Here is a 144,179-nt window from a genome sequence, read left to right on the forward strand (position 1 = left end):
GTCCTGTAACTCCTCATCGCTCATCCCTCGACTCATCCTGAAAATGTCACCTGCACAGACAAAAAATGATGTTAGAATAATCAATTTAAATCATACAAAGCACAGTGATATAAATCATTTAAAAAAAATCTCACTTAAAATTCATATCTTATGTACCCTTGTAAGCGATTGGTTAACGAATTGAGTAAGTGGATGCTCCAAGTATGAAGTATCCTATGGTCCCATGTTAATCTCATGACACAACTCCGCATACACTGGAAGGTCGATAGACATGTCACCACAAAAGAATGAGTCCACCTCGTTCTCAAAGAATTCTTAGACTCCTATATTTCCATCATTGTTAGCTGATGCTGGCTCCAAGCTTTCGACGGCCTCCACCCCTTGCAATATTGACCCCTCTATTTGCATATTATCCTCATCTTTGCTCGGAACATCGCTTTGATCATATACTCTCGCACTTCGGGGAGTTGAAGGTATAACATACCACCATCGAGGTTGTCGGGGGTTTGGATAGAAGATTACCTGTTCACAAACACATACAAGACAGTTCAAACCATTGTGACATAAACCATGTCGTAATACAATTAGCAAGCAAATGAGTCCATGCACCTGTTCACAATGGGCCAGCAACACAAAGGTGTCGTGCAAATCTGTCCATTTTTTTTCGGAATCTATTTTGAGAAATCCAGATGGACCTCGTCGAATTGTTGCTCCAGCTCTTCCAAGTACCACTTTGAACCACTGCACATCGAATAGTATCATGGAGAAGCTACGATAATCCACCGTAACAATACTTTGCAAGTTCCCAAAATACTCCATCTCATCCACAATCGTGTTTGGATCTGTTGCTTGTCACTGGCTCTCTTGCTCGAACCTTGCCATGATACCACAGTCCATTGTGGAGCGCATTTTGTCAATACGCTCCATGCGAAAATGCCGTCCGCGCGACCACGTTGCACTATATATTTTGTACTGTACATTGAAACACTCAAATTAGATGTCGCATATAAAATTTTGATACGACAAATTCTAAACCCCTCATCACCTTTGGACTACATCCCCTCGAGAATTCCCACTCCTCCATTGAGACCTCTGTCCCTTTGCAAGACGCTGCGGTCAAAGCTCCATGCAACCATCCCATTGACATAAACCGCGACATCTCCTCCATGCCTTCGGGATATCGAATCGGTCAATGATGCGTACTACGTCGAAATTCAGCTCGCGCTTCCTCTCGATCTTTCCTAGCGATCTAGTACTTGGCGAGCCACGTCTCCATAGAGGCATGGTACAACATACAGAAGCGATTCACCTTCTCTTCCATTGAGGCATCCATTCTTTTTTCACCCCATTTCCAACAACCACATCTCCAGTCAGTCTATCATCGTCCTTCAGCGACCATAGCATTTCATTGTCTGGTTCCATCGTTGGTAGCCATTGTGAAATATGCACTAGCGCCTCAGACACTTATTAACCTTCTTCCATGCTACCTTCTGGCCGAGCTCGTTGTCGCACAAAGCCTTTCAGGGTTTTCATGAAGTGCTCCAAGAAGAACATCCATCGCATATGGATAGGTCCAGCAATCTCCACTTCATCCATGAGATGCACAAGAATGTGGATTTGTATCGTGAGCATGCTGGTGGGCAGGTATTTCTCAAAGGGACAGACCGTCTCCACTGCTCCCCGCCTCACGGATTCAATAGAGGACGCCTTAATCTCCTTCTGTGAGATCCATTGCACCAAAGTCGACAACTTGTAAATGGCCTCGCGTATTTCTGGAGTAAGACATCCTGCGATCGCAATCGGTAGTACAAACTGCCACAAATGAGAAAGTATTATGAATAATGGCTACATTCCAAATAGCAAAATACCCACGCTAATTACAATCCATTCATAGTACAAACCTAATATATCTTATGCCAGTCATGGGATTTTAGTCCTGATAATTGGTCGTCTTTAGAAAATGCGGACCTGAGAGAATGCATCATACCCGTCGGAGTGCGGATAGACTTGATTACTTGCTTCACAATGCCCTCTTCTTTGTGGACAAAACCCAAGGAGCGCGAGGAAGCTACACGCGACCATCAGCACTCGACTGCGGCCAAAGCGCCTCCATCTTACCTACCTCCTTCAAATCCATTCGTGCCCCTATAGTGTCTCTCTTTCCTGTGATGTGATTCCATAACAAGTTGCCCACATTCTTGAAAATATGCATGGGATCCAACAAGTGGTTGACCTGTAAGTGGGTCCAATATGGCAACTCGTAGAAAACTGAGAACCGTCGCATTCCATTTGGATGTGATTTCGTATGGACCATTTTCAGCTCGTACCAGCTTGCGGCATTCATACGTATTGGAGGTCGTCCAAGGAAACCTTCCTTGAGTTCATGATCCTCCGGCAAGAAAGCAACGTGTCCTTGATATACCATCTTCTTCATGGTTCGTGACCTTCGGGAGTCTAACTGTGGCCCGCACAATGGACATGCATAATAACCTGAGGTAACCAGACCTATTCCAACACCACGACCTAGTGAATACTTGCTTGAACGAGATAAAATATAGATATTACCAGCGAGAACGGAGGCCTGCTCACCTGAGCACTCTCTAAATCCCGGAAAGTCATGCATCGTCCACATGAGAATGGCTCGAATATTGGCTGACCGTCGACCATCGCGCCTGCTCATATCTTGCACGGTGACCCCCTCCTCCCACAAAATCTTAAGCTCATTGACTAATGGACGAAGATACATGTCCATATTTTTGACTTTGTAGCGGCCGGGGACAAGCAAGCTAAGGATGAGATGTCCTTTCTTCGTAGAAAGCCATGGAGGGATATTGTAGTTGACAAGGACTATAGGCCACACACTGTAAGAAGTTGAGCGTAGACGAATGGGTTCACACCATCCATTGCAAGACCAAGCCAAAGATTCCTTGGCTCTCAGGCAAAGCCTGGGAAGGTAGAGTCAATGTGGCTTCATGCGCGCGAATCCGTTGATATTCATTGAACTCCATCCGTGGACCTATTTTGCGCATCCCATGTTGTCAAGCTCGCCATGCCGGAAGTATGAAACATGTGGTTTATGCGGGGGATAAGTGAAAAGTGTCTGAGAACTTTTTGAGAGATGGTTTGCCCTTGCAAGTCCTGTCGATACCTGTGAGCACCACACTTTGGACATGTCTCCATAGTCTCGTATTCTCCTCGAAACAGTATGCAATCGTTGATACATGCATGGATGTTATTGTAGTCCATGCCAAGCTTTCATAAAACATGTCATGCATCATCACGAGACTCGGGCATGGTATTTGCAGGTGGTAATATATGATATTTCAATAACTTGAAAAAAATCATAAAACACCTTGAAAAAGCACAAATGTTTGTAATAATAGTGCCGAAAAAAAAATCAATGAAGCGTATGTATAAGGTATGTGAACAACTCGGTCACACTCGTATCGCTCCACTCGTATTTTGCTTGCACACTTAAGAGTGCAAGCAGTGTCTTCAACTGAGATACTCGGCACCCATCATATAATGGTATGGATGCTTCCTCTCTAAGCGGATCAGAAGTCTCGATATCCATGGGAATCAATGCATCGATCATTGCCTCCATCTCAGGCTCGAAGATTGTAGGTAGGTCTGGAAGGTTGCTTGTCTCCTTTGGCATTGACGGTATAGATTGGCCTTGCGAGTGGTGGATTGGCTCCTACACTCCATCCATCGCACATCCATGTACTCTTCTAATTGGCCGTAAAGGGTGCACTCCCCCTTGGGACGAGACATCACCTCCCTGGATAGAAAATTTGCCAGCGAGACCCAATATTATTGTATATGGTATTCAATTAGCTTGCGAATACAATGCATGATTGATATTAACTTCAAATTATCGTTTGCTGAAAATCCGCAATCACGTGATCAATGATCTCAGATTGAAACTCGCCAAATCGTCATACGTGTTCTATAGACAATCGGTGTTTTCGTCTAATTGCCAGCTTGCATTGAGAGCAAGGATATGGGACATACTGATTAAGATATGCCTTGCGATCTTGAACAACAGGACCTTCTTCATTTTCCATTTTGTCTACGTTACAACAAACAATTTGTTTTTGTTATCATTCTTTTCTTTTCTTAGATTGTTATCCTCTCCTTCCATCTCTCTCTTTTTCTATGACCTAGCATATAGTATCATAGAACACTAGTATTTAGTGCCTAGTACTCAGTACCTAGCACATAATATTTCGTTTTCTCTCTTCCTCTCCCTCTCTCATTTCCTCTCCCTCCCTCGCCCTCACCCTCTCTTTCTCTCTTTCCCTATTAGGTTTAATGATATTTCTCTTTCTCTCTCCTCTCTCTCTCTCATTTCCTTTTCTCTTTCCTCTCCCTCTCTCATTTCCTTTTTCTCTCTCCTCTCCCTCCCTCGCCCTCACCCTCTCTTTCTCTTTCCCTATTAGGTTTAATGCTATTTCTCTTTTTCTCTCTCCTCTCTCTCTCATTTCCTTTTCTCTCTCCTCTATCTCTCTCATTCCTTTTTCTCTCTCCTCTCCCTCCCTCGCCCTCGCCCTCTCTTTCTCTCTTTCCCTATTAGGTTTAATGGTTTTCTCTCTCCTCTCTCTCACTCATTTTTTTCTCTCTCCTCTCCCTCTCTCATTTCATTTTCTCTCTACCTCTCCCTCTCTCATTTCCTCTCCCTCCCTCGCCCTCACCCTCTCTTTCTCTCTTTCCCTATTAGGTTTAATGATATTTCTCTTTTTCTCTCTCCCTATTAGGTTTAATGATATTTCTCTTTTTCTCTCTCCTCTCTCTCTCTCATTTCCTTTTCTCTCTCCTGTCTCTCTCATTCCTTTTTCTCTCTCCTATCCCTCTCTCATTTCCTTTTTCTCTCTCCTCTCCCTCTCTCATTTCCTCTCCCTCCCTTGCCCTCGCCCTCTTTCTCTCTTTCCCTATTAGGTTTAATGGTTTTTCTCTCTTTTTCTCTCTCCTCTCCCTCTCTCATTTCGTTTTCTCTCTACCTCTCCCTTTCTCATTTCCTCTACCTCCCTCACCCTCACCCTCTCTTTCTCTCTTTCCCTATTAGGTTTAATGATATTTCTCTTTTTTTCTCTCCTCTCTCTCTCTCTCATTTCCTTTTCTCTCTCCTCTCCCTCCCTCTCTTTTTTTCTCTCTCCTCTCTCTCATTCCTCTCCCTCCCTTGCCCTCTCTCATTCCTTTTTCTCTCTCCTCTCCCTCTCTCATTTCCTCTCCCTCCCTCGCCCTCACCCTCTTTTTCTCTCTTTCCCTATTAGGTTTAATGGTTTTTCTCTCTTTTTCTCTCTCCTCTCTCTCTCATTTCGTTTTCTCTCTTCCTCTCCCTCTCTCATTTCCTCTCCCTCCCTTGCCCTCACCCTCTCTTTCTATCTCTCTTTCCCTGTTAGGTTTAATGATTTTCTCTCTTTTTCTCTCTCCTCTCTCTCTCATTTTTTTCTCTCTCCTCTCCCTCTCTCATTTACCTTTCTCTCTTTCTCTCTCTCTCTCTCATTTCTTGTCCCTTCTTCACCTTGACCCTCTCTTTTTCTCTTTCTCTATTATTTTTAATAAATGTTTCTCTTTTTCTCTCTCCTCTCACTCTCTCATTTTTTTCTCTCTCCTCTCTCTGTCTCATTTCTCTTTCTTTCTTTCTCTCCCTCTCTCATTTCCTCTCCCTCCCTCACCCTGACTCTCTCTTTCTCTATTTTTCCATTAGGTTTAATGATCTTTCTCTCTTTTTCTCTCTCCTCTCTCTCATTTCTTTTTCTCTCTCCTCTCCCTCTCTCATTTCCTTTACTCTCCCTCTCTTATTTCCTCTCCCTCCCTCGCCCTCACCCTCACCCACACCCTCTCTTTCTCTATTTGCCTATTATGTTTAACATCTTATCTCTTTTTCTCTCTCCTCTCATTCTCTTTTTTCTCTCTCCTCTCCCTCTCTCATTTCCTTTTGCTCTCTTCCTCTCATTCTCTCATTTCTTCTCCCTCCCTCTCCCTCTCTCATTTCCCTATTATGTTTTCATCCCTCTCCCTCTCCCTCTCCCTCTCCCTCTCTCATTTTCTCTCTCTTCCTCCCCCTCCCTCTCTCATTTCCTCTCCCCCTCCCTCTCCCTCTCTTTAATTTCCCTCTCTTTCTCCCTCTCCCTCTCCCTCATTTCTTCTCCCTCTCTCATTACATACAAATTATACAAAAAATAAATAAAAAAGAGAGAGAATACACTCCCTCTCTCATTCCCTCTCTCTCTTCCTCTCTTTCTCTCTCTCATTTCCTCCCCCTCCCTCTCCCATTTCCTCCCTCTCCCTCTCTTTAATTTCACTCTCTTTCTCCCTCTCTCATTATATACAAATTATACAAAAATTAAATAAATAAGAGAGAGAATACACTCTCCCTCCCTCTCCCTCTCTCATTTCCTCCCCATCCCTCTCCCTCTCTTTCTCTCCCTCTCATTTCCTCCCCCCTCCCTCTCCCTCTCTTTCTCTTTCTCTTTCTCTTTCTCTTTCTCTCCCTCTCTCTTTCTCTCTCCCTCCCTCTCCCTCTCTCTCGTTCTCTCATTTCATCCCCCTCCCCCTCCCCCTCTCTTTCTCTCTCATTTCCTCTCCCTCTCTCAATATATATACACAAATTATAAAAGCAAAAGGGAGAGGGAGAGAGAGAATGCACTCTCCCTCCCTCTCCCTCTCTCATTTCCTCCCCATCCCTCTCCCTCTCTTTCTCTTTCTCTCCCTCCCTCTCCCTCTCTCATTTCCTCCCCATCCCTCTCCCTCTCTTTCTCTTTCTCTCCCTCCCTCTTCCTCTCCCTATCTTTCTCTTTCTCTTTCTCGCCCTCCCTCTTCCTCTCCCTCTCTTTCTCTCTCATTTCCTCTCCTAAACAAGCAAAAGAAGGAGAGAATTAAACCCTAAACAAACAAAATAAGGAGAGAATGGACTCACCGATGAGATATGGCGAGGGTTTGGTGACTCTCCTTCGCGATAAAGGCTCCTCCTCTCCTTCGCGAATGGCGGTGGCGGTAAGCCTTCTTCCTCTCTCTCTCTCTCTCTCACCCTATGCAAGACGGTCGCTCTCTCTCTCTCTCTCTCTCTCTCTCTCTCTCTCTCTCTCTCTCTCTCTCTCTCTCTCTCTCTCTCTCTCTCTCTCTCTTGAAACGTTCAACGAAAATGCGCGAAATGAACTCGCACTCGGGTTTCGGCCTGTTTTTTTCCATGTGGGGCGACGCTAGCGATGCAAATAGCGACGCAAATAGCGACGCCGCTACCTGCGTCGCTACCCGCCATCACTATATGTTTAAATCCTTGTAGTGCTCCAATTAATAGATTTGTTTCAAGAGCCTTGAAAGGAAGGTTTAAGGTATTTAAAAGGTTCTCGGGACAAAAGGACCGTTGGACACCAATAACGGTTGATGTTTTTTATGCATAAAATATGAAGTTGTATTGAGCATGGGGGCTTTTACTCAAATCATGATGGTGGTTAAGTCTAATGGTCTCATCAAGTGCCTCTTTCAAGATTGGAGCAAGATTCTTCAAGTTGCAACTTGCAATTCAAAGAGGCCATTAACCAACCTTGAAGAAAGCCATATTTGCACTCCAACTTTCAATCCAACACTTGCTGTCATGTAGAGAAGGAGAGGAAAATTAGGTTGTTAAGCATGAAACTCATAGGTTTGGCCATTGGATAGGGCAAAATGGCGTTCCTTTATAATTTCAAAATAAAAGGAGGATGAGTTGGCTTCCCAAATCTTGTGCTTGCATGAAATGTGGTTGCATTCCATCTTGGGAAGTTTGTGAGAAGGTTTTGGAGTCTTCATAGATTAATCATTCCATTTTAGCAAGTTTGTGGGCAAATTTTAGAGTTTTGATAGATTAAGCTTTTGAAGCATAGCAATCTTCGGGCACCCCATTAAGGATTGTTTGAATAAAAACATACTAAGTTTGATGTCACATGGAATGAACCTTGAAGTAGGAGAATTAGAGCCTCATGGTAGGTGGATACATCCAACAAGCAATAGCCTTGTCATGTAGGAATGTGGTTGCTGAAGTTGCAGTTAAGGGATAGGGTATTTGCAGTAAAGAGTGCAATTGAAGTCTTTATCATATCAATGAAATGCATGAGGAGGGGAATGTTTGATGGAGAATGCTCATGCTATAGTGAGGAGAGCATAAATCACCTTTTTGGGAATGGATGTAAGGCTACTCCATCATATAATGATATCTTACCACACATGGGATTCAAGGCTAGAGTGATGCTAGCTTGGAGTTGTGTATATTTGGGCTAGTATAAGGAAAGGGTGCTTAGAATGTATACTATTTGCATTCTCACTCTCTAATCTATCTAGAGACTAGGAATAAAAGGGGAGAGTATAGAAGTGAATTGGGATTATGTTATCCATAGGACTAGATGGTTTTGGAATACTTCATGTATGTTGGGAAAAGTAAATAGTGGAGTGGTAGCCAAAACCCTATATTTATTTTGTGAGCTTACACCTTTTGTGGCAAAAACATTTATGGCTACTAACATAAATTATTTTCACATTTGAAAATAACAACCAAGGGTTTGACAAAGTCTCAAAATAATCTCAAGTTTTGTAAAACTTAGAACTTATATGGGGCATTTTGAGGGTATCTAATTATGTGAGAGTACCAAATAATCTACCAAAATTTGCATTACATTAGGAAAGAAGATCTCTCAAATAATCTCATTTATATAGAACTCTAAAACGTTAGTTGAACTTTGAATATAGAGTATGAATGTTCTTTGTGGCATAAATGTTATGGTTCGATGAAACTTTCCCCATAAGCAGCTATGAGTTAGGTTGTGTTATTGTGTGTGTTGAGTGAGTTTACTAATTTGAGCCTTAATTGGGTGGCTCTTGGGTTGTTACCTTGGAGTGCATTGTGGTGGAAACAATCCCACGATTACGAATAATATGACATTGGTGGAAACAATCCCATCATTATAAAGCATAAATTTCATTTAAAAAAGGGTTTGGTGGAACTTATTAAATTCAAGGTTTCCACACCTAATTTCAATAGATTTGACAACACTCCATATATTTGTATATCTCTTCAGCTGCAATAGTAAGGCCAATAGGTGACCATGAGGCCTCTTGCATTCAAGCATTGCCTTTTTGAGAGAGAAAGAGAGTGAAATGAAATGAAATGAAATATTAACATTTGCAAAAGGCCAAAATGACCTATGAGACCATGAGTTACAACCATCTGTGTGATGATACAATTGTCTAAAAGAGGACAATAAATGTAAATGAACAATAGAAGAAAGGCAAAAGCTATAAGTTAACAATAAAAGAAGAAAACCTAGCTGATACAATCCAAAGTGATAAAACCCGATGATGGTACAAAAGCCAATACTAGGAGTATCATGGAGGTACATAGTACCTACTAGCTCTAGCTTGTCAATGATCTTCTATATCCACCCATGTATGTGTCATCAATGTCTATTTTGGGGTTTGGAATGTTGGGATTGTCCAAGTTGGACAGCTTGATCAATCAATGTCCGTCATGTGGATATAGACTATGGAAGTGTCAGGATCCTCTTGATGATCCTCCCATGAGAGAGAGAGAGAGAGAGAGAGAGAGAGAGAGAGAGAGAGAGAGAGAGAGAGAGAGAGAGAGAGAGAGAGAGAGAGAGAGAGAGAGAGAGAGAGAGAGAGAAAGAGAGAGAGAGCAATCGTGTATTCTCAATTATCAAGTTATAAAAACATAGTAACAAATTGTCAATTGTGCTACATGTGATATCCTGACTTTAATTAAAATCTTTCCAACTTCTCGCAAAATGGACTTCAAGAGCTCTAAAATCATTAAATAGAGAAGATCTCGAGCAAAAAGACCCAAGGATCATAACTCGATATTTTGTGGATTGACAAGGACTGTAGCCACCGGTCACAGAAGTTATTGCGCATGAACGAGAGTTATGAGTAATACTAGTCATTAGTGGTCCAAAAATACTAGATTTTCGGACAAAACTAATATATTTTGGATATTATTTATTGTAAATATCCTAAAAATCTATGAAAAATTCTAGAACTAGGTGTCATGTAAAAAAACAAGTGGCTTTTTTAAATGGTTTTGGAGATTTAATGCAAAAAGAAGGATTGGCAAAATCACTGCGTCGTGATCTAGTTTATAGACATCAAACAACACTTCGAACAAGGAGAAGAAGAAGGAGTGATTTGGAAGAATTCTAAACAAGTGCCTTGGAAGGTTTTACCCCCCTTTTAAAGCCAATGAAACCATCAGATTTGTGTTCTGAGCATTAGATTGTTGATTTTTCAAGATCTTCTCCATAAAGAACTCTTCTTCTTAGCCACAACCCTTCCTCTCTAATTTAGCTATGAATAAGAGGCATGGGGAGCCATTGAGAGCAGTTCGAGCAAGAGGGGAGAGGCCCTTCTCAAGAGTATAGAACAAGAGGGAGTGAGGCAAGAGAAGTGTGAGCATGGGAATACCTTGTCAAGAGGACAAGGAGAATACTCTGCAAGCTATTGAATTCAATTCATCCATCCCTTCTATCGTATTCTTTCCAGTGGAATCAAGACTCTTCTCGATTTCTCGAAATTCTTGATGATCACTTTTTCCCCCGGTTAATCAAAATCCTATCAATCTAATTACCCCAAGCTCCTTTGCCAAATTCCATTTTTTGCGATCTCGCGATTAAAGACCATGGCCCCAAAGAAGAAAGCTATGAAGGTGTCACGGAGGCAGAAGCTGCCAATAATACTCCATACACAATTGCTACAAAAACGAAATGGTGAGTACGGGGATTACAAACGAAGCCGCGAATACCATCAATCAAGCACCCATCATGGATCTTCATGTACTAATTTTCTTAAATAAAAGCAACTAGCAAGCCTTTATCCCATGAATAGGCAATAGAAGCTACATGCAAAAAATAAGTTTTTATTCGATCCCTACATATAATTTCCTTGAGGAATTCTTAATTGCAAATTTTAAGGATTAATTACAAAATGAACCTAAGCAAGTATAAGAAAGGTACAATGTCCCTAAAAAATTTAATATTTTTTATTTTTGTGTTGATCAAACGAAATCTCTGAATCACAAATGCTAATCCTCGGTATATAAGAGACCTTGAGATACAATTGCCAAATGATATTGTTCGTAATTAAACTAATCAAGATTTTCTATTATTATGGACCTACCTATGAAACTCCAAGGGAATTACTCCCAAGTATTAAATTCTTGCTTAAATTTAATCCAAACTAATCAGCAAGGAAGAGGGAGTCCAGAAAGACTATTGGAAGGTACTACCACTTATACTGATTTGTCTCAAAGTTGTTTTGCCACTTATAGTTATTTTTCCACTTATGGTAATTTGCCTTGATGTTATTATTTTTGGAAAGAAAAGATTTGTCTTGGAAATAAACTTGTTAAAAGTTTATGTATAATGCATTCGAAATAAGATGTTTGTGATTGTAAGCTAAGTAATGATCTTTCGTAAAATCATCAGGCTAAAAGATGGATGATTGAGTAAGATCGTTGATTGAGGTAGTATTATGGTGAATGTAGAACGCCAATTGAGGCAATGTTCTAGATGGCACTAGACCTCCCTAAGGCCAACGTGAATAAGACCTACTCCAAGGGGTTTTTCTTATTTTGTTTCGCATTAGTGAGTTTAGACCAATCATGACGTGAAAGGTCATGTCATAGGGAACTCTAGTCAATAGGAGGAGGTGAGGATACCAGGGGGCTCTGGTCATAAACTCCTTAGGCTCTTATGAATAGCTAACTACCCTTTGATTTCCAGATTGTGTTCTGGAAGTTCCAATACTAGTTGGGAATGAAACTTGGAGAGAATAATACTTCGAACAGAAAACATTGTAAAATTCATTTTTCTGAAAGGAACTATTAAGAAGTAATTGCTTTACTTTATTTTTGTATCATAAATTAAAGGCGTGTAACGAATTTGTATTAGGAGATAATTCAAGGAAGCTGATTTTATATGTTAAACCTAAAGTGATAGGTAACTAAAAAACTACTCTCTCAAGGGAAGTGGGAGGATGGACCCAAACCTATGGCTGGGTGGTCTCGGTAAGCTGAGAACTTTCCTAAGAAGGAATAAAAATCGCACTTGATGGACCATTAGAAATCAAAAAGACTGACTCACATCACTTTAGAATCTGCTAATATTAATTAGCCACTAGTAATAGATTTAACCAGAAAAACTCAGGTCAATCCTTGTGGGAGTAGCCTAAACTTCCACTACACAGTAGATTCAAGCGAGCCTAGTTAGCAAACTCCCAAGGTTTTATCAAAATCCCGGACGGCGCTTCCTAGGACATCTCTTAATGGGCTACTAAGAACGTACCGCCAAGGAATAGCTCAGGCGGCATGTTACACTATGTATCCAGTTAGCTCTAGTAAATGTGGTTGATTTTTCAAAGCTTGGACATTTGAGGCCAACTATTACCTTAACATGCTCTTATAGGCAATGCTAAGAACTAGATCAAATATTGATAATCCTAAAATTATGATTATGTAACAAGGGTGTACGGGATACCCTACACATTTTTTACTTTGCATTGCTTTGTTATTATGTCAATGCCCATGTTATCAAAGAATGCCAATGTTTGGAACATTATGCTTTACCAAGTTCAACATAAAGCATTCCACATGCTGAGTGAACAATAAAATATTATAATGCATCATCCAAGTGAGTTATAAATATTCAAGAATATGAATTTATCCTAAAATAACCAACTTTATGATAATATAACATGAATATTAAACAATTCTTATATAGAAATATAAACTTAAAAGGTTGATTATTGAAGGTTTGTAGTTTTCAATTTCATGTAAACTACCAAGTGTTTTACCCTGGTAGTTGTCATTGCTTTCATAAGCCATGCATGCCAAACTTAACAGAATGCTTATTATTTCAAGTGCTTTGAGTAATGCGGTTATAGATACCTCTCATATAACCATGGCATGCTCTTAAAACAAATGTAGTGAGCTCATTGATTTTGCCTTTTCATGATAGTTTATGTGCAAAGGGTTGATTGATAGCTCCATGATTCAAGTAATGTATCTTGATCGAGCTCCACCTCTATAGCCTCAATCATTGTGTAAGAAGAAGAGGAGGAGGAGGAGGAGGAGGAGGAGGAGGAGGAGGAGGAGGAGAAGAAGAAGAAGAAGAAGAAGAAGAAGAAGAAGAAGAAGAAGAAGAAGAAGAAGAAGCAAGAGCTTCTCTCACACTAGCCCCTCACTCTACATCACCCCCCTTCTCTCTCAAGCTATTCCTCTCTCACAAAAGAAAGATGCAATCAAGAAGCAAGAAGAGAGCTCCACAAGTTTGCACATCGTAAGAATGAGCTTATTCTTTCATTTTTTGCTTTTATGCATGGCCTTGGTTTCCTTGTGCACCCTCCTATCTCATTAGATTAAACTAGTCTTCTCTTGCCTTGCACACACTCTTTGGTTTTTTACAGCTCTTTTCCAACTAGTTGGGCCAAGATTTTTTTACAGTCATGCCTTGCTCAAGATGTTATTACAATTTGCACGGAGTGAGCCGAGCTATCTTTACAAAATAATTTTTGCCAAAAAATTACAAGTAGTTGAGAGATGCTTTGAATTTTGCTTCTTTTTTAATTCTAAAATTTTGCATTTCTTTTTGCACCTTCTATGTTGTGCCTTCTAGAAGGGGTTAACATTACCCGCTCCTAGACTTGTGCTAGTCTCATGGCACTTTGTAACCTTGTGGGTATCACTCCTAGTTGATGCAAATAAAGGTGCAGTGCAAAGCTCAAGGTGATAGGTCTGCTAATGTCTTGCCCTTAGGTGCCATGAGTAAATGAAGTGGGAAAGGGTTAAGGGGTTGGAAATGAGACTCATCACCACCAACTATTGTTATGAGACATACCCAACTCAAGGATTCGTAGTTGATGTGACTACAAATACTTCTAATGAGAAGTTTGTTTACTTTTATTCTTTTATTATTATTTTTTCTTTTTCATCTTTTTGGGTTGGAACTTCATTATACAAAGGTCCTCAAGGGGCCATTCTGCAACACTAGATTTCCTCTAGATGCAAAGTGAAAAGAGGGATTTGGACCTTGGGAACATGGAACTCTCAAATGGAATTGAGGATTTTCATCTTTAATATTCCTTAAAATATCCAAGCAATACTACCATTAGGAGCAATTCAATAGACAATAGAAACATGTACCACACTAGGAAAGAGGTGATTAGATCAAAAGGTATAGGAACTAGGGTAACTACTCCATGAACCAAAAAGATATTAAGCTGACAATGTATTTGTAATGCCAAAGGCAATGTATAAAACACGACCTAAGTGGTGGAAACTCATTTCCTAGATGTGGGCATGGATTTTTGGATTTCCTTTTGTAATACCATGAATTAGAAAGAGTAATCCCACTTGCCTTCCTTATGCTCAAAGGCATGAAGTGGATTTTGATCCAAGAAAGCATGTTAAGTTTGACTTTCCCCTCATCTTTCACATCCACACTTCAATGGAGAAAGATAGCCTTAAGCTCCATGGGTGGGGGGACTTGGTACCATCCTTCAAGTATCTCATCACCAAGTTTACCTAACTACCCAAAGCATGCCATTTTCACCACTTGTAATTATTTGGCACCACTCCTCATCCTCAACCAAACAAGTGCATGGAAAAAGGTCTGCACCCATTGTTTTTCAATGTTAATGCAAGGATCGCCAAGTATGCAATGGTGAGACTAATTCTTTGTGCCAACATATTTCTAGCTAGTTGTCTAAATTTACTATAAGACATGAATGAGAGGCAATTCACAAGTTATAACCACCCATTTTTTACCATTGTACCACTAGTAGCTAGAATAGCTATGAAGAGTTACTTAATGGATAAGGCTTGCATAGAATAATCCTTAAGATCGCTCATGTCGTGCTTGCAAGAATGGGAAGAGGACTAGCATACCAAAAAAAAAAAAGTAACATAGAGAAAAAGCTCAATATAATATAAGAGCACTCACATCTAGGGGTCCTCAACTTGCGTATGTCGAGTAACCTTAGTCAGCTAGGTTCATCTCCAACCTCGTAGCCCCTTTCCACACACATCATTCAAGGTCCTCAAGGGTAGGATGATCCAAGAAGTTATTAGATTTGTTATCTTGACTACATAGCACAAATAACTTCACACCAATTGGGTCCTTGAGTGTGGGACATACTCAGGAAGCCATTGCTTGAATAGTGTTACACCCAACTCCCAATTACATAGCTAGCCATGAATCCTCACAGGTAGGCACTTCCCCCATAAAAACATGAAGTCTTCTTGAGGAGTATGAGGACATGGTAAGGAGCATTCTATGGAATCAATGGTAGCTTTTGATCTCATCAATGGATGTCTAGACTACACCTAATGAGTTCCATAACTTTTGTCTACTGTGTATATTGGATTTCAATAGTCAAGCCCAACTATAGGGAAGAATCCATGGTTAGGCTATGATAGCCAAATGCCATAGGGGAGGATCTTCACAAGGTGAGAGGCCACAAAACATCAATAGTTTGAGAGTGCATGATCTAATATGTATAGATTCGTCCAAGTTCGACAACATGTATTCTGTATAATATGCATCATACCAACCTTAAGAGATTTCAAAGTCTCATATTTAATATTATTAGCATCTTCTCTCGATTCACTAAATCCTTTTTTGTGCTTTTGGCTCTCTCTTCTCTTATTTTAAATATTCTCTTGATTTACTAAATCCTTTTTTGTGCTTTTGGCTCTCTTTTCTCTTATTTTAACTATTCTCTTCATAAAGTTTATCTTGTCTTCCACTTCTTCGTATTTTTTCCTACTCAATTGCACGAACTTGTGGTTTAAGGATTAGGGCAATATGGAAGCCAGCATGACAAGGGATTTGAACGTACTACAGATCACATGAATCAGCCTCCAAATTGTAATGGCATGATTTGAGTGATATGGTCATGGCAAGAAGAGACAAGTCCCCTGTGCTCAAGTTCAGCTCACAAGATGGCAAGCTATTGCAAATCTCCATTAAATGGGAGGACAATACTACATGCATTGTGAACATCCATGGCTACAATGAATCAAGCCTGAGAGGAAGAGACAATGGAGACAATTTGCCTATAAAGTGTTCACGGCTATGGGCTAATGGCCATCCTCCAAAGAACTATTCATCAGCAACAATATGCGCTCATTAAGGGAAGATCCCTATTAGAAAATGTGTTAAATATCATTGTGGCCACAAAAGGGGCTGCCACCTCCAAATAGTAGGTTGTCTTCTTACAGTTAGATCTAGAAAAGGCCTTTGACAAAGTCTCATGGAGGTATATAAAAGAGATCATGATCAGGATGGGTTTTGATAGGAGAATTGCACACTTGCCATTCCTCTTAGGAGACAATACTGAAGCCCATGTCTCTCTAAATGGTTCTTTGCTTGACCCTTCTAACTATCAAGAGGGGGTTTTGCCAAGGATGCCCTCTCAGCCCCTTACTATTTGCACTTGCCACACATCCTCTGTTTTGTCTCATTGACTTGTGACTGTGGAAAAAGGTCAACTTCAAGGGCTCAGGTAGTATCATGATAAATATCTTATTGGGCAAGGTTTCACCGAGACAATTTGCTAATGATACTGAAAGCAGACCAAAGAAATCTAAACAAGTGTGATAGAAGACTATCCGAGAGGACTAGGATGTAAAGCAAAGACAATTACCAAGGGCAATACTTTCATATATTTTGGCTTTCCAGTAGGACTAGGTTTTATGGAATCAGAACGTGCAGGCTGGACACTTGAGAAGGTAAGGAAAAAACTCAATTGTTGGTCTTCCAAGGCATTACCTCTTCATGATAGGCTTAAGTTACTCAAGCTTTTTGTCTATCCTGCACTAAAAATCTATTTGCCTCTAATCGTGTGGAGCTCCATCATGCAAAAAATTTGGGATTCCTTGATTAGAAAATCCCTCTGGAACAAATCTCACGAGAACAAATACTTGGCGTTGACGAAGGAAATTCGGTATGGCAGCCTCTATATTATGCCAAACTCCCTTCTGCCACAAAGTGAATGAGTTAAGGGCACCACCTAGTCATGGAAGAGCGGACTAGGATGCTATGCAAGAGGGAGAGTAGCTTGTGAGGGAGAAGAGAGGAAAACACAGAGAGAGAGAGAGAGAGAGAGAGAGAGAGAGAGAGAACTACAAAAAATATATTTATCAATAAAACTTAAGAGGGCACAAGAGATGGAGAACCCTCAAGACATAACCAATATACACAATATGGATACCAATAGCATGGGCTTATTACACTGTAGAGCATGCATAAACTATAGTAAGGGAATGAACTACATAAGCTCATGAGAGAGAATGAGGAAGGCTCAATAGGACTAAAGAAGGCCACTTGGCTCTCTCTTGCAAATTACAAAGGAGAATGCCTCTTTATATAGGCCTTGAGGATGTTTAGGGAGGAGGTTAAGATAGAACAGGAATTAACACCACCAAAGCTGCATTAAGGCAGTTCCACCAATGTGGAAGCTCCATCTAGATGTTTTGTTGACCAATTTTGTACTTAATCAAGTTCCATCATAGGTGACTTGTCTCCATTCTCCCCCCCATAGCTTGATTCAAAGAGCTCTCCTATAAAAAAATATAGAGAATCTTCATAAAATAAGATAATATCTAGCAATAATGGAGAGAGAGTAGTGAGAATTCATACATTACTACTACAATTAAGGATGAATTGAGGGTGATTTAGGAGGGGAATTCTAATGGTTTATTAGCTTGAGAGAGAGGAGAAGAGAGGGGAAAGGGTTGGGAGTCTAATAAATGATGTTTTATAGAAGTTTTAAGTGTGGGGAAGAAAGTGTGGGTGTGTATAAAATTGGGAGGTGGTCTCCACCACAATTGGAAAAAGTTGGCGTCCACCATTTTGACCATATCTCCCAACTCGTAGCTCCAAAAAATTATAAAAAAATACCAACCAAAACTTTAGCTCACGCGCTACAACTTTTAAGTTGAAATTTTTTTTTGGATCAGAGTGGAAGTATTTTTAAAAAATCTTACAAAATCACGTGCCTGATTTTTCTTCCATTAATGCTTCCAAGAAGGGTCCCATTTGGTTGAATTATCATAAGGCTCCAAAGCTATGACATGATGAGCCTCACATGCCCTTTGGATGGCTCCAAATCCATTTCATGTATTTTCTTTTCACATTACACATTTTCCCTTCACCTTCCTCCATTGATCTTTACTCTTCACCCCCCCTGGTAAACTGGTCCATGAAATATTTCCATCCAGTGATTTCTTGGATTTCCCAAGAGGTTGCTCCCACCCTCTTCTTTATTTCAAACCTCCAAATGTACAAAAAATCAACAAAGTGTTAGACAAATATTTTTTTGTGATTTTCTCGGATCATATAGCCCCCCCAACCTGGCTAGAGGTATTTATGCCTCTAGACACTCTTTGGTATCTTGAGCTGACCCCACCCTGATGTGATAGGGTTTTAAGCGCCATCCATTTACCCTGGTCTTGTGCACTTTTCCCTCAATGTCTTGAAGTTTGTAGGAGCCATTGTTGAATTTTTTTTGTGACCCAAAACAGTCCCTCCCACCGGTAGAGAAACTTGCCATCCTTTCTTTTATCAAACCGATTGTCATATCGAAGCACTAAAGATCCCTCCTTGATGTTTTTATCTGTTAGCTTCTTGTCGAACTTTTCTCTACGCTTCTCAGCTTCCTGGGAGTAGTGGTTGATGGCTTCTTCATGATCCAATTGTAGCCTCTCTAGGTCCAGTAATCTTTGATGTAACTTCTCCTTTTGAGAGCCTATTGTGCCACCTAATACCCAAAGGCTAGCTAATTTCACCTTAATAGGCAAAAGAGCCTCTTGTCCATAAACTAGATGAAAATGTGTGAACCTAACATGGTTTTGAAGGAGGTTCTGTAAGCCCATAGAGCTCCACTAAGGTGCTTGTCCCAATCCCGGGCCCTTGAATGTACCTGTTTGCTGATGATTTTACAAATCATTCCATTTACCTTCTCCACCAATCCATTGCATTGAGAGTAGAAAGGGGTCGAGTGTCGTCGTTGAATATTTAGCTTTGACATGAGTTCACCCACCACATTAGCTCTAAACCCTGGTCCTCTATTTGATAGTATTTCAAGAGGGGTACCAAACCTACAACAAATGTGGTCAAAGATGAATTTACTCACTTCCTTAGCAGTGATTCTTCTAGTTGGCATAGCCTCAGCCCATCTAGTCATGCAATCTACCCCCATGATAATATACTCTTTTCTTGATGGAGTGCATGGTAGAGGCCCTATGGCATCAATTTTCCACTTCTCAAAGGGTCCATAGACCTTGATTGGGGTTTGGGGTTCTGCTATGAGCCGTCGTGGTCCTGATTTCTAACATTCTTCACATGTTTGACACCAATATTTGACATCTCGATATAGACTGGGCCAAGTAAAGCCGGCTTGTAGAACCTTTCTACTTGTGATGTCGTGTGCAAAGTGGCCTCCACACACATCATCATGGCAAGCTTTTAAGATTTCTTCAATTTCCCACTTTGAAGGCACCTTCTTAAGCACACCATCCTTACCAAGACAATACAAACTATCATTTACCATGTGATATCTTGTAGCCTTCCAAGCTAGCCACTGTCTTTCTCCCTTAGTCATGTGTTTGGGAGCTTCTCCTTGCTCTAAGAGGCATATAATATCTTCTAAGTCTTCCTTGCCTTGCTGAAGTGGGGGTTTGATAGCCACTGCTCCCACCATTGACTCATTCAGCTTTGATGATGCTAGATGGTCGGCATCCTTGTTCTGGTCTCTTGGCACATGATGTACTTGTGCCTCCCTAAATCTTCTCATAAGAGATTTGGCCTCTCTCGTTTTACTAGAGAGGTTTGTATTTTTGCATGCCCATGTACCTTGCATCTGCCTTACCAATAGCATGGAGTCTCCAAAAGCATTCAACCTTTCGATTGAATTACTAAGACACCAACAAAGACCATGAATTAAAGCTTGATATTCTGCCTCATTGTTAGAGTGGACACCTTCCAAGATGATTCCTTCACCATAGATTTTCTCTCCTAAAGGAGAGAAAACAACAATGCCTGTGGCTGCCTTATCCTTAGTTCTCTTGTATACACAATCAAAGTAGAGGCTACAAGCATCTACAAGAGTCTTTATGGATGGGGGTGGTGGAAGGTCCTTTCTTTTCACCCTGAGATTTTTCTCATAGCACCTGTTTGTCAAAATATCAGCCAGGCATGCTCGAGTTGTTTTTTCAACCTGCACTGTATAATCAAACTCTTAAAGTCGGACCACCCACTTTGCTATTTTGTCAGAGATTTCCATATGTTGTAGTGCATAGGGAAACATATCCTCCACAATGATGATCACAAACCTCTTTGGAAGCAAATATGGCCGAAATTTGGTTACTGGAAACATAAGGGCCAACACTAGTTGTTCCATGGAGGTGTAAGCCTTCTCTAAGGCTTTCATGAGGCGGTTGGCAAAATACACAGGCCTCATGAAGGATGTTTTTGGATCTTTTTGTAGGAGAGCAGCACCAATGGCCTCTTCTCCCATGTTAGGGTTTACAAAGAATGTTTCTTCCCAACAAGGCTGGAGGATTATAGGAAGTGATCCCAACATTTTCTTTATCTCCTTAAAATGTCCTTCACTTTGTTCACTCCATACAAGTGTTTCTTGGCATGTTAGTTGCTGCAGGGGATATATGGCCTGAGAGAGTAAGTGTATAAATCTACCCAAATATCTTAGCTTTTGTAAGAAGGAGACTAATTGTTTGATGGAGGTTGGGGAAGGTAGAGCTAGCAATGTTTCGACCTTTGTTGGATCTACCTCAATTCCTTCAATTGATACTACATGCCCTAGTAGTGTAACCTTGCTTTCCCCAATGTGACATTTATCCTTATTTAGTTGTCCACCCAACCTACCTAAGCGAGTGAATCCTTCATCAACCTTGTGTAGATGTATGTTCCTTTAGCTGTAAATACAAAAGTCATCTATGAAAACCCTTATGGACTTACCAAAGTAAGGTTGGAAGACCATATTCATGAATCGTTAAAAGGTTGCTGGGGCATTTGTGAGACCAAAGGGCATGACCCAAAAGGCAAAACAACCACATGGTGTGATGAAAGTGGTCTTCTTTTGATCCTCCTCTGCAATGCGAATCTAGAAGTAGTCAAAGTAGCCATTACACACTATATACCGCTCATGTCCCGCTACTTTATTCAAGATTTCATCCTGAAATGGGAGAGGGAAGTGGTTCCTCTTTGTTGTAGCATTTAGTGGCTTGTAATCTATGCATACTCGCCACTTACCATTTTTCTTTGGTCTCACTACTATTGGGGAGACCCATTCTGAATCTCCCACTGGGTGTATGAATCCTGCTGTGGGAGCTTTCGCTCAACCGCCAAGACCCACGGACCGCTTGTTGTTTCAAGCGTTCCAAGTGAGCTCTAATGGCTATCTCTCACCTAGCTGACGCGCCGTCGATCCTACGAGTATAGTGAGCTTACCTTGATGCTTGATCGAGTATCCTCCTCTCTCTTGCACTCCGGTAGCTCCACAATTCTTGATGCTAGCTCAAGCATCCTCAAGCCTCCTCCATCTCCAAGCTCCATCCTCCACAGCCGCGCGCGCAAGAGAAGAGAAGAGAAGAGAAGAAGAGGAGATGGTGAAGAGCTTGACCCTCTTGATCCCTCACTCCCACACACACTCACTCCCTCACACTCTCACACTCCCTCTCTCAAGAGCACACACAAGCAAGAAGAAGAGAAGAAGAGAGGAAGAAGAGAGGAAGAAGAAGGCTCTTTTTGCCACACACCAAAGAATGAGCTTCTCATTCACTTTTCAACTTTATATACAAAGCCCTAAATCCTTTTTGGGCGGTCATCCCCTTTTCCCTTTTTTACATGGCCGACTGTAGCCTAGGCCATTTTTCCCATTTCCCACCATTCTAATTTATCATATTCCCCACTAATGCGTACACTTTGGACAGGAGCAAGCCTGGCGCTCTTTTACAAGGATTCGGGGGCGCTTCCATATTTAATGGTGCGCCTTTTACTCTTTTGTTGTCTCGGGGTGACACTGAGACTTTCTGAGGGTCGTGCCCGAACATTTAAATTTGCAGGGTCTGGTTACCGGTCAAGGCGCCTTTTTCTACTTTTATCCTGCATCTTTTTTGCTATTTCCTTTTTTTTCCATTTTCGGCTCCTCTGTGCTGCGGGAAACACGGTAACATTACCTCCCTCCTAGCCAAGTGCCAGTCCCATGGCACTGCGGTGGGAAGTAGTGGCTACTGAGGTAGGCTGCTAGGCGGAACAGGTAGGTGGATGACACTACTTCCAAGGTGGTTGTGTGAATGACAGGTGATGGAGTTTAATGTCGATGACCAGAAGAGATTCCGACGTGCTTTAGGCTCCATGAAGATGCTCGGCATCTTCCACACAGTTGTGGCATCCGTTATGTAGCCGGTCGTCCCTCGAGCATTAGAAATGCTTGAAGCGATAAGAAATCCCTTAGAAGGATGGTATTGGAGGGATTTATTCGGGAGAAGCCCCCCCGAACTCTGTCTTGACAAAGATATGGTTTGTCTACGCATTGAAAATCTGTGTCTTTAATTTGAAGGTCTTTGTCTTTGAGTTGAAGGTCTTTGTCTTTAAGTTGAAGGTCTTCAGTACTGCGTTGAAGATCTTCAACTCTGCATTGAAATTCTTCAGGCTTGTGGAATCAATAAGCAATCCGTAGATCTTGAGGCATTGGACATGCATCTTTGGAAGATGAGGTTCCAAGATCTATGCTAATGGCAGATCTATCTTGCCTTGGTTCAATCATGGTAGCCATCAGTAGATGGCTGGATATCGGCATATGGAAAAAGTTTTGGTCATTAAAGGATGCCGTGGGTGATCCTCTTCAGCGGAGTAGCCATTTCTTGAACTTGAACATAACCTGCAAGAAAAGTTGTGCACTCCCTAAGGGGTGTGTCTGCCTCACTGTGTAGTGCGTGGTGCCCGTGGCAGTGGAACTGGGAGATGGGTCTAACCTTGGGCAAGCCCTTGGTAATGTCCCACACTTGAGGACCCAGGTCGTGTGTCATTGGAGGTGCGGTGCAAGTCTTAGGGTGACAGGTTTGAAAGTCCTGCCCTTGATGTGCCCTAAGCGTGAAGTGGGGAAGGGGCTAGGGAGAACCCTAGGTGCAATGACGGTGGTGCATGATGAGGCGAAGGGGAATTGCAAGCGGATCTTGCGAAGGTCTCACCGCTTATCTTTGCTTAATGGTAGATGCATCCCTTGGCTTTGCTATGCTTTGCTGTCGTCTCTTCTTTCCAGTTCACCCTTTTTTTTTCGTTGCCTTGTGGCTTGCTTCTTCTTCTTCTTCTTCTTTTTCTTCTTCCTCTCTCTCTCTCTCTCTCTGGGAGAGGCATGGCACATCAAAGAGCAGAGCACACAGCGGGTCCCAGTCAGAGAGGGGCCCACCCAGACGACTATTACACAGTTCTTTCAGACAGACAGAGTGAGAGCTACTGTACTAGCCTCCAGCTAGACCTCCGGGCTCACACTACAGCAGGCCGAGGACCAGCGTACCCGACGTCGCACGAGGATCCGTGGGTTTTGGACCCCACAGCCACACCGACAGGAGATCCGGAGGATTCTTGATCTACATCGACAGCAAACTAAGATCCGACGACACTCGACACATTGGATCTCAGATCTCCAGTTTGCTCTTTCTCCACCGCCGATGTACCACATCCTGCATCCAAGAGGGATCACCTGCTATTAGCGACTTCGACGACTGCTACTACATCCCATGATAGTATATCTCCCTGCATCTGTTACATATACACATCGCACCACTTTATCACAGTCGACAGTTGTTCCCCTATCACAGCCGACATTTGTTCCCCTTTTGTAGCCATTATGTGGAGTACCAGAGCTACATACGCACATACACATACACGACACTTATCACACTCACAGCACCGTATTTTCAGTTTTCAGTTTTTAGCTTTTCATTCAGCACTTTTATTTTGGATAGCTGGACCTCATCAGTTGTATCACAGTTTGTCTCATAGGCCAGTTTTGGTCTTTAGAAGACGTTAATATAACTTTCTTTCTTTCTTTCTTTCATACATGTGATACAAGGGCATGACGGGAGTTTACTCCTCATCATCCGAATGGCAGGTAGGGGATGGTGGAGGGCGGGGGGTCTTGTTAAGGAATTTGCGATTCAACAAGTAGCCCTTGAGGTTGAGGCGGGTTTTGAGAGTGGTGGTGGAAAGGAAGGGGTGGTTGCACTGGGTGAATTTGCTATCGCTCATATCTTCAAGCAGTGCAACATAGAAGGATGGCAAAAGAGTAGCGCGCATCATGAGGTGAGTCATGGTGCTGCTATCTATGGCATTGGGGTCGAAGTAGAGGGGTGGGAGGTGGCATTCTTGAGGTGCGGGCTCTTGGTGGACTAGGATCCTAATTAGTCTAAGATAATTACAAGTGGTTATGAAGGCAGGTTCAGGACAAGAGGTGAACTCACTAAGAAATCTATCTATAGAGCTGTACAAAGGGGAGGTGCTATTGGCATTATAGATAATGGGAAAGTCGAACCTGCCGTGGATGGACGGATTAAAGTCGACCCCTACCCTTCGAGGATACTGCATGAAAGTGGGGTTGTTTCTCTCAGAAGAGAGGGCAAAATGCCATCCACGCGTCAAGGTTGACGTAAAAAATGCATCTTCTCCAGGTGGGTTGGCAATTATAGCCTTCCACCGACCTAGGCACCCGGAGGACTTTATCCTACCAAAATTCGTAGTCCTCGGTTCCCCAAATAGTTGGGTTGGCCTCTCGCTCCGTTAGCCACTTGGCCTTGAGCCTTGCACCCATGGCAATTATGTCCTTTACAAGTTAAATGGGCATTACTCTGTTTAATGTAGCGGAAAACTCAAAGCTCAAGTCGAAGGGATCGCGGGTACATTCCTGTTGTTCCTAGGTAATCAACTCTGCATGGAATTCAGCGGGGAGATTCTCAGGGCGCGGTAGGAGAGGGGCAGGTTGTTTTGGAGCAGGTCTAACGTTTAGCTTTTTCCTTGACTTCTCTACCATTTTCCTCCTGCAGTTAGCCTGGGCTACTTTTCGCTCATCAGCAGATGTATCAGGGGATGCACTTTCTCTTGTTGTGGAGGAGGGGGTGGTGGGACGTAGTCCTCCTCCTGAGGTCCCAGATCAAACTCTGGTTCACCCCCTCCTGCTTGCACGTCTTCTTGCGCCTTCGCCTCTGTGAAGCTGAGTTCGTCTATTTCCTGCGCCGTCAGGCCTACCTGTGCAAGATATCTTCTTTGCTCCTCCAGGCTCTGCAGCGGGCCTCCTAGCTGCAGGGGCACATGCAGGCCTGCTGTTAGGGCTCTCCATGCAATGGCTAGCTTCTTCTGCTAGCTGATCATTGGCTTCATTTCCTTCCGGTTTGGTGGAGTGGAGTAGTGTATTGAGGAAGGTGTGCTGCTGGGCTATCATGGAGAGCTGGGCCGCCTCTGCCTGATTCTCAGCCAGCACCCTATCTCCTTCTGCTTTGGCCAGCTGGTGTGCCAAGTCTCGTATTCTCCCCTCATTGTGGTCAGCCCATTCTTTTGCTCTTTTTTTCATATCTTCCAGGCTCTCCCCTTGATGGAGGGTCATAGCCATGAGTTGTTGCTGCTGGTCCTCGAGCTCGCGGTGCAGGCGGGACTCCTCCTGGCGTTCGTCAGCGATTTGTGTGTTGAGCTGGTCCAGCTTCACCTGCATCCTTTGCACCTACTCTCCTCTTAACTGGTCCAGCTCTGTAGCCTCGTGTCTGATCTTGTCAAGCTGGTTTTGTGCTTCCAAGTTGACTACAAAGAGCTGGTCGTTCTTGCGCCGCAGGTGAGCATTGGTCTCTCTCTCTCTGTTGAGGCGCTCCATCAAGATTTTTCTTCTTTCTTCCCAAGCAATGTCATGTTCCTTCAGGGCTTTTGATTCTTCTACATCCTTATTGCTGGCTTCCTCCCTGAGCGCAGCAATCTCCCTTTGGTATTCTGTTATCTGCTTTGTTTTCTCCAGTTGGAGAGCGGCTCGTGATTCTCACTCTGTTGCCAGCTCCTCCATGGTTGTTCTCCTTTCTTCCTTGGCCCTTTCTAGCTGCGAGAGCAGCTCCTTAATATGTTCGTCGTATTGGCCTGCTGGAGGTGGGGGATGGGACATGGTGGCGGTGGTGACAGCGGTTTCTGTTTTCTGCCTCTTTAGCTCTGGCCTTGGATCCACATCAGTCGTGGCTGCCCTTTTGACTCCTGTCGCTGGGGTGGCCATGCCCACTTCTCTTGTCAACTCCCGTTCCACCAGGAATTGCAGCCAAGTGACCACGTTGCTCTCATCGACTTTTAGGGTGGAGCCTTGGGTGGCGGTGGCAGTGGGTGTTGTCATGATGAGAGTGGCTGGCGTGGAAGGTATGAAGAGGGGGGGGTTTGGCATCATCGGTTCTTTGCCTTTTCCCTTTGCCGGGGGCGGGGGTGTGATTTTCGGCATAGTGGTACTGGAACCAGGTGCCTCTGTTTGGTGTGGGCTCTCTGTGCCTTCCTCGTCTCTTTTGTGCTGCTCCTCAATGGAGCGACGGGTGGCCAGCGCTATTTCTTCCGCTTCCTTCCTTTTCAACTCCTCTCTAGTCTTCTTTTTTCTCTCCTCCTCATCTATGACCGACTCCCTTCGAGCCCTCTCCAGATCTTCCTTTTCTTTTTTCTTGCGCTCCTCTTCCCTCTTTCCATGCAGGGCTTTTGTTCGTTGTTCTGCGTGTCTCTGTGGGCTGCCCTGGGACTCTCCCTCTTCGTCTTCGTCAGTCTCCATTTCATCTGAAGACCTATGCTGCTCTTATGTGTGAGGTGGGGATTATGACGGTGACTTGTCACTTCCTTCGTCGCCTCCCCTCTTGTCTTCTTCTTCCTGTCCTCGCCCTAGTGCTTCTTGGATTATGGCCGTAAGGACACCTCCAAACCCTATGGTTGCGGCTTTGGAGGATGATGCCTTGTGGGTTGATCGGGACGATGGGGATTCTCCTCCAGCGGCTCTTCCTCCTGTTGCTAGGGCCTTAGCCGAAGCCTCTATGGTTCTCCTCACAAACCCATTAAGGTTCACCTCATCCAGCGATTGTGCCGTAATGTTGTCGAGCAGAGGTGCATTGATCCGGCTCATTATGCTATTGTACCTCTGGCTTGAGAACAAAGCGTGTACCATTTTTGCTTGCAGTTGGATTTCTGGGTTTGGGATGTCTGCCAAGCTAATCCCATCATTGGTATGGACCTTCACCTTGTCCATTCTCAACATGGCGTAGACGCCCCTCTTTGGCTTTCTTTCCACCTTATTCGTCAGCCCTAGTGCCCTTTCCACCAACTCCGGGGTCAGCTCGATTTGTACTTGCATGGTGGCTTCATTCTCGCACACCGTGATGGTTCCTTTGTTTCTGTTAAAGGTGCGCAAGAAGTCGGCGCATTGGGTGTAGTCCACCCTCTGGCCCACTGCGTCTAGGTATTTCTGCAGATGGCACTGATCTATGATCTGGCGCACTACCGCTCTTCGATGGCCACGTCTTCAAGGTTGAAGATGTGACTGAAATTCAACTGGTTGAAGGCTCTCATCTCCACCGTGAGGCCGTACTTCGCTTGCTCCTCCTCCGAGAAGGGGAGCTTGTCCGCTTTGTCCTAGCTTGCCATGATTGCTACCTGCAAGTTCAGCCGTTTCCACTATTAGTGCTTTTTGACAAATAACTTGCTGAAAGAAGAAAAGCGTAGCAGATTTTATTGAGTGTAGCCTTAACTTTTCTTTTCAGAATTTTACCATTACATCTTACCATTGCATTTCAAAATTTATTGACATTTCATACTTGGTTTACTTTTTAAATTCCACCTTACCCCCTCCCCCTTTGGAAGGAGAAGAATCCGTCCCAGGATTGGAGGTTGAGAGGACAAGGGCATTCAGCATAAAGGGCGTCGGTCTATTTGTGCAGAAGCCAAGCATAGAAGTTGGGGTTATACTCTAGCTGAGCTTCCCTGTCTAATTCGAATGGGCGGATACCGACGTGCATGATGTATGTCAGAACATCGGTTAGGAGATCGCCAGAATCGACCCGACTTGCAATGTGGAGCTCTTCCTCTGTTAAGAGGCAATCAAGGTAGGGATGCCCCTTGATGTGATCTTCCATGGGTTGGCCACGAAGAGTGGTTAATACTCGATACGAGGTTGGCGCGATGTAGGTGGGGTCGTACTCTGCTGTTTGCGTGACGCTGCTCAGCGTTGGTCATTATGTGGCACCCCTCAACTTCCCATTGCAACCTAAGAGTGTACCAACGCTTCAAAAACGTGGAGTTTGTATCAGCGAGCTTGGATAACTCAGTGATTTCCTCATCAGTGATAGCAAAAGTGGTTCACTGATCGTAGGATGTGATGAGACATTGTTTAATGGCTTGCTCTTTGGAGATCTCGCTGCTGAGCAACTCAGTTAGCAGAGCGAGAAGCTTTTGCAAATGCGAATTCAAAAGTCTCCCAAGAGCAAGGCATATTGCGCACTTCCATTGCAAAGGGTTCTGGCGGTCGAGGTTTGCTAGAACTAGAGGCCTTGACAATACATAGTTGCGGTTGGGAGTTTCCTTGAGCCTGCAGTTGGGCTATTTGGAATATGTGTGGATTAGGGTCAGCCACAACGGATGGGTTGCTGCAGTCAGCTTTGCCATGGGGAGTCGGCTTGACTTGGTCGAGTGATGCCGCCTGTGACGGTGGCTGTTGCTTGGGCCGATAGGTGTGTGCAACTCTCTTGGGCCGAAGCGTAGATGAGGCGGATGGCTGGGGCTCTAGAGAGCACTATGGCCTATGGTTTTGAGGCATTGGGGGATGTGGCTGATCAAGCTTGAGGGTGGCGTATGAATAGTGCCTTTGGCCATGGGGACCTTTGGGATCCACAGCTAGGTATTTCCCTCGTAGTAGCCTTGCGCATGCAAGAGGGCTTTAGGGACCCATCTTTGCTTGATCACGCGGCGCTTCCTGTGATTGCGTCCTGGCCTCCTAGGTTTAGAGTTCTGGGTCTTATGAGGATAGACGCGTCGACTCCTAGGTGGTTGTTGCGGCTGTTTAGGCACCCATTGGAAGCGAGGCTGTTGGGCCTTCGCTTTGGTTGCTGCGGGCTGCGGTTTATGAAAGTCGGGGAGTGGCAGCCACGCACTACCCCCTCATTAGTCTTGCCTACGGATGTTTCTACTGGCTTTGCGGACGGTGATGGTGTCGCGCAGCCCTTGCTGAAAGTTGTGACAATGTGCACATTGCTGATTGCTAGGTGGATGCGCTGCGATTCATAATCAACATTGCAGCGAGTCTGCTTTTTGAAGGTTCGCCCCAGCGGTGACTCCATGCCTGCGTCTGTAGCACTTTGCAACACGTAAAAAAGCATTGGAACAGTCTCAAACTCGATAGAAACGGCGACTCTGCACTTGCCAAGAAGTGCGTATGATTGAGCCCCATATGGGTTTAACTTGGCTGTGGGTTGAAGTAGTGGTTTGCCAAGTTGGATCCAATGATTGTGGGTTAAGACATTGAAGTCTGCTCCCTCGTCGATCAAGGCATTGAAAGCGCATGTTTGCTTGGCAGTAACCATGTCACGGAGGTAAGTGGGTTCTACGGCTTCCTCATCATCTTCGTTGATTTCAGTGATTGTAGCTACTCGGCGGCGGTTCTAACAATGGTGGCTCATGCAAAGGATGCGTGGGAGGGAAGTACTTCTTGACATGATTGCCATTGAAGAAGCCTATTCCCTCACCATCTAGTATCTCAAGCTCGACATTGCTGGTTCGGCTGATTGTACGAACCTTGAAGGGTCCGAGACCTCTGAATTTCATTTTTTGCTTATGCCCTTTAACTGAGTAAAGGAGCACTAAGTCACCCTGTTCAAACTCGTGCTGCTTGATATGCTTGTCGAACCAGCTTTTGCATCAGGCTTTCTCACAAATCAGCACGTGGGTGGCTAGAAGACGAGTTTCTGATAGGCGTTCCAGCTCGACCAAGCGTTGCGTCCATGCCTCCTTCCCTTCCCATCGTTCTTGAAGTGCTATTCTCAGGCTAGGAACGAAGAATTCTAACGGTAGAATTGCCTCAGTTCCATAGGTCAGCATAAAGGGGGTTTGCCCGACAGCCATTTTATAAGCTGTGCGGTAGGCCCATAAGGCTGCCATCAGCTTGTTGTCCCAGTCGCTACATGAGGCTGAGACTACTTTAGACAGGACATTGATAAGAATCTTGTTAGTTGATTCTTCCTGGCCATTCGCCTGAGGGTAGTATGGTGAGGATTTGCGATGGATAATGAGAAAGGTGGATAGGAGATGTGCTATCACTTCATTGATGAAGTGTGTGCCTTGGTCGCTAACCAGTTCGATGGGGCAACTGAAGCGTGAGATCACTTGCTCCCATAAGAACTTGGCAGTCGTCCTAGCATTGTTTTTTTGTGTGGCTCTTGCCTCTGCCCATTTTGTGAGGTAATCCGTGGGCCACAACGATGTACTCGGCTTGTGAGTATTGCGCCGCAGGACTGATGGGCCCTATGAAGTCGATTCCCCATTTTTCGAAGGGTTGGCGAGCAATAATTGGGGTCAGCTCCATTTGATCTTTGTGAATCAGGACTTTTGTCCGTTGGCACTCATCACAATGCTTGACGAATCGTTTGGCATCGCGGAAAAGGGTGGGCCACCATAGTTGAGAATGTAGCACCTTTCGTGCTGTTGTGTCTCCACTAAAGTGTCCTCTCACGATGCCGTTGTGCATCTCTGAGAGCACATCGTGCATCTCATGCTCACACATCCGTCTTGCCCCAGCCTATAGAGTTGGCTTGCAATCAGTTGGTCGCTCAGGTAGTCCGTGCTCGAGCACTTGGACGACGTCGTCCGCCCAATATGGCGTTAGGTCAACCTTAAATAAATCTCTCTCGCTGGACAGGTGGAATAAGTGGGTGTCAGGTAACTCGTCAACGATGCCTTGTCCAGCGGCTTCCCATGTGGGTATGCATGATATGTGATCAGCCACATGTAATGCTGTTTTCCCTTTCATACCACCACGGAGAAATCAAACTCTAGGAGCAGGAGGAGCCATCGAGCTATGCGCCCTGGAGCACAAGGTTTGTTCACTAAATAGAGCAGGGCTTGATGGTCCACAAAAAAGATGGAGGGTGTGGCCAATAGATAATGCCGGAATTTCTTCATAGCAAACACCATGGCTAATCCCTCTCTTTCTGTTGTCGAGTAGTTAATCTCCGTCTCAGTGAGTTGTCTGCTAGCAAAGCTCACTAGATAATCTAAGTTGTGCTCACCACGTTGGCACAACACTGCCCCATGGCAAACTTAGAACCATCGATGTGCACGTGGAAGGTGATGGTCCAATCTGGGGCTTGTAGAATTGGTGCTGTTGTTAGAGCCTTTTTCAATTCTTCGTACGCTCGTTGGCATGCCTCGGTCTACTCGAAGACAATCAACAGCTTGTACAATGGCCTGGCGATCAGCGCGTAGCTCAGTACAAACCGTTGATAGTATCCTGTATGGCCTAAGAAGCATTGAACTCCCTTGTAATTAATTGGGGGTGGAAGGTCAACAATAACCCTGACCTTCGAGAAGTCAGTGGCAATGCCATTCCTCGACACCACGTGTCCTAAGATGCATCCGTGCTTTACCCAATACTGATATTTCAAGGGGTTTAAAGAGAGACGATATAGATGACACCGTTCAAAGACTGCGCGGAGTTTGTCTAAGTGTTCGATCCAGGTCGAATGGACACACAGGTCGTCGACAAAGACTTCTAACTCCTTGCGAAGCATGTCCTTAAAGATAGTGCACATGAGACGTTGAAAAGTGGTGGGGGCATTGGTCAACCCGAAGGGCATGACTATGTATGCAAAGACGCCCCACTCAGTGGCAAAGGCAGTCTTGTGCCTGTCTACAGGATGCACTTGCACCTAGTTGTACCCTGAGAAGCCATCCAGAAAATTGTAGGCTTCCTTGCCTGCCACCCTCTCAAGCATGTGCTCGGTGTACAGTAATAAATAGTTGTCTCTCTTCGTAGTAGCATTCACTTTCTTGTAATTGACGCACACTCGGATTTTTTCGTTCTTCTTCATCACAATGACTATGGGTGATACCCAGTCTGTGTGCTCAATTTCGTAAATGGATCTAGCTCTCATCAGCTTGTCGATTTCCTCTTTGACAGCACGAGCGTGTTTTGGATTCATAGGGTACGATCGCTGCTTGATCGGCGTCGCGTCCGACGTCATGGGTATATTGTGAGTCACAACACTCGGATCTACCCCCTGTAGCTCCTCCAAGGACCAGGCAAACACATCTATATACTCTCGCAAGAGAGCGACAAGACCCGTTTCTTCTTCACCAGTCAAGTCGTCGGCAATGAACACTGGTCGAGGTATCTCCCCTTCCTAGCTAGGTCTACCTCCTTGACCTTGGCTGGTCCTTCGATTGGTTCACTCATCTGCCCTTGACGTTTGGCACCTAACAGAACTAGTACCCTATCCCCTTTTTTGAATTTCGTGGAGCATTTAGGGAGATCCTGCGGCTTCCGCTGTTCTTTTGATCGTGTATGCTTGGGTTTCTTTGCCTTTTCCTATCTTAATCGTATGCGTCTCAGGTGGACGGGTAGGTCCCCCTTGGTGCATCTGGTCATGGGCGGCCTAGGGATCTCTGGATCACTGTCCAAAGTAACTTCCGATTCAGAGTCAAACCCTCCTTCTTCGCTAGAAGAGGTGGTCTCCCTTGGTGGCCGCAGTTCAGATGGTGATTCAGTCCTAAGTATTGACATCATTCCTGGCTGGGCTAGGCTTGCTTGCTCAAGGTCTATGGCTCCTATGCATTCCAACCAAGCTCGATCACACTCCATGCACATGACTCCTCGCTCTACTCTAAGGGCCTGCCTTTTCTGCAGCTTGGCGTCTGCTCTTATCTGCTCAATTTCTCGTCCTTCAGTGTCGTATTCTATGGTATCTACTTCACCCTCGCTCTCATCACGAAGGATTGGCAGTCTTCGTATTCGTCACTGGAATCTTTGTCATCCGACTGCTCGTCGTCTCCTAGGGCTTGGTATGCCTCGTGTCGTTAGTCAGGAACTAGGGCCCAGTTATACATGAGGTTCAAATCGTGCACCCTGGTCCATTGCCACGTGGATTCCTCTAAGAGATCCTGGAGTGGTTTGAAATTTGCAACTGGGTTGCCAGCTAGCTGGTTCGTTAGGTATTCCAGTATCCCCTGGAGTTCCCTTTTGTTGGAAGGTACGTGGAAGGTGACAGGCTTAGGTTTTCCCCGGCGGCTTGCTGCCATCATGCAGACTGGTGTAGAGAGTGCTTCGTTGGTCTTGCCGATCATTTTGATGGCTTGCTCGTATGCCTCATGGTCTGAGAATGGCAGGTCGATTGTAGCGAGAACGTGCATCCAATCTCGGTCATCCTTTGGGCATGGGATATACTTGGTCAAGGATTCATAGGGCTTATTAACCTGAGTGTTCCCCTTGAGCATAGCAGAGATGGCATCTAGGTCGACTGGTGAGGTCTTCCAAGTGTCCATCTCTATTCTTACGGCGTCCGTTCTATTGCCAAGGAAGATCAAGCCGTTACCCCAATCTTCGATGACTCTAGCGTTGCGCATCCAGGGTCGGCCTAATAGGACATCGTAGTCCACTTCCTTCATGACTATAAAGTCGACAGAGAACTGGACACCTGCGATCTTCATTGGTCAATTCTTCAGTACCCCGAATGGCTTTACTCTCATACCGTTTGCTAGCGTGACATTAAACCTAGCAGCTTTGACAGGTGGGTTTCCCAAGTCTGAAGCACTACGTGGCTAAGCACACTAACCCCAGCTCCCATGTCTACGATTCCCTTTCTTGTTGTGTCACCCAGGCTAGGACCAGCAAGACCGCGTGCATCTCAGAGCCTTCCCAAAAGGCGTTGACGTGCAAGGATTTAGGCACGGAGTGCAGCGTCAAACTTGGCAATTGCGTTCCTGCATCCTGGTCTTGAGGGTCTGCCGTGACCTGCTCTTGTGATCCTTTGACCCACTGCTTAAGATCTTGCCATAGGGTACGATGCTACTTAAGCAGATCTCCCAGGCTAAGTGTTACAGGGGTGGTCACTAGCGTGGTTAGGAGATCGTTAGTTGCTCATCCTTCCCCTAATCTAGATTGTCCGGGCAAATGGCCACGACTGATCTGCGGCTCTGTCGTGTCTAGGCTTGGTCTTAGCGGCACTGCTTGTGGTGCAGTTGCTTCTGCCGACTTAGGTTGAGGTGGTGATATTGGCGTACTTACATTGGAGAGATCATCGATCTCCTCCTCTATGATGGGCTCAGCGTCTTTGAGATGCTCTTGAGCCTCCTTCACCCATTCCTTCACCTTTTCTATGGTCTGTAATTGTCGCTTCGGATGCGGGTATCCCTCACCTTAGCGCTTCCCTTTTCGGCCATCTTAGGGGCTGAAGTCTCTGCCTCTGCATCTGAAACCTTCTTTCCCACAGGTAGAGTCATAGCACTCTCGGTTTTTAGTGCGACTTTAGCTTCCGATCTCTTCTTTTTCCGCCTGCGGCTTTTTTTCCCTATCGAGGCTACATCAATGTTGCTAGGTCCTGACAGAGAGATGCCGGCCTGCTTCATTTGGGCTCGGGTCATGACCCGCAATGGGATAGACGTGGCCTCCCCATCGAGGTTTTCGACACCAAATAGCCCCAATGGGACAGATGGTATGTTGACTGAGCTAGAGGATGGCTTTCGCCTTGGGCAATCTACAAAAAGACGGGTGATCCCGCACTCTACGCATCTTTGGTCAGCCTTGTCTCTTTTTTGTTGCTCTCTTTCAGGCTAGCGTGATGAGACATGGCCCGGGTGACCACAAGTCCAACAAGTGACTGGATCCTGCGGCGGCTGCCCTCCTAGGCCTCTACCTCGTCCTCGTCCTAATGCCATCACTGGCACAGGTCGATAATCCATGAGGACCACGTTGCCCTTGTCGTCGTGCGAGACGTAAGGGTATATGTAGGTCTCTTCATCATTCGGCTCCTCCACATAGTGTACTGGAGCGTTGCTCGGTGGGTGGGTCATGTAAGGACCAAGCGGTCTAGGAATGCATATAGGATTTATGTCCATTCTAGGGATGGCTGGTTTCATATCGTTAGGCGCGGGAAGAGCCAATGGGACTCCCCTTCTGAAGAATGGTTGCGGCCTGTTCGCTAGGTAAGGCTGGCCATAGGGTTACGAGTATGGAAGTCTTCTTGGTAATCTACAATGCGCAACATCATGGCCAAACCCACCGCAGTTAGCACAAGGTCTTGACCTAGGGTCTTGACACTCGGTTGGCAAGTGGTTTCCACCATAGTACACACATTGGACGTGCGGGCGTGTTGGTCGTCTCAACATGTCTTGTAATTTGGCTAATTCCATTTTGACCTCAGCCAAGCCTTGGTCTGTCTCGGTGGCCTTCCCCTTATCTTGGGATGATGGGATTGACCGCTCACTAGAGGCTGACGTTCTCTCTGAGCTTCGCAAGTTGGTCTCCTCTAGATTTGAGCTCTTGGAGCTCTGCTCTTTCAGTTGATCATCGACTCTGATGGCTTCCTCAAACACTCTAGCCACTGCAAGCTTGATATGCCTGCCAAAGCCTTATACAACTCCTCGTCTCGAATTCCGCTGATGAATACAGTCGAAATTGCTCCGTCAGTCGGTCGCTCGCCTAGAGGGATTCTCTTAAAGAGACTCCTCACATGGGTCACGTAGTCGCGGATGTCCTCCTTCTCTTTCTGCTTGACATTCATCAAGCGTACTAGCAGGTTATCGGAGTATTCGGGCTCGGCAAATCCCTTGACGAAGAGATCCTTGAGGTCATTGAAGTTGGCTCGCTCTGCAGCATCTAGGCTCGTATACCACGTCCTACCCTTGTTGCCAAGGCAGACCCTGAATGCTTGCGAGCGTTGAGTTTGGTCGTTGAGGCCGTTGGCTTCGCAGACTTGCTCAAACTGCTCAACGAAGCTGTATGGGTCGTCCTGAGGTTGGTACTTATAGAGTTGCTTGGCAACAATGGGTATTTTGGCCTGGCTCTTTGAGCCTTGGTTCACCCCTAATCCTGCGAGCAGTGATGTCACTAGTGTAGTGGCACTCTGCTCTACTACTGTATTATCGAGCAGCCGTTTCATGAGAAGCTCGCTCAATGTCAAGTCTCCCTCTAGTGCTCTCTCATGGTCCATTCGGTTTCAGCCAGCCAAGTTCAGCACTCGCTGCACCTCATGCAGCTCCATGCTTTGTCTTTGGCTCCTAGCCTGCTAATCCCTATTGTACTCGGCTATGCCCTGCAATGCCTTGCGGGCTAGCCTTCTCTCCTCCTCTAGATTTGCAATGATTGCGTCTGTTGTCCTGCCGCGGTGCTCGTACCGGGCATGCGCGTCGTAACTACTCACCAGCTGCTGAATACGTTCAAATCGAGGTCCTCGTTAGACTGCTGGTCGGAGCACTCTTCCATCATGGTCGAGTTCTTGCGCTCCACTAAGCTGTCGATCAGGTTGAATAGACTTGACAGATCCTCGTCGTTGGCGCTCCTTGCTTGGTCCTACCCTGTGCTTCGATGGTTTGTCTATGTCTTGGGTCCTCTCCTATTGGTGGCTTCCTTGAGTGGTTTATCTGAGTGAGTGAGTTTGGTTATTGAATACAAACCTCAATTTATGGTCACTCGGTGAGTGTGTCGTTTCTCGTGCACTTGTGCCCAATCAGGCGTTCAGCTTTCTTATGTGTACTTCAAGTGCGTAATTCACTGTGAGTGCGGCAACAATCTCTATATCCTTACGCCCTCTTGTCTCATCTCGGGCCTGATAAGCTTCGTCGCTCAAGTCCTGGCCATTCTAGTGGATTCTAGGGTCTGCACTGCTTCTTGTTGTTCACTAGGGGGTCGATCACAGGTCCTCCGATTGGATTTCCGTTCTCAACGCGTCAGGTCGCTGGGGAGTGCTCCAGCACTATCCCCCTGTCCCTTGGTCGTAACTCCTACGTTGGGAACTGCCTACAAGGCGTTCGCTATGTTGTCCTGGAGCGGGTTGCGCTTCCAGTCGATTGTGGAAGTCAATTTTTGATGTTTTCTCTTTTTTTTCCTTTTAAAAAAAAATAAACCTAAGGGTGTGTCCGATTCTGAGAATCGGACGTCCGATTTACCAGTGATCCGATTCTAGGAATCGGACCAGGTGGGTCCGAGTTTGAGCCGTTCGAGTCTCAGAATTGGACGGGGGTTAAGTGTCTGATTTTCAAAAATCGGACAAGTGGTCCGATCGGACCAAGCGTGTGGTCCGATTGCTGACGTGTCCTAATTTCATGAGTCTGATTTCCTCGATCGAACGATCGGGCTAAGCGTCCGATCAGACGGGGTTGATCCGAGTATCCGAGTGGTCTGAGTCCCTAAATCGGACGGGTTGGTCCGATCGGACGGTTGTCCGAACGTCCGATTCTCAAAATCAAACGTCCGATTCTGAGAATCGGACACTGAATCGGGTGTCCGATTCCGCTGACCCGAACGCACTTTCGGGCATAAATTCATCCAAAATCTTAAGATATCAATTATTATAGGCTGCAAGATTCAACAGGAATGATGTTGGAGTGATGGGGAAGAGATCTATATACTGGGGATTGCCGATAGCAACATTACTCCTTGCACTAATCGATCGAACGGGTCGCCCAAGCTCTCTCTCTCTCTCTCTCTCTCTCTCTCTCTCTCTCTCTCTCTCTCTCTCTCTCTCTCAGCTAGTTGCAAATGAGGATTCCCTTGCCCTTCCAGAACTTATAACCCTATTGGACCTTACCCGGATGTTACCGATCACTCTCCTTGCGATTCCTACACATTCAAATGAGCATTTCCTCCATTTTCCACTTGTTTTCCCTGATTTTCTCCCTGTTTTACAGCAGCAAACCCTATGCCTCTCGGGTGCGATTTCCTATTGTTAACCTACTCTAAATGCAACAAAAATCGAAAGCAAAACACTGAACTAATTTCTCCATATTTTCCAATCAGCAAACAACCAAAATATCCCAAAATACTTACCTATTTTAAAGATAAAAAACACCCAAACTTCCTACCTATCTCAAGCTCCGTTTCGGGGATGAATACCCTACTTCGATGCTCGATATGAGGCGCGCAAGTGCTCAAGCCTGAATTCGTTGGTCCCGACAACGGAACCAAAATGTGGGAGCTTTCGCTCAACGGCCAAGACCCATGGACCGCTTATTGTTTCAAGCGTTCCAAGTGAGCTCTAATGGCTATCTCTCACCTAGCCGGCGCGCCGTCAATCCTACGAGTGTAGTGAGCTTACCTTGATGCTTGATCGAGTACCCTCCTCTCTCTTGCACTCCGGTAGCTCCACGATTCTTGATGCTAGCTCAAGCATCCTCAAGCCTCCTCCATCTCCAAGCTCCATCCTCCACAGCCGCACGCGCAAGAGAAGAGAAGAGAAGAGAAGAGAAGAGAAGAGAAGAGAAGAGAAGAGAAGAAGAGGAGATGGTGAAGAGCTTCACCCTCTTGATCCCTCACTCCCACACACACTCACTCCCTCACACTCTCACACTCCCTCTCTCAAGAGCACACACAAGCAAGAAGGAGAGAAGAAGAGAGGAAGAAGAAGGCTCTTTTTGCCACACACCAAAGAATGAGCTTCTCATTCACTTTTCAACTTTATATACAAAGCCCTAAATCCTTTTTGGGCGGTCATCCCCTTTTCCCTTTTTTACATGGCCGGCCATAGCCTAGACCCTTTTTTCCATTTCCCACCATTCTAATTTATCCTATTCCCCACTAATGCATACACTTTGCACAGAAGCGAGCATGGCGCTCTTTTACAAGGATTCGGGGGCGCTTCCATATTTAATGGTGCACCTTTTACTCTTTTGTTGTCTCGGGGTGACACTGAGACTTTCTGAGGGTCGTGCCCGAACATTTAAATTTACAGGGTCTGGTTATCGGTCAAGGCACCTTTTTCTGCTTTTATCCTGCGCCTTTTTTGCTATTTTCTTTTTTTTTTTCCATTTTTCGCTCCTCTGTGTTGGGGGAAACACGGTAACACTTGCATTCAAGAGTCTCTTCACCTCCGTCAACAATGCATCCTGTTGCACAACTCCCAGTCTTCTCAATCTTTGTACTACATGTTTGTTTCCTTCTTTGAGTTGGATGTGATGCTTCACTGGAGTGACACCTGTAATGTGAGTATAATAAAAAATAAACAATGATGCATGCTTCTTGAGAACATTCACATAACCCTCCCTTTCTTCATCCTTTATATCCTTGGATATCATCTTCTCTAGGCTAGCATCCCACACATCTTCTCCTTGGATTCTTGGGTTGTCTTCTAATGAGGTAGGTTCCTTTAAGGTGACGCCCATACTTCGAGAGTGCTATTACTCTCTCCACTTGAACTCTCTTCCTCTTCTACTGATGAGGAACATCCACTTGAGCTCCACTCATCAGCAGACGTTTCTAGTTCAAGGTTCTCTTGACGCCCACTCTTCAAATTGTAAACCACCTTTTGATCGTGGCCACCCACCTTACGTGGCCTCAACTCCAGATCCCCTGTTGCCTAATCTTGCCTAGCTCCGATGCCCATAAGCCAAGGTCTCCCTAGGATGAGGGGATATCCTTCTCCCTTTATTGGCATCACATAAACATCCACTGCTGCAGTGATTCCAAAAATAAAAACTCTCAAAGCTTTCACTACACCCACATATGTGACTGCATCATTGTTGGCCATCTTTGCCCTAAAGGTTGAGGATTTCATTACTTCTAAGCCTAATTGATACATAAGCTTTTCTATCATGACACAAACCTCTACTCCACTATCAGTATGTTTTTCGAATCCGTTGACCTTTGATTTGAGTCTCCACTAAAGGCACTATATCTTTGAGGCCATATGCCTTGATTGCACTAACCATTTTACCTTGCCTTGCCCTTGTGCTTACCATTTTTGACCATTGTCGTCGTAGCTTTGAAGAGGCATGAAGTAGTTGTGGCCAAGTAATTTTTGGCCCTTAAGAGCTCACACATGCTATCAAATCATAAGGTTGTGTCCAAGAATCCAAAGTGAAGTCGGAGATATCAATTTTAGACCTGGTTTGAGTATTTCTCTTCTTCACTTCATCTCTAGGTGCTCGTGATGTACTTGCCTCATTGATTGCTTCCTTGCTTGCCTCAGTCTGGACACGTACCTGCTTGATAGCCATGGTCTCTACTACATCTACCTTCATCTTACCTCTCGCTATTTCTTCTTGGAGCCTTCTATCCCTGACCACCTCCTATATTTTTATGACATTAACATTTGGTTGAACAGAGGGGTTTCAGCTTGAACATAAGGTGGTTGTAAAATTGCAGGTCGTGATTACTCTTGCTCTTGAGTCTTAGCATGAGAAGGGCTTACTTGTTGTCGAGGACCTCTGGCAGGGTGATCATATCTTCTAGGGTGAGGATAATTGTACATGCCATATCCATTTTCTCCACAATTGTAACACAACATCTCCCTTGCTTGTCGCCGCATTTGTGGTCAATTTCCACCATTCCCCTCAATAGGTCTTCTTGTACCTTGCACAAGATTCACTCTCAAACCCTCTAGTTGATTAGTAAGATTTTTTATTTTTTGGATCATGTCTTCTTGACCTCTAACAAGGCCCGGTGCATTAGATACATTTGGGGGAACTTGAGAGGCCTCCATAGTTGTGATGTTGTTTCCCAAAACTGCTTGGCTAGTTTGGGCTTGGTAGAGAATCTTTCGAGTCTTTTTTCTAGTGATTCTCAAAGCATCTTCAAAAGTGTTTGGAAATTTCACCTTTATCTTCTCCCTGAGCAAGGGGTACAAACCTGAAATAAATCGATCATTTTGAAGGCAGTTTGGAGCTCTCTCACCAGGATTCTGTGAGTCTAACCACTGTCTCCAAAGCTTCAAAAACCCTTCCTCAGAAGTTGCATAACCATAAGGATCACTTTGATGGAGGGCCAAAATTCGTTGCCATAACTCTTCAGCTGAGTTAGTTTGTTGAAATCTCTGCAAGAAAGCTGCCTTCAATCCCTCCCATTTAGCTCTTTGGGCCGGATTTAGAGTTTTGAACCACATTCTAGCTTCTTCCTTGAGCACCAAAGGAAAATCCCTCAACTTTAATGCTTCATCATCCCTCCCAGAGAAAAGGAAGGCCATCTCAAGGTTGTCCAAAAAATCCACAGCATTTTCTCCATTGCGCCCAAAGAAGTTTGGAATGCCATGTTGCCTTAGTAGAGTACAAAGATGAACACGTCTAGACTTAAGTTGTATTTTATGAGGGGAAGGATGAATGGGTTCACAAATGCATTGATTTTAGCAAGACGTCTAGGCCCCAGTATGCTTCTAATAATGCCTTGGAATCTAAGCTTTGTGCTGGCTACAATATGCAGAGTTTGCATAGCAAGAGGTTGGATTGGTCCATACAACTCGCGGTGATTCATGAGAAACTATTATAATAAAATAAAGACATGTACATTGAAGTATGCATTGTAGTCTAGCATTGGGAAGATTATAGGTTCTGGTGATACAAAAATCTCCCTTAATCTTTCAGCCCCAAAGTACATAACAAGACGCTGCTGGAAGAAAATCTTCCTACTGATGCATACATTAATTCGGATGTTTTGTACAGAGTGGAAGGTGTAGAAATTCGGGCCATTATTATTATTCATAAGTGGAGACTACTTAAGAGAGTCGAGGGAATGCACTTTCTTGAATTATAAAGGATTTTTCCCAGACTGCTTCTTTCTGGAACCCACCGACTTTGCTATACAGAGAATTTGCTCACCAGTGATTATTCTTGCCTTAACGTGTCCATCCTCGGTGACATATATTTCATAAGGTGTGATGGCTACCTTTTCAACCACACCCAGCCTTCGAGCTAGCAACAGTTGAAGGTAGTCTCCATACTTTGCACCTCTACAAAACTCCACACCATTCATGCATAATTGTTCTCCTTTGATGTGGATTAGGCCAGAGAGAGAGAGAGATTTGATTATTTGGAGACGAGGATCTCCCGAAAGGGCCTTCACTTTGTTTGCAAAACACTCACCACAATTATGAGAACCTAGCAATTGATGGCAACATGATTTTTTCCGTTGTGAGAGAATGGAATTTCTAAGGTGAATACCTTTTACCCGCATGCGTGCCGTTATCCGGTAGGCATACTTCCGTTCTTGGGCTTCCTTGGGAGACCATTATGGAAGTCGTGGACTTCGACCAGCTTAAAAAAGAATTGGTGAAGGCATTGGAGAAGAGCCACTGGGAGCACTTGTTGTAGAGGATGCACCATTATGTGTTGTACCGTCCCGCATAAGGGGATAGAGAATTGTGGATGAGAATGTCCTCACTGGGGGCACCAATTTATGACGAAGGAAATTCGGTATGGAAGCTTCTATACTATGCCAAACTCCCTTCTGCTACAAAGTGAATGAGGTAAGGGCACCACCTAGTCATGGAAGAGCGGACTAGGATGCTATGCAAGAGGGAGAGTAGCTTGTGAGGGAGAAGAGAGGAAAACACACACAGAGAGAGAGAGAGAGAGAACTACAAAAAATAGATGAATCAATAAAACTTAAGAGAGCACAAGAGATAGAGAACCCTCAAGACATAACCAATATACACAATAAGGACACCAATAGCATGGGCTTATTACACTGTAGAGCATGCATAAGCTATAGTAAGGGAATGAACTGCATAAGCTCATGAGAGAGAATGGGAAAGGCTCAATAGGGCTGAAGAAGGCCTCTTGACTCTCTCTTGCAAATTACAAAGGAGATGGCCTCTTTATATAGGCCTTGAGGGTGTTTAGAAGGAGGTTAAGATAGAACAGGAATTAACACCACCAAAGCTACATTAAGGCGGTTCCACCAATGTGAAAGCTCCATCTAGATGTTTTGTTGACCAATTTTGTACTTAATCAAGTTCCATCATAGGTGAGTTGTATCCATTCTCCCCCCCATAGCTTGAGTCAAAGAACTCTCCTATAAAAAAATATAGAGAATCTTCTTAAAATAAGATCATATCTAGCAATAATGGAGAGAGAGTAGTGAGAATTCATACATTATTACTACAATTAAGGATGATTTGAGGGTGATTTAGGAGGGAAATTCTAATGGTTTATTAGCTTGAGAGAGAGGAGAAGAGAGGGGAAAGGGTTGGGAGTCTAATGAATGATGTTTTACAGAAGTGTTAAGTGTGGGGAAGAAAGTGTGGGTGTGTATAAAATTGGGAGGTGGTCTCCTTGCTTTTATGGTGAAGAGGACACTCTCAGCATGCCTTATGGGACGGTTGTATTGCCAAAACCACCTGGCAAGGCATCTTGCAAAGGCTTGGGATCCAAGGCAACAACCAAGATAGTTTGATGTTTTTGGCCTTGGTAACCCACCATCTTTTAGCCACCAAATTGTGAGCATTTTCACCCTCCAACTCATCTAGGTAGCCAAGGTTAAGAGAGAGCTTGAAGGCAACAATGCCAAAGTTGGATCAGAATGTGTCTTTTCCAAAGTAAAATGGTATATTAGCATGTCATGTTCATTAGGAAAAATGGATAGCAAAGACATGGCTAGAATCATGAATTCTATTGGCTAGTTCTCTTATTTTGTAGGGAATATTATTTTTGCATGCACTATTAATATTTTAATATATCATTCAACATCTAATATATTCTATATCTCCAAACTTGGTTATTCCCTTGGTTGGTGATGTGCCACGATGTCACTCACTTGAAACCTTGATTCTCTAATATTGGCTTTTGTTTGGTTTTTAACTTGTACGTACCACGATGTCACTCACTTGACGCCTTGATTCTTTAATATTGGTTTTTGCTTCATTTTAACTTGTACTAGCATTCCACATGCACGGAACGCTTTCACGGCAGCTGCCACAAAGCGGCAAGCAAAGTTGGTGCGTACTTCGATCAATAATCCTCTTTCTCTCTCTTTTCCCTGTCCATTTCTAATATGTTTTATTTCTCTTGCTCTCTCTCTCTCTCTCTCTCTCTCTCTCTCTCTCTCTCTCTCTCTCTCTCTTTCTCTCTCTCTCTCTCTCTCCCCCCCCAATTCTCTCTATAAATCCTCTTTCTCCCTCTCTCCATCTTTGCCTTTTGTTTTATCTTATTTTCTCTCATCTCCTCATTCCCTCCCTCCCCCCTCCCTCTCTCTCTCTCTCTCTCTCTCTCTCTCTCTCTCTCTCTCTCTCTCTCTCTCTCTCTCTCTCTCTCTCTCTCTCATTATAAAATAAAGAATGCTAGATATACATACAATCTCATCTATACACGATGGTAAGAAGACTTGCGCTTGCTTCATGTAATATTTAGAATGGTTTACTCTCTCTCTCTCTCTCTCTCTCTCTCTCTCTCTCTCTCTCTCTCTCTCTCTCTCTCTCTCTCTCTCTCTCTCTCTCTCTCTCTCTCTCTCTCTCTCTCTCTCTGTGTCTCTCTCTCTCTCTCATTATAAAATAAAGAATGCTAGATATACATACAATCTCATCTATACACGATGGTAAGAAGACCTGCGCTTGCTTCATCATGTAATATTTAGAATGGTTTCCTCTCTCTCTCTCTCTCTCTCTCTCTCTCTCTCTCTCTCTCTCTCTCTCTCTCTCTCTCTCTCTCTCTCTCTCTCTCTCTCTCTCTTATTTGGGAGTCACCTTTACAGCAGCTTCAGGGACTTTCTCGATGACACATGCAGCTCGTGACCGCCTCACTAGAGGATACTCAGCATTGGCTCTTATGGAGCGACAGTGTCATCAGGCACATTTCCAAGAGCCCCGCACCAAGGGGTGGCTCTTTGATACTCTAGTCACTCCAGCACTGATGTATGGAGCAGCTATATGGGGGCCAGGCCTTGCTGACTATGTATGGACATTGATGGAGAGACCTCAGGTGATCATGATTGTTAACCCCAACATGAAGAAAGCAAAAGGAAGTGGAAAAGACGCAGGGCAAAGGCCGAAAAAAGGTAGCCCGACTGAAGAAAGAAAAGGAGAAAAGGCCAAAAGCACAAGGGCAACCTTAAAAGTCCAAGGCAAAGGCAAAAGGGGAAAATGCGCATTTTAAAATAAAAAGGCGCACCTTGAAATCTTGTAAAAGAGTGCCGGACTCTCACCCGTGCAATTTGTAAATGTAGACGGGCGGTGGAAAGGAAGCTAGGAAGATAGAAGGACAATGGGAAAAAGGGCCTAGGCTATGGCCGGCCATGTAAAAAGGGGAAAAGGGGATGACCGCCCAAAAGGGATTTAGGGTTTTGTATATAAAGTTGAAAAGTGAATGAAAAGCTCATTCTTGTGTGTGGCCAAAGGTAGCTCTCCTCTTCTTCTTCTTCTTCTTCTTCTTGCTTGCTTGAGCTTGTGCTTGAGAGAGGGAGTGTGAGAGTGTGAGGGAGTGAGTGTGTGAGGGTGAGGGACCGAGGAGGAGAAGCTCTCCATCGTCTCCTCTCTTCTTCTCTTCTCTTCTCTTCTCTTGTCTTGCTCGCGGCAATGGAGCTTGGAGCGTGGAGCTTGAGGATGGAGCTTGCTTGAAGCTTGCACTTGGATCGTGGAGCTACCGGAGTGCGCAGGAGAGGAGGTAACTCGAACGGCATCAAGGTAAGCTCACTACACCCATAGATATGGATGGCGCGTCGACTATGTGAGAGGTAGCCATTAGTGCTCGGCTTGGAACACTTGAAACAATAAGCGGTCCGAGGGTCTTGGCGGTTGAGTGAAAGCTCCCACATTTTGGTTCCGTTGCCGGGACCAACGAATTCAAGCCTTGAGCGCTTACGCGCTTCGAATCGAGCATCAAAGTAAGGGGTTTCCCCCGAACCGATGCTTGAGGTAGATAGGTAGGAAGCGAGGGGGTCGAAGATGGTATTTGATCTCCTTGGCAAGTAGGTTTTTTGCTTTCTGTGATTTATGTAACTCACACCGACTAGTGCAACTCTTAGCCCTTATGGGGGACACCCACAAGCACTCATAGGGAAGTGCAAAATCCTTGTGACAATTGAAACAAAAAGCTTGCCTATCCTATTTCATGTTCCTCCAAATAGTGCTAGCTGCGGGAAAGAAACCCTCCTAGGAAGACCCTTCAAAAGGGCGACCAAGTGTGAGGCTGACTATGTAGCACAGAGGATACACCTGACACTACCGGGTGTGAGGATAGTCACAACCTTTAGCAAGGGTGACCTCATCGAACCTCAAGGGAAAGGCAAGGAAGGTGATGACATAACAGTCAAGCCTACAAATGAGGGCAAGGACTTGTTGGAAGAGTTGATACAAGCACAGGTCGAACAACGAGAACCAGTGAGTGAGGCCATGGCGGAAACAAGAAGGTCAAGAGACAAGGCCAAGGACAGGGTTTGGACTCACAAATATCGGAGAAGACCACGAAAGAAGCCCAAGCCTTATAGACGGAGGCGTCAATGGAGAGCCAGCACAACGCCACGATGGATATCCAAGGCATTGCTTCGGGCTCAAGGGTATTATGCAGCCAACCGGTGGATTTGGGTGCCAAAACCCCTTGCCAAACCTCCCTGGTCGATTGAAGGCCAGAGTGCATCAAAAGCAACAAAGCACAGGAGGAAATCTAAGAGAAAATCTAGGTCTCAAGGTAAGAAACGGGACATGAGTGTTCAAAAGGAAGAGCCTCAACCTAGCATGCTTAATAAGCAGATGTCATATGTAACCATTGAGCGTGCACAAAAGCCATTAGTGCCCAATGAGCCTTTGATTCCCGAAGGGGAGAACAAGCATCATGGGCACAACATTGCTCAAGGCAAGGCTGATTGCTCAACAAAGCAAATGGCACAATCGTCTAGTAACCTCGAGCAGATCATTCAGTGAGTGCCAAGTCCACCCAAGAGTCCTAGATCTCTTACGCCCTCTTCTCCCAAATAGACACAGGAAGCACCACGGCAGTTGTCAAGGGCGACTGCTCAATTCCAATCTCCATCTCCATCTAAGCTTCCAAATGTCCAAGAGGTGGGACATAACACCATCTGTAGCTCTCGACCCAAGGATATGCCTGAGCCACCTAATGCAACTAGATCAGCTCATGTTCGATCTACACAAATGAGTGCTCAAAGGCCAACAAAAGACACAACCACTTCTGATCGCCCTAGGGACTTGACACCACAATCCACCAAGGATAGCCAGCCCACTGAACTAGTTGCTACTACTTCCAATCCGGGATCACAGCAGTCACAGCCTTTGGCCGTGACAATGCCCCTTGTGGAACGTGTCCTTAGTAGTTTACCTGTGGAGGAGGTGTCGCAACCAAATCCCTCAACAACTCCAGCACTTTCAAAGTGCCTAAAGCCTAGGCTGGAGGAGTTAAACGCAAGGGAGTTGGCTGAAGGGCTAGACTCTCCGAAAAGGGAGGCAGTTGTGCCCTCACAACCGGGCAAGGCTTTTCAGCAAACCGCGGCTATGTCCCATAAGGACACACTAGAGAAGGGAAATGCTGAGGCCCGACCAAGCACATCAACGGTCGATATAGCCCAGGGTCCTGAGTCATCGAGAGAGGCACCTTCATTGACCAAGCAACAGATGCAGGTGGTTGTGGACCCCAAGGACATTGAGACGAAGAGCGCCGAAGAGCCGATGAATAAAGCCTCAAGTCCATCCACCAATGAACCCATTAATGCCTCTCCTAATAGCGGTGAATCCTCAGACACATCCGTGTGCTCTGAAAAACCAAAGCAACCGTTGCCATCAACAGTTGCTTGCAACACTCTATCCACCGACAATAGAACTCACATTGATCAATCAAGAGTGGATACAACGCTGTCACAACAGGGTGACAAATCTATACCAGTCACATCCGAGAAGAACCGTGACGAAATAACAACAAAACCTCAGGAGAAACGTGAGAACCCCAAGAGCACAAGGAATCCTAGCGTTGACCAATCTTGCTCATCTAGGCCTGAGCCCCCAGCCATGCTAAAGCCTAAGGAAACTCTTAGAACTTTGCATGAGATAGCAACCGAGCAAGCCCTCGTTGAACATAGAAATGTCGCAGAATGCTTAACTGAGTTGGAGGCTAAGCTCAAAGTGGTCGCATGTGTCTACGTCCTTGCGGACGTGGGCACGATCCCCAAGGAGCAGCTTGGAGAGTACTTGACCTTTCCTCTATCATGGGAAGAACAAGAACATCTTAACGGGCACTACGACAGGCTCCTGCATGAATAGATGCGACTCATCCCTGACGAGGAGGCTGACGAACTACGCTTAACTGTCACGTTTAATGAAGTGCTCTGTCAACCGAACCTCGTAGACATAGAGCTACTAAAGCGACTGTCAGCAGGCCAGAGTTAGTTTGAGCGGCGTTGGTGCGAAAGCCGCGTCATAATGGCCGAACTAGGGGCTCAGATCATGACGGTCTCAGAAGAGCGATTGGCCAAATGGCGGTCTCAAAGAGACCCAACCTACGTGGCACCAACTTCCCTTCGAGTGCTCACTGACATTCGGGGTGCGGACTTGGCTGGGACTAGGCTACAGGGCCCTTTGATTGATAAGGTTCTCACTGAAGAGGAGTTACATATTGCCAGTAGACTCGGTCAAGGTTCCATGCTACTCGACGTGGCAAAATATCTATCGGTATTAAGTCAGCTACCACGAATACTAGATGCGTGTGCTATGCTCCGGTACAACCCCGAGTTCTACACTTGGTTCTTATCCTCGTGATGTGACATGGATTCATAGATATGTACATAAATAAACACTGATTTTTGTGTCACCATGTATAAACAAAATCAACACACACAAGCAATGATAGTCAAGCGCAGGGAGAAGAGTGGGGTTTGACAGGCTAAGCTCCTCAGTTCCTCCTCACATCACACTTTTAAAAGTCGTGTGACCAGCCCCACCTCCAAGTGAAGGGCATGCAACCCATATTGCCACCATAGGAGGCCTTGACCAACAACTCTGATGGTGTAGACTGGGTGTAGTCCCTTCCTATACACCTTCTTCCCTTTTGGTCTATCCTCCCGAGGATATACCCTGTCCCACTCCACGACAACCAGTCCACGTGACTTAGCATCGCCTTTTGTTCTCAGATGCCCGGCATACTTAGAGTTGAGATCTAGATACACACTGAGCAGCTCACTTCAGGGATGTATGACTGATATGGATCAGAGATCATTTGGCTGTTTTCTGGGAGAGGCATGGCACATCAGAGAGCAGAGCACACAGCGGGTCCCAGTCAGAGAGGGGCCCACCCAGACGACTATTACACAGTTCTTTCAGATAGATAGAGTGAGAGCTACTGTACCAGCCTCCAGCCAGACCTCCGGGCTCACACTACAGCAGGCTGAGGACCAGCGTACCCGATGCCGCATGAGGATCCGTGGGTTTCGGACCCCACAGCCACACCGACAGGAGATCTGGAGGATTCTTAATCTACATCGACAGCATACTGAGATCTGACGACACTCGACACATTGGATCTCAGATCTCCAGTTTGCTCTTTCTCCACCGCCGATGTACCACATCCTGCATCCAGGAGGGATCACCTGCTATTAGTGACTTCGACTGCTACTACATCCAAGGATAGTATATCTCCCTGCATCTGTTACATATACACATCGCACCACTTTATCACAGCCGACAGTTGTTCCCCTTATCACAGCCGACATTTGTTCCCCTTTTGTAGCCATTATCTGGAGTACCAGAGCTACATACACACATACACATACACGACACTTATCACACTCATAGCACCGTATTTTCAGTTTCCAGTTTTTAGCTTTTCATTCAGCACTTTTGTTTTGGATAGCTGGACCTCATCAGTTGTATCACAGTTTGTCTCATAGGCCAGTTTTGGTCAAATATAACTTTCTCTCTCTCTCTCTCTCTCTCTCTCTCTCTCTCTCTCTCTCTCTCTCTCTCTCTCTCTCTCTCTCTCTCTCTCTCTCTCTCTCACATTGGACTTAAAACTAAAAGTAGTTTATAAAATTTATAATACAAAATGCTAGACAATAAACAAACTTTCCTCTTTACACAAATGCAAGGAATCGCATGCTTGCTTTGTGTGATATTTAGAAACAACAATGATCGATGGAAAGATGCCAATATCTTTGGCTTTTTTCCACCAATTGTGCCATGAAGGGAAGGTATAAGACATCCTACTTGTATTGTCATGGCTTCTTTCAAGTACTTTCTCAAATTATTGTGGCCTAATTTTCTTTACTTTTACCAATTTTGATCACTTCCCAAGCACCTTTATCATTTGGATTCTCTTGAGGGTTGCTTTTCCATTGAGTTTGATGATTACTTCTAACAATTTTAGCCCAAGATGACTTGATAGGAGTAGATTTGATGCTTGTGGCTCCTCATCACTACTACGGTAATCTTTGTACTAGTGCCCCATATGCCATAGTGATAATAAGCACCTACAAACTTACTCCAAACCAACTTAAGCCTAAGTTTTGCCATATAAGTTGTATTGATATCTAGATAGTCGATTTTGCATTCATTGGTGTCCCATAGTAAACAAATTTTATCCCTAAAAGGACTAGCAAGAGGGGGAATATACAAAATTTTACATATGCCTTTTGTGATGTTCGACAATATATTCCACAAATAGGCTAGTAGACCAGGGATTTCAACCCAAAATCAACATTGTTATGATGGCAACAAGAACTTGACAAGGATAGGGATTGTAGCCTTATAACTTACAATGAATTAACTTGAAGAAGAAGAAGAAGAAATAGAACTTGATTCTTTATTGCAAGATAAGAATTACAACAATATGCTTCTTGATACAAGATTGCTACAATGGTGTTTACCATAAGGCTAGATCTTAATAAAAGACAAGAAGACTAGACCAAAATACAATACAAGTCAAGAATTGGAGATACATGGATTGAAATGAAACTAGAGAGGGCTTACCTTGTAGGAGCCTCACAATTGGAGTTGGGAAGAGTGAATGGCTTATAGCCCAAGACCCCTATTTATAGAAGAGTTAAGGAGGTTAAAGGGAAGCTTCTAGATAATGACATCTTTGATGGCATGATCATTGATTATATAAGTGACAATAGGCAATGTTGATGTAAGCACTAATGCAAGCATCTTCTAAAACCTTCCAAAGAGTATTCTTAAAATCTTCTAGAAGTTTTTTAGAAGACCCTTGGGTGTCCATCACCGCTCCTTTAGTGACAAGTTCCATGAGGAGAAATGGGGTTCTTGGTAAGACTCTTGGCTTCAATGGATATCTTTGATGAAACACCTTTACTTTTAGCAAAAGTGCTAGATGAATGTGGGAGGTTTGTTCCCATGTTTGCTCACTAGTATCACTACCTTTCCAATGAATGAGGTATTCAAGCCTTCCATGAGAGACTCTAGAATCAAGGAAAATCTCTACTTCATACTTTGGATGACCTTCAATTTCAATAGCCCCCTTATTAAGGATGTACGGAAATTCTCCAGGATTGAGACGTGGAATGCTAGGTGAATTCTCATGGATTGTGGTAACTGGACATGGTAAGTGACTGGATTCACTTAGCCAATGATCTTGAATGGTTCAAGTCTTTGATAATCAAGCTTCTTGGATCTTCAATTTAGGTGTATTCCTATGCTAGAAGGGATTCTGGAAGCTAGATCAACCCATTTATTATGCAAGGTAGAGTGCCTACATCACCTTGTTAAGGTTTAATGTATCAACCTTCAGTATTACGAACAAATGGTCTAATTATGGACCCTATGGTTAGTAATTTATTTTCCTTTATATCTGAGTTCCTTCGATCATATCAATTGATCCCTTAGATTGAAGAAAGGTATTGAACCAGCTCATAGCCCCCATATCTTTAGGAAGGTGGCATGCAACAGATACCAAAACCACTTTAGTGTTGTGCTTGAGAACATTTGAACAACCTTATTTGCGTGGAGTGTGATTTTCTTATTTGATGCATTGCCTTAGTCTTCCATGTTTTTACCAAGTGAAGCCACTAACAATTAGGAAACCAAATGTGGATTGGCTTCAATGCACAAATTTGATATCTTTTCTTATATTAATTGATTTGGGCTCTTTGTTGTGCTTGAAACCTGGTCGAATAGTTTGCTTGGAGCCCTTGCCATCTAGCGCCACATCATAGTGCTTCAGCTTTAAGCTGTTTGCTATAGAGTTAACATCTTCTCATCGACTCATCGTTTTCACTCGTGCTTTCTTCAACGATCCCACGTGTGGGAGTAAACTGCCACTGTTTAGCTCATATTCCTCTACTAAGACCCACTCTAATCATTAACTAGTTTGCTCTTTGGTCCATTACATATTGCACACATGATGGAAGTGCAAGACATCTTGTTAGCATCTTAAGACAATATGGCCACATTTCGATGATGACGACCTATGATCTCAATGAAGGAAAAATGCCTCATTGAATGTTGAAACTCATTGGTGAAAATTTTTAATTAATTAAATTATAAAATTTATTGATGTGTGGATTGGCCCCTCAATCAAGCCGAGTGACACCTAAGTAAAATTCACTTGTACAAGTTTACATAGTCAAACGCGTGGCTAGTTTATTTGATCACTCTTAACTTTGTATTAGAGCTTTAGGGAGTTTGTGGAGTATCTCTAAAAATGGTTGTACTCTATGAACTCGGAGAAGTCCAAAGTCTTGGCATTCCTTGATTGGTGGAAATCATATTCTCTCTTGTGAATACATTTCTCTCTCTCCTATAAGTAGCTCTCTCTCACCTCAAACACCCTCTCTTTTTCTCTACTTGTTGGCACAAGTGGAGCCCTTGCATAGTCAATGTGCGGATGGACTTGGTGCTTTCACTCTCCCTTTTACTTTGTTAAGTCTATCGACTTAGGTGTGGCATGGCCCTTAGTAGACTACTCTCCCCAAGATTCTTTTAATCATTAATGAGTGAATATATTATTAACTATTCTTTACATGCCCAACTAACGGTAGGTTCTTTTTTGTATTTTTCCTCATTGCTCACAAGCAAAAACCTTTTTCAAAATTAAAACCTGCTTTAGAATTGAACGAATCTTGAATGTTAATGCTAAATAAGGCTAACGACTAATTTGGTTCAATCTTAACCTAGCCCTATACATTATTGTCTCCGCAAGCAATGTGGAAGGTTGTCCAATAATATAATCAAGCATAATTTGGTGATTTGTGGTTCGGATGTTGTGAGGACTCTTCTAGCGATGTTACTTTCAATTCCCAATGGGTAATTCAAAGTAGAAATTTGAGTCTTATGTATTTAACTATGCCGTTCATGCTATTAACTATGTTGTTGTAGCAGTAGTGATGATAATTAATAATGTTGTTAATATCTAATAAATAACAATGCCATCAACTATAGTATAATAGTGATAATTAATACTATAATATTTAATTAGTTAACTAATTACACTATAATGCTCTAGTGATAATTTAGACATATGACATATATAGACACATTTATGTACATAGTTATTCATTATTAGGTAATTCATAATTATTCTTATTTTATAAATATGAAAATAATGATTGTTCTATATAGAATCAATGCAGTTTGCTTCTTCAATTTAGCCTCATCATTGCAGGCTTGACTTTAGCAAAGGGAACTACAATCTTTATACATACAATCTTTCAAGAAACTGGTTAGAATACATCTTTTTTACTTTTTATCACAATGAGTAGTAAGCGAAAGTAAAGAAAAATTAAGAAAAGTCCATATCTTTTTGAAAGACGGGAGAACGATACCTTCCACCATAATTATAAAACAATGAAGAAACTAGTGCCAACTCTTAGATATGCTACTTATATAGAATGTTATTTGCTTTTTTTTGTTATTAATATACTTTTACAAAGCTATAAGTTAAATCTTAACCAAAAAAACTTTAATTGAAATGTCAAACTCACCACGTTTTAGACTTTGGCTAATTAACTTTATGTTTTGCAAGGTACACTTTATCAACAAAAGGATCGAGCCTATACAATAAGTTTGAAGTCAAATCTAACTAGCTTTAAAAAAAAACTTGTGAGTGTTATTCACGAAATGTATAGTTTAAAAACTATGTTTTATTTTGCTTATATATTGTTAAAAACACATTGAATTTAGTAAGGCTAATATCTTATTACTATATTATTTTAGCTATAGGTTCGGAAAGCCTCGAATCTCTAGAGGGCTTCCCGAACTTACCCCCTTTTCCAAACCTCTTTTCTTTAATCAAAACCCCCTCCGCTCCTCTCTTTCTCACGTGTAATATCTCATTTTCTCTTCATCTTTCTTTTTTTCATTAAAGTTTCCTTTTCTCACCTCCCTTTTTTAAATTAAAACCCCCTTCCCTTTTTAATTAAATTCCTCCCCCTTCCCCCCTCTCTCTCATGTGTAGGGCTTAGGTTCTCTCTCTCTCTCTCTCTCTCTCTCTCTCCTTTAATTAAATCAAACTTCTTTTTAAATCAAAAGTTTCTCACACACACACACACACACACACACACACACACACACACACACACACATACAAAGATTAAACTTTTTATTTTAAACTTTTTTAAATTAAATATTTTAAAAACTTTTTTTAATTTAAAATTTTTCGAACGTAGTTTTTCACACACTTTGAGAAGGAGATAGAATAAAAGAGAGAGAGAGAAGAAGACAGAGAGAGAAGGGGGAGAAAGAGGAAAGAGAATAGTCTTTTTTTAATTAAACATTTTTCTTCTCCTCCTCCCCCCTCTCTCTCATGCGTAGGGCCTAGGTTTTCTCTCTCTCTCTCTCTCTCTCTCAGATTAAACTTTTTAATGTAAACTTTTTGTTTAATTAAAATAAGGAGGGATATACACACACACACACACACACACACACACACACACACACACACACAAAGAGCAAAAAAGAAAGAAGAGGAGAGGGAGGGAATAGAGAGAAAGGGAGTTATAGAGAGATAAAATATAAAATTTAAGAGAGAGAGAGAGGAAAAGAAAAAAGGAAAAAAGAGGAGAGAGGGGGGACAAAGACAGAGAGAAGAAAATGAGAGAGAGAAAATAAGAAGAAGAAGAGAGAGAATTTGAACACACAGAGAATTATAGAGAGAGGAAAGATCAAATTTAAAAGAAAAAAAAAAGAAAAAAATTTAAAGAGAGAAGAAAAAAAAGAAAAAAGAGGAGAGAGAAGGAAAGGAGAGAGAGAGAGAGAGAGAGAGAGAGAGAGAGAGAGAGGAAGAATAATAAAAAGAAGAGAGAGGAAAAGATGAAGAGAGATGGGAAAAAAGAAAAAAGAGAAAAGTCTTTTTAAAATTTAAATATTTTTTGAGAGAGAGGAAGGGAGAGAGAAGGAGAGAGGGGGGAAGAGAGAGAGAGAGAATATAAAATTTAAAAGAGAAAAGAAGAGAATAAAAAGATAAAATTTAAAAGAGAGAGGGAGAGAATAAAAAAAGGAAAATTAGGAGAAAGGGGAGAAGAAAAGGGAACGAAGAGAGAGAGAGAGAGGAGAAGAGAGATAATATAAACATAAAGAGAGAATTATATATAAGAAAAAGATAACATTTACATACTTTAAGGGAATGAGGGGGGAGGGAAGAAAGTGAAAGAAGAAGAAGAAGAGAGAAAACATGTAGAGAGAATTATAGAGAGAGAAAAGATAAAATTTAAAAAGAGAGAGAATAAAAAATAGAGGAGAAAGAGAGAAGGAAAAGAGAGGAGAGAGAGAGAGAGAGAGAGAGAGAAGAAAAGTGCAAAGAGAAGAAAAGGAGAGAGAGAGAGAGATAGAGAGAGAAAAGAAAAATTTTAAAAAGAGAATGAAGAGAGAGAGAGAAGAAGAAAATAAGAAAAAAAGAGGAGAGGGAGAGAGAAGGAAAAGAGAGAAGAGAGCGGGGAGAATAAAAAGAGAGAGAGAGAAGAAAAGCGGGGAGAGAAAAAAAGGAGAGAGAGAAAATGAGGAGAGGAAAAAAAAACTAAAATAAAAGGCAGAGAGAGAGAGAGAGAGAGAGAGAGAGAGAGAGAGAGAGAGAGAAAATTAAACATAGGGAATTTGGGGGAGGGAGATAGAGAGAGAGAGAGAGGAAAAAGAGGAGAGAGAAAGATGAGAAATGGATTGTTGCAACTTCGCTTGCCGTTTCGACGCGCGCAGAACGCTAGTTATATATTAAAAAAATACAAACTCACTTTTGTTCAAAAGAGACAAATTCATTTTACATACATATAGCAAAAACTAAATCTAAGAAAAAAAGTCACTTACCGAAACCTGGCTGGCTGCAAGTGTCGACCGAGTTCAGACTTTAGATAACGAGAAAGGTCTTTGGGCACATGAGGCTACCCAAAAGAGCGCGTATTAAGAGAGCGAGAGAGATCTAGGAGTCGATGACACTGTCACAGGATCGGATACGTTGATCACCGGACTGTGATAATCTCAACTGCGGTGCGTGTATCTATTTTGAAAGCCATGGATGAAGTGCCCCCTCCATTCCAAGAATCCGCTCGATGTGCTGTCTGCAACTCTGCCTTCTCTACCTTCAAACGACGAGTACGTCAACATTGCTCTACTGAGAGAGAGAGAGAGAGAGAGAGAGAGAGAGCGTGTGTGTGTGTGTGTGTGTGTGTGTGTGTGGGTTGTTGGGGGGGGGGGGGGCGAGGCGGAGGTCCGTTACACGCGATCCAGGTATACGTTACCTATTAAGCACAGGTGCCTATTACAGACTCTCGTATTACTCCTGTAGGATTCAGTTCTGTAGAATTCAGCTCGATGTCGTTGAATGGTGCTAACGTCGAAAGACCAGCTTGTTCTAATGGATCCCTAGTCGAGTAATGCCTACTCGATCTGTAAACATGGCATTCAGTGCTAAGGTTGTGCCTTGTACTCATAAGTCATCGGAAGTTGTCCATTGTAATGTAATGTGAGAGTAGTGGTTGTAATTTATATTAACAAGTCATTGTGAGTTGCCAATTGAAATATATTGTGAAAGAAATATGCTGTTTGTCAAGTTGGACTTGCACGTAATGTAATGCGTATGGTGAGACAAAGTATGTTCTTGAGCAGATAATGGTGCAAGTCTGAAAACTGCATAGTTGGTGCCCTTCAAGTGTGAAGGGGTGAGCTCTATTGCCTTCTGAATTTATGGTATATGGGCTCAATAGTGGCTCCACAACAATCTCGAGCAAGTGAAGAGCATAACCTCTCTAAGGAAATAGGGCCAAGAACCCAAGAGTAATAAAATTGTGTGGACTCTTATATGGGGATTTGGGAGATCATTGGCAATCTTTAGTAAGTTAAATCAGCTCTTGGGTTGACCCACTAGACTACATCAATGCATGTAGAAAGCCTCTGTTAGTCCACCACTTCATGTGAATGTATGGTAACCACATCATATGAATGTACGGTAAGCATCAACATGCCCTACCTTTGCCCTCTTACAAATATCCCGTTTTGGCCTGAGAAGTTGTGAAGAGTGCCACTCCACTACTATAGGACAAGGATATCCTCACTTGGTGCTGAGATATGCACCCAAGGAGAATAGATGTCGTAGTAGAGGAGATTAGGGAATGCCAAAAGTCGCATAGGTGAATGTGCTAGGCATTGTGTAGCCCATGCCATAGTAGAAGTCAACTTTTGTCTCCAACATGAAACTACCATCTGAGTAAAGTCCGAGGGGTCAACAAGTGATGTAGCAACCATTTGTTCATCAACCAAATAGAACCAAATATGCCACTAGAGAACATGGTGACCGTCTCTCTATCAAGTGACTAAACTTTGTTAGAGATTAGTCATCCCTTGGACTAGCATTCTTAGGCTATAGTTGGTGCAGTCAGTTCTTTGGGGTGGAGTTATGCATTTTTCTTGTTAGTTTTGGGCATTTCCAGCAGTCACTAGTTGTAGTCACTATTTCTTGGGTAGGTTAGTAGACAGTAATCGGGCAAGTGACAGTGTCACGTGGCAGCTACTAGGGAAATCATTGATTATTTTATTGTTTGAGTAGTAGTCGGAAGCTTTATGTTGAGTTTGCTGGTCGCTTGCATTATTTTATTGGTCCTTTTCTTCCTATTTATAGTCAGTGGGCTGCCTATCCTCCTTACTTGTCTTTTCAGGTGTTGGAGAGAGATATCGGCTCGAGGGGATACTTGGAGAGCCCCTTGTATATTTGCCTTTTTCATTTCACCATTCATTGATTGCAAATTTTTGTGTTATTCTCTCTTTTCTCTCTCCCTTTTCTCTCGTGTTCATTGTCTTTCAGTCTTGTCCATATGCGCTTGCATTCACTACATGTGGTATTAGAGCAAAGTAGAAGGGTTGATTGATTGCGGGCAGACCTGATCGAGAGAATTCTTCGCAACCAAAGTTTGCGTTTTCAGCCTATGGAGAGTGAGGTGAATAGGTCAAGTGTAGAAAAGGAGCGAAGTTGCTGTTTTTTGCAGGTTTTTGCTTTTAGTGAAGGTGAGAAGGCTATGTTTTCAGCCTCTTGGAGTAGATTTTGAGTTTTCATCACCTCCGGTGGGTGAAACTCTTTGAGGACAAGTGGAGGAAGCCCTAGTAGGCATTGGCACCGTGCGCGGAGTCAGAGGGGGCTACCCTTGTTTTTGTGCAAGTCATTCCATTTACAACGTCGATCAAATTGATGCGGAGTTTCAGGCTATTATGAACTGTAAGGTCCTCTTGTTGTTGGCTCTTCCTTTGGATTAGAAGCTTGATGGGGAGAATTACTGCATTTGATGCTTAATGATGCTTGCCATAATTGAGTTTTATGATTTGGCGGATCTTGTGATTGAAGCTAGAGGCCGTCCTATAGCTCGTAATGCCTCCAAGCTTTTTGCAAATGAGAAAGTTGAGTTAATGAAGGTACATTCACATTGGGACAAATTGAATGCCCGCATATGCTCTTTCCTCTTTCTCTCTTGCATCTCTAGTTGTGATTGCTCACGTCGAGCACTTAATTGTGGCTAAGGAGATATAGCTAGAGTTAGATCAAATGTATAATTGGATAATTGCGATGAAACGGGTGTTTCTGGAGGTTTAGATGAGGACTTTGAGTCCTAACAAGACTTCTTCTATGTGCGAGCATATTAATAAGCTTTGGAAATTACAAATGCAAGTCTAGAACACAGGGAAGGTGATTACCTCGGAGGACATGGCGATAACTCTCCTCTCTCAATTACCGCCCTAATTCAGTGTATTCTATTTTGCCTTGATTGCTTTAGGCCGAGAAAAGATCCTCAAGTGGGAGGAGTTGGTTCCTATGGTCTTGGACTAAGAGGAACAACTTAAAGTTTAGAACGCTATCAAGTCGGAGGCTTTGACCAGTCAGCCTTCCCAAGAGAAGAAGAAGAAGAAAAAGAAGAAGAAGAAGAAGGACGAGAAGTCCAAATAGGACATCCAAGGAGTCTCTACTTGCCACATGTGGCAAGATAGGTCATTGGAAGAAAGATTGCCCCAACAAGGCCAAGAAGGATAATATTAAAGAGAAGACCATGAAGGACTAGGGAGTGGTGGTTGTTTCTTCATTGGCCTCCTTCCTCCATTTGGAAGTGATAGAGAATGTTCCTTTGATGGCCACCGTGTCAGAAGTGGATGCAACAATGGAAGCATAAACAAATGTTGTAATAAACTGTTGAACACAAGGATACAAGAGAGAAAGAAAAGACACAGAAGAACACTGTAAAAAAGAGAACTTAGAAGAATGCTTAGGAAATGGAATCCATATACCAAACACAAAAATGTCACAAATAATAGTGAGTCTCCGGCTCGTAGGTAATGACACTGGCTCTCTCTCTCTCCAATAGAATCTATAAGTGATGAATGACTGACTGAGGAGGAACCTGAATATAAAGAACAAAAATATGCCATAAATGGCAGCAGGTTAGCCAACATAAAATGCCCAAATAAGCATTGTCAATGCCACAATAAAATACCTAAAATGCTTAGAAATATCAAGCATGAACTAAACTCACATGAGCTGACCAAATTGCTAACACACTAATGCAACGATGATGGTGTTAGCAGATATGTCAGCTCATGTGTGAGTTTGTGCATGCAGAGGCTGGGTACATTATTTAGGATATTTTAAGCATTTTTTATGGTCTTTATTTTGGTCATATTGAGCATTTATTGTTGGTAGACCAGCATTAAATGCTAGCCGACTTGGTCATATTGAGGACATATTTTTGTCCTATATATATTCCCGTGCCTCCTCTCACTCAATCACTCATGTGCCATCACATGTGTGGAGACTCCATGGAGAGAGGAGCCAGTCCCGGTGCCCACACAACCAATGACTCACTGTTGTATGTGACTGTCTCGTGTTGGATATATGGATTCCATTTCTCGAGCATACATTTGAGTTCTTATGTGTATTGTGTTTTTTCTTTCCCTTTCTCTTATGTCTTGTGTTTTAGCAGTTTATTACAACATATGTTTACATTTCCATTGTTGCTCCACTTTTGACAGATGGTTCCACCGTCACGTGAGGGGATTGTGGACAATGGCGCTTTCCTCCATATGACTCCTTTAGATAGAATTGCCTGTTTGTGTCCGATGCATGGGCAAATTCTGATAGGTGACAGTTCTTTGGTCCCCATCAAAAGCAAGGGTGATATGCAGTTGATTTTGGATGGGCAAGGCGGTGCCCACACATCAGAGGTGCTCTATGTGTGGAGTCTAGGGTATCATCTCCTTTCAGTGAGCAAGATCTGTGCTCTTGGTTTAACAGGTGAGTCTGATAAGGACTCCTTCCAAGTTATTTATGGTGTATCTTGATAGGTTCTTTGTGTCAAAAGTGGATGCAATAATGGAAGTGTATACATATGCTGAAATAAACTTTTGAACACAACACGGGGAGAAAAGAACACTGCAAAAGAAGAGAACTTAGAAGAATGCTTGGGAAATGGAATCCATATACCAAGACACGACAATATAGAACCAATGTGAGTTACTAGTTGTGAAGGCATTGGCACCGGCTTCTTCCTCTACCAAGTTTGTTGGAAGTCATGACATGAGTGAATGTGGAGGAGGAGGCATATTGACCTATATAGGTAGAAAAGAGTGCCATGAAAATGACAGGTTGGCTAGTATTAAATGCTGGCCAATTGGCTGCAATAAATGCCAATACACATCAAATCAAGCAATATTAGAAGCCTAAGTAATCTAGGAAATAAACTAGTGCCGTAGACCATTGAATTACATGCCCAAACTCATCCATGAACTGATATATCTGCTAACACCCTCTCTTAGATCATGGGTGATTTGATACAACACAATATACAATGATAATGTCCCATCATAGTATATACAAGGACCGCCAGAGTAGAACCATGGATATCCAAGTAATGGGTGCATAAGCCACCACCAAGGTGCCTCAGAGAGAACCTGATGTCGATATTAATCATACTAGCTTCTGAAAATAGAGAAGAATCATAGCAGCTCTCAATGTCAGTCAACAATGTCTCAAAGTAGCATAGAAGACCATCCTATCAAAAATGCCTTTGAACATATGTGACCATGGATTCCTCGCCTTTGTTCAGCAGATTGCCAAAGTGTCCCCTCATGTGAGCTTAGGTTAGGAGCCAATCCTGCTCTCTGTCACGTACCAGTCCATTATAAACTTGGATGTCAATCCCAACTCTAGGGCTTGAACTTGCCAGACTCCAATCGATGCATTAGGGATGTCCTTGTTTGGAACTTGTTTACCGGTATACCTATATAGATGAGGTTTACTTACCCCATCTCACCACCCTTTGGCACTGGAGAGTTGTGAGGGATGACCGCATCACCTATAGTAGAAAGTAGCAGAGGAAGGGGCAAACAAGCCTTTCCATCGATCTGGAAGATGACGATCCCTTCCGCGGTTTGGCCTTTGCTTGGGCCAAAGGATATGAATCGGAGTCTCAGGAAGAGGATGTTTGAGCAAAAGAGTCTGGATCCTGCTTCTTCATCTTCTCCTTCTTCCTTGAAGGCGTTAACTCTTTACAGTCCTTCCACAAGTGTCCCTTTTTACCACAGTGATAACACTAGACCTTGGACTTCTTCTTCTTGTCACCCCTCTCAAAAGCTGCAAGAGCTTCATTAGAATCTTCATAATGTGATGGAAGCCTCCCTTGTAGACACAAAGATGCCTCGTGCTTAAGCAACATCGAGGACATATGGGTAAAGCTCACTCACAGGTGTCAAGGATGACTGCATCCTCACAGCATTGCCCACTCCATCGAACTTTGGGGGGAGCTTGTAGAGTACCGTCTCTACAAGGTGTGCCTTTGAAAGAGACTGCATGTGTCAAAGTTGGTCTTGTACCTATGTAACATGGAGCAAAAATGATTGAATAGTGTCCTTAGGCTTGAATGTCATCTATTGGAGCTGTCCATAAAGTGTCATTGCATGCATGCATGGTGGAAGGTGCCTTGTACAACATCTAAAGCTTTGACAATACTTCGGGAGATGTCCTATGGAAGGTAGCTTCCGGTAGAACTTCTTTAGAAATATGTCGGAGAAGAGTAGAATAGGCACGCGCATCATCCGTATCCCATGTAAACACAACTTCCTCATGGTTGTCCTCATCAATATCGTCTGGAACTGGAAAAGGATGCTAAGGATGTGGAATACCTCCACAAACAATGTACTAGATCCGCTTTTGCACAAACCAAGCTTTCATAACAACACTCCAAGTTAGATAGTCAAGGCCATGTAACTTATTATTAGTAGAAGTGCACGGAGGAGCCATCTAGAAATAATAGGAAGAGAACATACAGGATAGAAGGTGGACAGAGAGAGAAGATAGCTAAACCAACAGTAAAGACTGCACAAAACGAGAGTTCACATGCAGTGTAAACAAAAGTCAGATCAGAAAAGAAAGGTGACTGCTGCAAAAAATCAAAAGGACAGTCAAAAATTGCCAGAAACAGAAAAAACGTCCTGCAGGCACAATCGTCCAGGAGCAAGTAAGGTCAGAAAACCAAAACGTAGGCTGAAAGAAGCAATAAATGCAGCAAATTGACAAAAACAAGACTGACAGCTGTCGCAGGCTGAAAACGCAGATTCTTGGGCACAAAATGCAGGCTGCAGTAGACGATAGGCAGGCTGGATAGTAATTAGCAGCAGGTTGCCTGATCAAAAGGGGTAATAAAGGCCTGAAATCAGCAGAATAATATCAGCAGGAACATAGATCTTGCAATTTGATACCATGTTAGAAGTGGATGCAGCAATGGAAGCATATACATATGCTGAAATAGATTGCTAAACACAAGACAGAGAAAAAAGAAGAACCCTGCAAAAGAAGAGAACCTAGAAGAATGCTTGGGAAATGGAATCCATACACCAAGACATGAGATAGTACAAAACCAATGTGAGTCACTGGTTGTGAAGGCGTTGGCACCGGGTCCTCTCTCCACCAAGTTTGCTGGAAGTGATGACAAATGAATGAATGTGGAGGAGGAGGCAGACTAACTAATATAGGTAGAAAAAAGTGCCTTGAAAATGATAGGTCTGTCAACATTCAACTGGCTGCAATAAATGCCAATACACATCAAATCAGGCAAAATAAAATGCCTAAATAATTTGGAAAATAAATTGGTGCCCTAACCTATTGAATCACATGCACAAACTCAGCCATGAACAAACATATCTGCTAGTACTTTGTGTAGGACATGAGGAGAAAGGAGTCTACAAGATGTGGCCTTCTTTTTCCTTTTTTTCTCTTCTTTTTTTACAGACTCTAATCAAGCTATGGCATGCTCGGTTTGGCCACCTCAACTATAAGTACCTTCGGAAGGTAGTTTGTGGTCAGCTGGTGCGTGGCTTGCTAGAAATTGGGGTGAGCCCCATGCCATGTGTATCTTGCATTCGTGGCAAGTAGCATAGATATGCTATTACCAGCAAGGCTTTACAGCGGGCTAAGGAGCTATTACGAATCTTCCCTTGGGACTTGTCTTTCACCCCCTTGCGGTCTCGGCACAATGCGTCACGGAACCGTCTTGAGGTCTCTCTCCAACGGGCGAGGAGAAGCACAATGAGGAAAAGGTGCGCTCTCGCGGGCGAAGAGGAAGGAAAACCCCGCTCGGGATTCTAACCCCCTTACCTCTCACCCCAATCTAAATGAGAGCTCGTCCCCCTCTCCGTTCACTCGATTAGCTCACCAATACTTTCACTTAGCTACATGCAACCCGATGGGAAATCTTAGGGCCACTACGACCATGCCCAAGCGTGATATGGGATTCACCCCACAGTGCACCTTGGAGAGCCTAGTCCCTGAAATCCTACCTCTCATATATCAACGCCCGTAGAAAGCATCTCTCAGGAATGGTATAGAATGCACACTTGACTCATCCTCCAATGGCTAGGAAGTACTTAAAAGAATCTCTACGACTGCTGTTGTGCCACGTGGCAATTGGTCCAACTGCTGACGTGGCACTGCGCTGCACTGTCCGTACTGCTATCAAGGGAATGACATCTCTAACACCCCCTCTCAGATCGTGGACAGGTCAAAAGACTAAGGGATCTGGCATGTCTCCAAAGAAGAGCTTGGGGAAGTGCCTTCGTGAACAAGCCTGCAAGATTATCCTCTGTCTTGCAGTACTCCACATCAATGGTCCCATCCAAAAGCTTCTCCCGAATGAAGTGATATTGGATCTCAATGTGCTTCATCTAGGCATGAAATATAGGATTTCGTACCAAGGCAATGCAACTCTCATTGTCGCACTGCAGAAGAGTAGGATGAGTCTGGGGGCAGCCAAGCTCCTCCAACAATCTTCGAAGCCACACAACCTCACATGTGGTGGAAGACGCAGCCCGATACTTCGCCTCAGTAGAAGAAAGGGCTACTGTGGGTTGCTTCTTGCTACTCCATGAGATAACATCAGTACCCAAGGTAAAACAATAGCTTGTAGTAGACTGCCGGTGGTCCACATCGCCAGCCCAATTCGAGTCGCTCCAACCTGCAAGAACAAGATCTGAAGCATGTGTACTTGTTAGATAAGAAATCCCTAAGGCAGAGGTCCCCCTCAAATACCAAAGAATCCTCAAGGCAGCTTGCCAATGCACTTGCTGGGGTTCACTCATGAACCCCGCCAAAAGACCCACATCAAAACAAAGGTCAACACGAGTGTTGAGTAGCCAAATCAAGGAGCCAATCAGTTGATGGTAGCGGGAAGCATCCGTCAAGGGAGCAGTTGAGTGTGAAGTGGCCTTCCAGTTCGGATCTATAGTAGTAGAAATGGTCCGACAAGTCTTCATCTCAAAAGTCACCAAGAGCTCTTGAATGTATCTCTACTGAGAGATGAAAATCCCCCTCTGAGACTGATAAGTCTCGCGACCCAAGAATAAATGAAGAAGCCCCAAATCCGTCATCTCGAACGTTTGATGTAAAGCTGTCTTGGTCTCGTGGACCTTGTGTGCATGGTCACCTGTAATAATCAAATCATCAACATGCAACACAAACAACACACGACAAGCCTCAGAAGTGTGCACATAAAGCTGCGGATTGGCCTTGGAGTGCCGATATCCCAACTTTGACTGAAGAAATGAGTTAATCTTTTTGTTCCATGCACGTAGACCCTGCTTGAGGCCATACAAGGCCTTCTACAACTTGTAAACTTTCCCATTTGAGGATTCAAAGCCAGGAGGCTACTCAACATAGATCTCCTCCTGTAAGTCACCATTGTGAAAGGCCAACTTCACATCCAACTGATAGAGAGGCCATCTCTTATGGCCAGCCAAGGCAAGACCAGCTCGAATATTTGCCATCCGAGCAGTGGGGGCAAAAGTATCATGGACGTCAATGCCTGGGCTGAGCAAAACCTTCAACAACAAGGCGAGCCTTGTGCTTGTCCAGAGAACCATTGTTAAGGTACTTGGTCTTGAAGGCCCACTTGACGGCAATCACCTTCTTGTGAGAGGGACGGGGCACAAGGTACCAAGTACCATTCCTCTCAATAGCCTCCAACTCGACTTCCATAGCCTTCTGCCAATGGTCAGACTGCAAAGCCTCCTTCACTGAAGTAGGCTCTTGATCCTACATAACATGGGTCATGAAACAATAGTTAGAGCAAACAAGCTCTGTAGAATGTGCCTAATTCCTTCGTGACCTCCGCGGTCCATCCTGCGGTTCCCATTCCTCAGGACCCCCTTGATCTCTGAATCTTGGACGGCACATCTTGGCTTGTGTAGATATCCTGCTTGACGGGAGCAAACAAACGATAACCTTGGGGCTGGGAGCTATAGCCAACAAAAACTTGTCGTCTGGAAGCTGCCTCAAACTTGTCACGCTGTGTCTTCGGGATGTGCACATAGGCGTCACACCCAAAGATCTTGAAATAAGAGACATTGGGCTTAGTCCCAAAGTAAGCCTCAAAAGGTGTCATCCTGTCAACGGCTCAAGTGGGAGATCGATTGAGGATGTGAACTGCAGTAGCCACTGCCTCGGCCCATAGAAACTGAGCTGTCTGTTGATGCTCCATCATGGTGCGCGCCATCTCGATCACACTTCGGTTGTTCCACTCTAAAATGCCATTCTCTTGAGGAGTGTTGGTGTTAGCAAACTTTTGGTGAATGCGCCTATCTGCACAAAAACGAGCAAACTCATTAGACACAAATTCACCACCCTTGTCTGAGCGCAAGGTCTTCAGTTGTCGGCCAGATCGGTTTTCCTCAAAGAGAAGCTAATCCTTGAAGTGGGAGAAAGCCTCTGACTTCAATGTCAAGAAATAGGTCCATGTCATCCAGCTATAGTCATCTACGATCAACATGAAGTACAAGCTCGCCTTCAGGGACTCGATCCGCATTGGGCCTCAAAGATCCGTAGAGACAAGCTCCATAGGTGAAGCAGACCGCCTCGAAGCTTTGTTGGGAATCACATCCCGATGCAATTTCCCACAAATGTAGAAGATGCATGGCTGTTGGCTCACCACTATGTCCGGCAAACCTTGAACAAAGGATCCTTGCGACGCCTTTCGAAGGTACTCATAGTTTAGGTGGCCAAACCGAGCATGCCAGAGCTCGGACTATGTGTGAGAGGTAAGAGCTGAAGAAGACTTCAATTTGTAAATACCATTCTCCTCATACCTCGAAGAGAGAACCTTCCTCGATCCATGATCAAGAACTCGAACAGCATCATTGTCAAACTCCACCAAGAGACCAAGGGAACAAATCTTATGGACCGAAAGAAAATGATATCCCAAGCCTGGCAGATGCAACACCTCGGAAGTGTGGATATCACCATGTCCATCTGGAATTAGCTGTATCGCACCCTGCGCAGCAATAGACATAGAAGAGTTGTCTCCAATGAGAATCTGCCCACGCGAAGGTCGCAAATGGGCAACACCAACTGGAGAAGGAGTCATGGGCCCCTTCATGGATTTGTTGTCTTACTTCTTCTTCTTTTGGTCCTTCCCTTCTTTTGAGAGGCTTGACCAACCAATGCCTCCGATTTGGAAGCATTCTGTCCCTTCAATTGTTCCTCTTGGTCCAAGACCATAGGAACTAGCTCTTCCCACTGAAGAGTCGACTCTCGCCTTGATGCAACAAGAGCGGAATAAAAGGTACCGAATTGTGGCGGCAACTGGGACAATAAAGCGATCGCCATGTCTTTGGAGAAAATAGGCTTCCCCGCATTTTGAACGTGCATCTAAAGCTGCCAAAGCTTGTTTGATGTGTTCCCGAAGTGAAGAAGACTTATTCACGAACAAGGTCCGCATTTGCACCTCCGAAGAAATCCTCTTTATCAGGGTCATCCGGTTATACATCTGGTCGAGCTCTAGCCATGTCTCGAGCCATCATCAAGTGCTCAATGTGAGCTATCACGGCTGTAGTACAAGACAGAAAAAGAAAAGAGCGAATCCTAGCATTCAGTTTGTCCCAATGAGACTTGGCCTTGGTCAATTCCGCACAAGCATTGGAAGAGAGTTTGGACTCATCTCTCACCGAGGGCCGGTTAATCTTCTCCATCACAAGCTCCGCCAAATCATAAGACTCCAGAATGGGCAACATCATCACATGCCAGATGCAGTAATTGTTACCATTAAGCTCGTGATCTGATGGAAGAGCCAGTAGGACAAGCACCTTCTTGTCCATGATCGCCTGGAACTCCAAGTTAGTCTCGGTAGACATGTTCACTTGCAATGCCTGCACAAACGCAAAAGCAGCCCCCTCTGACTGTGAAAACGCAGCTTGTTAGGGCTCTTTCCTCCACTTCCTGAACCTTCTTCAACAACCTGAGGTGATGAAAAGGTAAAATCTGCAGTGGAAGGCCTAAAACACAGTCTTCCTCTCCTTCAAACAGCAAGAACCTGCAACAAATTCACCAACTGGACTCCTTTCCCGCACGCCCACACTCGCTTCAGCCTTGTTCCGATGCACAGCCCTCCTGCTTGCCCTCGAACGCTGGAAACGCAGCCTTGTGTCGGCTGAAATCTCCTCTTTAGGTAGGTTCTTCAATCAGTTAGTCCGTCTTCATTGCTCTGATACCATGTCAGAGTGCAATGATGCAGAAGCTTGGGACCAAGACCGAGAGAGAGCGAACACAGAGAGAAGAGAGAGGAGATAGTGAAACACAGAAAATGTGTAGTGTAGGATGCTGTATAGGAATGCAGAAATATACACGGGTGCAGAGAGAATATCTGCGTATGTCTCCACCTTGAGGACCTCGATCTCCGTCAGCCTGCATGCTGTCAGTCACCAGCAGGCTATCTCTGTTAGATGTAAGTGTACAAGTGCTGGACAGGACTGCTATATATAGCAGAGGAAATACCACGAAAAAATAGCCAAATCAGGTCAGCTGCATTTAATGCAGCCGACTGCATAAAACTGTCCGATTGCTGCTGTGCCACGTGGCAATTGGTCCGATTGCTGATGTGGCTGCGACTGCTGACTGGTCTGACTGCTGATGTAGCACTGCGCTGCATTGTCCGTAACTGCTGTCCAGGGAATGACATCTCGAACAGTTTCCCCCCCTCGAAACTCCTGATAATGACGTCTCCGCTTAGAAGAGTGGAACGAAGAAAAACTAGTCAAAAACTGCCAAAAACAGCAAAAATGGCCTGTGCAAACAGTCGCCCAGCCATTGTTAGGGGCAGAAAACTAAAAACGCAGGTTGGTGGAGCATTGAATGCAGCAAATTGACAATTGCAGGCTGAAATCCAGGTGCAAGCTGAAAATGCAGGTTGCTAGTCTGAAAAACGTAGGCTTGATCAGCAGGGGGGAAGAAAGACCTATAATCAATAGAAAAATCGCAGCAGGAACCAAGATCCTGCAATTTGATACCATGCCAGAAGTGGTGCAACAATGGAAGCATAGACAAGTGTTGAAATAAACTACTGAACACAAGATAGAAGAGAAAGAAAACAAAAGAACAAAAAAACATTGCAAAGGAAGAGAACTCAAAGATGTGCTCGGGAAATGGAATCCTTATACCAAACACAAGAATGATGTGTACAACAATGAGTCACTGGCTGTGTGGACATGGGCACTGGCTCCTCTCTCCAATAGGAAGACCGCTTGAAGAATGTTGATGATTGAATGAGAGGAGGAGGAGCTACTGAATAAATAGGCCAAAAATATGCCAAATATGGCAGTTGGTCGGCCAGCAATAAATGCCTAAATAATCACCAAGATGATCACTATAAAATGCCTAAATTACCCAGTAATATCAAGCGTAGCCCAGACTCACACATGAGCTGACTAGATTGCTAACAATACCGGCACACCCACCGCCCCCCCCGGTCAGAAGTGGAGCAGCGGTGGAAGCATAAACATGTGCTGAAATAAACTGCTGAAACACAAGACAAAAAGAGAAAAGAAAAGAAAGAACACGATACAAATGAGAACTCAGATGTATGCACGGGAAATGGAATCCATATATCTGAACACGAGAGAGTCGCATACAACAGTGAGTCACTGGTTGCGTGGGCACTGGCACTGGCACTGGCTCCTCTCTCCACAGAGTCTGCAGATGGTGAAGATGATGATAATGACTGAGGAGGAGTACTGAGTATAAATAGGCTGAAAAAGTGGGGAGCAATAATGCTGGTCGGACAGCATTAATGCTGGCCCACTGGTGCATAAAAATGCCCCAATGGCATAAAATGCCACACCAGAAAAATACCTAAAATACCTAATAAAAATGCCCAGCCCAGATCAAGCTCAGACTTACACATGAGCTGACAAATACTCTGCTAACACCCTCTCTCAGATCATGAGTGATCTGATACAAGACAATAGTACAATGAAAAGGGATCAGAAACTATACAACATAGAACCACCAAGTAGAACCATGGATACCCAAGCAGTGGGTGATCAAGCCACCACCAAGGTGCCTCGGAGAGAACCTGATGTCGATGTCGATCGTACCAAACACCTGAAAATAGAGAAGATCATAGCATGTCTCTGTGTCCATCATCAATGTCTCGCAGGAGCATACAAGACCATCCTGTCAAAAATGCCCCTGAACATAGGTGACCATGGATTCCCCGCCTTTGGCCAGACCGCCAAAGTGTCCCCTCATGTGAGCTCCAGACGAAAGCCTCCCGCTCTCTGTCAGATAACCAGCTCATCATGAACCTGGATGTCAATCTCGGCTCCAGGATTTGATTTCGCCAGACTGAAGTCGATGCATCAGGGACGTCCCTCTCTAGAACCTGTGCACCTGTAGAAAAGTATAGATGAGGCGCGGCTGCCCCACCTGAACACCCGCTCATACTCCCTCTCTGGCACAAGAGAGTCGTGAGGGATGACCTCATCACCACCACTAGAAAGCAGCCGAGGAAGGGGCCACCAAGCCCTTCCCGCGATCCGAAGAAGAGGATCCCTTCCGCGCCTTGGACTTCTCCTTGGTCGGAGGATCTGAGTCGGAGTTTGATGAAGGAGAGGACGCATCAGTAGAGTCAACATCCCACTTCGTCTTCTGCTCCTTCTTCCTGGAAGCCGCTAACGTCTTGCAGTCCTTCCGCAAATGTCCCTTCTTGCCACAGTGGTAACACTGGGCCTTCGACTTCTTCTTCCTGTCACCCCTCTCTGAAGCTACATAAGCCTCGCCTCCATAATGTGCCGGAAGCCGCCCCTGTAATCTCAAGGATGTCTCATGGTTGTCCTCATTAAAATCTTCAGGAAGAGGAAAAGGACGGAGAGGTTGAGGAAGAGCTCCACAGACGATGTACCATAACCGCTTCTGCACAAACCAAGCTTTCATGACAGCACTCCATGTGAGATAATCAGGTCCATGTAACTTATCATGAGTGGAAGTGCACGGAGGAGCCATATGGAGAGGATAAGAAGAGAAGTAGAGAAGAGATGGAATGTAGAGAGGAAACACAGCCAAAACACAAGCACAGACGGTAGAAAATGAGAGTTCACATGCAATAGAACCCAAAATTTGATCAATAGAAGACAAAATCTGCTGCAGAAAGTCAAAAAATCAGTCAAAAACTGCCAAAAACAGCAAAAACGGCCTGAAGTAACAGTCACCCAGCCACGAGAGATGCTGAATCAGCAAAACGCAGGCTGTAAACTGGAGAAAAACAGGTAGAAAACTGTCGCCAGCAGCTGCAGATGAAAAACGCAGGCAGTAGAGGTGCGTAGCCAGCAGGCGATGGCAAAACTGCAAAAAACGCAGGCTGAAAACAGCTCCAAAACAGGTCATCTGGCTGCGACAGCAGTCGTCTGATCAGCAGGGGTACAAAACAGTCTTGAAATCAGCAATAAAACACAGCAGAAACACACATCCTGAAAACTGATACCATGTCAGAAGTGGAGCAGCGGTGGAAGCATAAACATGTGCTGAAATAAACTGCTGAAACACAAGACAAAAAGAGAAAAGAAAAGAAAGAACACGATACAAATGAGAACTCAGATGTATGCACGGGAAATGGAATCCATATATCTGAACACGAGAGAGTCGCATACAACAGTGAGTCACTGGCTGCGTGGGCACTGGCACTGGCACTGGCTCCTCTCTCCACAGAGTCTGCAGATGGTGAAGATGATGATAATGACTGAGGAGGAGTACTGAGTATAAATAGGCTGAAAAAGTGGGGAGCAATAATGCTGGTCGGACAGCATTAATGCTGGTCCACTGGTGCATAAAAATGCCCCAATGGCATAAAATGCCACACCAGAAAAATACCTAAAATACCTAATAAAAATGCCCAGCCCAGATCAAGCTCAGACTCACACATGAGCTGACAAATACTTTGCTAACACCCCACCTCCTTTTCTTCCCAACCAAGCTTAAAAAACATTTTTTCCACTTGCACATGCAAGTTTTGCCAAGTCGCAGCCTTCTAATTTCATTTTCTAGCATTATCCAAGTTATTAAATTAGTTTTCAAATAATAAATATTTATGGCTAAAAAGAATAATTTGATAGGCCAACAATTAAATTGGTTGGACCAATTTATCATCCAAGTGATCTTGAGTATTCATTAGCTTGGAATTGGCATTAATTAATTAGTTATTGACAATTTACTAGTGTCACCACTGACACTGATGGCTAATTAAATGCTCTAGGACAAGTTCTGACACTGGGTACCACCTAGTGTCTATCGGGCATCATTTATTACAACTTTTGCCTTTGGCACCCAACTGATACCTCGAGTTTTTAGTCCCACATCGCGAAATAATTAACTTGCACCACACATGTGCAAGTCACATTTGCACATTTGATTAACTTTTAATCAAATGCTAACCAAAGCATTAAAATTTCATATCCTTGTGACAACCCCATCAAAGCATATGCATCTTTTCCCTAGCACTCGGTATGCCACCTCATCCTTTTGGGCCATAGAGATCATTTTGCATCAACTATCAGATTTTTATACTCAATACAATAAGACACACACAATGTGCACTAAGCTTTTGTGAGAACAAGAAGGCTTTAAGATCCCATGTGGCAATAAGCCCTCCCGAAGACCACTAGAATGTGCTACGAAGGTTTCCCCCATTCATTTTCAGGTCTAGTGGCTTTCTCGACCCACGATCCTGCAGTCTGCTCCGCCGAGAAATAGTGGCTATTGGGTATTGTCTCCTTGTCAATCCACTCCTTTGAGAGAGAGTGGCTATTTAACTCCTTTCACTCCTTTAGCTCTGTAGTCCACTCTACTGAGAAATGGACTATTGCCCACTTATGGCTCCACAGGAGCTACCTATTTTCTCATTGCCCTCGTATGGCTACATGGATACTGACTTCGATATAGGCATCGAGGAGATTGTGTGTGATCCCTCCCTCCACTCCCTCTTCTACCTAGGTTTGAGAGGCCACCTCTTGGGGATGTCTATCTTCTGTTCCATTGGAGTCCTAAATACCATCTTCAGCATCGTCAGTGGCATTTCCTTCGTCATCAAACACTCTGGAGGCCATTATCCATGAGTTTTTAGATTCTCTCTCTCTCTCTCTCTCTCTCTCTCTCTCTCTCTCTCTCTCTTTCTCAGAGGGCTCCTCTTCTTTAAAGAGGGATCCCATTCCTTTTGCTTCAAAGTGGATAGTCCTTACTCATCTTGTGGTTCTTCACACACCCTTTACCTTCTTGGAGTGGTTGACATCTCCATGCCATCTCACCCATTCACTCCCATTGATACTCAGATCTACATGTTCTTCCTAGTTTGGGGCCTTGGATGTCTTAGCTACAACTTGGTGGCTAGGCCTTCGTATTCCTTCTAGCATGGAGTCCTGTTGAGAAACCGGTTCTTCAGTTCACACACTTCATTTTGGGTTTTGCACAGACAGCCCCAAAAAGGGTTAGTGTTCACATTTTGGCTACTTTTTCAGTGGGCACCCACACAATGGTGCCTCGTCCTAGACAACTTATGCCTATAAATAGGCAATCACTTCATTCATTCTTCACTTCTACCACCCCACCACTCTTCAATCATTCTTCACCCCTCTTCCTCCGTCATTAGACACCCTTCCCTTCACGAACCCCTTCCATTGTACTTACACCGCTTGAGGAGGACATTGCGGTTCATGGCTCATGGTTGCCTTCACCCTTCCTCTTCTACTTCAGGTGCCTTGTTTCATCATTAGGCCTCGCATTTGGAGCATCTTCCACTTGGCGTCACTATCATTTGCTTGGCGTCAGCATTCTTCTCCTTCAAGCTCCATCTTCACTTGCGTTTTTTAGTTTGGAGGCCTTCTCGTTGCTTGGCATTATCATCTCCAGCTTGGTGTTAGCATCCTAGCCTTTGGTGGACAATCTCCATCATCGAGCGTTAGTGATTTCATCACTCGTCTATTACAGGGGCTGCTGGGACTTGCGTTTTTGCAACGTGGCTCCTCCTCCATCACCTGCTGTCACTCGTCTACCATAGGGACTACTGGGACTTGCGTTTTTGCATCCCAACTCCTCCTCCATCACTTGGCATCACTGTTCTTCTTGCATTTTTGAGTTTCTCTTCTCTATTAGTGTTTGCCGTACACAATTTATGTTACTCCCCGCTCTCTCTCTCTACATTGTCGCTTATTTTGACACGGTATTAGAGCATGCCTGTTATTTTTGGCACCTGGAGCACTAGGATTACAGGGTGCTCTTCTCTCTCTCACACCTCTTAGGGCACCATTTTGGGCATGAGAGGGGGTGTTGAGAAACCCATTCATTAAGTTCTTGTCATTACCTTAATTCCTATTTGGTTTCCGTTTACAATCCCATTAAGCCACTTTATGAAGGCTTCATTTGCAGCAGATTCAGGCTGTTTTGTATATTTAAGAATCTACTTTGATATTCTATTGCTCAGAGGACTGCGTTTCGCTCCTTCCACTGTGCAGATTCCCTCTAGGTGCTGCCACCTGATCAGCGAGGATAGTGTAGTCATCTCCGGGCACTGCTCCATTGTATCAGCTGGATTCATTCATCATCTTCTTCACTCTTCTTCTTTTGAGTTTCTAAGTTTTTCTTCTCTTAGTGTTTGCGTGCATTGTATTTTTCCTCGAAACCCTATGTCTCTCTAATATGGTATGATTGCATACCATCTCATCACTTTTCTTGACATGGTATCAGAGCATACCTAGGTGGAACTAGGTCTAAATGTGGAGGTGATTTCTTTCCACTCCTTGTTTCCTTCAAAGAAGAAGGTGACTCATCAACATGGTATTCGTGCATTTGAGCAACCGAGGAGAATGGTACAATGTGCGTGAGTGGGATTCCCGACACAATAGGACCTGAGGGTAGAGAGTAGTGTATGTACCACTGTTTCACTGCACAATGAGCATTTAGCAATACATGTACCAAGAGAAGCTGCCTTTTTACAACGTTTAATACATCCCAAGTCCAAAATTTCTCCCACTCGGCATTGAATTTGCTGTAATTTCATTGTCAAAGCACAAATCGGCTCAAAATGCATAAAGCCCCAAAATTTTTGCAATAAATCTGCCCCAATTGCATTAATACATCATCCCGAGTGTCAAATACGGGCAAATGTTGCAGAAATTTCACAAACTCTACAAAACCCACAAATTTCGAGGTCCAAGTGTGCACAAATTTCAGTGAAATTGGCTCAGTTGAGCAAAATTTCACTTGTACATGAAAAGCCCCAAAATTTCCAGGGCAAATGCGCACAATGTTTGCAAATTTTGGGTTAAATGTCTCTGTTTTGTATGAACAACATCAAATTCGGGAAAAACCCCAAATTTTTGGGCATAAATCTTCACAAATCTGAGCATTGTGCTTACGCATGTGAACCCCCATCAATGACCAGAGGGCCAGCTTGCAGGAAATAAAATAATGTTAAAAAAAGACGAAATTTTCTTAATTGTGTCGAAATTCTATTGCAGTCCTAGTGGTAGCCTCCCATGACCTCCCATGACCTGCGCTTGCTCGCTGCTTGTAGTCGTGCAGGTCAAACACTAATGCCACTTGGTCAAAACTAACCTGTTGACTGCTTGAAACACTGTTGCTTGCCTGGTCGAGACCTAACCTGTCATAGCTGACTTGCGCCTCTCGCCAGCTGCCGTCTGAAATCAACTAACTGCAACTTGGTCAAAACAAACACCTGCCTTGAACAGGCAGAACGATGACAAGCTGACTCCTTCAGGTGAGGCTCTTGCTGCAGCTCTGATACCATTTTGAAGGGCAAGCGGAAGTGCCTAGGTAGTGTGTGAGACAAAGGAGGTGTATTCACAAGTAGAGAGTGTGTAGAGAGAGTGGAGACTCAAGATGGGTGTGTACCAGTGTGGTACATACAAAGAATAAAAAAATGTATTTATACTTAGGGTATGGTACACTTACACCTGCAAGGGTGTGGTCACATGTACAAGTAAATTTATACATGGGACTAGGAGTAAAAGGGCCTTTACACCCAACACAGTGTGGAAGAGTCATTAACAGTGAGCATTCATAATTTCTTCTCGAGAGTAATCCGGTGGGCAAATGTCTTTTGATGGTACACCTTGTATAAATGGATGTCTTAGGCTACAAGCCTTGTATCAAGATCTTGTATTAAGTTTAAGTTTAAGTCTTTTATCTCCAATTCTTGTCTTGTATTTGATCTAGACTTGTATTAAGATCTTGTCTTGTATCATGTATCAATCTTGTAAGCAAGAAGTATATTGTTGTAATTCATATTTTTACAATAAAGAATCAGTTCTTCTTCTTTCAATTAATTCCGACAATCCTTGTCCTTGCCAAGTCCATGTCACCCTCATAACAAAAAGAAATCAAAGAAAATGTGCTTGAGAAATGAAATCCATATACCAAGGCACAAGAACAACACAAAGCTTGGGCATGTGTCATTGGCACTTGAATGATGGAGGGATTGGAGAATCAGTTATGCAGCACACTAGGTTGTTGCCCAGCCCTACAAAGAGTAGACAAACTGAAAATGCAGGAGCTGGGCTGAAAAATGCAGAGTTTCCAGCAGAATAGGTGGCACATACACGTGGTGCAGCAGGAGATGAAGTTGCGCAGCCATGGGATCAATTCACAGCAGTCAAATGCAGGTAGGAACAGCACCAGATAGTGGAACTCACAAACCTGCAGCAGTAAACAGCACCAAGAGCACTAACGTAGATGTCACCATGTAAGAATAGTGGGCAGCAATGGAAGGAAGAGAAACCGTTGAGCTAAAACACGCTTTTCAGCTGATTAGCATTCTTAAACAGCCCCAAAACACACTTAATTAACGAAAAACCCTAAAAAGGGGAGCGGTCCGAGAGAGTTTCAGTGGTCTCTTAAAAACCCTAATTTTTGGGGCACTCTTCTACATCTATAAATAGACAGGTTGCCCCCATTTAGGCTCATTCCGTCTGTGTAGATTTCATACTCTCCAGTGCAGATTTCAGCCATTAGTCTATCTCCACGTGGTTGTTCAGCCTTCGCGACTGCTGCCACCTCTCCCTCCAGCCTTGCAGTGCCCTGACACCTCTTCCAGCTGTCGTCCCCTATCCAGCGCCATCTCCCAGGCTGCATTTGGCCTCCATCTGCCATCGCCAGCATCTCCAACATCAAGCGACATCCTATAGCCTGTGTTTGCATCCTTCTAGAGCCGTGTGGTGTCATCTCTCCCCTCTGTAGCTGTCTCCTCTGTCTTTGGTAGCTCCTGATGTCAGCCTTTTGCAGTTTTATCTCTCTCTACACACTCCGACTGGTAATCACAGACTTGGGATCCGTCTTCGGTGGATGTCACACTCCGACATTGCTCTGCCCTTGAGCACACTGTACGCTTTTACATTCATTTACAACATTCATTCACTTCAGAGTTGTGTTCTCTCTCCCTTCTTCTGTTTGTGTTTGAGTTTTGAGTTTTGCGTTTAGGATTTGAGTTTTGCTCTTTGTGTCTGCATCTGTCTCTTTGTGTTTCTGTCATGGTCATACACTCTGTGTGTCCTCAGTGCAAACCTTAGCAATTTTGTTCACATGGAATCAGAGCTGTTGCTCTTGTAAAGAGTATTATGCAGATATTGTGGAGAGCTAGTCTTTATGCGAGACACATACTACGACTCGTAACTAAATCACAATGTCCCAGAAACCTTCTTCTCCAGTTCCTATGATGTCCTATCAGGCTTCTCCATCATTGGAGGCCCTGAGACGGCATTATGGACTTGGTGAGAAGGACGACACTCCACTTACACCTTTACCTTCTTTTTCTACTCCTATTCTAGATTTCATTGACATGACAGAGCACTTTGAGGAGTACGATCGCAACAAATACGGTGATGCTTACACCTCTCCTACCAGTTTTGCTACCACATTCGGACCGGTTGGTGAGGCTGGCCACCTCTCTAATCATGGAAGACATACGGCATTTGGAACGTCTGGCGATCCATCTTCATTATCTCAGCCAGATCGAATGTCAGGTTTGTATAATCCTTTTGAGTTTCATGAATCAAAACCCTTGCCTGTTGCTTCTTTTGAGGTACAGGATCCAAATGACTTTGTGTATGTGAACTTTAATAGAGGGGGCTCGCGAAGTAGACGGAATTCAGGTACATCTACAGCTTCTGTTTCATTTGAGCATGTCATACACTTCTCACTTCCCTCCCATCTCACCCTCTTCTATATCACACCTTGATTACCTCTCATCATCTTTCCAAAACCTTGGATTACACTCCACATCTGCATCACATACCCTAGGGGTTGGATCTTCCATCTCCGCTCCTAGCATCTTCTTCTTCTCTACCCCATTCTCTACCTCTTTGCACCATGGTACTTCGTTAGGGGGAATACCATCCTTTAATATAGTGCTTCTCACCTTTTAGCAAATGAGCACATCCATAGCACCTGGGACGACTGTGATGGGCATCCCCCTCACTATCTCCAGCTTCACATCTCACACGACCTCAAACGCAGGGGTTTCCATCCTCAGCTTATGGTGCGTCTTCACACTCTCCTTGGATTAAAACCTACGCAGGGATTCCCATCTTCTGCTCCCCGTGTTCCCATCCCACCTCCTTGGGTTACTCATGTGGCTACCATGCCCATGCCTAGTCAACCCATCCCTACCTATGGATCCACCTTGCATACTATCCGCATGCCTGGTGGGCACTTTGGGGACCCATTCTCAAGTGTACTCCACTCCCCCATCCTATCCACACTACCTTTTTCACACTATCCATCTCCGAGAACTACCACTGCTATTGCAACAGCCAAGAATGCCTTCACAGATAAGACACGTTTTAATGGGTCGAATTTCACCACTTGGTCGAATTTCATGCAACAAGTGCTTGAGTCTCAGGGTCTTTGGGACCTCGTCATTGGTCTAGAGCCTATGCCGGACCCTTGACTAGCTCACCTTGACTACATTCGTCAATGGAGAGCCCACAATGCCACAACCAATGTTGAGTTGATGCAGGGATTGCTTCCTGAGTTTCACTCTCAGTTGCAGGACTTCCAGCTCGTGTTAGAGTGTTGGAGTCACCTTCTCGACCGCTGTGCGGCTCGTGATCGTACTCAGCACATCAATCTCTACTTTGAGCTTCAAGAGTTCTCTATTAAGGAAGGGGATGATTTGAAAGTCAAGATGGCTGAATATCGGGGGTTACTTGCCGAGTTCGCCACTACTGGTTCTCCAAAGTCATATAGCGATCAAGTTACATTCTTCTTGAATAAGTTGCCCGAAAAGTACTTCAATTTGATTCAACACATCATCTCCCAACCTCGATTGCCACCTTCTACTAGTTTGAATGCCAGTTCTTGCGTTACGCGAGGTTGCATGATCAAGTCCGCAAGAAATCCTCATCATAGCCTTATTTAGAGCAGAGGGGGTTGGTTGCCTCTTCTTCGGGAGGGAAAACCACCAGTGGTAAGAACTCGCAAGATGTGAAGGCAAGCCAATCAAAGGGTAACTCCTCTTCATTAGATGGAACCAAAGAATCTAGACCTATTTGGCAGTAACTCCCTAAGAAAAACCGGTTTTGCATACATTGCCAGAGAGCAAGTCATGTGGACGAGAAGTGTTGCTCCAAGGCCCAAGGTCTTCCACCTAAAAGGCCTCAGTAGACTGCTATGGTTGCACAGTCTAGTGGGGCTATGGCTTTTGCTCTTGCTTCATCTGCTCCTTTAGCACCTGTTGTTGCTGCTGGACATGTGGCTTGAGTACAGCCTCAGCAGCTCATCTCTTTCATTACCCCTGAGGGAGTGGCTGATTGGTTTGCAGGTTCCAATCCCGTTGCACTTCATAGACGCAAAACTCAAAATATGTCACCAAGCACCCCAATGGCATCTGTCCACTTGACTTTTGCCAATGTCCCCTATTGCCCAAGGTAGGATTGTCTTGTCACCTTGACACACATTCAACTTAATCACACATGTGCAACTAAGTGTCCCAACTCGAGTGTCCAAAGAGCATTATGTTAAAAATTCATTTCTTGTGACAAAGGTAGCTTTAAAAGTTGCAAAGTTATATCAGTTTCTGATATCTTTGATTTCCACTGCCATCACTTGGGTTCTATGAAATGGTTTTCTGAGGCGAGGGATGTTGGATGTTGAGCAGAGCCTTCTTCAGTCCTGGACCCAGCTTGTGGCTCCTTTGCTTTGGAGCAATAGAGGAACCCAATCATGCTTTTGCATTTTTTCATTGTGGGAACAAAATTGACATTCATGGATAGCGAACACAGTCCTTATGACTGTGATTGCTATTCATGGGCTGTCATGTCTAACCAAGGCTTATTGATGCTGCTTATGGCTGATTCAAGGCTGTTTGAGGTTTGTGGCTTCTGTTTGGTGCCACTAAGTTTCTGCTCAGATGTACAAGGATTGTTCAAGAGATTGGTGAATTGATAAAGAAAAAGAATACCCCTTTTAGGAGAAAGACCTTATGTGGCTTATCCTTGCAAAACTAGTGTTAATGCCCTTTGTACTTTGTTCCCCTTTCAAGACAATTAATTTGATAACTTTGACCATACCACATTACTCTTACAAGAGTTTTTAAGACCCAAATTAGTACTGTTACCAGTTAGTGTGCTTAGGTAAATTTTTAGTTGTGATGACATGGTTCACAGCATGCGGATTTAACTTCTGGTGTAAGTGGGGAAAAAACAATAATTTTATCTTGTTTTTGATGGCAGCACCACTGCAGGTGTTGTGGAAGAAGCCTCTGCAATGAGCACTCATCCAATCAAATGGTATGTTGTCAGTCTTTCTGTATATCAAGGGCATAAATGCTCTCCAAAGAATGATACTTTCTGCACCTTGAGCAGCTTTCCTGGAATTAAACAGGAACTTGCTGTTGCAGACTTTACCAAAATTTGGTATTAATGCTCCTGTCCGTGTGTGTGATGTTTGTTTTACATCCTCCCAACAGTAAGTGCAGTATTATAATTTCTGCATTATTTCATTCTTTGATTATTGTTCTGAATGGATATTTTCAACCTTGTTGTTAAGTACTTGTGGTTTCTTCAAAATCTGCAGGATTTCTTCGACAGCTAAAATGCCAGAGTCTAACACTGATGTTACTAAAATCGCAGCTTCCCTTGCCAATTTGGATGTTTCACATAACTCAGCAGAAGAAAAGTTGGCTGCTGTGCCAGAGCCGGAGGCATACAAGTGCACTTGCGGAATGCCATTGTGCATATGTCAAACTCCAAGTGTTACCCAGGTTGGTAGATGGTTGTCGTGTTGAGAAATCAAAACAACGCCTTGCTATCTTGTAAACCAAAAATCAACTGCAACATTCTCATCCAACAGCACCTGAAATGGTTGAGGTAGACTATGATTCAGGTTATCTCAGCAGCTCAACCAACAGCTCCCATTATATCAAAGAAGCCACCTCTAGCATCTTCAGTGACAAACTCTGAGATTGCAAAACCAGTACCAACTTCCTCTTATGGCAACAGTCTTCCAAGGTGTAGCTTTGCTTGTTCTTATATAACATAATGGTGGTATTCACTTGAGAACTTCTCGTTGTAAGCTTTGTAATCAGTGTAGAGAGTTCACTTTTGGCTTTGGTTGTCATTTCATTTGCATTAATGTGCTTTCTTGTCAAGGAGTATGTGTATTTGTAAGGAACTGAAATGAATGCTATTGCAGTCTTTTCTTTTCCTCTTCACAGACCACAAATGGTGGCAGTCAGCCTAGCGCAAATAAGTATGATGCCACCGGAGAGGTACAGATAACTTAATGGCTAGGATGCTAATTCCACTGTGGTTTACATCACATTATTAAAAATTGTTTGCATTGGAACTGTGAGCAGGGAATGCGGGAAGCAATAAAAAGTGGTGATGTGGCAGGTGTGAAAGATCTTCTGGCAAGGGTAAGGGACAATGTCTTATATATTATTTGGATCATGGAAGCATCTAAAGGGCTTTGGATATCTGTGTTTTATCTGAAGGGCTATAATACTGAACAAGGGTGCAGTGTGCTATTCATAGTTCTGCTAAAAAATGTAATCCCCTGTCCTGATGCAGGGTGTGGATCCAAATCATTGTGACAAACAAGGGATGTCATTACTTCACCTTGTAAGTTTTAAGAGCTGTCTGAACTCTGCAGTAAGTTAGCATATGATTACACTATAGACTAATCTTTGCTTTTGCAGGCAGCTGTCTTCAACCTGACAGAAATTGCTTTCTCATTGATGGATGCTGGTGCAGACCTAAATGTCAAAAATGGTCAAGGTAAGTTCCAGGACCTTTCATTTATATTTGTTATCGGTCTTGATTCTTTACTTTATCTGGCTATCTGTAAATCAGGAGAGGCCTGTTGGTTAAGAGAGTGAGTGTCTCTGTAAGGGACTTGGGTAGTTACTTGAGTCTTGTTTACAAAGTGCTCATCACCTCCACAACTTCTTGCAAAACCGTGCTCAAGGTTCAGGATTCAGTGCCACTTTACAGTTTTCTAACATGCTTTACATACCATTTTCATCCCCCTGCATCTTGATAAACATTGACATTTTATTATTGCTGTTAGAATCTGATGTAAAAGTTGCACAGATAGGGGCTGACCTATAGACAGCTGTATATGTAGATGAATCTACACTCAGGCGAACAATTGGCAAAAGAGCTAGAGTCTGGTTGCAGGCAAGACACTTGTCTGCTGCTAGTCGAATGGGCAATGGTTGCTGAAACTTGCTGCCAAATGTAGGATAAAGCACTTGAACCCATGCTAACCTGCTTTAGACTTTGTTATATAGTTCCAAAGAGTGAGTAAAAACATTCATCCCAGAATATAGTCAATACACTAGAACAACCCACTGATCCGGAACGGCCAGGCTTCTCAAAAAAATTAATAGTATTTAAAGTGCAGAGTGATGAGTAGCCCATCACTATGATAGCAGAAAGAAATCAAAACAATTGTGCCCCTACTCTGCAATGTGGCAGCCCCTATCTATAGACTATCAAGACATAGGGGTTATTAACTGCATTGATCATGAGTGCTGGACTCTAGTTTATGTTTGGGCTTTTATTTTGTGCTAGTCTCTGCCTTTTGCATTCCCTTGACAGTCTGAAGTGACTGTTACTAGAAATCCTGCTTCAAATCAAGTACAGCATTCCAATCCCGAGACCATCATGATCAGATGTGGCTGGCACTTCATGAACCTGAGAGTAACCTAGAACAAACCTTGTCTTAGCATAGCACAAACATTGCACGTATTCCTAGATGCTAGAGCTAGTAACGAGTCATGACCTCATTATGGGCATATACACCGATTACCAATTAAGGCTCAGCCTCTTGAATCATTTCCACCCAAGGAAATACCCATGCACATTTTGGGTGACCTGTAAGGGCTGAAACTGCAAACGACTAGCAATCATTACCCATGAGAGTGGTAGAGTGACCACTATAGAACTCATGCCATGTATGTTCCATAATCTTTTATCAAACAAAGATATCCCAGTTTGCAGTTTTGGAGGGGGTGGGCTTCAGTTGGTATTGGGACCTCATGCAGCGTGTTAAGTACTTCCTAAGCAGTGCACTCATTGCATTTTAATTTTATTTTTCAAAACATGTGCTTGGAAACAAAGTAATTAGCTTCGTTGGGAGACTCTTATTGCCCATTGAGCTTTTGTATGTGACAGGGCATCATCGGAATAGGCATTGAGAGACATGGATTGCACAAAGGCATCTCTTGGCATGAAGATGACTTTTTACATGACCTCCTCCATTTGTGGGAGGATGTTTGTGAGACAGAGATATGCAACGGAAGCAAAACAGATCAAACAGCTCAACTGCTCTATACACAATGAGCTGAACAGAAAGGCAAGAACAGAAGAACTTAGAGAACTCAGGAAATGGAATCTATATATCAAAGCATGAGAGCATATATAATCCACATGAGCTGTGGCAACAAGTAGAATGCTCCACTCTCTCTCTCTCTCTCTCTCTCTCTCCAGTCAAGAATGCAGGTGTGCTGAGTGTCATATTTCGAGGAGGAGATAAAGCCAACAAATAGGCTGAATTTGAGCATTATGAACACATGAACTTCGAGAACTTGGGGAATGCAATCTAAATACCAAAGCATGAGAGTCTACAATCCGCATGGGCTGTGGCAGCTGGCAGAATGCTCTGAGTCTCCCTCCCTCCAATCAAGAATGCAGGCATGCTGAGTGTGATCACTGAAGGAAGCGATAGAGCCTATAAATAGGCTGAATATGAGCAATAATACAACTAGGTTGGCCAGCCATAAAAATGGCCTGAAAAGCATGCTGGCTAGTCAAGAAACATGTCAGAAGTGGGGGCAGCAATGGAGGCATTAGAAACTGCTGTAATAGACTGCACAAACACAAAACACAGAGAAACATTGTAAAGAACAGAACTTAAGAAGACAATGCTTGGGAATGGAACCCATATACCAAGGCACAAGACTGTAAGCTGGGGCTCTAAGTCACTGGCAGTGTGCACAATCTCCGTCTCTCCACCAGGAAGCAACTGAGTGAATGAATTGAAGGGAGCCTGCCTGTCTGTACATAGCCCAAAAGATGCACAGGTTGGCCAGTCCAATAGGGCACACACTAAAATTCTAGTCAGCTAGTACAAATGCTTGCGTCAAAAATGGGGGCCAGTCTACACACACTAGTAATAAAATGCATAACTGCCCACTGTAATGCATAGACTCACACATGAGATATCTAATCTGCTAACAAAATGATCCGCCCATCAAGTGAGAAATGTGCCTTAGAAATGATACAATGGCCCATAAAACCCGTGATATGTACAATGCTAACAGTTGCTTCATTATCGTACTAGGATGTATGGATCTGCACAAATCATTTGGGACATGTGGTGCTCTAGGCTAATGCTAGGTAAAGGTGGAGATAGGGGAGCACTCGTGTGCAGATTTTCATCCTATTACAAGAGTACAATTTATTAGCTTTGCCTTTTTATGATTCATCATGAGGCTTTGGTTGTTACTTGTGCCAAATCATGGCATCCTCTGACCAGACATGCTTGGGGCTCTACCTTTGGACCTTTGCAAACAATGAGATTTCTTGATTGGCACTATGTGGCAGTGGTTGAGATCCAATGATCGATCCTGATTGGTAGTGGTTGATGCAGAGACGAGGAAATAGGAGACATTTTTGTTGAGGGCCCTCATTACTAGCACATGCTTCATCAGTTGCCCACAACACTAGTAGAGGATCATGTGGGGTGACCATCCATAGATCCACAGAGATGCAAAGGACTAGGTGTCGCTACCCCTTAGGTGCCAGCCTACCAAGTTGCGGCCATGTGACTACATGAGAATGCAGGCCATCATCTCAGCAGGACGCTACTGAGGAAACTTATCTCAACAGATACTACTAAAAACATGTTAGGTTAGTTCAATAGCACGTGCACACATGCACACACTCACAGTGAACAAGTGAATAGCCAAGAGAGAAGAGAGTGCTGGAAGGTCACATCCACTATGTGAGAATGCATGAAAGTACAATCCCTAAGGTACTAAGTACCACACCCACTGACAGTTGGGTGTTCACATGGGGAAAAAACTCTTCTCCAGCCAAAAGGTAAGAAGTGTGTGTGGGGATAAGGGAGTGTTCACACAAGAATGTATGAGGAACAAGATAAGTGTAACAAACCCCCCTCGAGTGAATGATGTGAATGTATACAAGGAATAGGCAGATTAATCCCCAAATGGTATCAAGCCTAGAGCCTTGCGAAAGGCTTCAAACTTTTCTCTAGAGAGAGCTTTCGTAAATACATTTGCCAATTTGTCTTGTGTAAGGGCATAAACCAAGTCAATCTCCCTTACATGGAGCCTTTCTCTAACATAATGATAATGCACCTCAATGTGCTTAGTGTGAGTATGAAAACTTGGATTCCTTGCAAATGCCATGGCATTCTAACTGTTAGTATAGATAGAAGTGGGTGATTGCTGTCCCACACTAAGATCGACCATAAGGCATTTGAGCCATACACATTCCGATGTAGCTTTTAAATGCTACCTTGTATTCAGCTTCATAGCTAGATGTGGCCGCTGTAGACTGCTTCTTGCTCAGCCAAGAAATGCATGAATCACCAAGCATGAAACAATTGCCACTAGTGGACACCCTCGTGTCAAAGAAACCAGCCTAATCACCGTCTGTAAATGCATGTAAGCAAAGAGTAGTGCCTTTGGGATAAACAATTGAGAGACCCCAAATTGAATATTTGGCTGTGTATTACACAAGTACAATAAACAGCCAACAACTTGTTGATAAAGAGAAGCATCGAAAGGTTCTCCTACATCCTCGAGTGTAAACGTATGGCGTGTCTCGATGGGAGTAGAGATAAGCTTACAATCTTGCATTTGAAAATGCTCAAGAAGCTGCCCAATGTACCTAGACTGTTGCAAAATAATGCCCTCCTCAAATGCAATAAACTGTATGCCAAGATAGTAGTGCAAGTGGCCAAGATCTGTCACATCAAAAGGATACCACAATTCAGCTTTTAAGGCTGAAATATGTTTCTGATGAGGTCTAGTCAATAGTATGTCATCCACATAAAGAATGAGAATCAAGAAGCGATCCCCATCTTTGTGGACACAAAGTGTGCTTTGAGTGTGTGAATTGCTGAAGCCAAGAGCAATAAAGTATGCATGTATCTTCTCATACCATGCCCTAGTTGCTTGCTTTAAACTATAGAGGGCCTTATGCAAATGGCACACTTTGCTTTCTCACCCTTAAGAATAAGGCTAGGAGATTGAGTACATAAACCTCCTCATGAAGATCACCATTCAGAAAAGTATTCTTCATATCCAACTGATGCACATGCCAATCATAATGAGCAGCCAAAGCAATGACATTGTGAATGGTGGTCATACGTGAAGTGGATGCAAACGTCTCATCATAGTCAATCCCATTCTATTGGGTATACCCTTTGGCAATAAGATGTGCCTTATAGTGATCAATGCTACCATTAGATCAGTGTTTTAATGTGTAAACCCACTTAGTGCCTATAGTACGCTTGCCAGCAGGCAAGTCACATAACTCCCATGTGCCATTTTTGTCAATAGAGTTTAACTCTATTTGTATAGCTGCCGTCCAATATTCATTTTGTAAAGCATCCTGTAGAGTAACAAGTTCTTCATTGCATGTAGTAGCTACAAGTACTTGCGCAACCAAGTTACCTTGTGCATGGTGAGTGGTTGCTCTAGCTCTAATGGGAAGAGGAATGGACTGTTTGTCTTCCCGTAATGTATCTAATAGCCATCTAGGGACTTTTTAAGCTTCTCGAATAATAGCCCTGGCCTCTCGTCGATCACTTCATAATTAGCAATGTCTTGGTCAATGGGCTGAAAATTAGGTTGCTGTTCAGCATGTGTTTGCTGTTGTAAACCCTCAATCATAGTTGCTTTTAGACGTGTTGGGATTTTTTCTAGACATCTGTAGACATTTAAAAAATGGGTGTTTAAAAACCTTGTTTCAAATTTGGCATTTTTTTGTGAGATGTGAGAGGATGCACAGAGACCGAAAGCTCAGCTAAGAGTACAATTGATGGTGAAGAGAGTGTGAGAGTGAAAACACGACTCCCAATGTAATAATCAAAAGAGTGTCGTGCAAATACAAAGTACAACCCTGAAACCTTAGGGTTATTAAAAGTGTGTTCACAGCCGAAAGGTGTAAAACATGATAAGTGCCGAAATTGTGTAACATAGGTACACAAAATAAAAGAGAATAAATATGGGGGGAAAAAGCTCTCATAAGGAGAGTACAAAGTGCCCAAGTGTCCTACTAAGAATCGCTGACACTCCTTTGTGAGTGTAGGCATGAGTCAAACCCAACAAACCCCCTTGGAGTGAAGAGTTATCAATATACAAGGATCATCCACCAAAGGAGATCAAATTTAAAGCATTACGGAAGAGCTTTGGTGAAGATGTTTGCCACATTACTGGTGGTAGGACAGTAGACAAGGTTGATATCACCTACATGTAGTCTCTCTCTGACAAAGTGATAGTGGATCTCTATGTGTTTTGCGTGTGCATGAAACACTGGGTTCCATGCCATTGCAATGGCACTTTGATAGTCAATAAACAAAGGAGTAGGCCCCGTGACAGGTACATCTAAATCAGCCAACAAACGTCTCAGCCATACACATTCAACTGTGGCAGTGAAATCTGCCTTCTATTCAGTTTCACATGACAATGTGGCAATAGTGGATCGTTTCTTGCTAAGCCAAGAGGTGCAAGATGAGCGGAGAAAGAAACAATTACCACTAGTAGAGTGATGAGAATCAAAATCACTAGCCCAATCTGAATCACTGTAAGCATGTAGTTGCAGTGGTCCCCCCTTGGCATAAAGCAATCCAAGAGTCCTAGTACCTTGCAAGTAATGAAAGACACGCTTCATAGCTTGCCAATGTGACATGCGTGGGTGGTGCATATATTTGCTGAGGGCTGAAACTGCAAATTGAATGTTTGGCCTTGTGTTGCATAAGTAAATGAGACATCCAATTGTTGGAGCATAGGTATGGATATCAAACAAATCTCTATCATCATGCAAGGACAGCTTGAGTCCAATCTCCATTGGTGCACAAATTGGCTTGCAATCGTGTAAGCCAAACCTCTCAAGAAGTCTACCAATGTATCTAGACTATGACGATCCAATGCCTCTAGCATCATGAATGAAGTGAATGCCCAAATAATAGTGCAAAGGCCCTAAGTTTGACATCTCAAAAGTTTGTTACAAACTTTATTTGAATGCTGAAATCTGATCAGCATGTGTCCCTGTGAATAGAAGATCATCAACATAAAGACATATGACCAGCAAGGATCTCCCCTCTTTACATACGTAAAGTGTAGACTCCGATGAGCTGTTAACGAACCCTTGGTTGAGTAAAAAAGCATTAATTTTTGCATATCAAGCTCAGGGAGCTTGCTTCAAACCGTACAAAGTCTTTTTCAGCTTGCATACCATATGTTTAGATCCCACAATTGCAAAACCAATGGGCTGCTGTATATACACTTCTTCTTGAAGTTCCCCATGTAAAAATGCAGTCTTAATATGATGCTAGTGCATAGTCCAACCATGATGGGAAGCCAAAGCAACCATAGACCGAATGGTAGTCGTGCGGGATGTAGGAGCAAATGTCTCCTCATAGTCAATGCCTTTCTTTTGTGCATAGCCTTTGGCCACAAGCTTGGCCTTATGTTTGTCAATGGATCCATCTGCATTTCTTTTCAACTTATAGACCCACTTTGTACCAATGACTTTCTTCCCAACAAGCAAGGTCACCAAATCCCATGTTTGATTCTTTATGATAGAATTAAGCTCAGCTTGCATTGTTGCTATCCAATGCACACTATGTTGTGCATCCTCAAAACATTCAGGCTCCTCATCATCAAGTGTATGTGCTGCCATAACAAACTCCATTGTATGTGCACCATCATGTAGACGAGCTTGTCTTTTAGTACGACCAGCAATAGGAGTATCCAAATGACTGTCTTTCATAGTTTGCAAGCACCATCTAGGCATCTATCTAGCTTCGTGACTATGTACAAGCTTCTACTGAACATTATGTTTACTTGTTGAAGCTCCAACTGTATCACCGAAAGAAATGGGCAACAGCCTTTCAAATACATCATTGGTAGCTTGATATGTATCAAAACTAGCTGGGGATAATTCTGATTTTTCATAAAAAACCACATCCCTACTAACAAATACCTTCTTAGAGATAGGATCATATAATCTATATCCTTTGCTCTCATTGCTGTACCCCACAAAAATGCATTTAACAGCCTTGTTGTCCAACTTCTTTCTTAGTACCTTGGGATTGGGAGTGTACGTAAGACACCCAAAAGTACGAAAATGTTCAACAGAAGGTTTCCGGTTGTTCCAAGCCTCAAAAGGCTTGACATTCTTTAATGCCTTGGTAGGGCATTTGTTTAAAACATGGCAAGCACACATGATTGCTTCTATCAAAAAACTATGTGGCAAACTCTTTGCTTTTAGCATACATCTGACCATCTCCATGAGTGACCGATTCTTTCTCTTTGCAACCCCGTTCTGTTGTGGAGCATAAGTAGTAGTGTACTGATGGACAATGCCTTTCTGCTTCAAAAAATTATTCAGCATGAAAGACATGTTCCCGCCTCGGTCCGAACAGAGAGTTTTAATTCTGTAGTCATATTGATTTTCAGCAAGTGCTACAAAAGTAAAAAATGCATGGTACACCTCTGACTTTTTCACCAAAGAATAGACCCAGCAAAAACAAGTAAAGTCATCAATGAAAGTGAAAAAATAGTAATAGCCACCCAATGAATTTGTTTGCATAGAGTCACATACATCCGAATACACAATTTGTAATCTGATAGTTGCTTTAAAAGCAACATCATGAGGAAACGAAAAATTATGTATTTTTCCCAAAGTGCATTATTCACATATACGCTTAGGAGGTCTCTCCAAGAGAGGTAAGCCATCAAGCATCTGTGCACGTTGCATAAGCATCAAGCTGCCATAGTTAACATGTCCCATGCGAGCATGCCATAACTCTGCATGTGATATAGCAGGAGTAAGAGTAGATGCTAGATAGACCGACTAATCAATTGAATAAGCATCTAACTAAGAGTAGATGCTAGATAGATCGACTAATCAATTGAATAAGCATCTAACTCATATAGTCCATGCCATAAAGTACTAGTCAAAACCAAAGTCATGTGTTCTTTATCTTTGACCATATATCTACCATCATCAAATGTGACTTGTAGACCACACTTGCCAAAGAAGAAATAAACAACAAATTCTTCTTTATATGTGGCACAAATAATGTATTGTGCAAACAAAGAATAGAGCCATCAATGGTTGTCAACACAATCTCCTCAATATCTCTAACAGGGTATGATGCATTGTTGGCACACTGCCCAGACTTGCCAACAGGGACTGCAATAACGGAGGAAAAGAAATCCCTGCGGGATGTAATATGCCTAGAAGTACCGCTGTCAAATAACCATGTGCTTACATCCTCAATAGAGCTAAATGCTTTATCAGCCTAAGAAGAGTCATAACTGCAAGTGTAGAAACAATAGTCACAATCTGCAACAAAAGACACGGACTCAGTAGCAGTAGAAGGTGTATCAGAAACAGACATTTGTGAATCCTCCTCCTTGGCTATGTGCTTCCTACATTTTGCGATGTAGTGACCTGCCTTCTTATAATAGTGGCATTTGCCCTTTTTGGCTTATGTGCCTCCCTGTTTCTTGCTACTCTGTGAAGTATCTGAAGTCCTAGAACTCTGTGGAGTATTTTTAGGCTGGCTGCCCTTGCTCTTCTGCCTTGCCATAAAAGCTTGCTCAGAGGCTATAACTGTTAGCCAGTCATTTCCTGGACAGACAGTGCCACGTCAGCACAGTACGGCGGAGGAGTTGCCACATCATTAGTGCCACGTCAACAGTTCTTCCAATGCTCGTGCGGAGTTGACCAAGGCCCAATCTCATTGGGACAAACTGAATGCCAGGATTCGATCTTTTTTGTTTTTGTCTTGCATCACAGCCGTGATAGCTCACATCGAGCACTTGACGGTGGCTTGTGAGATATGGCTGGAGCTCGACCAGATGTACAACTGGATGACCCTGATGAAGAGGGTTTCTTTGGAGGTGCAAATGCGGACTTTGTCCGTGAATAAGTCTTCTTCACTTCGGGAACATATCAACAAGCTTCGGCAGCTTCAGATGCAGGTTCAAAATGCGGGGAAGCCTATTTCCTCCGAAGACATGGCGATCACTTTACTATTCCAGTTGCCGCCACGATTCGGTACTTTTTATTCCGCTCTTATTGCTTTAAGGCGAGAATTGACTCTTCGATGGGAAGAGTTGGTTCCTATGGTCTTGGACTAGGAGGAACAATTGAAGGGACAGAATGCTTCCAAATCAGAGGCATTGGTTGGTCAAGCCTCTCAGAAGAAGGGGAAGGACCAAAAGAAGAAGAAGGAGGACAACAAATCCAAGAAGGACAAGGAATCAACTTGCCATATTTGTGGAAAGACCAGTCATTGGAAGAAGGATACCAAGAAAAAGGACACGAAGGACTCCGGAGCGGTGGCTGCACCCTCATCAGCTGCTTTTCTATCATTGAGGACTCTACACCGACAACTTCTGATTCTGCGATGACAGCTTCCCAGGCTCGAGAGTGGATTGTGGACAGTGGTGCCTCACGGCACATGACTCCTTCTTCCGTTGGTGTTACCCATTTGCGGCCTTCGCGTGGGCAGATTCTCATTGGAGACAGCTCTTCTGTGGCTATTGCTGCGCGGGGTGAGATGCAGCTTATTCCAGATGGACGTGGTGGTATCCACACCTTTGAGGTGTTGCATGTGCCGGGATTGAGGTATCATTTACTTTCGGTTCATAAGATTTGTGCTCTTGGTCTCTTGGTGGAGTTTGAGAGTGATACTGTTGGAGTCCTTGATCGTGGATCGAGGAAGGTTCTCTCTGCAGGGTATAAGGATAATGGAGTCTACAAATTGAAGTCTTCTTCAGATCTTACTTCTCTTCTTCTTGCTTCTCAGACACAGTCCGAGTTATGGCATGCTTGGTTTGGCCACTTGAACTACGAGTACCTTCGGAAGGCATCGCGAGGGTCCTTTGTCTGAGGCTTGCCGGACATAGTGGTGAGCCATCAGCCATGTGTCTCTTGCATTCGTGGGAAACTACATCGGGATGCGATTCCCAACAAAGCTTCTAGGCGGTATCTTTGTGGCCATAGTGTATCTATAGATTTCGACGTTGAAATTTGGACACAGTGTATCTACGGATATTTGTGGCCCGATGAGAGGACCGAGTCTCTGAAGGGGAGCTTGTACTTCATGTTGATCGTAGATGACTACAACAGGATGACTTGGGCCTATTTATTGACTTTGAAGTCGGAGGCTTTTTCTCATTTCAAGGATTGGTTTCTTTTTTGGGAGAATCGTTTTGGCCAGCGACTGAAGACCTTGCGTTCAGACAAGGGAGGTGAATTTATGTCTAATGAGTTTGCTTGTTTTTGTGCAGATAGGGGCATTCACCAGGAGTTTGCTAACACCAACACTCCCCAAGAGAATGGCATTTTGGAGCGGAAGAACCGAAGTGTGATCGAGATGGCACGCACCATGATGGAGTACCGACAGACATCTCAGTTTTTGTGGGCCGAGGCAGTAGCTACTGCAGTTCACATCTTTAATCGATCTCCCATTTTGGCCATTGACAGGATGACACCTTTTGAGGCTCACTTCGGGACTAAGCTTGATGTCTCTTATTTCAGGATCTTTGGATGTGACGCTTATGTGCACATTCCGAAGATGCAGCGTAATAAGTTCGCGGCGGCTTCTCGACGACAGGTTTTTGTTGGCTATAGCTGCCAATCCCAAGGTTATCGTTTGTTTGATCCCGTTAAGCAAGATGTCTACACGAGCCGAGATGTGCGGTTCGTGGAAGTACCAGCCACAAAGGGGGTGTGAGGATCACCCCGTCCTTGGAGATCCAGGGGAGAGTTGGGCTCCCGAGATAGTTTCTTTGGAGCCAAAGCCTCTTGATGGAGATTCTTCTTTGGATTTAGAGTCTTCTCTTCCACTAGCCACTCGCGAGGAGCTTTTGCCGGTGGAGGTTCCTGAGTCTTCAGCAGATGGAGAGCGACGGGAAGAGGTTCGGTCCTCCTCCTCGTTGGGCGTGTGACACCCTTCAAGATTTAGGGATTGAGGGGGTCCCTGAGGAGTGGGAACCGCAGATGGACTGTAGAGGTCACAGAGGAACCAGGCACATTCTTCGGAACTTGTTTGCTCCAACTATTGTTTGCTGACCCGTGTTATGCAGGATCGAGAGCCCACTTCAGTGAAGGAGGCTTTGCAGTCTGATCATTGGCGGAAGGCCATGGAAGCCGAGTTGGAGGCTATTGAGAGAAATGACACTTGGTCTCTTGTGCCTCGTCCCTCTCACAAGAAGGTGATTGGTGTCAAGTGGATCTTCAAGACCAAGTATCTTAGCGATGGTTCTTTGGACAAGCATAAGGCTCGCCTTGTTGCTAAAGGTTTTGCTCAATGCCCAAGTATTGATTTCCATGATACTTTTGCCCCCATTGCTCATATGGCGACTATTCGAGTTGTTCTTGCCTTGGCTGGCCATAGGAAATGGCCTGTTTATCAGTTGGATGTCAAGTCGGCCTTTCTGAATGGTGACTTGCAGGAGGAGATCTATGTTGAGCAGCCTCCTGGCTTTGAATCCTCGGATGGGAAAGTTTACAGGTTGAAGAAGGCCTTGTATGGCCTCAAGCAGGCTCCGCATGCATGGAACTAGAAGATTGACTCGTTTCTCCAGTCGAAGTTGGTATATCAGCGCTCCAAGGCCGATCCGCAGCTTTATGTGCACACTTTCGAGGTTGGTCATGTGTTGTTTGTGTTGTATGTTGATGATTTGATTTTGACAGGGTATCATGCACAGAAGGTCCGAGAGACCAAGACAGCTTTACATCAGGCATTCGAGATGACGGATTTGGGGCTTCTTCATTTCTTCTTGGGTCACTAGATTTATCAGTCTCAGGATGGGATTTTCATCTCTTAGCAGAGGTAGATTCAGGAGCTCTTGGTGACTTTTGAGATGGAGACTTGTCGGCCCATTACTACTCCTATGGATCCGAATTGGAAGGCCACTTCACACTCAGACTCTCCCATGATGGATGCTTCACGCTACCGTCAGTTGATTGGATCCTTGATTTGGCTTCTCAACACTCGTGTTGATCTTTGTTTTGTTGTGGGTCTTTTGACAAGGTTCATGACGGAACCCAAACAGGTGCATTGGTAGGCTGCCCTGAGGATTCTTTGGTATTTGAGGGGGATCTCTGACTTAGGGATTTCTTATCCCGCAGGTACAGATGCTTGAGATTTGGTTCTTGCAGGTTGGAGTGACTTGGATTGGGTTGGCGATGTGGACCACTGACGGTCTACTACAGGCTACTATTTTATCTTGGGTACAGGTGTTATCTCTTAGAGTAGCAAGAAGTAGCCCACAGTAGCCCTTTCTTCTACTGAGGTGGAGTATCAGGTTGCGTCTTCCACCACATGTGAGGTAGTGTGGCTTTGGAGATTGTTGGAGCTTGGCTGCCCCCAGACTCGTCCTACTCTTCTGCGGTGCGACAATGAGAGTTGCATTGCCTTGGTACGGAATCCAGTATTCCATACCTGGATGAAGCACATTGAGATCCAATATCACTTCATTCGAGAGAAACTTCTGGATGGGACCATTGATGTGGAGTATTGTAAGACGGAGGATAATCTTGCCGATTTGTTTACGAAGGCGCTTCCCCAGGTTCTTCTTCGGTAGCATTCCAAATCCCTCAGTCTTTTCACCCGTCCAGGATCTGAGAGGGGGTGTTAGCCAGTCATTTCCTGGACAGTCAGTGCCACGTCAGCACAGTACGGCAGAGGATGGATGTTATTGTCAGAGTGCAGCAATACGGAAGCGTAGGACAAAGATCGAGAGAGAGTGAGCACAGAGAGGAGAGAGAAAGAGAGAGAGAAAAGGAGACTGTAAACGCAAAAAATATGCGGTGTAGTATGCTGTATAAGAGTGCAGAAATACACAAGAGGGTAGAGGAAATATCTACGTATGTCTCCAACTTGATGACCTTGATCTCCGTCAACCCGAGCACAGTCTGTCTTAGCCAACAGATCTCAAGATCAGAATCTGAAATCACTGAATAATGATTAATCAAGTGTGCCACAAGAACCGGCTATAAATAGCCAAGAAATAATAAATAATAGAATCAAGTCAGCTGCATGAAATGCAGCCAACAGGAGAAAACTGGCCGACTATGCAATCCGACTGCACTGATGACGTGGCACTATTCTTTCTTGTTTGCTCTTCCTCTAAGAGCAAACTAACCAATTGAAGGAAAGTGAGTAGTTGTGGGAAAATCCTCATAGTGAGATTCAAGGCTCTATGAAAGGCCAAATAAGAGGGAGGCAATGAATTCAAAGTAGTAGAGATCAACTGTGCATCTGAATAGTACTTATTTACATTCATAAGCTTCTCACGCAAGTCTTGAATTTTATTGAGATGATCTTACATAGCCATCTTCATGAACAGTCTCAAGCTTTTTCTTCAAGAAAGAGATGCATGCCTCATTTTTTCTAGCAAAAATATACTCAATAGCCATATTCTTGTGAAGAAGCTGCAGAGCGAATGTGTGGGATGATAGACTGCTAAACTGCCAATGCAATTAACAACAATGCTCGAGCATGTCGTGTGTCCCAAGCCTTTTGTGTTGCTGATCTCTAGGGAAGTGGCTGAGCTGGAGCAAGCTAAGCGGGCTAAGTGGGCCTTTGTCCACATACACTTGGAGGAGGTGTGACAGGAGCCGCAACTTTAGGCCGAACTTCTTCACCACTAACATAATCCCAAAGATTCTTTGCAATCAGCATATTTTTCATCATAAAAGACCATAGAGAATAGTTGTTGCCATCCAAGCTATCCTCCTTGGATACATATGTGAATACATCATCTTGTCCTTGAGTGGCCATGGTAAATGTCACTGATTAAAGAGTACAAGAGTAATACTTTGAGTTGGACCAACTTGGAAATTTGAGAATTTCTAGAAATTACAGCAAACACCTTGCTGTAATTAGCAAATCTAATCACACTTTGTCAAAAATTGTCTGATGTATGCGCTGTCCAAGGTACAAACAGTGCTCAATAGCTCAAAAAATGCAAAAGTCTCAAAATTTCTTGTTCCAAAATGCATAAATTTAGTCTATTACAGGCTGTCACTAATGTATATTTGCCAATGTTTGAGCTGACATCAAAAGCCCCAAATTTTTGGCCCGAAGATCACAAAATCTTTGCAATAAATGTGTCCCAGACACGTGCAAGCCCCTTCCAGAAGATTAAGTCTGAAATTTTTTTCCCCCTTTTTATCTCTAATACAATCGGTAGAGACCTGGTGGACTTGGCAGAGGAGTAGAGTGCAAGTGGTTGAGAAGCTAACGGCTCAATTGGCGGCTTTGGTAGTTTAGGCGGTGTGGAGCTGAGAACAATTAAAGTTGTTGTCACTGGAGGTGGCGACTTAGCTGGTGGTGGCCACGAACTCAGTTGAGTTGAAGGCCAGCTTTGATACCAAATATGAGATGTGAGAGGATGCACAGAGATCGAAGCTCAGTTGAGAGTACAGTTGACAGTGAAGAGTGTGAGAGTGAAGACACGACTCCCAATGCAATAATGAAAAGAGTGTCATGTGCAAGTAGAAAGTACAACCCTTAAATCTTAGGGTTGCTAAAGTGTATTTGCACTCAAAAGGTGTAAAACACAACAAGTGCCCAAACTGTGTAACATAGACACACAAAATAAAAAATAAAAAATTTGGGGGGGAAGCCTCTCGTAAGGAGAGTAAAAAGTGCCCTAGTGTCCGACTGAGGATCATTGACATTCCTCTGTGAGCAAAGGCGTGATTCAAACCCAACATTTTTTAAGAGAAATGCAGTGTCAAAGAATGATGTCCATTGAAGATAGATCCTAAGTGCTGCTGACCACCAGTTGGAGGTATTGGAGAGAGGAAGACTATTAAATGTTGATCCCAATAGACGCTAGTAATATTGGCAACAACTGTGGAAGATAAGGTGGGAACACCAGAAGATTGCAAATGTAGTTGAGTAGGAGACGCTTGGATGAGAAGTGTTGCCAGCTATTGCCTAGAGTGGTGAAGGCCAAACGCAAGCAACAGGTCGCCGAAAGGTATGGGAGATCACAACCAACTATCATCTTGTGGAGGAGTATCCGAACACAAGCTGGAGGAGGCATACTATGTGCTGGTGATGGTAGAAGAGTCCAAATGCAGTAAGGAGGAGGGTGCCAGATAGTGGGTGACAGCCAGGGAGGAAGGTGTCAGGCATTGCAAGGGCTTATGGAGGAGTGACAACAGTCACAAATATTAGCAAGCTGCTCCATAATGTCCTTGACACGTATAGTGTATGTATCCATAGATTATCCTTTGTCATGTGCTCCATTTCAAGCTGCTTGCGCAAATAGGCTACATGAGCCTTATTGCACACCTGATACAACGAAGCAAGCTTATCCCAAGTATTCTTGGTTGTTGTGCACGTCCGAATATGTGGAACAACTTCTCTTGCACGAAAGTGCAATCAAAGCATGAGCTTGGGCATCACATCCATCCCATTTCAAACTAGTCTATTGTGGGAGTTGCTGGAGGAGCTGGAGCGGAACATCATTGGTGATAGTGGATGAGCTAGAAAAACCTATGACATCTTGTGTAGCTAGGCGTGCAAGCCTAAGTTTTGAACCACATACATAACCCCAAAGCTACCTGGCAACAAGTACATGCTTCATCATGTAATGCCCACATGGGATAATTAAAGCCATGCAAATTTTCTAAGTCCCCAAACATGTTAAGAAAATTGTTTTGCATAGCCATTTCTTGCTGAAATTGTTGGTTTTTGGTAACCAGCTGCTGTCCAAAGAACAAATGCAAGTGTAGCAGAAAAACAAAGCAAAGAAAAGACCAGAAACTCACAATTTTTCAAAAAATTGACGGTGTTGATGAAGAATTTGCAGTTGAAAGGGCTTCAATGTCCACAATTGTTGATGTAGAAGATGTAATTGGCCTCAATGTCAGGGAATTTGAGAAAATTTCACAAAAAGCCTCAAATTTAATTGGTGAAATTTGAGCTCAAATGTGAAAACCCCAAATTTTGGCGCAAAATCGAGTGATTTCTGAGCACAAAGTGCAAAATCTCCAAAATTTTACAGAGATTTGGGATTTTTAGGCAAAAGCCCCGAATTGGTTGAAGAAATTTGAAGGAAATTGGTGTCTGCTGTGAAATCCCCAATTTTTGTGCTTAACAAGGGCATTGTGCACAAACAGGAACAAGTATAAGTGAGTTAATTATGATTTAGGCTTGGGAACTGAGTATTTTATTGTAAATAATGTCAGGCAGATGTTGAAGACGTGTAGGAAAAACGGTGCATTCAGCAGCAGGCACAGGCTGTTGGCACCTTTAATGAGGTGGTGTGATGTGGCAGACTGGTCAGATGGTTGACTGGGCTGATGGCGCACGTGTTGGGGCAGGCGAAAGTAGACAGACATGGCAAAGGCAGTTGTGATGTGGTGCAGTCTGGTTGGGGCAGGTAGATGGGAGCAGACGGCTGCAGATTTGACGGCAGGCAGGCCAGTGCGACCTGAACTGGCTGAGCGTGAAGAGGCGGGCTTCTGACTTGAGTGTGTTGCATGTTGACTGTTGGGCTGAACGTGAATAGGAGGCAGACAGGGTGGAGGCTGTCGATTAAGAGGTGCTGCAGGCAGCCAACTGAAGGTGGAATGTATACTGAGAGGAAAGAGAGCAGCTGAGCCCGAGGCGCAATGGCGGCTATGGCAGCATGCAAGCAAGGTGGCGGCGGCTAAGAGGTATGGCTCTAATACCACTATTAGGTTAGGGTTCAGTAGCATGTGCGTATGCACATACACACTCACAGTGAACAAGTGAACAACAAGAGAGAGGAGATTGTTGTTGGAAGGTCACATCGACTATGTGAGAATGAATGAAAGTACAATCCCTAAGATACCAAGTACCACACCCATTGACGGGTGTTCACACAGGAAACAGCTAGAAGGTAAAAAGTGTGGTGGGATAAGGGAGCGTTCACACCAGAACGTAGGAGGAACATGATAAGTGTAACAAAACATTGAAATCTCTGTATGGTGTTTTTAAGAATAATAGAACATCCACAAGTTCATCCAAACCAAAATATAAGTCAACATTAGCATTCAGTGCATTTCTTGTGGTTTATTTTCTCTCTTTAATCACAAAAACTATCAGGAGACAGTAGGTGTAACTTGCTGATTTGTTTAGATTATTTTCACATCATGTTTTTGTGCCTTGATGTGTTTGCTCGGCTAATTCTAATTGGTGTTTGCTCAAGCATTTCAGTTTGGCAGGCTTCCCTGCTGTGTACAACTTTGAAATTTGACTCTAGCCCTGAATTTGGCCAGACTTACTTTATTCATTGATTACCATAGGGACATGGGGTTCATATTATCAGGAACTTGAGCTGACCACATCCAATATAGTTGTGTTATGTTATTCATTTTACCCCTGGATTTACCGGGTGATCAAGATAAGTGGCATTCAGCATAATCCATAAAGCTCTATTACCTTATCAGGAAGGGAGCTCCAGGTGGCGAACGTGTCAGAGGTACAATTAGAGGGCCCGGTTTAGTCAGCCCACACCGATTATGGACATGGTGGATAACTGGAAGGTCCTGATCTCTGCTATTTATGCAGCAAACAGCATTCACTCTGACCTTGCATTTGACTACATGCTAGTGCTAATGAAACAGGTTAGGAGTTGTCAGTGGTAGGGGATATGTTGTGGTTTATACAGCCTGGATATGGGCAGCAATTAGAGATCTCTCCTTTTTTCTAGTATGCCTTGGAAGCTTTTGATCTTTTAGCCCTTTCTTTGGGCAAGATCCAAGCTAGATTCAGGAAGGTGCTGCAATGCCTGTGTTTAATGTGACCTGACCAATGACTGCTGTACCAGTCTCCTGGTAAGGGCAGGAGCCACATACAGTATGACCAGCGTTGTGATAGAGTAGGCATCTCTGCTCATGGGATTGGGTGAAACTGAAGTCCTAACTAGTAGGATACCACTTTGGGGTGCACATAATTTCTTTACTTTTATTTGTTTTCTTTTTAACTGTCCATGTGTCTTATCTACCTGCTGTAGTTTTCAAGGTCATTGTTGCGTTGGAAACATGAATGTATGGTCTAAGGCCGACTGATCTGCAATTTTATTACTTCTTCGTTCATGCAGGTGAGACACCAATTGATTGTGCACAAGCTACTCTGCAGTACAAGATGCAACAGAAAGTAAATTCCAGACTTAATAATTTGTAGCCAGCATCTAAGTGAGCTCGTGTCGAAGATTTATGAAGATTGCCATATTTACTAAAATCTGGGATAAACTCCCTCTTTGTATCATGAAAACTGTCTTAAATTGGGTCTTATCATAAGTTTGGTCTGGGATATCAAGTTTTCATCCAAGCTCTCTGACTGTTTATTTCTTCCTTGCCAGACCGTGTATATCTTAAGTGTACTCCTTTCAATTTGATTCCTCCTGTCAAATTTTTATATTCGAAATTGAAAGGTCAAATATTATTGTATCCTTCTGCACAAAGAGCATTGCAAATGTATTTAATGATGAATTTCCAGAAGTGCTTTGTGCGCGCGCGTGTGTGTAAACACTATTCTTATTAAATATTGATATTAATGACTATCCCCAATTGTATTGAACTCTACCCCATCCTTTGTTGCACAACCAAAGTCATCAAGTCCTTTAACAAATAGTTGTACTGCATTAATTCCTATAATACTTTGAATAATACTTTGAATCACTCTCAAGTAACTATAATGATTACCTATAATGTACGCCTTTTGTGCCTGAGGTAAAGTCAGGTCAAAACTATTACCTTTAGAAGTGACCTCATTCACTCTAGAAATTCCTTTTGACTTTCGTTAAGTAGCAAGCTTTTCTTGGCTTTGTAATAGTCATAGAGAATGATATGCTCCACTAATATTGGATGAATTCGCATAAGGTTTATTTCTACTTGTCCATTGAAACTTAGAGAGAGGTTTTCCAAATCATGACCAACTTTGAAGCAAAGAGAGGCATGTACACATGGAGCCATTGAAATAACGAAAATCCAATCCTCGGCATGTCGTATCCATTTTGAGGTGCCCAAGGTTGCACTCCATAGAAAAAAATCTGCAATCAATCCATATTGATGATCGATTTGTTGTGTGAGGAGAATGAGCTTTGCCCCTTTTGCCAAATGAATCATTCTTTCTTTTATCTCACTTTGTTTCATAAGAGTCAAGCTTAGGTATATCCACATAGTCAAATATAAAAGTAAGTGTAGGTAGGTCATAGCAAACAAATTATTTTCATCTTGACAAGCATTTGCCACTTGGATGATTTCCACTAGTCATGACTATGCACTTGACTTATTAGCATCCTAACTTGTTAGTCTTAAGAGTGAACTAATTACGATCATATCTTGGAAGTCCCTAAACCACATGAAAATACTGTAAACTCAAATGCATCTAATTCAATCAGGAATTAAATGAACTATATGATGTAAGACAAGCAAAAGTACATTAAAGTATAAGTTGATCAAATTGCTCGCAAATGAACACTTCTGGTTGCCAACATATGTAGCGATGCCTTGGGCAGTGACCTGGCTGGGGATGCAGTCGTGACAATCTGAAGTTGATGGCTGATTGCTATGAGAATTCAATTTATTTACATTGTGTAATATATGATCAATGGCATGGCATGCTCTATGATTGTCTATATGATTGAGGGATTCTTCTAGAAAGATAAAGATACAAGCTAAAATCTCATATATGTGTTAATTAACCTATTTTTAATTTGTTATTTTAATGGTATTTTACAAGTAGCTAAAGGGAATAATATCAATATATGTTAGGATAAGAAGAACAAGGAGTGCTTCATGTCATCTATGATAGATAAGTTTGAAAGGAGGTGAAATGGCATCCAAATATCTACATATATTTGAATAAGGTATCAACTTTGTAATAAAACTCGATGCCATTCCTTGGCATGCAGATGCGTTGGTTTAAAATCTTGAAATTGATACAAATCTTTAGATAGTGTAAATGCTTTCAATGCTCTCATAATGCTTGAAAGGTTCCACTTCAAAATCACCTTATCAGTTAATAAGTGGTGCCTATAGTTTTGTAATGCAATAACCATGACTAAAGATTTCCACTTCATTATTGAGTATTTCTTATTTGCAACAAAATCTTTTGCTAGCATAGTAAGTTGGGTAATACTAGCCTTGCATCTCATCTTGCATTAACCTTGCACCTTATGTTGTATATCTCCAAGATGCCAATGAGGGGGTTGTAAAATAAGTGTTAGCACCAACATTTTCTTCAAAGGTTGAAAAAGCTTTCTAATGAGAATCCCTCCAAACAAACACATTCATTTCTTCTTTGTCAAAGTGGTAAGTAAAACAAATATATTTACCAAAGATCTTAGATATATGCTATGCCATTTGATACGACCCGCAAACCTCACGACTTCATGAATTGTTCTTGCTGGAATTACTTTACTTTGATTTTTTTGGGATCGCTAGTTGTACCTTCCTAAAAAATGGTGACTTAGCAACAACCCTTATTTTGCTACAAAACTAGATTTGAAGTGATTTAGGGATACTTCAAACTTGTGGCATCTTTAAGCATAGCCTCAAATGACAAAGATGATATTTCATTGGATCCAAACACGCAAAAGTCATCTAGAATACCATGCATGGGGGAAGTCAAATGATCAAATGTTTGCTATACTGCTTACTGCAAACTTCATAGGACTCACAAAAGCCCTTGATTTTGTAACAAAGGCTATCTTATCCATGTCTTTAGGAGCCATCCTGATCTAATTATAACTTACAAAACATTAAAAATCTATACATTTGATGACCACGATATCATCTAGTAAGAAATTTGTGAATGGTAGAGGAAAAGGATAAGAACTTGTAGTTGTATTCACCTTATGTTGATCCACAAACTTTGATTTTATTATCCTTCTTTAGAACTACTACTTCGGGTGATAAGAGCATCCTTAGATTTATTTTATGTGAACATATATGTGGATTAAAACCCTTCATATCCATATACTCCCATACAAAAATATCCCTCAATTCTTGACATAAATAAGCAACTATGATTTGAATTCAATATTAATAAAATTTTAAACCTTGATTGGTTTTGGAACATTAGTGATTCTTAGATAACTTCTCTCACTTCATTTTTTGTTACACATGGAAGGATCACATCATCATGTGCTCAAAATTTTCCTCAGCTTCTAAAAATGCTATTTATGTAGCCTGATCTTATTCAACCATAGGCCATTGGGAGTGTGCACAATGGAAGAAGAACACAAACACTGAGAAAGAAGGGAAGAGAAAGAGTGCAAAGAAAGAACAGAATGGAAGTGATAGATTTGCAATGAATGAAAGATGAAGGCAAGCTGGATTGATTAATCCTTGCATGTAGCCCAATATGCCAGTATAAGGGCACTAGATCAAGTTGAGGAAAAATAGTAGCACTAGAGACAGAGAGTCTGAGTGTCAGTGTGTGCACAAAATTTGCAAAAGAGTGATAACTAGCTAAGTGGATGATGGCGATATATTGTCATAAATCCCAAATTTTGACCAATTGCATTAAGTGCTAGTTGATGCCAAAGGATTTAAGCTCATCACACATGTCCATCTTGTTGATGTGATCCTGCATATAAGAAAAATCATAAACATAAAGCATCCGAAGTTTCTTCTCTATGGTGATTCAATTTGCAAATGTCTTCTAGTGGTAAATAGAAGAGACCTTCATTCACACCTGCACTTAGATCCAAAGTGTGTGTACATACACTAGGATAGAATCTTGCAGACCCATGAAGGGAAAGGATTGGGCTCTAGAGTTGAGCCAATCCCAAATACCTGCTTTATCCATTGTAGAACCAATGTGGGGATTCTCCATGGGATGGGGGATTGGGGTAGTAACAAATCCCCTAAAGGAATTGATGTAGATATACAAAGGAAGGGAGGAAGGCGAGAGAGTTGGGACAATCCTTCTTCTTTTCATTCTCAATTCTTCTCTTTTTTCCATTCTCCACATAGATAATGAGTATCTCAAAAGTCAATAGATACTCCTTTGACCTTTAAGTCACTTTACACACACAATCTTACTTTATTCCACACATACATAGGGGATGAGTATAACATATTAGATATTTCTCAACACCCTAGGCTCAGAATAAGCTCGTAGACATAATATTTCAAGTGCACTCCTCAAATGCTTAAACTTATTTTTCACCTAATGCTTTGGTAAAGATGTTAGCTACTTGAGCATTTGTTTTGGCATGTACCACGTCTCTGTCTCCATCCATTTCTCTCTCTTTGATAAAGTTATAGTGCACCTAATTATGTTTCTATATTTGCATGATAGATTGGGTTCTTTGCAAGCATGATGCTATTGATGTTATCACAATACATGTTAACTTCATCATCTATCTCAATTATCACATAGAAGTAGTTTCTACCATGTCCGCTCACAAGTTGCCAATGCTAATCCTCTATATTTTGCTTCTATGCTTGATAATACTATTGTAGGTTGTTTCTTGTTGCTCCAAACTCTTCTTCTTCTCCTTCGTAGTAGCCTCCCTCCTTCTCTTCTTCTTCTTCTTCTTCTCCTTCGTAGTAGCCTCCCTCCTTCTCTTCTTCTTCTTCTTCTTCTCCTTCGTGGTTGTCTTGTCCTTCTTCGCAAATCTCTACCATGGCTGAACCACATGAAAAAGCCATACCCATTGGTAGATCTTCTATCCATAATACTTCTTGCCCAATCTGTATTTGTATACCCAAATAAGGTAGGCTTGATTCCTTTCCTATAGAACAAGCCATAACTCACTGTCTTCGTTACATATCTAAACACTCTTCTTACTATATCCAAGTGCAATTTGCATGGATTTTTTATGAACTAAATTATTACTCCAATTGCATTAAGTCTAGTCTTATTATGGTCAAGTAGATCAAACTACCAACAATCTTTCTAAACATAGTAATAACTTCAACATAATATCCATCATCAATCATCTTCACATTTTGATCCAAGGTGATCAATTGGCATACATATAGTCATCCCATACTTTTCCAATATCTCCAAAGAATATTACCTTTATACCAACAAAATTCCATATGGTGTGTCTATCACTTTAATTCCCAAAGAAGTATCTTAGTAGTCCAAGGCCCTTAATATCAAACTCCTTGTGTAAGACATGATTTACTTCTACCATATCTTTCTCAAGAGTACATGTTATGATAATAACTTCAACATAGATCAGTACAACCACTATACCATCATCAGAATATCTAACATAGTAATTAGCCAGACTTTGTTGGAAATATGTGCTACATAAAAGCCTACTAATCCTCTCATGCCAAGCTATAGCTACTTGCTTCAACCCAGACAATGTATTCTTTAACATGCATACATAATATGTGACAATACATGGATCTAGAGCATGGCTATGGTGGTTCAAAGACAGGAAGAAGATTCATGTAGACATAGACTTAGACACTGACAGTCACACAAGTGAATTAGGTTTCAAGATTGAGACTTGAACTCATAAACACAATCTTGTGTGTGGACAATGACACAGACACTTTACTAGAAAGAAAAGAGTACTATCATTGCATTAAGAAAAGGAAGCAAGTACAATGCTTTATAGGAAAGTAGAAAACTGCAGTAGGCACCACTGTGCATATGGGATAGGTAAGCCTACATGTCCTCTGCCCTGAAGCTTCATACAAAGAGGCTGTTAGTGAGTATGATTGCTAAATCTCAACACCCCTCCTCAATCACAACTAGAAAGGCACAAAGTGTGTAGAGGTTGTAGTGAGAACCACTTGCAAAGTGTGGGCACACCACAAACATGGTAGACACCAGAGGCTGTCGCAGAAAAGGCTAAGTGTGGGCACCAAAACATGATGGACATCCAGAGGCTGTACCAGGGGCCTCACAAAGTGTACAGGGACTGTAGTGCCAACTTACATGAGAAGCTTACAAAGCTTATGGCAAGAAGCATTAGGGCTACGAAATACAAGGCTTTTAAAACAGTCTATCACAGTAATGAGAGTAGAAGGACTGATAAGGCTTGTCCTTCCGATCATGGTGGTCTTCATCTTCATCTTCATCTTTTGGTCCATGGTCTTCTTCTTCTTTTACAACTGCAAGATAGGCCTTTTGGGACCTCTTCCTAGCATGATAGAACTTCTCAGTGTGTCCGATCCTTCTGCAGAAGTCACAGAAGAGCGGTTCCTTTTTACCTTTGTATCTATTGTTTACATATAACATTTGTTCATCCTTTGAAGTGCTAGGCTCGTCTTTGCTTCTAAGTTTCTTTTCTTCCTCTAGCAGAGAGGCTTTAATATCAACAAGTTGAGGATCAGGCATATTGGTTAGAGTGGTTGATACATTATCATAGGCAGGAGGCAGACTTTTTAATAAGACACCAATGCAAACATCTTCATCCATTTTTAGCTTTATCCCTGCAAGTTGAGTAAGCAGGCTTTCCATGTAGTTCAGATGGGATGCCAGGAATGTATGAGGCTTCATATCAAGTCGAAAAAATTCAATCCATAGACCATACTTAGACGACTTTGACTATGCACCAAATAAGGTATCCAATTTGTCCCAAGTGTCATGGGATGTGTCACATGCATCCACATGATGAATGTAGCTATCATCCAATTCCAACTTAATGATGGCTTGTTCCTTGTCATCATTCTTCTGCCAAGTAACTGCAAGGTTCGCATCTCGAGGTTTCTTTTCTTTGCCATTTGTGATAGCCCAGAGTTCCTTCTTCATCAGGATGAGCTTGATGCGGGTTTGCCAGGTGTGAAACTCGACTCCCTTGAGTCGAGCATTTGGAGAATCTTTTCCCATGTTGGATGGCTGGAGCAGTAGCAAATCAGCTCCAAGATTCACAGATGTTACAAGTGAAGGAGTAGATTACAATGTGTTAAGAGACACAAGTAATGGCAGTGTGAAAACACACTATGTAGAGACTTGATGTTGAGCTTGAATCTTCCTTGCTCGGGGTCGTCGATCCTTCTTCAATCTTCTCAGGTCCTTCCCCTCCTTGATTTGGTGCTGGGACAGTAGATCAGAGTGGCAGTGGGTTGCTCCAGGTGGCAGGAGAGAGAAAATGATGAGATTTTTGAGCTTTGATGAAACTGGCTATGGCTGACAGTTTAGGGTTTCAGACAGTTGCCTAGTTTTTTTCAGATTGCAGGAGCTATGGTTGATCATTTCCAAATTTTTTTAAAATGGAAATGTATCTCTTTTCAAGGCCTATCAAAGCCCTACGACGTTCGTCATCATCGCGATGTGTGCAGGTGGAATTTGATGTACGAACAGCAGATGGCGCAGTCTGGATAGCGAGCTTGTATTCACACAATGCTGGAGTACACAATGAGCAATGTCGAACTTTGATGTGGTACAGAGGAGCACCCAGGGAAGAGGAGAAGTTCTCCAGAAGAAAGTACTCAAAGATATGCTCTGGTTTGAGAGATCCAGAAGCTCTAAGGAGGCAGGGTGCAGATTTGGCTATGGCAGACAAGAAGCTCAAGTAAGGGTAAAGTTGAAAATGAAGTCCTGAGCTAACAGTGAGTTGGGTAGAGATGATCAGAGGTGAGATGAGACTAGAGAGGCAGTGCCATGCTCAGCTGAGCTCTGATACCATGTGACAATACATGGATCTAGAGCATGGCTATGGTGGTTCAAAGACGGGAAGAAGACTCATGTAGACATAGACTTAGACACTGACTGTCACACAAGTGAATTAGGTTTCAAGATTGAGACTTGAACTCATAAACACAATCTTGTGTGTGGACAATGACACAGACACTTTACTAGAAAGAAAAGAGTACTATCATTGCATTAAGAAAAGGAAGCAAGTACAATGCTTTATAGAAAAGTAGGAAACTGCAATAGGCACCACTGTGCATATGGGATAGGTAAGCCTGCATGTCCTCTGCCCTGAAGCTTCATACAAAGAGGCTGTTAGTGAGTGTGGTTGCTGAATCTCAACATAATATAGTGACTTGAGATGTACATACTCTTGTGGTTAGTCCATGTAGACCTCTTCCAAGATACCATCCAAGAAAGAATGATTAATATCCATTTGATATAGATTCCAATCATAAATGGAAGCCAAAGCAACAATTGATTTAATAGTGGTCATTTTTGCAACTAGACTGAATGTTTTCTCATAGTCTAATCCATAAATCTAAGCATGCCCTTTCACAACTAGCCTTGCTTTGTATCTTTTTGGTGAGCCATCTGACTTGCATTTCACTTTAAAGACCCATTTTAGCCAATGGATTTCTTTTTATAAGGTAGCTTAACCAAATCCCAAGTCTTATTCCTCTCCAAAGCATCAATTTCTTTTTTGGAATCTTTACTCTCAAATGCCTCATCAAAGCATGTAGGCTCTAAATGTTGTACATAGGAAATCATGTGTGCATATAATGCATTCTTATGTGCCAATTGCATGTCAATCTATCAATTAGATGCATTATTATTTTTATCTTCTCAATTGAGGTGCTTTGGATGGTGTCTCAACCACTCTTGCATGTGGTGATACATACTTTCCTGCACTTCTTATACCTTGGCTTTTAACATGAGGTGCCCCAAACTCATCATCCAAGGAATCATCTTTTGAGCTTTCATGCACTTCTTATACCTAGAGTTTTAACATGACGTATCCCAAACTCATCATCTAATGAGTCATCTTTTGAACTTTTACCAACTAGCTTATTGTCTTTTGCAAATTTAGCCCCCTTGTTTGTTTGTTCCTCAATTTGCCACTCCCTGGATTACCACTTTTATTGCTTTTCACATTGTCTTATGGCCTAGATACATCCTCAATGTGCTGATTTCCATGAGTGCCGTTTGCCACAATTTTCTTCACATAGACATCCTCGTCACTACTATGCCTTAGGTTTGTATCATGAATTATACTTACTCAATCTCACATCCTTGCTTACGTAGACCTCTCTAGTGATGGGATCATATCACTTATATTCTTTCTTTTCATTAGGATAGCCAAGAAGATTCATTTGACCACCTTTGGTTCCATCTTCTTTCTCAAATCATCAGCTACATGCATTTAGCATACAAAACTAAATACCATAAAGTAAGCAACTAGAGGTTTTCTTCCATACATCTTTTCATAAGGTGAAATATAATGATTCATCATGGTTCTAGCAACTTTTGTAATACTCTTTCCTTTAAGATACACTATTTTATTGCGGTATATAACAACATGTAATGTGCCTTTTGATCCCATGATCTTTCAAGCAAATAGAAAACTCATTAGATATATAGTCACACCCATTGTCTTATCTTAGATTCTTTATGTATGACCCAAACTACTTTTTTATCATTGCTTTAAAATCCAAATACTTCTCAAATGCTGCACTTTTGTGGCATAAGAAATACACCCAAGTCATTGTTCTAAAACTATCAATGAAGTTGATCTAAAATCCACATTTTTCACTCAATGACATGTTTTGATATGGATCCCATGTATTAGTATGCACCATTTCCAAAGGATATGCACTGATTCTTCCCCTCTTTGGAAACGGGAATCTAGATTGTTTCCCAAATTGACATGTCTCACATACATACTCATAATTCACATATCCAAAATGCGGGACAATGCACTATCTATCTAGACTATGCTTGGTTCAACCTTTGAACATTTACATGTTCAATCTATGCCATAGTTCCACATATTTATTTTGTCCATGTCCTACCTCTACATACCTAGAGCTTTGTATAAAGAAGGTGCTAGCATCCAATGCAAACAATGTTCTTTCTATTTGTCCTCTTGTAATTAACCTGTCACTTTTGCCATTTCTACACTCCTCAATGAAACAATCAAACTTATTAAACTTGACTTGCAAGACTTGATAAGCCATTTCTTCAATAGAAGTAATATTTTTGGTTAATGTAAGCACATACAATACATCTCCAAGCTTTTTTTCAACCCCATCTCTAGCAACCAATGGAACACTAGAAATATGGGTGCTTTTATATAGTCTATCACCCCTAGTGTGACTACATAATCCTCATTGTGCATTTTCTACTCCTATTAGGTGATCCACCTCTAGAGACATAACCTGTACCTCCATAACCACCTACATATGTCCATACTAAGTCTTGTCTCTTCCTCTAGCCATAACATTTTTCTTTTGATAGCAGTCCCAAACTATCTAAATAGTGACACACATGAACTAGACCATACTCTACCTCTAAGAAAAGATCTCCCCTACCTCTAATAGGCATAAAATCTCCATGTCCATAAGAGCCATAGCCACAAGAAAAAGCATCTCCACGGCCATGACAAGATACTCTACCTGTCGAAGGACTACCACATCCTTTCATATGATAGAACACACCATCACCACTATCCTTTCTACCTCTGCTAGGTGCATTAAGACCAAGCTTTATCTCTTCCATCACCAAGAGAGTAATCAACTCCTCAAAGTTAGGCATAGAGCCCCCTCAACTAAAATAGAATTATCAAATAACTTCTATGTAGGTCCAAGTTCATTTAGAGTCAATAGAAACCAAGTCATTATCCTCAACTTGTGCATTAGTTGAAGCTAGATCTTGTGCAATCTACTTAATCTCTGCAATAAAGTCACTAATACTTTGATTTCCATGCTATGCACTATATATTTTTTACTTCAAAAATATCTTTCTTGCCTTTGTATAAGTGCAATATATCTCTATTATGATCTCCCATGCATTCTTACAACTACTTGCTTTCTTTATGTGTGGAATCAAGTTCTCCCAAATACGTATGGAAATCTAATGTAGCACTATCATGTTCTTGCCCATCAAACTCTTGTATGCTTTTTATTTTTTTGTTGGCTCATTAGGAAGCTCAAGATAGAATCCTCGCTGTTATGAGGTTTAAAAGGCCTCTTTCCACAAGAAATTTTTCCATACGGTAAGACTAGATATTGTAATTATCCCTTGTTGTTGAGGGCTGAAATGACTGCTTTTAAAGCAATTTTTTGTTGGATTGGTTTATGGATGGTTTGGATATGTTGAGGGTTGAAATGATTGCATTTTAAGCTATTTTTTGTTGGATTTTGGGTGATTTTTTATTGATTTTGTGGTTGATAGATTATTTTTTCAATGGTTTAAAGTGTTTTAAAGTTTTTTGGGATGTGTTGAATGTGTTTGAGAAGCTCATGATGGTTTTTGATTGAGTTATGGCGTGCTGATTGGCTATGTAGTGTGTTTGTTTAGTTTTGATAGGTTCGTTTTGATCTATTTTCTTTCTATTTAAGAGCTTATGATTATGAGTAAGTGGTTTGAAGAATGATTGAGAGTGTGTTGGATGGTTTTTGATTGGTTGGATTGGTTTTGGTTTGAGCTATATAGTTTTTGTGCTTTCTGTTGCTCTTCTATATGTGCCTCTTTGAGTGTTCTGTTTGATGGATGTTTAGCTTGGAAAAGTTTTCTAATCTCGAAAATGGAATAATATTAGCTCAAAAGAGTTTAAAGAAGTAGCTGATAAAGACTTGAAGTGGATTGAAGTGATAGTGATAGTAGTGAGCCTTGAAAGGTCATTGTAGTGTCTCTAATAACTTGTTGCATCAAACATATCTCTTGGGAGGTGTACCCATGACCAATAGAGGAGCATTGAGAGTAATTCTTTGTTATTCTCATGTACTATTAAGAGAGAGCATATGTGAGATAGATAGTGTATGAGAGAGCCAATTTCTATGAAGAAATATTGTATCTACATGTGAGAGATTGAGAGAAATACTGTGAAGACTATGGAGATGAAATATGGATACTATGTGATGAATTTCATTCAAAGTTGATCATTTTTTGTGTTCTTTTGGTTCTCTACTGGTGTCTATGGAGAATATTGGGAATATGTTGAAGATTTGTTGTGATAAATTTGTGGGAGATTCATTATATAATGATGCGTGAAGATTTGTTGTTCTTGGTGTTCTTTTTCTTCTTGTGGTTGATTGAAGTATAAAGAACAAGCTTGTTGGTGTGACAAGATAGATTTTCTTGCAGTAGTTTCTCCATTTTCTTAGTGTTCCTCTTGTGGCTCCATGTTTTTGGTGCACAATTAGGGAAATTGCCATCAATAAAAGCACCTACAAGAGACGGAAATTGAAGAAAACATCACTGTTAAAGAGAAAAAGAGCCGTATCAAGTTGTAAGATTCTAAGCACTACAAAGGAACTAGTGGCATTCATAGGCATTGTCACTTTCTTTAAGCGACTCATTTTCAATGTGGTGAGAGCACAATGCTATCTTGATGGAAGCCTTGGTGGATGATTGACTATTTCTCCTCTCTAAGCAATAGACGTGCATTTTTGTGTCAACTTATTTGGGAGAAAACTGAAGAAATAGAAATAGAAATAATAAAAATCAATGGAAATTTTGATATTCATTGAAGAATTTCCAAACATCATCAAGTGGGAGATCGTGAAGAAGCTTTAAGACTCATGGTTAGTGGAGGTTCACAAGGATAAATCAGTGGAGGTTCAGAAGAATAAAAAGGAGAAGAGTTTGGATTTGTACGTGGATGCACAACAGTAAGATACGTGGGACGCTTGGTGCACATATAGCCTTCTGTTTGTTCAATTTGGAACCCATTGGAAGTTGATGGACAGAGTGTTCTTTATAACATACACCATTGAGACCCTTTGAACTTACTACCATGAAAGCAAAATTCAAAGATGTTGAAAAGAAAGAAGTAGAAGAATGTTGGCAAGAGAGTCCTCTAGATATTGAAGGCCCTTTGATCCCCTTTTATTGAGCACAAATAAACTGGGTGGAGCCAGCTCTCTCATAAATGACATAATCAAGAGGCAAGCAGAACAAATCCAAAGATATATGAGAAGAAAAAAGGTAAAAGTCAAAGTTGAGAATAAGCTAGCAATAGAAGCCTCCTTTGACACCCTTCCAGTAGCACTCTTCACAGAAGTCCCAATGGTGAATTAAGGTCCCCTTCCCAACCAGATTGGTCTTGGAAATGTTGATGACATGCCATGAATATAGTCCTATTACTAATATTTAAGGGACAATATAATGAAGATCCCAATCTTCATGTAGCTAAGTTCATGGTAGCTTGTTTGGCCAATAATACTAGAACCCCTGAGCATTGGTTGATAATATTTCCTACCACTAAAGGTGCGGTGTTTCATTGGTATGAGATGATCAAAACATTAAGTGGAGGGAGTCCCTGGGATGAAGCAAGCAGAGGTCTAGAGCTACATGCTCACCTCATCTTCATTATTCTTGTCTTCTCAGAGTCAACTACTAGTGTTATCCTCCAGTGATAGATACCCTCAACTTAGGGACACTTTACACATGCTTCTAGTTATTTACATACAACCATATGATAAGGCTTAGACAATGCCTTATTTCTCAACACTCCCCCTCAAGCTCAGAATGAGCTTGCAAAGGTAATACTCCAAGTGCACTCTTGAAGTATTCAAACTTATCTTTACCTAATGCTTTGGTAAAGATATCAGCAACTTGGTCATTTGTTTTCACATGGACCAAGTCAATCTCTCCATCAATGACTTTTTCTCTAATGAAGTGATAGTGCACTTCTATGTGTTTTGTCCTTGCATGGTAGACTGGGTTCTTTGCCAACATAATGCTGCTAACATTGTCACAATACATAATGACTCCACCATCAATCTCTATCCCCATGTCATATAAGATCAATCTCAGCCATGTTTGCTCACATGCTGCCAATACAATGTCTCTATACTCTGCTTCAATGCTTGATAGAGCAACTTTAGGTTGCTTCTTATTGCTCCAACTTACCATGGCTGAACCAAATGAGAATGAATAGCCACTAGCAGATCTTCTATCCATAGAGCTACCTGCCCAGTCTGCATCTGAGTATCCAAACAATGTAGGCTTTATTCATTTTTCATAGAACAAGCCATAGCCAATTGTCTTCTTCACATACCTAAGAACTCTTCTCACTACATCCAAATGTGATTTGCATGGTTTTGCATAAACTGACTTATCAATCCAATAGCATAACTCAAGTCTGGTCTTGTAATGGTCAAGTAGATAAGACTACCAACCATCTTCCTGAACATAGTGCCATTCTCAACATAAGATCCATCATCCATCAACTTAACATTTTGATCCAATGGCGTATCAACCGGTTTGCATCCTGTCATGCCATATTTTTCCAACATCTCTAATGCATATTGCCTTTGTATTATCCATATACCATGAGGTGTGTCAATAACCTCAATACCCAAGAAGTATCTCAACAAACCAAGGTCCTTTATATCAAACTCTTTATGTAACCCATGCTTGACTTCAGTAATCTCCTTCTCAAGTGTACCTGTAATAATGAGATCATCAACATAGATGACAAAAACATCCATACCATCTTCTGTATGCCTCACATAAAGGGAATAATCAGCTTTTCTCTACCGAAATCCTATACTGCATAAGAATTTGTTAATTCTATCACACCATGCTCTTGGTGCTTGCTTCAGTCCATCTAAAGCCTTCTTTAACCTGCATACATGATGTGGGTATTTTGGATCCACATAGCCCTCTAGCTGATCCATGTGCACTTCCTTTTCTAAGTTGCCATTCAAAAATGCATTTTTCACATCCATTTGATAAAGCTTCCAACCATAGATAGAAGCCACCGATCTCACTGTCATCATTTTAGCTACTGGAATGAATGTTTCTTCATAGTCCAAACCATAAGTTTGTGCATATCCTTTTGCAACTAGCCTTGCTTTATACCTCTCAAGGGAATCATCTTGACCTTATAAATCCATTTACATCCAATGGATTTCTTTCCATGAGGTAATTTCACCAAATCCCAAGTCTTGTTTTTCCTTAGTGCATCCATCTCTTCATCCATTGCTTGTCTCCACTCTTTGCTCTCTACTGCTTCTTCAAAGCAAGTAGGCTCCACATGTTGTACATAAGAAACCATGCATGCATAATGCATCTTCATGAACCCATTATAAGTCAATCTATCAGCTGGATACCTTACCCTTTCTGATATTCTCAATTGAGGTGCACTACCATGTGTCCCAACTGATCTAGCGTGTGGTGGAACATACTTTCCTGCACTTCTAATGCCAGGTGTTTTAACATGCGGAATGCCATACTCATCATCTATAGATTCATCTTCTGAACTTTCAACCATAGGTCTCTTTCCTTTCGCAACTTCTGCACTCCTTTGTGCACTTCTCAATCTACCACTCCATGGACTGTACTGCCACTGCTTTCCACATTCTCTTGAGGTCCTGAACCATCTTCCACATGCTGATTTTCAGCCTTGTTGTTCGCTGAAACTTTCCTTCCATAGCCATCATCATCATAGCTTTCATAGGAATCAACATCCACTGCAATTTTAGGCTTGTACCATGATTCATATTCACTGAATCTGACATCTTTGCTTATGTATACTTCCTTACTCACTGGATCATAGCATTTGTATCCCTTCTTCTCATTAGGATATCCAAGGAAAATGCATTTTACAGCCTTTGGTTCCATCTTCTTTCTCAAATCATCTGAAACATGAACATAACAAACACATCCAAAGACTCTAAAGTATGCAACAACGGGTGTCATGCCATAGATTTGCTCATATAGTGACATATTATGAGTCAAGGATGTAGGTGTTCTATTCATAATGTGAAGTGCAGTATGCACTGCTTCTGCCCAATATGACAATGGTATGTTCATTTGGTTCATCATTGCCCTTGCAACCTCTGCAATAATTCGATTCTTCCTTTCAGCCACACCATTTTGCTAAGGTGTGTACCTGCATGTCAATTGCCTTTTGATACCATGATCTCTCAAGAAGTCACAAAACTCATATGACATGTACTCTCCACCATTATCTGACCTCAAACATTTTATGTAGCATCCAAACTGCTTTTCAGCCAAAAACTTTTTAAATGCTTCACTTTTATGCTGCATAAAGTACACCCAAGTCATTCTACTGAAATCATCAATGAAGGTGATATAGAATCTACATCTTTCGCTCATGGAAATATTCTAACATGGACCCCAAATATCTGAGTGTACCATTTCCAAAGGATAGCTGCTTATTCTCCCCCTTTTTGGAAATGGCAATCTGGACTGCTTGCCAAATTGACAAGCCTCACATACATGATTAAAATTCACATATCCAAAATGCGGTAGACCACGAACTATCTATCTTGATTGCATCTTTGCGAATTGACATGACCAGGACTTCTATGCCATAATTCCACATCCTTATCTTGCCCATGCCCTCTCTCAACATACATAGAGTTTTGAATCACTGGAGTACTTGCATCAAAAGTAAATAATCTCCCTTTCTTTCTACCATGAGCAATCACCCTACCAGGTCTTCCATTATGGAACTCCTCAATGAAAAATCCAAACTTATTGAATCTCACATGTAATCCTTGATCTGTCATTTGACCAACCGATGCTAAGTTTTTAGTTATTGTGGGCACATAAAGTACATCACCAAGCTTGTTCTCAATCCCATATTTAGTAACAAGTGGCACACTAACAATATGAGTAATTTTATGTAAAGTGTCATCACCAGTGGCAACATATTCATCTTTTCTGCATCTGCTTCTTGCTATCAAACCACTCAGCGTGATGAGTCATGTGGTTTGCAGCTCCTAAATCTAAAAACCAGTCATTCTCACAAGGAGGGTGAGTCATGCTCCCAAGCACATGCTCCATAGCAAATAGATGACCTCTAGGCGATCCATCTCTAGGTCCATAACCTGTACCACCATAAGTGCCTTCATAATGGCCATATTGGGTCCTTCCACGACCCCTAGACATGGCATTCTATTTCTGATAAGAATCCCTCTCAAAATGACCAAACTGCCCACAATAATGACAAGTGCCATCTCTCTGTGAAGGACTAGACCATCCTCTACCTCTAGGGCCAAATCTCCCCTTGCCTCTATGCATGAAGTCACCACGACCAAAGTTACCTCTTCCACAAGAAAAACCATAATTACTACGACCAAGTGAAGAGCCTCTAGCTTTAGATGAGCTGTCACCACCTCTGTGGTGATAGAAAACACTGTCTCCACTTGCATTTTTGCCACTACTAGGTGCATTCAATCCCAACTTGATTTCTTCTGTAAGTAGAAATCCAATAAGCTCCTCAAAATCAGGCATAGAGCCTGAAATAGAGGTATCCAAAGATTTGAAAGCTGGTCCAAGTCCATTTAGTGTCACTGACACTAAATCATAATCATCAACAGGTGCATTAATGGATGCAAGGTCTTCTGCAATTTGCTTGATTTCTGCCACATAGTCACTGATACTGCGATTGCCTCTCCATGCACCATGTAATCTTTGCTTTAGTTGTATCTTACGAGCTTCTATACATGTTCCATACATTTTTTCTATGATTTTCCATGTCTCCTTACAAGTACTTACCTTTTTTATATGAGGAATCAAGGCTTCTGAAATACATTCCTGTTCTTCCCTATCCAATACTTATACGCTTTCTTTTGCTCTTCAGTTGGATGTTCAGGAACTATAGTTGTCTTTGGTCAATTTGTCTCCCACAATCTAAGTGATCTTTGCTGTGTCAGGCATTATGACTACTACAAATTCAGAAAAACCAACAATACGAACTGTCCTCAAATGGTATTCAACAGCATGCCCCAATCTGGAATATCTATTGTCCAATTCGAGACCAAAAAACATAAAAAATAGCCCAAAAATGCATGTAAAAATAGCTTCTAGCAATATAAATGTCATAGATGTGTCCAAAAATTGTCATATGTATCCATCCATGATGTCAACATGTCATACATTCAGTTCCCAACAAGAAACATCCAATTCGGATCCCAAATGATGTCTGTATGACTCAAAATGCATCAAAACATGGGTCTAAAAATTGACCATTTTCCTGCAATTTTTCTACAGTTTTCTTATGCCAAACTGGAAGTACATATCAAGCTGAAGCTACAGAAAATTTCCCAAAATTTTTGAGCAAAAAATCAGCTTCCAAATAATCTCCCGTAAGTTGCATAGGACCTGCCCTTGACTTCTACACATTCCTAGAACAAATGTTGAGTAGATTCTTCAGGCATTCTACAGCTATTCTAGATATGTCACTGGAAAGGATCGTCCAACTGTTGAAGAACAATATGTGATACTTTTCGTTCCATTTCAGGATCAGCCTTGAATATATCTTTATGCAGCTCATTTAGTAGATCCGATATGGCTATATATCAGTGATCCTTATCCTTTGAAGCTATATTTTCAAGAATAAGACCAATGCCGATGCTTGCCATTGTGATCAGGGCAATTTCTCTGCAATGGCTAGTTAGCTCGTGTTTTATTAAGTCAATTTATAGGTATGTTGTTAGCTGCGATTGATTCATCTGTTCAGCAGTTCGTCCTACTTCTCCTCCCTTCACGAATGCCATGTGCTCTTGCTTGATCACAAGCATGATTCTGAATACGTCTCTTATTCCAAAAATCTGCATCTGCAATTTCAGTTAGAGCCAGTAGTAGACGGAGGGACTGCAGCATCGGCACTGAAAAGTGATTTCTTTACCACAAAGCCTTTAGCGTGTGATCCATCGGGTCTTCCCAAATATCCCCCAAATAAGGAGTTCAATGCAAAAATACGAGATGAGGAAGCTCGAAGGCAAAGAGCAGTTGGAGAAAGAGCGCATGGTCCTGATGCTGCCAAAAGAGTCGAACACTCGAGCAAAGCTATTCTTGCACCGGATGCTAATGGAGAGATTACAATATTCATTCAGAAGTGGCGGATGGCCTCATGGAATGTCATCACATGGTCGTCCAGGCCCAGCGGCAAACCCTGCTGTTGGCTTGAAAAAAAACTGAAGGAAGATGATCCATCAATGGCCTTCAGCACAGCAACAAGCATGACCGCTCTAATACCAGTCAATGATCAAAACATTAAGTGGAGGGAGTCCCTGGGATGGAGCACGTAGAGGTCTAGAGCTACATGCTCACCTCATCTTCATTATTCTTGTCTTCTCAGAGTCAACTACTAGTGCTATCCTCCAGTGATAGATACCCTCAACTTAGGGACACTTTACACATGCTTCTAGTTAGATACATACAACCATATGATAAGGCTTAGACTATGCCTTATTTCTCAACATAAGAGATAAACAGTAGGAACTTTCAACACATGGGATGAATTAAAGGTGGCCTTTCTCACCAAAGTTAGGCATGAAGATTTTAAAGAGTGGATGCAAGAGGAGTTCATGAATTTGAATTAGTCCTTTGCAGAATGGGTGGAAGCATACAGTTGTAGAATGGAATCCATACAAAAAGATGGACCAACCATAACTTGGATGAAGACATCCAAAAGGGAGTTTTTCTTAGAGTCCTATAACCAAAAGTCTGTAAGTTCATGGAGTTGAGAGGACGAATCAACCTACAAGCTATAGTGGAAGGTGCAAGCTCATAAGATAAAATTGAAGCAAGATTGTCTGTGACCTCCATAAAGGAGTCCTATCTCCTTCAATTCTAGGAATGGTGTATTCACTGAAATCAGTCCCAGGGTCGGTTCCCTATCCCTACCCTTAGATGCAAACAGTGTTGCTACAGTGCACTGAATTCCATAATGGCTATAAATAGTGTCTCAAATGATGGTTCAATCACAACAACAATGGCCTCAAATAGTTCCTCCAATGGCAAATCAACAACAATAGTGGAACCCTATCAACTAGGACTAGCAACCAATAGTCCTAACAGGAGCTCTGAACCACAATCAGAATAGAGGACCCTTTGCATCAATTGAACCAACCTATGCGATGATTACAGAGACTCCCCACCAAAACCCTATTGTACTCCAAGAGGAGAAAATTTAAAGGACTACTTGTTCAACTCAATTGCAAACATCAAGGAGTTGATGGATGTGATCACAGAACACATTTGCAGACATTGAAAATGAATACTGCTAGCATATCCAACACTACAGGAGCAGGAAGAGATGTGATACAATCAGAGACATGGTGTGGAAAGTGCCATCAAGCGGGACATTTAGGCACTAAATGCACCTGAAATTCAACTATCCCTGGAGCCTTCTACTCTTATTTCCTAAGAAAGAAGCACACAAAGGACATTTTCTCTTTGAAGGAGATGCATGATAGAAGGAAAGCCCAAAGAGTGTGGTCCTAATTTTGGCCCAAGGTGGTTTCCCTCCGAGAGTTATAGCGAAAGATAATCTAGTGGTGGACAGAGATTAGAAGTGGAATGCTATAGATGCAGAGAGAAGGGTCACATATCCCCAAGTTACCCAAACCCTAGAAGAACCATGGAGGCCACATTGGCTAGCCCCCCTTAATGCCATAGACAACCAATAGAAGAATGAGGAGCTTGCCTCTAATCTAGTAGAATTGGAACTAGTTGCAATAACATGACCTAAGAAAAGAGAACCTATGGTTCCAAAAAAAAATGTTCCACCTACAATTGCTATCAAGTTCAAGCTCCCAACATAGCCATAGAGTAGCACAGTATAGACAATATAGTACAGAGCACTCTACTGTCACAGAAGAATACAAAGATAGTCCAAGATGACAGACAAGAGATCCAAGAGATGAAACATGTGGATGTACCTCTAGTCATAGAAGATGTGATGATGCACCCATTGATCAAAGAAAGAGGAAAAATCAAAGTGGGCATTGTCCCATTTCCTAGTTAGTTGGAGAAGCTAGTGGATTCTATCAACAAGTATGACTTGATGAAGGACTTGATACCTTCCACCCTAATTTGACATTCCGACATTGTTGATGCTCTTTTCTAGTTATAGAAAGAGGTTCAAAAGCATTCTCATGCAAAGACATGGCCTAAGTATTGCCAACCCTACAACTATTACAAAAAACAATACGGCCCTAGAGTCTGTGAAAGAAGTAGATGTGGTCAACGTCTTCTTGGATCTTGGCACTCCAAATACTGGCGTTTAGATAGAAGGGCGTTTCATTGCAAGTGCATTGATTGATAGAAGTTTCTCAGTGAATATAATGACTAATGTGACGATGAAAGATTTGAGCTAATAAGGCATGTAGCCAACTCAGTGGCTTATTAGATTGGTTGATTAAAGTAGAATCAAGCCTTTAGTCATCCTTTCTTACATAAAGACTACAATCATTGGAAGAGATTACTGGATGACCTACTTGGAGGTAAAGCCCAACTCTTATGGAATCTCTTACCCTTTGTTTGCTCGAAAGACCGTGACTATTTGAAGCTAGAGCAAGGATTGATTCTCATCTAACTCTTCCATCAAAGTAGTGGATGGAATGTTAGCCAAAGAAGACAATGCCAAGGAAAATTTTCCAAAGAAACATGAAGCATAGTCCCTAATAATGGGCATTGAAAGTCATCTCCCGAAAGATGCAAAGTCATTGTTGATGGGTGAATACCTTCTACTGGAACCAAGAATGACTTTTGAAATTATCTTTGATAGTGAGATAGAGGCATTGATGTATTGCTCTCCCTATTACATGGCCACAACAGAGATAGAGATAGAAGTAGAAGCAGAAACAGAGAGCTTGTTCTTATCTTACAAAGCCTCTACAGAAGCAGAGATAGAGCCTGAAGAAAAAGATGACATATTCAAAGATGAAGTTAATGAAAGCAATGAAGAGCAAGAATCCCTTCCACTCAATGAGGACATGACCGAGGCTTCAGAGGATGAAGAACCCCTACTCTTGGATGGAATGACCATGGTCTCTTTCGGGCTCTTCAATGGTCTGTACATAAAGTTGAAAGAGATAAAAAACAATCTTCTTTACATGTGGCTATTTTTGTCATGCACCACCAATTTCCAAAAGGGATGATGATGATGAACCATGCCAATAGGCATGAATCCCACAACATTAGAGAATGATAGAATGTCTTTGACACATTAGATTCTTGGATATATCCTTAGAAGATGAGTATTTTGTTGGGAATAAAGGGCCATCGTGCCTTTTATATGTGCACGGGTGTGAACGCACCCTTAGCACACTTGTACTTTCATATATATCTATCTAAAAACCTAAAGTGGTACACACTCCAATTGTACCCAAGAACATCTTGCATCTCTCGCTCTCACTCGCTGCTGTTGCTCACGTGTTTTGCTCTTTACCTGGCATTTCATCGCCGGACATTGCATCTCCGCAGCGCATCACTCACTTCAAACTGGTATCAGAGCTTCGGCTAAGGTGTTCGCGCTTCTCGCAGTCCGTGCAGAGCTTCGGTTAAGGTGTTCGTGCTTCTCGCAGTCCACAGGTCACGTTTTTCAGCCAGGCGACATTTCCCAGGTTGCGCGCAGGTCAGTCAGTCATTTTCTGGTCAGCTCGTCACTGTTCTTGGACAGTGTGCAGTCAGGCGTGCAGTTCCAGGCAGCGTGCAGGTCAGGCGCAGATCAGAAGTGACATGTTTTGCACGGGCGCTGGTCACGCAGGTCACGCCAGGTCAGTTCGTGACTTTTCAGGCCACGTGCAACTGGCGGCAGGTCAAAACGCTGGCGGCAGGTCAAAACGCAGCAGTCGTCACGTTACGGGACAGTTTTCGTCAAATTTCTCTTGCAAAATTTTTTAATTTTCAAAGGTTTACTGCAAGCTGCCCCCTTTGCCCACTGACGGGAGTTCGAGCGTGTAAGCACAGTTCTGTGTTTTGGGCAGATTTGAGCCACAAATTTGGGGATTTGTCCGGATTTGACACGAGCAAGACACACAGTGAGATTTTGTCTTAGAAATTGCAGGAATTTGTGACATTTTGCCTCTGAAATTTGGGGCTTTTCATGTACATGTTAAAATTGGGCTAAAATTGACCCAATTTCTTGACATTGATGCACATTGGACCCCGTGCAATCTGGGGCTTTTGCTGTTTGAGCAAAATTTGTGCGCAAATTGGTCATTTTATGTACATGCGGGTTTAATTTCATGCAATTTGGACGCCCGACACTTGAAAAATTTGGGGGTTTTGCTGAAATTGCTTCATTTTGGCAAAATTGGTCTACTCTATGCATGTCAGAGACAGTGCAGATGTATGCTTGATGTTTTGAGCACAAAACTTTGGGGCTTTTGACCGTGCGGGTCAAATTTTATGCCCGTGGGTGCATGTACAGCAGAAATTGCAGCTAAAATTTGGGACTTCTCATGTAATGTGATGTATTTGTCCTTGGAACAACTGTCATCAGTTGTGGAGTGCTGTAGCACAACATTTGGTGCTTCTGAAAATTGATTTGCAGATCTGAAATTTCTGCTTTTAACTGGTACTTATTGCTGGTTGGTACTTGTTTGTACCTTGGTCACTTGTTTAACAGTTTGGGCCTGCATTTGCTGAATTTGTGGTCATATTTTGGACTGAAAATCATGGCTGGCAGCAGCGATAGCAGCCATCTTATGCACATCAAGAAACTTGAGGGTGCACATAATTTTGCAGTGTGGAAAAAGCAATGCTACAATATCCTGTTGCAGAAGAAGCAGGCTAAGCCGATCAAGGCCAAAGGGGTAAAGCCCGTAGATGTGGAACAAGATGACTGGGATGAGTTGAATGAGCTTGCACGCTCGACCATTGAGCTATCTGTCTCTGATGCTCTACTGTTTAACATAGAGGGTTTGGACACTGCCTATGCCATTTGGACTAGACTGGAGGAATTGTATGCTCAGAAGAGTGCAGCTAGTAAGGTGTATTGGCTAAAAAAGCTTATGGATTTGCGGATGAAAGAAGGAACTGCTATGTCAAATCATCTGAGTGAATTCAACTCAATTTTCAGCCAGCTGGTTGCTTTGAAGTTTGTCATTGATGACGAGTTTAAAGCTACCTTTCTGCTTTGCACTCTACCAGAGAGTTGGGATACATTCAGGACTGCCTTGAGTAACTCGAATGCTATGCTTATGTATTCTGACGTGGAAAGCTCTTTGCTTATGGAAGAGATGAATAGGCAAAATAATGCATCAAGTAAGTCGTCTAGTGCCTTGCATACCAGGGGCAGATCACAGCAGAAGGGAAAATCTGATGGCAAGGGTCGCAGCATGTCTCGCGGCAAGAATGTGGAATGCCACCACTGTGGCAAGAAGGGTCACTTCAAACGTGACTGTTACAAGTGGAAGAAAGAGAAAGGGAAAGGCAAGAAGACAGAGGATAGCAAGGAAGAGAAGAAAGAGAGCCAGCCCAAGAAGAGCAGCGTCAAGATCGAAGAGGTGAATGTAGTCACTCAGGACAGTGATAGTGGGAACGATGTACTCTTCGTGTCTTCATGTTTTGATGCCCATGCATTGGTTGCCGATTCGGCTGATGACATGCATACCTGGATTTTAGATTCGGGTGCCTCCTTTCATGTCACCCCTTACAGAGATTGGTTTTCCGATTATACAGGCGGTCGACATGGTGTTGTCCATCTCGGGGACAACTCAGCATGTGATATTGCAGGCATTGGCAGTGTGCAGCTTCAGTTTCAGCATGGTTCTGTCTTTACTCTTCAGAATGTTCGTCATGTACCTGAGCTCAAGAAGAGCTTAATCAGTACTGGGCAGCTAGATGATGATGGTTATCATACCACATTTGGCGATGGAAAATGGAAGATCAGTACAGGATCTAGAGTCATTGCCAGGGGTTCAAAGAGTGATACTCTGTATCCTCTTCATGTATCTAGTGTGCGTGACCATGTTGTCGCAGTAACTGAGCAGCCAAGTGTTTCTTTGTGGCATGGCCGGTTAGGACACATGAGTCAAACAGGAATGAAAGTTCTTTCTCATTTGGGTTACTTGCCTTGTCTCCGTTATGCTGATTTTGAGCATTGTGATCATTGTGTCTATGGTAAGCATGCGCAGACATCTCATAAGAAATCTCTTTCTTTGAAATCTTCACCTCTAGAGTTAGTACATTCAGATGTATGTCAGATGCCAGGATTGTCTTTGGGGGGGAAGAAGTACTTTGTCACCTTTGTCGATGATGCTACACGGAAGGTATGGGTTTACCCCATTCGTAGCAAGGATGAAGTACTTGACAAGTTTAAAAACTTCTTGGCATTGGTTGAAAATCAGACTGATAAGACACTTAAGTGTCTTGCTCTGACAATGGTGGGGAATATGTGTCCAAGGCCTTTCAGGCATTTTGTGACAGCAAAGGGATAAAAAGGGAGCTCACTGCCCCTCATAATCCACCCCAGAATGGAGTTGCAGAGCGTATGAACAGGACTATACAGGATAAAGTCCGTACTATGCTGTCTCATGCTGCATTACCCCATGGTTTTTGGGCAGAGGCTGTTATGACAGCCGTTCACTTGATCAATCGGTCACCAAACAGGTCTTTGGGGGGGGGGAGTCCCTCAGGAAGCGTGCTCGGGCAAGCCACCTTCTTATGCTCATTTACGAGTGTTTGGCTGCGAGGCTTTTGTGCACATTCGTAAGGAAGACCGCAACAAACTTGAGCCAAAGTCCTGTAAATGCATATTCCTAGGATATGGTGACGAGGGTGAAATGGGGTATAGATTGTGGGATCCCATGAAAAGGAAAACAGTGCGCAGCAATGATGTTATCTTCCGGGAAGGTCGCATGCATAAACAGCCCGAAAAGACTGAGGAGGTTCGTAGGGTTGTATTCCGGGAAGAAGTACCTTTTGGACTGCAAAATGTGCCCGCTGTACAGCAGCAAATACCTGCTGTAAATGAACCTGCGAATGCAAAAAATGATGCTGGAAATGATCAGCCAGCCATTGCCCATAATGATGAGCCACTAAATGTGCAGGAACAGCCAGGACAGCAAGCTGTTAATGTTGATTTGCAGGTTGAAATGCCAGGACAGCAAGCTGTAAATGATAATATGCAGGCTGAACAGCCAGCAAACAATGATCATTGGGTTAGGAGATCGTCTAGGGCTACTAGACAGCCCGACAGATTCGTTCCTGGTGCAAATAATGTGGCTGATTATGTCATGATCACTGACTGTGGTGAGCCGTCATGCTTCAAGGAAGCAATGGACAGACAGGACAGCAAGAAATGGTATAAAGCCATGCTGTCAGAGATGGAATCTCTTGAGAAAAACGGCACTTGGGACTTGGTGCAGTTGCCTAAAGGGCAGAAAACGCTTCCATGCAAATGGGTTTATAAGATGAAGGTCACTTCTGGTTCCTCGCCAAAGTACAAAGCCAGATTGGTTGCTAAGGGGTACAAGCAGGAACATGGAGTTGATTTTGATGAGATCTTCTCTCCTGTAGTCAAAATGACTACATTGAGAACCATTTTGGGCTTGGTTGCAGCTGAAGATATGGAGCTCATACAGATGGATGTAAAGACTGCATTTTTACATGGTGATCTGCATGAAGACATATATATGCAGCAGCCTGAAGGGTTTGTGGCTAAAGGCAAAGAGAAGATGGTATGTAAGCTCAAACGGAGTTTGTATGGGCTGAAGCAAGCACCAAGAGAATGGTATCATAAGTTTGATACATTTATGCAGTCTCAAGGTTTTCAAAGAAGTCAAGTGGATCACTGCTTGTACACCAAGAAGGCCGCAGATGGCAGCCTAATTATCTTGGTTCTATATGTTGATGACATGCTGATTGCTGGCAGGGATACTCATGCCTTGGATTCGTTGAAGCAAAGTCTTCATGGCAGCTTTGACATGAAGGATCTTGGTGATGCAAATCACATTCTTGGCATGCGAATACTTAGAGATAGGTCCAAAGGATTACTCTTTCTATCTCAACAGGAGTATGTCTCTAAGGTTTTGCAGTGTTTCAATATGGAGGGGGGAAACCAATTGGTGTTCCATTGCCTCCATATGTGAAACTCAGTGCAGAGGACAGCCCTACATCTGATGATGAGAAGGCTGAAATGGCCAAGATTCCATATGCTTCAGCTGTTGGCAGCTTGATGTATGCTATGGTTGCTACACGTCCTGACATTGCCTTTGCAGTGGGAGTGGTTAGCAGATATATGGCAAACCCTGGCAAAAGCATTGGAAAGCAGTGAAAGGTATTATGAGATACCTCAAAGGCACAAGTGATTTGTGCATCTGCTTTGGAAAGCAGAAGGCATCTGTCGTTGGCTTTACGGATGCAGACTATGCTGGTCATGCGGACTGTAGAAAGTCCACTTCTGGGTATGTGTTTACCTTCACAGGAGGAGCAGTCTCTTGGATCTCCAGGCTACAGAAGTGTGTTGCATTGTCTACTACAGAGGCAGAGTATGTGGCTGCTACTAAGGCATGCAAGGAGGCTTTATGGCTTTCACGTCTGGTGGGAGATCTTGGCATTACAGAGTTACCCGTTCTTCATTGTGATAGTCAGAGTGCTATCATGCTAGCACGGAATCCCGTCTTTCATGCAAAGACGAAGCACATACAGGTGAAGTATCACTTCATCAGAGATGTACTTGACAGCAAGAGCATTGAGCTTGTCAAAGTGCATACAGATGATAATCCTGCAGATCTTCTCACGAAGGGTCTTCCAGCAGAGCGGTTTGCTCATTGCCGACAGATGATGGGAGTTGGATAGATATATGTATTTCAGCTTTGTACATACTTAGACTTAGCTGATTCTTTTCTCCTCTTAAGGCACATTGCCTTTAGGTGGGAGGTTGTTGGGAATAAAGGGCCATCGTGCCTTTTATATGTGCACGGGTGTGAACGCACCCTTAGCACACTTGTACTTTCATATATATCTATCTAAAAACCTAAAGTGGTACACACTCCAATTGTACCCAAGAACATCTTGCATCTCTCGCTCTCACTCGCTGCTGTTGCTCACGTGTTTTGCTCTTTACCTGACATTTCATCGCCGGACATTGCATCTCCGCAGCGCATCACTCACTTCTTATTTAAGTCGAGAAGTGAGTATCCCACAACTCACATCAAAGACGATTCTCATACCGTTTCAGTATCCAAAAGTCAAATATGATGAGAGGGATAAAATGGCAAGGTTTCATATGTTTGGGCAGTCTCATGTGTTGGGGGTTAAAGGTCCCTTGTGCCTAGCTACCTACATTTACTTATACTTATTGCCTGCACACCTATATAATGCAAGTGGCGGCCACTTGTCACTATTACTTTATTCTTTATTCTTTACATAACACTAGAACAAGAGAAGGCAAGTCACACATTGTGATTGTTGGAGTTCCCACATATTGTCTTACTCTCTCTTGCTGGAACCCCCATATCTCTTACTTCTCATTTGCTTCTACTTATGCTTCCATTCCTAATTTACCTTTCAATTGGTATCAAAGTGGAGCTTCATCGACATTGCATTCATCTTGGGAAGAAGAGCTTGCTTGAAGCTTTCTTGGTAGCCACACACCGAAGTATGCATTAGTCTTGTTTCTTCTTTGCTTAACTCCACATCTTCTAGCCTTGCTAAGGTCTCAAAGAAATTACTTTGAGCCTTCTTCAGTGATCTTTTAGTTCAATACTAGCAGTACAACCCATAGGAGTAGCCAATGTGACTTGTGTCTATTGGTTGTCCCTATTATTGGCATCAATCCACTTCTCCAGCTCATGCTTTGGCTCATAGGTGTTGCTTTCACTCTTGGTGATTGCTCCTAGCATTGGAGACTTGATCTTGAGCACCATTTTAAGTACATATGCTCAGCCATCAATTGTGCAAATGGAGTAGGTCTAATGTAATATAATGTAGGCAACATGTATTCGAATGCTTATGGTTATGTGACAAGTTTGTAACTCTCTGATGTTGGTTTGATGCTTGGGAAACCTTCTTGGACTGATTTGAGCTTGATTAGCTCGACATATTAAAGGATTTATGGATGTAGCAAAGTTTGGATAGCAAAGCATTCATAGTGAATGTCTATGTATTGAATGCATACATGCTACTTGTGTATACGACATGATTATGTTGGTGCTTGGTATTATTATTTATGCTTGGGTATGCTTATGTTGAGATCTACATATTGGATTTAAGCTCAAATGGTTGCATTTGGACACTGGTTATTTGCTTCAATGACTTTCATTTACAGGCTTGAAGACATATTGAACATATATGCTCCCAAATGTATACATGATATATTTTGGGGCAATTGGATGCTATGAGTTCTATCCATTGAGCTTCCTTTGCTATTTTGGATAATCTGGATTTGCTTTTGTGAGAGTACTTGGTATTTTTTATGTAGATCTTGGTTCATTTGAGTCAATGGGAGACCCTCTTATGCTCGCTTGGTCTCTATGCATATACTATCGTGGCAGAAGTTTATGTTTGTGGGTTGATTTGCCTTTGATATGAAAACCTTGTACCTCTTATTGTCAGTGGGTTGTCATTTAATGGGGTGGATACATGCTTGACACCTTAGATATTTTGACAGTCTCTTTCATACTTGATGGTTTATGCTACATTGCTAGTTACATTGTACATCCCAATTACTATCCAGATCTTCTTGGTAGTGGAGCTTATTCTTTTGCATGTTTGCCTATAGTTACATGTTCATTTACTGTAGTTTTATGGACATCCATACTAAAAATATGTTTTGAGTTATTTCTTTGAGTGAAACACTTATATTTAGCACTCTATTGCTTCCTAATTGTGGACAATAGTGTATTGGCTTATTCTTCCTCTTGCTACACTTATTTTGGCTTGGTTTCATGACGAACTTTATGTTATTATAGTATCTATACTCTTTTTCTTTGGTAGGCATAATGGCAAATGCTTCAAATGATGCTATCTTCACCATAAAGAAGTTGGATGGCAATAACCTCCAATATTAGAAGACTCAAATTTGACAAGTATTAGTGCAAAAAGAAGGAGGTCAAGCCACTAAAATTAAAGGTCATAAAGCTAGAACTTTATGATGCAAAGGATTGGGAAGAGCTTGATGAGCTATGCAAGTCTACTGTTATTTTCTCATTGTCAAAGCAAGTGTACTTCAATGTCATTGAGATCAAGGGTGGTGCTTATGTATTATGGAAAACAATTTGTGATGTCTATGATAAGCAGAGTTCTACAACTAAGTTGTATCAGCTTAAGAAACTCATGGACCTTTATATGGAGGAAGGGGCGTCTATGTATTCTTATTTAAATAAGCTTCATTCCATTTTGAGTCAACTTACTTCACAAGGCCTTACATTTGAGGATAATGTTAAGCCCCTCCTCTTGCTTGTCACACTCTTGAGTCTTCTGATACATTCCACATTGCTATGTGTACAAACCCTCCTAAAGGTGGCTTTTAGCTCAAGGATGTAGAGGATGATTTTATTATAGAAATAGTAAATAGGAAGAATGTTAATGCAACTCCTACTTCTTGTGCACTTATAGCGAGAGTCAAAAATGCTAGTAATGAGAATGATAATTGTGGTAGAGATTCATAGCCCTGTTAGAAATCAAGCTCACTGTCAGTGTGTCTTCATCTAAGACCGACATCTATGACAGCTAGTGTGTACAACTGTCTACATGTGACTACATTAAATAAGTCGGGTTAGTAGTCAGTTGGTGACTTGACTAGAGTTAGTCAGTCTAGTCTACATTTACACTAGGTCACTTTATCTTATGCATGTGTGCTTTTCAGTAGTGAGTGTGGAATATGAAGAAATGAGCTTGGGAGCCTGAAGGCTCATGGATATGGAGTTTTTCCCTTTCTCTTTCTCTACTCTTTGTACATGGTATCAGAGCCTTACTTGGTGGACCTCCTGGAGCAAGAGGGAGTGAAGATGGTCTACAGTTGAAGACTTCTGCCATTTTTCTCAAACAGGCTAAATGCCATTGAAAGCTGAAGGTATGCACTGAGTGATTACATACTCTATGGGTCAAGCTGCAGGTTGTGACTTGTTTAGAGCCTTGTGGAGGCTGTATTGAGCACTAGTGTGTGCTCCATGAGCATCAAACTCAGCAAACAGAGCTGCTGGAGCAAAGGACAGATCTACGTGAACTGCACCTGTTTCCTGCTCTCAGTTGTTGGGCTGCATCTCATCAAATGCTGGTGCATTTGGTCATCAAATGCTTGATTATGACAGGTATGAAGTGTTTTAAGATGGCAAGAGGCAAATGCTTGACATTAAGCTCTGACATGAGCTGAAATTGGAGTGGGCAGATCTGGAAAAAAGGGCAGCACTGCTGTATACACAGTATACATGGTATATGCAGCACATTGAAGAGCTTTGGAAACTCTCTGACAAGCCCAGAAGCACTCTTGGAGCATAAATATATGCTGGAGATCATATGTAATTGTTGTGATCCATTGCAAGCTGATTTTTGTAATTGAAATACTCAGATCTGGAGCATTTCAGACAGGCTGAAAACTGTCATTGAATATGGACAGCAAGCATTAGTTCCTTACTGAAGTATACTGTACTTGGTGACATCTATGAGATGTATGTACTGACATGTGTATGTCAGAATGTTTATGGGTTGAGAAAAGCATTAAGTGCTACTGAATGCTGAAATTTTTGGAGCTGAAGCAAATACAATCTTGTCTTGTTGGGGCTGAGTACAAATTGCAGAAGTAATGTATGACTTTGCTCATTAGAGACAGATAGTCTATGGTCACTGCATAGTCATACATTGACCTTGTCATACTGGAGCAAATGTATGATTTGGATTGAAGACACTTTGAAGTGGTTTGGAGCTTGGTATGCTGAATTCTGGTTGACTGCAACCTGTAATTGAATTTGTTGACACTTGTATGTGTTGGCTATGCACTGTTCTGTGCCCTTATGATCATGTCTTGACTGCCAAATGTACTAGCAGCTACCTGGGAGATTTTGGAACATGTATGACATGATTACCACTCAGTTTTGGACTTGAAATTGCTGCTGGTTACTCACAGTTTACAGTTTTTAGACTGCATGTATGTACCCTAGTAGTGAGGTTACAGAAGCTTAAGCTGAAGCAAACACATAGCTTATGTATTGATAGTTATATCTACAGTTGAGACCACTTGTTTGTGGGTTGTTTTGGGATGTCAGTGGGCTGAAATACCCTGTTTTTTTTCTGCAATTTAGTGCAGAAAACTGTCATAAACTATTACAAGTCATACTTATTGGACTGCAGGGAGTCAGGCACTTGATAGACAGTCTATTGCATCATGGCTAATGCACATGGGACTGACAATATCACTCAGATAGTTGGAGAGAAGTTGGATAATAAGAACTTTACATTATGGAAATTCAGAATGAAAAACTTTCTGGTTGGCAGAGGTTATTGGGATTTATGTACAGGAGATGAAGTTGCTCCTGAGTTGCCTGCACACAATCCAACAAATGAACAGAAAAGAGCCTACAGGCTATGGAATGAAAGAGCATGCAAGGTGCTGCATTGGTTTTCCTTATGTATATCTGATGCTATGGTAATTCAAATCACTGGATGTGAGACTCCGAAGGATGCTTGGGACATACTGATGAAAAATTATGAAACCATGACACATGCAAGGAAGATCCAGTTGAAACAGCAGTTCAACAACATGTCTAGGAATGGCAAGAGCATCCAGACGTATATCACGGAGATTAAGACCATAGCTGATCAACTTGCTACTATTGGCTCAAGTGTATCAGAAGATGATATGATTGCTGTTGCTTTGAATGGCTTAGGCAAAGAGTACAAAGCTTTTGACACTTCCATTTCTGTCAGAGAAGAGCCCCCTAGCTGGGAAGAGCTAGTTGCTTTGTTGCTGCATGAGGAAGTCAAACTTGGTTTGAATACAGGTTCTAGTGCATCTCAGAGTAGAGACACTGTGTTGTATTCTAGCCAGCGAGGCAGAGGATCTAGAGGTCGTGGTTCATTTCGAGGTCGTGGTGACACTCGTAATACTTATGGACAGCAGCAGTAGGCAGAGTAATTGGCATGGTGCAAATACACAAGGCCAGCATGGATCTGGTGGGTTTAGAGGCAGGGGGAGATCACCCCGAGGTAGAGGTGGTGGTTCTGGTTCATGGTAGTCATCTGATCAGTCCAACAGGGACAAGGACTGCCATTATTGTGGCCGGTATGGGCATATTGCAAAGGATTGTTACAAGAAGCAAGGAGATATGAAGGCAAAGGGCAGACAGCATGGGCACTATGCATCTTCCAGTGGTGCTCATGATGAGTCAGTTCATAGACTCTTTGCCATGCAGCATGTATCTAAAAATGCATCGAGACATGATAGAGATGATAGATGGTACATTGACTCTGGAGCGTCAAACCACATGACCCCGCATGGAGAGTGGTTTGATGAGATGGTTGCAGGTACACATGGTCATGTATGTACTGGGGATGACACCCAACATGACATAAAGCATAAAGGGATTGTTTCTCTTATGATGCGTGATGGCAAGAAGAAAGGCCTGCATGATGTATTACATGTACCAACCATAACAAAGAATCTGTTGTCTGTGGGTCAAATGGCAGAACAGAATTTGCAAGTGAGGTTCAACAAAGATGGGTGTTTCATTGAGGAGTATGGAAATGGCTGCAAGTTATTTGCCAAGGGCAGAAGGGATGGCAGGATGTTTACATTGGATGCGACCATTCCGGGACTCAAGGCAGCCATGTTTACACATGATGAGAGTGCCATTCGGGATGTAGAGATTTGGCACAAGCGGATTGGACATGTCAATGTACAAAAGCTGAAATCTATGCAACAGAAAGAAGTAGTACTTGGATTACCTAAATTCAAGTAAAAAACAGCACTAGGCCTTTACAGTTGGTACACTCTGATGTCTGGGGTCCTTCACATAATGCTTCTTTTGGCGGTGCACGATATTATGTCTCATTTATTGATGATTTCAGCAGGTACACTTGGATTTATATCTTGAAACATAAGGATGATGTGTTTGATGCATTCAAAGACTTCAAGAAACATGCTGAAAATGAATTGGGCTGTTACATATCATGCTTGAGATCAGATGGAGGAGGTGAATATGTCTCAAACTACTTTGACAGGTATCTTGCTAAACATGGGATTAGAAGACAGCTCACATGCAGTTATACACCGCAGCAAAACGGTGTTGCAGAGAGGAAAAACAGGGTTTTGATGGAGTCAGCTAGAGCTATGCTGAATGAAAAATGTCTGCCAAATGGTTATTGGGCTGAAGCAGTGGTGACTGCTGTATATGTACTGAATCAAACCCCTACAGTAGGGATTCATGATGTCACTCCGTATGAACGGCTGTATGGTCATAAACATGATATTCCACACTTGAAGGTATTTGGCAGCATTGCATATGTGCATATACCGGATGAGAAGAGGAAGAAATTGGATCCTAAGGCAGTGAAAAGTGTGTTTATTGGATATGCACTGGAACGGAAAGCTTATAAGTGTTATGTACCTTCTACGCATGAGACACTCATAAGCAGAGATGTAGTATTTGATGAGTTAGCATCTTGGTATGGGAATCCTATTGCAGTGCCTACTGATGGCTCACCTAGTATGAGTCATGCTGAAAATACTCCTGCAGAGAGTACTTCCATGATTGGTCAAGACAGGTGATGTATCATCTACAGTGAGTCCTTGGACAGGACGATTACGGAGTCGCACTACTGCATCTACTGACACCGATATGTCAGTGAGGGGGAGAACAGATAAGGGAAAAGAAAAGGTTTTTGAAGATGTAACAGGTCCACTCACTGCTGGTTATGATTCATCTAGCAGTGACAGCTTAGACAGTGAATTGGTGATTCCGTCTGTTATGATGCTAAGTGCTAGGCAGAGCCGTTATGTGCCGCCTCATGAGAGGCAAGCTCACAGTGAGCCATAGCTCAAGAGATTAGAGAGGTTCAGACGACCTGTTGACAGGTATACTTACACTGGATATTCAGCCCGTCATTATGCTTATATGACGAAAGTAACAAGTTTTAGAGAACCAAGTAAGTTTGATGAGGCAGTTGCAGATGAGAATTGGCGTGCTGCTATGGATGAGGAATATTCAGCCTTGGCTGAAAATGGTACATGGGATTTGGTACAGTTACCTGAGGGCAAAACACCTATTGGATGCAAGTGGGTGTATAAGGTAAAATGTAAATCAGATGGATCATTGGAAAGATATAAGGCCAAGCTGGTTGCAAAAGGGTATGCGCAACAGTATGGTCTTAATTATGAGGAGACTTTCAGCCCTGTAGCAAAGATGGCTACAATTAGAACTGTGATTGCTCTGGCAGCAACTAGAGGCTGGAAACTATGGTAGATGGATGTAAAGAATGCATTTCTCAATGGAGAATTACAGGAAGAGGTTTACATGGAACAGCCTGAAGGCTATGTACATCCAGAATTTCCAGCACATGTATGTCGGTTGAAAAAGGCATTATATGGGTTGAAACAGGCACCTAGAGCATGGAATGCTCGCATCAGCAGCTATTTACAGCACCATGGTTTCCGATTGGGAGATGCTGATCATAGTCTGTTTGCGAAGAAGACAGATAGTGGCTATGTTTTCCTAGTTGTCTATGTTGATGACTTAATCATTACAGGAGATGATGAAAATGGGATTACTGAAATAAAGACGTGTTTACAGGCTAAATTTAAGGTCAAGGGCCTTGGAGAGCTGAAATACTTTTTGGGGATTGAGGTTGTTTCTACACCTCAAGGCATATGGCTGCTACAGAAGCAGTATGCTCGTGACATGTTACAGAAATATGGTATGGCTGATTGCAAGCCTATGGATACGCCTTTGGAGCAGAATGTCAAGCTGCAGATTGATGTTGGGACAGAGATTGAGAATGTTACTATGTACAGACAGATGGTAGGCAGCTTGATCTATCTCACGATCACTAGACCTGACTTGAGTTATGCTGTGGGGCTGATCAGTCAGTTCATGCAGAAGCCTCACAAACCACACTTGGATGCAGTCAGAAGAATTCTGAGATATGTAAAGAGTACCACAGACCATGGGCTGTTTTATGCATATGGGAAACCCCTTGACTTGATGGGGTACACTAATGCTGACTGGGCTGGTTGCACATATGATAGGAGGTCAACCAGTGGCTATGCATTTGGATTGGGTAGTAGCATGATCAGTTGGCAGAGTAAGAAACAGCCTACAGTTGCATTGTCCAGTACGAAAGCAGAGTATTGTGGTGCGGCCTTAGCGGCCTGTGAAGCTAAGTGGTTACAGAAGTTGCTGAATGACTTGGGAGTACACTTGGACAACAAAGTCAAGCTGTACTGTGACAATTTGAGCAGTGTTATGTTAGCAAGCAATCCTGTTTATCATGCAAGATCAAAACACATTGAGGTTCACTACCATTTCATCAGGGAAATGGTTTTAACAGATCAGATTGACTTGGAGCATGTGAAGACTGAAGACCAGGTAGTAGACATCTTTACCAAATCACTTGGTAAAGATAAGTTCATTCACTTTAGACAGCTACTTGGAGTGATGCAGATGATTTGAGTTTTGTTTTTTGAGCTTGAGGGGGCGTGTTAGAAATCAAGCTCACCGTTAGTGTGTCTTCATCTAAGACCGACATCTATGATAGCTAGTGTGTACAGCTGTCTACATGTGACTACATTAAATAAGTCAGGTTAGTAGTCAGTTAGTGACCTGACTAGAGTTAGTCAGTCTAGTCTACATTTACACTAGGTCACTTTATCTTATGCGTGTGTGCTTTTCAGTAGTGAGTGTGGAATATGAAGAAATGAGCTTGGGAGCCTGAAGGCTCATGGATATGGAGTTTTTCCCTTTCTCTTTCTCTACTCTTTGTACAAGCCCAATAGGGGGAAGTCTAAGTCTCATGGGCAATTGCATAGTAAGTCCCATGGTCTTAAGTCCTCTCTTCCTTGTCATTATTATGGGCAACATGGTCACATAAGGTTGCAATGCCATAAGATGTACAACTATATATATAAAAAAAGGCAAAGAAAAAATGTAAGATAATACCAAATCTTCTAATGATCACAACATTGTTCCTAAGTCTAATATTAAGATAGAAGAGACAAATGCTTTAAAGTATAGCTTGGATGATTAGATACTTGATGCTACTCAATTGGTCGATGCTCCAACTTTTTACTCTCAATGTTATCTTCTTGATTCTAGAGCTTCATTTCATGTCACCCCACATTGTCATTTGTTTTATACATACCGTATTGTTACATGTTTGGTTAAACTGGGAGATAACATTGCATTGGATATTATTAGTATAGAAGATGTGAGATTGTAGTTTGATATTGGTACTCCATTTGTGCTTCATGATATATGTTATGTCCTAGCTTTGACTAAAAGTCCATCAAATGCATCTCTATTATTTATGGTGATATAGGTGAGATGGACTATCATCTTTGGGATACAGAGACTCGAAGAGTTATCCATTACTCATGATGTTGTATTCCATGAGGAAAAGATGCATATAAGATTAGAGTGAGTAGTTGAGATATGCATGATGACCTTTTAGGAGAAGCCTTCTATTATAGTACAACCAACCTAGATAGCCTACTCCATGAAGAACTCATGATGTAGTGGCCCAAGATCCCAACCTATTGTGCAAGATCATGGTGTTGGACAAAGATTACATGTTGTGCATGCCCTAGAACCTATTGTGTAAGATCATGACATTGGACAGAGAGGATATGCCATACAACCCCCATAGCCAATCTTGAGACACTCCACTAGAGCCTCACATCCTCCTCATCCATTTGAGCTCTCTATGCATTATGTCATAGTGATAGATTCTAGTGAACCCCTTACTTATGAGAAGGAAATGTGCAAAGGTAGTAGTCACTCTTAGGAGAGGGCCATGCAATCTGAGTATGAGACTATATATGAATCTTAACAACTTCAGTTCAAAATCCATATGTGAGACCTGCATTAGATAGCATACTTTAAAACCTTCCTTGGATTTTCCTATTCATTTTCTTAGCTTCTCATTTTGAGCTAAGTTATTTGAAATTGTTAACTCTCTTTTGATGCCACACATAGCAAAAAAGTTTTGAAATGTATGACAGGTATCCTCTCCACCATTATTAATCCTTGAGGATTTCATCTTCTTTCCTAACTGATTTTCTACATATAGAGTGTGCCACAACTCTCACTACAAATTTCTCTCTGCCCTCTCATCATCTAACTGTGGACAATTAACCTGACTAACCTTCACATGAGAAGGTCAAGGAAAGCCAATAGGCTTACGATCATGAATATGGAATTGCTCAAGTACTCTAGTATATACTTCTTCTGGGACAAGTAGAAAAGTCCCTTAGAGTGATAGCATGTGATGTGCATACCAAGCATGTGTAAGGCCTATCCCATGTCCTTCATCTCAAAGCTCTTCTTGAGATAAGTCTTTAAAGCATCTAGCTCAACATGAACACTCCCAACTATAAGTATATCATCAATATAAACCACTAACATAACACGGTTGCCATCATAGATTTTCTTTATGTATAGACACAAATCCATATCACTACAGGAATACCCTTGTGAATGCATAAAGGCATCAAACTTATGATATCATTTCCTAGGTGCCTACTTAAGCCCATAAATGTTCTTCTTCAATTTGCACACTAGATATTCCATGCCTTTCTTCGCAAAGCCCTTAGGTTGATGTATATAGATCTCATCATGCAAGTCCCTAGATAAGAAAGTCATCTTAACATCCCAATTTATAAAGCTCTAGATCTAATTGAGCAATCAAGGCTAATACCAAGCATAGGGCAATCATCTTGACTACAAGAGAAAAGACTTTATCGAAGTCAACACAATGCTTCTCCTTGAAGCCCTGTGCAACCAATCTACTCTTATATGCTAGCTTAGGGTGACCAAGGATACTCTTTAACATGTACATCCACTTGCATGGAAATGTACACTTTCCATCAAGTAAGGAGGCCAAGTCCCATGTATGGTTCTTCTACCCTAACAAATCAAACTCAAAATGCATAGTTCTCTCCCAAGAGTAAGGATCAACTTTGTTTATAGCCTCCTCATATAGGTAAGGGGCTCAGCATAGTCTATCATGATGACATAATCCATAGAGGGCTCATAGCGATTAGAAGGATGTGAAGCTCTAGCAAAGCATCTCAAAATTGGTTGTGGGGCCTATATGGCTTATCCTCTCTATCAGACATCGTGATCATGCATAACATGCATATGGGGTGGGGTGTATAGGGTGGTCAACTCATGCTAAATACCCCTCTCATCACATAGCTTCTTGAAATCCTTAGAAACATATTCATCCCCATTATTAAACCATAGGCATTTCAGTCTATACCCAAACTAGTTCTCAGCCATGGCAAAAAGGCACTGAAACTTAGGCAAAACATCTAATTTTTACTTAATAAGATAGGCCCAAACCTAATGTGAATAATCATCTATGAATGTTGCAAAATACTTCCTACCACCCAAGGACTGATAGGGCATAGGGCCACAATTATTTAGATACATAAGAGCCAAAGGTTCACCCACATGCATAGAACTAGACTTATTATGTGAATTACAAGTCTTATTGCCATACAAACAATGATCACATGAATCAAAACAAGAATAATCCAAGGATAGGAGATACTATAAATAGGTCAATATTTTTGTTCCTTTCAAAAACATGTGCCCAAGGCGACGTTGTCGTAAAGATACATGCAAAAATTTGGTCACAACCAATATATGGTCAATAGACTTAGAAATAAGCAAAAGGTTAAAGGTTGCCAACATTGGCGCCTCAAACAAAAATAAGACTACCACGAGTGATCTTCCATGAAGAATCCCCAAAAGATACAATGTTATCATCCAACTACCTAACTAAAATAAGGCTTTTTATCAAAGTTGGGACATGACATATATTATGAGCACAAACAGAACACCAGTACTAAACTGTAGTTTAACATCACCTATACCAATGATATCCAATGTAGTATCATCTACTAGTCTAACTGAACTCATAATAGTAAAGTAACTATAAAATCAATGATGATGCATGGTGACATGAAAGGAAGCCTCCGAAGTAAGAAGCCAACACTAAGAGTAAGAAGATGGTGTATCAATCAACTAAGTGGCATCAAGAGAGGAAGCTACAAGAATGTAGCCATCAAAATTATACCCCAATGCATTTATCTCCTTCATCTTCACATCAAAATTGGGTACAATATCACTGGACTTTGCATTTTCCTTGCCCTTCTCATTGCGCATTTTATGGCACTATGGCCTAATGTGGCCTTGCTACCCATAATAATGACATATCAAAGATAAGTTACAATCATGGGACTTATTGTGAGATTGCCCATGAGATTGAGAATTGCCCTTGTTGGGCTATGGGTCTCTACCGCAGTTATTATTGCCGTTTTCACCATTTCTACCTCTAATAGTCAATGCATAAGAATTGCGGACTACATCCGTATTCTTCCTATATACTTCTCTTGTCAGTAAAGCACTCTCTACATCACTACATTCAAAACCACCCTTAGGGGGATTAGCTCTCATAGTAGTACGAAAATTATCCATGACTCAAGAAGTGTGACAAGTAAGAACAAAGACTTTATGTTTGATGTCCTATGAGACAAGTTGACTAAAAATAGAGTGGAACTCATTAAAATGAGTAGACATGAGGATACCCTCCTTCATGTAAAGATCCACAAGCTTCTTCAACTAATATAGTTAAGATGTAAGACTCTACTTGTCATAAAGATCAAGGGTCTTCTTCCATAACTCATATGCACCACCATGAGTAAAGATAACATTGAAATACATATGCTTTGATAATGACAAAATTATAGTGGACTTGCATAGCTCATCAAGTTTTTCCCAATCCTCTACATAATAAAGCTATGGCTTTATGCCCTCTAGCCTTAATGGCTTAACATGCCTCTTCTACATCAAGTCTTGTCATATTTGCATCCTCCAAGATTAGAAGTTGTTACCATCGAGCTTTTTAAAGTTGAAAATAGCACTATTAGCTTTATAAGTGTCTCCCTCTAGAAGCAAATCTAGAATGTTTAATATCACAATAAGGTTCAATGCATCAAGTATATAACATCCATGAAGCCTAAGTGCATCAATGATACATCCATGAGCATATACATCTAATATGTCTTCAAGCCGCAAGGGAAGAATTACTAAAGCAAATGGCTAATACCTAAATACATTCAATGAATCCCAAATCCAAACTTCAAAAGTCATTATGAATATATATATGCATGAACATCAATGATGATGAGCATTAATATAAGCATATGGAAGGCTCGAATAGCATGTAGACATATAATACATTATAAACTCTATAACCTATACGATTGTTATCCAAACCAAAATTTTTATATTCTATGTAAAACAAAGAATTGAAATTTGTTGAAGGTAAAGGCGCCTATGCTCGGCCATCGTGTATTAGTTACACTGACAATCCTACACACCTATATGCTACATGTAGTAGGTGCCCATTACTACCAGTTCATTCTTCATTCTTTTAGTGACATTTCAATAAAGAAGATTGATCACACATTGTCACTATTGAAGTTTCCACATCTTGTGTCTCTTGCTCTTGCTCACTTGCTACTTCCACCATAAGTCTTACTTTCACTCGTGGGCTTTCACTCTAGGCTCACTCACTTCAACTATGTGGGAGCTTTCACTCAACCGCCAAGACCCACGGACCGCTTATTGTTTCAAGCGTTCCAAGCCGAGCACTAATGGCTACCTCTCACATAGCCAACGTGCCATTCATATCTACGGGTGTAGTGAGCTTACCTCCATGCCGATCGAGTTACCTCCTCTCCTGCGCACTCCAGTAGCTCCACGATCCAAGTGCAAGCTTCAAGCAAGCTCCATCCTCAAGCTCCACACTCCAAGTTCCATTGCCGCGAGCAAGAGTAGAGAAGAGAAGAGAAGAAGAGAGGAGAAGATGGAGAGCTTCTCCTCCCCGGTCCCTCACCCTCACACACTCACTCCCTCACACTCTCACACTCCCTCTCTCAAGCACAAGCTCAAGCAAGCAAGAAGAAGAAGAAGAGGAGACCCACTTTTGGCCACACACACAAGAATGAGCTTCTCATTCACTTTTCAACTTTATATACAAAACCCTAAATTCCTTTTGGGCGGTCATCCCCTTATCCCCCTTTTTTACATGGTCGGCCGTGGCCTAGGCCCTTTTCACCATTGTCCTTCTATCTTCCTAGCTTCCTTTTCACTACCCATCTACATTTACAAATTGCACGGCGCTCCTTAAATTAATCATGATGCGCTTGCACTCTTTTACAAAAGTATTGACTTGCGCTTTTCCTTGTGTGCCTTTTTCCCTTATTTAGGACTTTTCTACGCTTCTTGTGTTTCTAGATTTTCCTTGGCGCGCCTTCGTCTTCCGTTTCACTTTTGCCTTGGCCTTGTCTTCTACTTCAGCTTTTCTAGATTTTCCACCTTTGTTCGTTTGAGGGTTAACATTACCCCCCTCCTAGACGAGTGCCAGTCCCATGGCACTTACCGTCGTAGGTAGCAAGCTTTGGGCATGCACTGAAGACGTGGGTGAAAGGGACATCGATGGTTGCCATGGAGGAGTGTCGGTGGTGGTGTGGAGGAAGGTCGTTGGGGGCATGTTGGTGGCCTAGGTGGCTGGTGGTAGGGTTGTTGGAGTTGGTGGTAGGTCTGTTCTTTGTGGGAATTGCACTGATGGAGTAAAAGTGGTGGTTTGTTGGGGATTCTGCACATGACGATTCTTGCAGGCTTGCAGGATGATTAATGATAGGAATTTAGAGTTGAGTGTCGATGAAGAGCGAACGACACTTTCGTTGGAGTCTTCAATACCGGCAATTGAAAACCTCTCATAGGTGGTCTCTCCCTAGGGGTAGTGCTAGTCTTCTCTATCGTGCACAAGACATAGTTCAATTAGTTTGGGAGACAAGCCGAACTCTAAGAAAGCTGAGAGTATTGTCCTGCACTTGAGGACCCAAACTGTGTATATACTTTGGTGTAGATATTATGTGAGTGCTCGTGCATACTTAGATATTACGTAGTTAGAAGACCGTGGGCTTGTTTCTCATAACAATGTGTGGATGAAGCAAAGTTGTCCATGTTGAGAAGAAGTACACGTGAAGGTGTATGAGACATTGTTTGCATTGTGATTGCACAACGTAGCCTAATTGAACACAAGGACACCGCACTTCCGGTAGTTGGGAGCTATTGGACTTGCTTGATGAGGACGATGTACTTTTCATGGCCATTCGTGCGGTGCTTACCACAAGTGATTGCAATGTTATTAAGGCAGAGTGCAAGAGGGAATTGTGTGAATGGGTCAGGGTGATAGGTCTAACCATAGGCGAGACAAGCTCCCTAGGTATGTCCTGCCCTTGATGTGCCCTGAACAATTGTGGGTGATGCTAAAGGGCTAGGGGACTAGGGACATATGCTTCTCGAGTGTAACACATGCTAATGCATATACTTGGTATTGATATATGGGCTTGGACATGTCTAAGGTGACACTTGAGGCTTCATT

At 42.7% G+C, this 144,179-nt stretch overlaps 1 protein-coding gene across 4 annotated transcripts; it reads left to right on the plus strand.

Moving 5' to 3' along the window:
- The first annotated feature begins 56,214 nt into the window (after positions 1–56,214).
- LOC148036640 (Ankyrin repeat family protein) lies at positions 56,215–101,471 on the plus strand. Of its 4 annotated transcripts, none has more exons than XM_087678671.1 (10): positions 56,215–56,494; positions 80,927–80,983; positions 81,078–81,161; positions 81,270–81,456; positions 81,567–81,703; positions 81,888–81,963; positions 82,051–82,110; positions 82,265–82,315; positions 82,393–82,471; positions 101,062–101,471. In XM_087678671.1, exons 1-10 carry the CDS (start codon positions 56,418–56,420, stop codon positions 101,142–101,144), a joined length of 891 nt encoding a protein of 296 aa, XP_087534797.1. In that variant the 5' UTR covers positions 56,215–56,417; the 3' UTR covers positions 101,145–101,471. The 4 variants fall into 4 exon arrangements, with proteins under 4 accessions (XP_087534797.1, XP_087534798.1, XP_087534799.1 ...); XM_087678672.1 differs by having other exon boundaries at positions 81,094–81,161; positions 101,062–101,468; XM_087678673.1 differs by having other exon boundaries at positions 81,579–81,703; positions 101,062–101,467.
- Positions 101,472–144,179: the final 42,708 nt, after the last annotated feature.

Source organism: Lygodium microphyllum, chromosome 5 (genome assembly GCF_053477565.2).
Source record: "Lygodium microphyllum isolate KBCC chromosome 5, Lygodium_microphyllum_v1.1.10, whole genome shotgun sequence".
Taxonomy (NCBI): domain Eukaryota; kingdom Viridiplantae; phylum Streptophyta; class Polypodiopsida; order Schizaeales; family Lygodiaceae; genus Lygodium; species Lygodium microphyllum.

Coding starts and splice junctions, on each gene's coding strand:
- LOC148036640 (XM_087678671.1), top strand. CDS start 56,418: ATGAAGTGCCCCCTCCATTCCAAGAATCCGCTCGATGTGCTGTCTGCA. Junction 80,984..81,077: donor AGCACTCATCCAATCAAATG/GTATGTTGTCAG, acceptor GGAATTAAACAG/GAACTTGCTGTTGCAGACTT. Junction 82,111..82,264: donor TGAAAGATCTTCTGGCAAGG/GTAAGGGACAAT, acceptor GTCCTGATGCAG/GGTGTGGATCCAAATCATTG.